The sequence below is a fragment of the Xiphophorus maculatus genome, chromosome 23 (genome assembly GCF_002775205.1).
Source record: "Xiphophorus maculatus strain JP 163 A chromosome 23, X_maculatus-5.0-male, whole genome shotgun sequence".
NCBI classification, from domain to species: domain Eukaryota; kingdom Metazoa; phylum Chordata; class Actinopteri; order Cyprinodontiformes; family Poeciliidae; genus Xiphophorus; species Xiphophorus maculatus.
In genome coordinates this window covers 29,005,391-29,146,525 of record NC_036465.1, presented here as the reverse complement: position 1 = coordinate 29,146,525, position 141,135 = coordinate 29,005,391, and the positions used below count along the sequence as shown (strand labels likewise).

At 41.9% G+C, this 141,135-nt stretch overlaps 2 protein-coding genes, 1 long non-coding RNA gene and 54 other non-coding genes across 57 annotated transcripts; 32 read left to right on the top strand and 25 right to left on the bottom strand.

Annotated features, from left to right (window-relative positions):
• Window positions 1-71,930: 71,930 nt before the first annotated feature.
• trnaa-agc lies at window positions 71,931-72,003 on the bottom strand. Its single transcript has one exon. It is a non-coding gene; the product is annotated as a tRNA-Ala (tRNA).
• Window positions 72,004-72,556: 553 nt separating this feature from the next.
• Window positions 72,557-73,738, top strand: LOC111606931. Its single transcript, XR_002752277.1, has 3 exons — window positions 72,557-72,624; window positions 72,739-72,968; window positions 73,558-73,738. It is a non-coding gene; the product is annotated as an uncharacterized LOC111606931 (long non-coding RNA).
• A 5-nt stretch (window positions 73,739-73,743) lies between these two features.
• On the top strand, window positions 73,744-76,170 carry LOC111606929. Its single transcript, XM_023328391.1, has 4 exons — window positions 73,744-74,768; window positions 74,874-75,087; window positions 75,336-75,916; window positions 76,075-76,170. Exons 1-3 carry the CDS (start codon window positions 74,136-74,138, stop codon window positions 75,641-75,643), a joined length of 1,155 nt encoding a protein of 384 aa, XP_023184159.1. The 5' UTR covers window positions 73,744-74,135; the 3' UTR covers window positions 75,644-75,916; window positions 76,075-76,170.
• LOC111607159 lies at window positions 76,164-79,584 on the top strand. Its single transcript, XM_023329082.1, has 6 exons — window positions 76,164-76,287; window positions 76,392-76,654; window positions 77,119-77,244; window positions 77,776-78,038; window positions 78,282-78,539; window positions 78,628-79,584. The coding sequence occupies exons 1-6, from the start codon at window positions 76,164-76,166 to the stop codon at window positions 79,412-79,414; spliced, it is 1,821 nt and encodes a 606-aa protein (XP_023184850.1). The 3' UTR covers window positions 79,415-79,584.
• Window positions 79,585-80,267: 683 nt separating this feature from the next.
• trnaa-cgc lies at window positions 80,268-80,340 on the bottom strand. Its single transcript has one exon. It is a non-coding gene; the product is annotated as a tRNA-Ala (tRNA).
• Window positions 80,341-80,479: 139 nt separating this feature from the next.
• Window positions 80,480-80,552, bottom strand: trnaa-agc. Its single transcript has one exon. It is a non-coding gene; the product is annotated as a tRNA-Ala (tRNA).
• Window positions 80,553-80,900: 348 nt separating this feature from the next.
• trnas-gcu lies at window positions 80,901-80,982 on the top strand. Its single transcript has one exon. It is a non-coding gene; the product is annotated as a tRNA-Ser (tRNA).
• A 932-nt stretch (window positions 80,983-81,914) lies between these two features.
• On the top strand, window positions 81,915-81,996 carry trnas-gcu. Its single transcript has one exon. It is a non-coding gene; the product is annotated as a tRNA-Ser (tRNA).
• Window positions 81,997-82,507: 511 nt separating this feature from the next.
• trnaa-agc lies at window positions 82,508-82,580 on the bottom strand. Its single transcript has one exon. It is a non-coding gene; the product is annotated as a tRNA-Ala (tRNA).
• A 355-nt stretch (window positions 82,581-82,935) lies between these two features.
• trnas-gcu lies at window positions 82,936-83,017 on the top strand. Its single transcript has one exon. It is a non-coding gene; the product is annotated as a tRNA-Ser (tRNA).
• Window positions 83,018-83,956: 939 nt separating this feature from the next.
• On the top strand, window positions 83,957-84,038 carry trnas-gcu. Its single transcript has one exon. It is a non-coding gene; the product is annotated as a tRNA-Ser (tRNA).
• A 511-nt stretch (window positions 84,039-84,549) lies between these two features.
• On the bottom strand, window positions 84,550-84,622 carry trnaa-agc. The gene has a single exon. It is a non-coding gene; the product is annotated as a tRNA-Ala (tRNA).
• A 355-nt stretch (window positions 84,623-84,977) lies between these two features.
• trnas-gcu lies at window positions 84,978-85,059 on the top strand. The gene has a single exon. It is a non-coding gene; the product is annotated as a tRNA-Ser (tRNA).
• Window positions 85,060-85,358: 299 nt separating this feature from the next.
• Window positions 85,359-85,431, bottom strand: trnaa-cgc. The gene has a single exon. It is a non-coding gene; the product is annotated as a tRNA-Ala (tRNA).
• A 139-nt stretch (window positions 85,432-85,570) lies between these two features.
• trnaa-agc lies at window positions 85,571-85,643 on the bottom strand. The gene has a single exon. It is a non-coding gene; the product is annotated as a tRNA-Ala (tRNA).
• A 348-nt stretch (window positions 85,644-85,991) lies between these two features.
• On the top strand, window positions 85,992-86,073 carry trnas-gcu. Its single transcript has one exon. It is a non-coding gene; the product is annotated as a tRNA-Ser (tRNA).
• A 720-nt stretch (window positions 86,074-86,793) lies between these two features.
• On the top strand, window positions 86,794-86,875 carry trnas-gcu. The gene has a single exon. It is a non-coding gene; the product is annotated as a tRNA-Ser (tRNA).
• A 939-nt stretch (window positions 86,876-87,814) lies between these two features.
• trnas-gcu lies at window positions 87,815-87,896 on the top strand. Its single transcript has one exon. It is a non-coding gene; the product is annotated as a tRNA-Ser (tRNA).
• Window positions 87,897-88,407: 511 nt separating this feature from the next.
• Window positions 88,408-88,480, bottom strand: trnaa-agc. The gene has a single exon. It is a non-coding gene; the product is annotated as a tRNA-Ala (tRNA).
• A 355-nt stretch (window positions 88,481-88,835) lies between these two features.
• Window positions 88,836-88,917, top strand: trnas-gcu. Its single transcript has one exon. It is a non-coding gene; the product is annotated as a tRNA-Ser (tRNA).
• Window positions 88,918-89,428: 511 nt separating this feature from the next.
• trnaa-agc lies at window positions 89,429-89,501 on the bottom strand. The gene has a single exon. It is a non-coding gene; the product is annotated as a tRNA-Ala (tRNA).
• A 355-nt stretch (window positions 89,502-89,856) lies between these two features.
• Window positions 89,857-89,938, top strand: trnas-gcu. Its single transcript has one exon. It is a non-coding gene; the product is annotated as a tRNA-Ser (tRNA).
• A 299-nt stretch (window positions 89,939-90,237) lies between these two features.
• Window positions 90,238-90,310, bottom strand: trnaa-cgc. Its single transcript has one exon. It is a non-coding gene; the product is annotated as a tRNA-Ala (tRNA).
• Window positions 90,311-90,449: 139 nt separating this feature from the next.
• trnaa-agc lies at window positions 90,450-90,522 on the bottom strand. The gene has a single exon. It is a non-coding gene; the product is annotated as a tRNA-Ala (tRNA).
• Window positions 90,523-90,870: 348 nt separating this feature from the next.
• On the top strand, window positions 90,871-90,952 carry trnas-gcu. The gene has a single exon. It is a non-coding gene; the product is annotated as a tRNA-Ser (tRNA).
• Window positions 90,953-91,891: 939 nt separating this feature from the next.
• trnas-gcu lies at window positions 91,892-91,973 on the top strand. The gene has a single exon. It is a non-coding gene; the product is annotated as a tRNA-Ser (tRNA).
• A 511-nt stretch (window positions 91,974-92,484) lies between these two features.
• On the bottom strand, window positions 92,485-92,557 carry trnaa-agc. Its single transcript has one exon. It is a non-coding gene; the product is annotated as a tRNA-Ala (tRNA).
• A 355-nt stretch (window positions 92,558-92,912) lies between these two features.
• Window positions 92,913-92,994, top strand: trnas-gcu. Its single transcript has one exon. It is a non-coding gene; the product is annotated as a tRNA-Ser (tRNA).
• Window positions 92,995-93,933: 939 nt separating this feature from the next.
• On the top strand, window positions 93,934-94,015 carry trnas-gcu. The gene has a single exon. It is a non-coding gene; the product is annotated as a tRNA-Ser (tRNA).
• Window positions 94,016-94,526: 511 nt separating this feature from the next.
• On the bottom strand, window positions 94,527-94,599 carry trnaa-agc. Its single transcript has one exon. It is a non-coding gene; the product is annotated as a tRNA-Ala (tRNA).
• Window positions 94,600-94,954: 355 nt separating this feature from the next.
• Window positions 94,955-95,036, top strand: trnas-gcu. Its single transcript has one exon. It is a non-coding gene; the product is annotated as a tRNA-Ser (tRNA).
• A 299-nt stretch (window positions 95,037-95,335) lies between these two features.
• On the bottom strand, window positions 95,336-95,408 carry trnaa-cgc. Its single transcript has one exon. It is a non-coding gene; the product is annotated as a tRNA-Ala (tRNA).
• A 139-nt stretch (window positions 95,409-95,547) lies between these two features.
• Window positions 95,548-95,620, bottom strand: trnaa-agc. Its single transcript has one exon. It is a non-coding gene; the product is annotated as a tRNA-Ala (tRNA).
• Window positions 95,621-95,975: 355 nt separating this feature from the next.
• trnas-gcu lies at window positions 95,976-96,057 on the top strand. Its single transcript has one exon. It is a non-coding gene; the product is annotated as a tRNA-Ser (tRNA).
• Window positions 96,058-96,568: 511 nt separating this feature from the next.
• trnaa-agc lies at window positions 96,569-96,641 on the bottom strand. The gene has a single exon. It is a non-coding gene; the product is annotated as a tRNA-Ala (tRNA).
• Window positions 96,642-96,996: 355 nt separating this feature from the next.
• trnas-gcu lies at window positions 96,997-97,078 on the top strand. The gene has a single exon. It is a non-coding gene; the product is annotated as a tRNA-Ser (tRNA).
• A 299-nt stretch (window positions 97,079-97,377) lies between these two features.
• trnaa-cgc lies at window positions 97,378-97,450 on the bottom strand. The gene has a single exon. It is a non-coding gene; the product is annotated as a tRNA-Ala (tRNA).
• A 139-nt stretch (window positions 97,451-97,589) lies between these two features.
• Window positions 97,590-97,662, bottom strand: trnaa-agc. Its single transcript has one exon. It is a non-coding gene; the product is annotated as a tRNA-Ala (tRNA).
• A 348-nt stretch (window positions 97,663-98,010) lies between these two features.
• trnas-gcu lies at window positions 98,011-98,092 on the top strand. The gene has a single exon. It is a non-coding gene; the product is annotated as a tRNA-Ser (tRNA).
• A 299-nt stretch (window positions 98,093-98,391) lies between these two features.
• On the bottom strand, window positions 98,392-98,464 carry trnaa-cgc. The gene has a single exon. It is a non-coding gene; the product is annotated as a tRNA-Ala (tRNA).
• Window positions 98,465-98,603: 139 nt separating this feature from the next.
• On the bottom strand, window positions 98,604-98,676 carry trnaa-agc. The gene has a single exon. It is a non-coding gene; the product is annotated as a tRNA-Ala (tRNA).
• Window positions 98,677-99,024: 348 nt separating this feature from the next.
• trnas-gcu lies at window positions 99,025-99,106 on the top strand. Its single transcript has one exon. It is a non-coding gene; the product is annotated as a tRNA-Ser (tRNA).
• A 939-nt stretch (window positions 99,107-100,045) lies between these two features.
• On the top strand, window positions 100,046-100,127 carry trnas-gcu. The gene has a single exon. It is a non-coding gene; the product is annotated as a tRNA-Ser (tRNA).
• Window positions 100,128-101,066: 939 nt separating this feature from the next.
• On the top strand, window positions 101,067-101,148 carry trnas-gcu. The gene has a single exon. It is a non-coding gene; the product is annotated as a tRNA-Ser (tRNA).
• A 940-nt stretch (window positions 101,149-102,088) lies between these two features.
• Window positions 102,089-102,170, top strand: trnas-acu. Its single transcript has one exon. It is a non-coding gene; the product is annotated as a tRNA-Ser (tRNA).
• Window positions 102,171-102,681: 511 nt separating this feature from the next.
• On the bottom strand, window positions 102,682-102,754 carry trnaa-agc. The gene has a single exon. It is a non-coding gene; the product is annotated as a tRNA-Ala (tRNA).
• Window positions 102,755-103,109: 355 nt separating this feature from the next.
• Window positions 103,110-103,191, top strand: trnas-gcu. Its single transcript has one exon. It is a non-coding gene; the product is annotated as a tRNA-Ser (tRNA).
• Window positions 103,192-103,490: 299 nt separating this feature from the next.
• Window positions 103,491-103,563, bottom strand: trnaa-cgc. The gene has a single exon. It is a non-coding gene; the product is annotated as a tRNA-Ala (tRNA).
• A 139-nt stretch (window positions 103,564-103,702) lies between these two features.
• Window positions 103,703-103,775, bottom strand: trnaa-agc. The gene has a single exon. It is a non-coding gene; the product is annotated as a tRNA-Ala (tRNA).
• Window positions 103,776-104,123: 348 nt separating this feature from the next.
• trnas-gcu lies at window positions 104,124-104,205 on the top strand. Its single transcript has one exon. It is a non-coding gene; the product is annotated as a tRNA-Ser (tRNA).
• Window positions 104,206-104,504: 299 nt separating this feature from the next.
• trnaa-cgc lies at window positions 104,505-104,577 on the bottom strand. The gene has a single exon. It is a non-coding gene; the product is annotated as a tRNA-Ala (tRNA).
• Window positions 104,578-104,716: 139 nt separating this feature from the next.
• Window positions 104,717-104,789, bottom strand: trnaa-agc. The gene has a single exon. It is a non-coding gene; the product is annotated as a tRNA-Ala (tRNA).
• Window positions 104,790-105,137: 348 nt separating this feature from the next.
• trnas-gcu lies at window positions 105,138-105,219 on the top strand. Its single transcript has one exon. It is a non-coding gene; the product is annotated as a tRNA-Ser (tRNA).
• Window positions 105,220-106,158: 939 nt separating this feature from the next.
• trnas-gcu lies at window positions 106,159-106,240 on the top strand. Its single transcript has one exon. It is a non-coding gene; the product is annotated as a tRNA-Ser (tRNA).
• Window positions 106,241-107,180: 940 nt separating this feature from the next.
• On the top strand, window positions 107,181-107,262 carry trnas-acu. Its single transcript has one exon. It is a non-coding gene; the product is annotated as a tRNA-Ser (tRNA).
• Window positions 107,263-107,989: 727 nt separating this feature from the next.
• trnas-gcu lies at window positions 107,990-108,071 on the top strand. Its single transcript has one exon. It is a non-coding gene; the product is annotated as a tRNA-Ser (tRNA).
• A 707-nt stretch (window positions 108,072-108,778) lies between these two features.
• trnas-acu lies at window positions 108,779-108,860 on the top strand. Its single transcript has one exon. It is a non-coding gene; the product is annotated as a tRNA-Ser (tRNA).
• Window positions 108,861-141,135: the final 32,275 nt, after the last annotated feature.

Here is a 141,135-nt window from a genome sequence, read left to right as displayed (position 1 = left end):
AATGTGTAGCTCCTCCAAACCAGTATGAGAGCGAACCGTTCCCTCCGGGAAGTCTCCCATAAAGAACGTCTGGTCTTTGGCTATGTATGTCCATGGGAATGAGCTGTTCAGCCAGGTTTCAACTTCTGTACGGATTGTGCGTGTAGAGTGCCACAAATCAGCCCAGTATTCTTCTATGGCTGTAACTATATAATTCTGTCCTGCACATTGCACAAACTTATTCCAGAGGCAAGGATTTAACCAACTGAAGTGGTGTCTATAACAGTGCTTTTGCTCCTCATTATACATAAACCGTCTAGGTCCTTGTCTGATCAGGAAAGCCGTCATGTTGGTCAAATTGGCTGATGTAGGCGGCATCATTGTATTGACTGGAAGATTACCTCGGGAGACATTTCGGAAGGTCCAGTTGCCCGTTGGTGCTGTTGGGATGATGTCATCCTCTCTGCAGTTCAGGTGATAGTCCCCCCAAAACTCCCCTCGTGGGAGCCAGGCTCGACAGCCTGAGGATCTGGATGGGGCTGGGTAGACTACTTCGGTGTCCCAGTACCCCTGGTTGGGCAACAGTAGCAGCGATCGACAAGCCATGTTGCAATGCCATTCTGGCATACCTCGGTCCGGGTGAATCCAGTTGCATCTGACGGTCCGTCGTTCTTTGTTTTGCAGAACCCGTATCCAGCAGAGCACTCCAGTCTTGAGGAGGTCGTAGTTGTAGATTTCCCAGGTACGATTTAGAAGGTCGTCCAGAGTGGAGTCGTTCAATCCGAAAGCTCGGCGTTCCACGTACTTTTTCCCGTTGTCTTTGGCGAACAGGCCGGTTCGGTTCTGGGCAGATGTGTCGTTGTTCCATGGTACAAAAATAGCCGTGGTGCTTGTATTCCAACAGTTGAAGTTAGCGTACTTAGAATGTCCATAGGTGACTCTTGTATGCGTAAGATACCACGGTCCAACTCCGATGAAGTAGAAGATAGTAGCAAGAACAGCAGCAGCAAACAGCAGGGCAAGAAGCGTTAGCAGCCCTTTCAGGCATAGGGATTTTCCTGTTATCGTAGTCGTTTTCCGTAGCAAAGGTTCGTTAGAGGTTTCCGAGTCGTCGTCAGTGTCAGTAGAGCTGTCTGATTCCGATGTAACATCCAGCAACTCCGGGTCTGTAGGCCGGCGCCTCATGCCGATAGCATCCATCCTGGCCAGATTAGTGCTTCTCTGGGATCCGCTGTGTCAGGCGCTGTACAGATTTTTCTCAAAGAGTTGAGGTGGCCCTGGTTGGCAGGGTTCTTTCCAACCCGTCTGGTGGCCCTTCTCTGCTGCAGGGCTGTATATATGGGAGAGGGGTAGGGTAAGTCAGGCTCCAACCCCCTCCACACCCACTTCCAGTGGAACACCCTCCAGTAGTCCGGCCTAGGGAATGGGCCTGGGGCGGTTCCATTTTTCAACGCCTGGTCTTGCCAGGATTCGTGTTTGTACCCTATAGGGGCAGGTACTGAGATGTAGGTGTACAATGATTGTCCGTGCAGAGTTAGTCTAGTGCGGTACCCCCAGGTTGACGGAGTAAAAATCCTCTGGTGTGGTGGATTGGGGTAGACCCTGTCTATTTCCAATTTTAATGGAAGCCTGGTGTTATTAAATATATAACATTCAGGGTTTATTTCCCTCCTTACTGTGGTTTTCGCCATGCTTGGTGACGTGGTCCAAATGATCATGTCGTTAAGTGACACTTCACAATACAGTCCTTGCAGTGGTTCAAGATAATGGGGACCCCACCTAATCCGTAGTTCGATCCCCTGTACCCTGAGGTACACTGTATTAAAAGTCCATGGCAAGGATCTTGGGCACATAGGTGAGATTGATGCAAAATTAACCGTGTTGTCGGATCCTCTTCCTTTCCAAGCAGGCGGTGCGGTAGGGATAAATAAATGTGGCTTCATGGCAGGGGGCGTCGTGTATTCTTCACTTTCCCCCACCTCTTTTACGTTTTGGAAATTGGTGGGTCGGAGATATATGAGATACTTAAGAAAATAGGCCTCGGTGAGCGGATTGGAAACAGTGAAATCTTCTCTTGGCATATCTAGTAGAATGGAGGTGGTAGGGAGTTTTAAAAACGGGCCTCTGTCTGATAGTCCCGATGAGACTCCAACCCCCACTTTGAACAATCTAGTCACAAAACACTGTCTCCCCTTTCGTTTTTTGGTTTTTTGCTGACCTGCAGACTCGACGACTCGTTTTCCTCCTTCCGGTGTGTCCATCAGTCTTGGTTTGTCTTTCTCCATGGAAATGCTGAGGCGAGCTTCTGCCAGGCGTGAGTTTTGGGTTTCTTCTTGGGAGGCTCCGGCTCCGTACAGGACGCGGTGGCAAAAGCTTGCTCGTCCGGCACCACTTTGATGGCTGCTCCGACTGAGTAGATCCCTTTATAGGGGACGGTGATCATGCGCACTGACAGCTGGACCTGACAGGAGGTGCTAGGATCAGAGGGCGTACCCGCCCTGTGAGCCACGCCTCCCGGGTGTTGCAAAACTCCATCCCGAAACTGGGATTCCGCTGTTACCCAGTACAGGCAAGACTTCTCCTTTGGTCTCATCGCATTGCTGCCCCATCCATCCACCTCAGTGGTGTAGTAATACATATCTGAGCTGCGCACCCCATCTTCCCTTGGTGCATCCGGCAGATCCACTATGGGTATCGTGCAGTCATTGATGACCTCCAAAATTAGATGTGCCCAGGTGGTCAGTTCCCAGGGGCCTGTCCACCCACCGTTAACGGCTTGCTCTCGGGCGTCATCTGGGAGTGCACTTAGCTCCTCAGCTGATGGTTGGTATGCGTGAGGCCGATGTACCCGGAAGACCACAGGAGAGTGGTTGGCATTCAATGGTGGACACGACAGGGATGCTCTAGCAGCGTCATATGGCCAGGCGGCTTGAACAGAATCCCACAGGACATCATGGGGCCCTTCTTCCCTCTTCCACACCCATGGGTCCAGTTCCTCTGGAGTGTTCGGAGGGGCGGAAGGTCCTGGTAATATTATCGGTATGGAGCTCCCATAGTTCGGCTGCACTTGCCCATAGGTTCTGTAATATCGCAGCGAGCTGTAAAACCTTGTCACTTGCCACCCTTCAGCTTCGCCTGTCAGTGTTACCTCTCCGCTCCTCAGCTGTTCCTTGCACACAGAGCAGTGGTGTAGCTCATCTCCGTCCCACGTGCAATAACAAGTTCTTGGTTTCTCCTTGAGCCACCCCCATTGGGTTTCCAACTTAAGCCGGGGCAGATAACCCACTCGGCAGTTCCCACAGACGGTATTGTTCAATACCGTGACTGGGGAGACGCGAAGGTGTTGTAGCATCTCTGCGGTAGCCTCCTGGTGTCTTGGCTTCTCACGGCCCGGTCCTTCCCAGATAATGGGGAGATGGTGGTCGGCTAAACAAACCGGGCAGCCGCTTTTAGCTTTCCTCCAAACCAGCATCTCTTTGTCCTCCGACAGGACTCCATTTTTGGCCCAATCCAATTTCTTCAGGGCTCGTCCTGCCCAAATCCCTGAAGGTGTTCTTCTAATAACAACCACCCCTTTCACGGTGGCCAGTCCGAGATAGGGTGGAATGGTACATGATTCACTGGCCATTTCACCGGCTTCTGTTTCGCTTTAGTCAGGAACCGGCTTGAGCTGCTCAACTCCTTGGATCCCTTTTCTTTCCAGCAATACTGTGTTCCTATCCAGTACTTTCTTGACGATGTCAGTTGTCTCAAACTTGGGTTTTACTGCTGCATGTACAGGTTGCTCTCTTGCTTTGACCCACACGCGCTGTCCCTCTCGGAATGGCACTCTGGGCGTCAGCTTCTCCTTTTTGTCGCTGGAGCCCCGCCCCACTTCCTTCGTGGTGAACGGCCGTTGGTTGAGTTCCATCGCAGGGGCGGGTCGTTCGGCTCTGCTTCTGTCGTTCAGGGCCTGCCCTATTTCCACCGCTTGGGTGCTCCAACTGTTGGTGTTAGCATTTTTAGCTATCCAGCTTTTCACTAACCCTATGGCTCGTTCCACCACTCCGTTAGCTTGTGGGGTGTAGGGTGGCGAGTAGACTCGCATTACTCCATACTTCTGACACCACTGGTCAACCTGTGAATTACGGAAATGAGTCCCATTGTCCGTGCGCAGCTCTTTCGGGATTCCCAGGGCACTGCATACTTGTTCCAGCATGCCGACAACGCTATTGCCGTTTGCTTTCCTGGCTGCTTTTGTAGTTACAAACCCCGACATAGAATCCACCAGCACTAAGAGGTACTTCTCACCTCTCCTTCCTGTTATCCCCATGGGTCCTGCAACATCCATGCAGACTGAGCCCCAGGGGACCGTGCTTTTGATGGACAACCCATCCATCCGCTGCCCTCGGCGACCTGCGTTGTATTGACCACACACTTCACAGTCCCTTAGCACGCGTTGGACTTGTTTCACTGGGATCCAAAGGTCTTGCTCCTCCAGTTCCTTACGGGTAGGTCGCACGCCTGCATGTCCAAGGGCCTCATGCACGCTCCGCACGACCTCGACCACGTATTCTTCTGGGACCTCCCGTCCTTTGGGAGTTCTGTCCCACTTCTCGGTACCGACAAAGACGATCTTCCTTTGTTGGACATAACAGTCCACTTCATCATTCCCACGCCAATGAGCTCCCTCATGCGTGTGTGCTCTTTGGTGCTGCACTTCTATCTCCAACTGCAGCTTCAGCTCAGCAATCTTTTTCCACAAATCTTTGTGTGCCACTGGCTTGCCCTTTGCTGTCTCGAAACCATTTTCTTCCCAAATGGCCAAGTCCTCTCTAAGGGCCTGAGCACAGTAGTAACTGTCGGTTACTAACCTGGCACTTTTGATTTTCCTTTTCACCAGCTCCAGCAATCCTTCCAGTACTGCCGTCACTTCTCCGGCTTGAGCACTACCGGGGGCCTTTCCTTTCTGACGGCATTTTTCTTTGCCATCCTGCTTCAGAATAAATCCCCAGTATGCCGACTGGTCGGACCCCTTTCTGGATCCATCGGTGTAGATTGTCCATTCCGGTTGTCCTGGCTTCTCAGGTGTTTCTTGTGGTTTTTTCTTACTGGTAGGTTGTGCTGGCCCAATTTCAAGCTCCGGGTCCAGCAAGATGTCCTCCCATCTTCCCCACCGAGTATTGGTTGCTTTAGTACTTTCCACAGTCCCCTTTCTTAGGTACTTGTGAACTTGGCTTTGTGTGATGACTTTAACTGGTTGTCCTTGTGCTAAATCTTTCAGCACACCCCAATATCGAGCTAACACCGCTAGCTCCTTCTCCTCTTGCGGGTATTTCTTTTCAACAGAAGTTAGGGTGTAACTCCACAGGGTAACCAAGCCTCCATTTTCGTTACTCACTTTGATCATGGCATCGTCATTCTCGCAGCTGATCTCTGCCACCAGTCTTTCTGACAAACTCCTTGGCTCCAATCTCACAGCTGCTTGAATGGCCCTTCTCAGTTCCTCCAGGTTCTGTTGATTTGCTGCTGTCCAAACCCAGGGTCTTTTTCCGTCTTTCTCATCGTCCTCACTTTTCCTCAGGCAGTGGTACAAAGGTTTGGCATATTTCTGATAGTTGGGTACATGGTCTCTGACATAGTTGCACAGTCCCAATATTTTCTGCAAGTCATTTTCTGACTGTGGTGGTTGAATGTTCGTCAGCTTTTCTCTGTACCCATCCGAGAGTCCCAAGTCCGACGTGACTTGGAAACCCAAATAATTCACTTGGAACTGTCCAAATTGACATTTCTTGAGGTTTAGCTTCAAACCTGCCTTGGTGAGATTTTCAACCACTTTTCGTAGCCTCTCTAGGTGTTCTTCCTCTGTGTCATCAGCAATAAAAACATCATCAATGTACACAGTAGCACCTACGTCCCCCAGTACTTCCATCACTGCTGACTGGAACACATTTGGGGAGTTCTTGTACCCCTGGGGTAACCTTTGCCACACATAGCTTTTGCCTTTATGGGTGAATGCAGTTTTACCTTGCGACTGTCTGGCGAGGCGTAGGGAGAAGAATCCATTGGCTAGATCAATGCAGGACTTGAACTTTTTGACTCGAAGAGTTTTCAGCGCTCCTTGTGGATTAATTAAACTGGCTCGGTTTGCTATTGTTCTCCGATTCAGGGCCTTGAAGTTGATAACTGGCCTCCAACCCCCTCCAGCCGATTCAGGTTTCTTCACCGCCTGGATGGGGCTGTTGGTGATCGGGTTGAGCTCCTCTCTGATGATTTCCAGGGCGCCCAGTTCCTTCACGATCTTGTCCATCTCCTCGACTGCTCCTGGGTTCAACGGGTACTGCCGAACAGGTGGATGAACCCCACCTTCGATGTGATGAACAAACTTTGGGCCCAAATCTCCACAATCATTTTTGAACCGAGCTACCTGTGCTGTAGCGATGATTTCACGTAGCTTCTCTTTCCCAGCCGGGGAGAAGTCACTCTCTGCGAGCTTCTGTTCTGTCACCGTTGGTATGTCGACCGGTTTATACCAGTCTTGCTTCTCTGATCCTGTCTGGGTCGGGCCGACTTTCACCAATCTTGCTTTCAAGCTTGTCAGTCTTCGCTCCAGTCTGCGATGTGTGCTTTTCTTTTTACTGAGTTCGTCTAAGTCTTTTACTGTGAGGAGATTGTAGGGACCTTTCACCCATACTACTCCTTTCCAGGTCCCATATGGCATTTCTTCTATTTTCCCATTGGCAAACTGAACCTTCAGGTGTCCTGCTGTTTTTAGGTCTTTGCGGGTCATCGACACCTCCGCTCCGGTGTCCACTAGGTAGGGCACTCCTTCCACTTTAGCATAGATTTCGTCCCCTTCCCAGTAGGCATTTTCTAAAACGACCCGCGACCTGGACGCCATTACTTTGGTGACCCTCCGGCCCCGGCTTTACGGGACTCACGGAGGGCCGTCCTCTCTTCTGGGCTCAATTTCCTATACTCCTCATCCGTCAGGAACTGACCTTTTCCTGGCTGGTTTGATGTAGCCGGAGGGTTGGTCGGTTTCCCTTGTGGTCCTGGTGGTTTCTGCTGGAACGGCCGGTTCCGGAAGTTGGATGGCGGTGCTCCTTGTTGAAACGGTCTGCTCTGGAAGTTGGATGGCGGTGCTCCTTGCTGGAACGGTCTACCCTGGAAGTTGGATGGTTGTCTGATGTTAACCCTTCCAGGTGGCTTTGCCGGTTGGCTAGCCTCCTTCTTCCTTTTGTCCTCGTAGTACTGTTGTTCCAGGTCGAATCCCTGCACCGCTACATCCATCTGAGCGACCGTCGTGCTTCTCACTGGCAACTTCACGAACACGATCTCTCCTCTGCGTCCTTTTGTCACCTCACGCAGTACTTTCACATATCTCGCAGGGGAAACGGTCTGCTTAAGTGTGTGCCACAGCGGTTCCAACCGGCTCCCCTTGTCCAGCCGTCCTCTGGCTCTCTTCACCTGGGACTCTTCATCATCCATGTCCTCCAACACCAGCCTTTCATAGTTGCTCTGTGCTGAATCTGTTCCAACCATCGGGTCCGAGGTCACGCTGGTCAGCCACAACTTTTTGGCTCCCTCGTGGTTGGTGGTAGACAACACAGTTGGCCAAACATCTTTTAGATACTCCTCATTGTTTTCGTCTGCGTTTTTACTCCTAATCACCAGCCTTAGATTCTTCAATTCGGCGTAAGCATCCTGTCCCGTATTAGTGGCAGGTAGCTGAGTCAACGCCCCTGGTGGTCTCACCGGGATCTGTGGTCCTGGCTCCGAAGACGTCGCCTGAGGGTCCTCTTCATCAGCCGACACTTCGTCCAGCTTCTGTCGAGCCTCCCTGGAGTATTTGAAGGCGGCTTTCTTCAGTCGTCGCAGCATCACATCATACATAATTCCAATGTATGCATTCCTGAAGTTGGTAGTCAGGGAATAGTGTGCTGTCAGTGTAGAGCAGGATGGTGTCATCAGGATGTTAGCCCATTCTCCGACTGTCGCCTCCACCTCGAGCAGCACACGGTCTCCCAATCTGCTGGCCCATCCTGCCGGGATCTGGTACTCGGTCTGGCCGACTTCTGGTACATACGTACGCCGTCCGTCCTTAGCCTGCACGGGACCCCAGGTCACGTCTCTTGCCAGTCTCTCAGAAGATCCTTCGATGTCAAAGGTTTCTATTTCTTTCTTCTTACCCCGGTGCTGTCCTGTTCGGAGTGTCTTATGCTCGGCCGGTAGTTGCTTTGGGTCGGAGAAGACGCTGCCGTGATCGCTCTCCTCTTCTTCTTCTCCAGGATGTTCGATCTCCGGTTGCTCCTCTTCGTCCTCCGAGTCGCCGAGGTCCTCATACTGCTGTTGTCGAAGAGGTTCTCTCCTGGGGGAGTTCAGCGGTCGAATCTTAGCTGGTTTCATCGGTCCTTCTTCTTTCGGGACCGTCGGCTGCTCATTCTTGACTTTTCCCGCATTGGGTTTTTTCAGTTCACTGCGGCTCTCTTCAAACGAGAACTCCTTAACGTACCTTGCTGCGGAGAACCCTGGTTCAACAGGTGCCTCCTTTATCTTTATCCTGGGTGGCTGCACGGCCTTGGCTTTACCTATCTGGGTGGTGTTTGAAACCTCACTCTGGGGAATTTTTAAGGGATATTTCTTGATTTCTTGCGATGGATGGCTAATGCGGCATTGCTCCTCCATTTCAGCTGCCAATTTCACCCCTTGCTCAGTGCGGAGTCGATGCAGACGGGGGTCAACCACCACCACCACTTCTTTGAACACAAAGAAATGACTGTTGGTCTTGGCTATATTCACCACTCCGTTCTCCGCGATTGATCTGGCGGTGTCCCTTGGCAGATCTGGCGATCTCAGTCCTTGTACACTCACTATCACTCTTCTCATGCATTCGTTGCTGGCTGCCGTCAGGCCCCGCTCGAGTCCATGCCACATCTTCTTCCGATATTCCTCCAAACTCTCTCCTTTTCGGTAGATGTCAATCGGGACTAGGATTACAGCTCCATAAGGGAGACTATAGCCGTTCATCAAGACTACTTCTCCCCTTGTTTTTGGGCTACAGGTGGCTTCTAGCAATTTTGAATCCATTTTGTAATGTTGCCCTGCTTGGTCCTCAAGGCTGTGCCTGAATTTTCGATTGTGGATCTTGTATTTGTCATTGGTGAACACAATCATTCCGTCACCCTCAAGATCCCATATTCTTCCAATAACCTGATAAATCCGGAGGCCGGTCTGCAGTCTAAAGTTGCTGGCCCCCGGTGGTATTTCGGCTAATTCTCGGGCCATCCTCCAGGTGTCCGATTTCTGAGTCTTCTTCTTGGGGCGGCCGGGGCCCCACTGCTCCTCGTCCGATTCCTCCTCGTCCTCGTCGGAACTGCTGGCCGCTGGGGTCTTCTTAGGTGGCAGAGGATGCTTCCTCTCCGTGCTGTGGACTCGGGGAAGAAACCCGGGCCCCTGACTTTGTCGAGGGGACCAGTCCCTGGCCTCTTGCTCCAGTTGCTCCTCGGTGAAACCGCCGACGAGTGGTCCCTCGGGGTCTTCCTCATTGGCCGGTGCAGGTGGGATGTCCTCGTTCCGCGATGGACCCGGTGGAGCTGAGGGACCTCCATCGTTGTCGTCGCCGCTGTCACCGCCATCGCTGCTGTCACCGCCGCCGTTGTCGTCGCTGCCGCCCGTCAGGTCTATCAGATCCCTCGAAGGTTGCTCCTGCTGGCGAGTCGGTGTCGTGGTTCTGCTGGGCAGTCGGGATGGGGCCTCAGCCACCTCCGACTCTGCCTCTTCGAGGGCTTGCTCCTTTTCTTTGCCTTCTTTGTAGGCCGAGAGTCTCTGTAGAGCCTCGGTATACTCTCTGTATTGGCGCACTCCTCTAACGAGAGGGTTCACCAGGATTCCGTCGATGCCCGCTGCCAGTGTAGCTGTTTTTACTATGCTGTCATACTTTTCGGAGGGGCTGTAGACAGTCCGCAGCTTACCATCTGTCCATCCTTCAAGGAGTCTAGCGAACCATTCCAGCCACTCCCCAACCTCCGCCTTCTTAGCAACCTTCACTGGGCATCTGACGACCCCCAGGCGGTGGCCATGGTTGAGCTGGGTGCAGTAATATATGTGATTCCTCACTAGGATCTCCATTAATTCCCGAGCCATGTCCTTACCGGCGGCGTAGTGAGATCCAAAGAACATCTTCTTATTTATTTCAGTCCAGGATTCCAATCCATCACCGAGTAATATTAACTTTGTAGGAAGTCGTGTTATAGTGGATTGGGAAAGACGGGATTGATGACTCCTCCAGCCCCGGCTGATGTCGCTTGCCCCTTGTCCCATTGCTGGCTTTTGCAGGGGATCCAGTTCCCCTCCTTCTCCTTTTTCACTCATAGTTGTCTTTGTCTTCGAGTCGCCTATCCCCCAAAGCCTCTCTTTGCGCTTTCGAGTAGGGATGGGTCCAGGCTGTGTTGGCTACTGGCTTCACTGTCTGGATCTGGTCATTCTATCCTCAGTAGAAGCTTTCCCTCACCTGTACGCTATACAGTTACTGCGAGGGTTGTAACTGATGGCCTTATCAGTCACCACTAACTCTCTTCCCCAAGAGTTAGTAACCCAAGTGAGCTATTCAGAGTCTCACATCTGTTTTCACTGACTTGGTTTCTTTGGGGCCCGCCTACTCAGTTGTGCGCCGCCCCACGTTGGGCGCCATGAAGGTTATCCTGCAATAGTCAGCCCCGCCCACTCCTCATTACGTCCCAGGGCTGCCTACTGACCAGTTCTCTGTCTAACAGGTCCGGAAAATCTCTGAGACCTGGGTATTACCCTAAAAGTACTCTATAAGAGATAATCTATTTAAACTGGTGGCGAAAGTGATTCGTCTAGCTCTAACTACCTCCAATCCAGAAGTTATGACCCTTTACAGTTAAGAAACAATCAGCTGAGTAGCCCTCACAGCTGCATAATTCCAATAACCACTTCTGTTAACGGTAGCCCACTTTCTAAATCATAACTTGCACTTGGAACCGGCTAGATTATGTTTAGTGACTTAGATGTAAGTCCCAGGGTCATTATTTACTCTCACCAAAGGAAATTATGAAGCCTCCTATTTACTGGAATCATGTACATTAGTTTTACCTTAATTAAAAGAACTGAACAAAGATTAAATGACTCTATTAATTCCAATGTCCACCAACCTCATTAGAATTTTATAGTATAAATTTATTAAGCAAGCTTAAGCAAGGATATGCGACATACAAATCAATAATCAATCGTATATAATTCAAAAACAGTGTAATAAAATTTACATGTACAATCATACTACCCTGTCTCCTTTCCCTAACTTTAAGTCGCACGTTCTGAAATGGAATTTTAATGAGCAGATTCAACTCATACCCAGACGATGATGGATTTTTTGGCAACAGGAATTTCTAGCATCCTTGGTTGAGGTCTTTGCCTTGTGTGGAAAAATCCTCCTTAGAAAGGAAACAAAGCAGAACGGGTCCGAATCCTTTTGCAAAACCCAGTTCCTCATCCCTGAGGGGCCTTTGTCCTTCCTCCAAGTCTTGTTGCAGAGTTGAAATTGCTGGGTTGAGACGAGACCGACGGTCGAATGAAGAACCAGAGATGGGGCGATGGAACCCAGTCCTTTCTTGGCGTGGTGAAGTCCGAGCTCCCCCGTGGTTCTGAAGTGCGGTCCGTGGCTCAATCTGCTTCTGAAAGTTGTCTCTCCTTCTGCGCCGCCGGACTGGGAACAACTGGTTCCTCTTCTCAGCCCCTTTTTATGCATCTCTCCACCATGTGTGTGTATGGGGAGGTTTGGTCTACGTGACTTGCTTCACATCTGCTGTTTTCTCATGAAAAAGTCCCCACATTGCCCAACCTGTTTCTGCTGACCGTAGTGGAAAGTCCCGTACTTCCCCTTTCTCCGTTGCCTCAGCCAAACTCAACACACCACCCATCCTGTGCGCTTTGGCCATCTGTTCAGAACTGCTTGCGACATTTCCTGTTTCAGGGCTGTACTGCATTCCTCTCTTTTCCTATAACTCACTATTATTTATTATAACTCCTTAAACACATTCAACCTGTTGTTAAACCTGTTTGAATTAATTTCAAATGATTACAACTTCACATTCATTGACAATAAATCACATCTTTCTCTTATTATTAATCATTAAACATAATTATCACATTGTTAAATCATTACAGATCATTAATCAGAGATTTTTTGTTGACAGTTATGGAGCGATTACTTATACTCATATTATTCAGACATATTCAACTTAATTAATTTTTAATCAAACTACAAGATTACTTTATTTCTTCCAAGCCATTATGCACCTTTTTCTGCGTGTGCCTGGAAAGATCTCATACCCTTATGCCAGTTTTCTTGACAAGAGGAACCAAGTCATTGTGACCTGACAGTGGAGATAAAACTGCCTTCATTATTATTTTTTTAAATCCGCAAATGAGAATTTATGTATCAGTTATTTTTAACCTTTTCATACACAGGTAAAAAAAACACACACACACAACAAAGAGAAAGAAGCAATTGAAAAAAAAACAAAAAACAAGACAAAACTAGTGCAGAAATAGATGAACAATATTTAAATTCCTGTCAATGACAAGAACACAAAGTGTAGGTGCAAGCATTAGCTTGTCACAACTTTGTTGTTTTATACATACAGCATCATCAAAAACAAAACAGCAAAACTTTTCCTGTATATTTTTCTAAAACTTTCTTAATATCTGGGGTTAGTTTAGTTGTCATTGTATGCACTGTGGATGCCCACAGTCAGGATGATAAAAGTCTGCTAATCGGAAGTAAGTGGGGAAAAACAAGTTGTGAACAAGTACACAACTTCTAGTCCTGGATTCATTTTTTGCAGTCCAGTGGATCAACGTGAACGGGGGGGGGAGATCCAATCCTGTCGTGAGAATGAATCTGTGAAGAGTCTTAAGCCTGGCAGGTTTATGGTAGTTTGTCCGGTTTCCTGATAGCTAATGACATCAATGACATCAGCTGCCTTTCCATTGACCATATAATTGTGGAAATATGAATTATGAAAAAACCCTATACATGGAAACACTGCAATTTTGAAAAGAAAGTAACATTTTTCAACAAAAATCTTTTGCACTAGGATGAGGAGATTTTTCGGCCAAATCAAAACTATTTTAGTTTGTGAAACTGCTATGGAAACTTTTTTTTTTTAATCACAAAGGTAAACATGACATCAGCATCTACAACAGCATGGACTGTCTACTAAAGCTCAATGATGTTTTGTTTCAAGATTCAAGAGTTTAAAAAAAAAGATGCAGATGGGAAGGACTAAAACTGAAATGATTTTGAGCTTTAGACAATGGAGCTAGGAAGACTAAGGAGAAAAGACAAACTGTGTTCATACAGTACAGAATGCATCTGCTGGTTTGGCAGTTAAGTTTGTCTGTAGAAAACAAAGTTATGTTTTGTTTTTTTAGTCATTTAAAATTCTAAAACAAACACAGATCATCTGCATATGACAAAAAAAAAATAACTCACTGAAACCTTTCCTCATAGCTCAGGCAACATCCGTATGTCTGTCTTCTTATGTGCCTGCATAAAAATATAAAGAACTTCCAAACCAAAAACGCCCGGGAAATCAAAAGAAGCATGCGAGAGCTTACATTCTATTGCGAAATGCGGGCAGCATCCATGGATTAGATCCACATTTGAGAGTGTCGCAGGTTGATGTAATTTCCTCATTAAAGCCCGTCTTTGATTTAAGGAAAGCCTCAGGCGCAGAGTTGAACATCAGGTGCATTCCTAAATTGGCCCCTGGAGCACTCGTCTGCTCTGGCACCACTTTAAACCTTTTTTATTATCTCAGAGCGGTGCCTCAAGCTGCTTTCAATGCGCTCATTCGAAGCCAGCAGAATTGAACCTACACCCGTCCTCACCCGTTTGATGAAGCCGATTATCACACATGGCAATCGGCCAGCTGAGAGATCAACAATATGAAGAAATGTACAGGTAGAAGAATACAAGATGTTTTTAAGGATGTTCAATTATTAATCAAGCATCAATGCTTTAGCAAAAACATCTGGACACATAACTTTAAATAAATATTCCTATGAGGAACCTGTATACTCATCTTTATAGCCCCTAAAGAGATAGGGGAAATAAAGATGTTTAGCTACAAAAAAACCCCATCAACGTCACTACATCAACTACTAGTCAGATCTGATACAGGATGTTTAAGAGAGGAGAATTCATTCAATTAGTAATCTGAAGGCAGAGTAAAGGAGGGAGGTAGCAGAAGTATTCCCTCTCCATGTTGGTAGCTGGTCAGCCTGGGGGCATAACTGGTCTTTCTCCTGAAAGAACATAAATCGCTTTATATAATGTTTATTCTTTGGGTTTACTCACTACATCCAAAGAGAACAAGGCTCAGTTTAATGGATTCCAATCATTTCAGACTTCCCCCACTCCTGACATTGCTGTCAAAAAAGAAAATCCTAGATGATCAAAACAATGTAAAAATCTATCAGTTAAAACTTTCTGTTAAAGTTTAATCACAGGGGTTGCCTCAGCTTATACACTTCAAAGAAAACTTTACAGAAATCCATTAATTATTCACCTCCTGACAAACTTTGTTTTTGATTTTTTTAAAAAAGGAAAAGTCAATGGTAAAGAAAAGCTTACAAAAAATTATTTCTATCCACCTGTAGTTGAAAGGTAGAATCTGAGGCTAGATCTTTAGCTGGGTCATATCGCCTCCCTGGACAAAAGGTAATGTTGTATCCAGCAGGGAGCTGGTGTTTGGCCTGCTAGATCCTTTTGTAGAAGTCATAATCATTTCTGTATTTCTGCCTCTCCAAAGCTTCTTGATCTTGATTGACACATTTTCTTGAAGACCCGGTGGGATGTGGTTGGAGGGTCACTGCATAACAGACTGGATTGTTTGGCTTGTTGTTCCACCTCCAGGTCTTCTGAGCCAATGCCTGACTCCGGTTCGTCCAGTGCTTCTTGTTGATGCTTGGTAGCTTTATCACTCCATCTATAATCCTCTGTCTCTTACTGGAACACACCCGATCAGCTGCCTACTCTCTTCTGGGCTTCCTAAAGTAGGAGTCTTGTGTGAGTTTCCATTCGAGCTTGTCCGACTGGTACAGAAAAACTAAGACATTGTGCCTCATCCTGTCTTTTGTGTGTGCAGCTTTCTCCTGAGTCTGCCACTCCTCGTGTCTTCAAAATCCTAACAACGCAAGAAAACACACAGTCTCTCTGAAGAAGCAATCCCCTGACTGTCGCAACTTTGTTTGGAAAATGGAGCTTGTTGGTCTGCCTATAAATTGCAACACAGCTGAGAATATTAGGCAGACCAAGGTACCTATGATGTACCTTGGTGTCCTAATAGGAGGTTTTGAGAGAAGCAGTCTGCTTCTTCTCTCAAAACCTTCTACGAAGAATGTTGAGACTTCTCTGGCTTAGGCAATTATATCTAGCGTAGGCCTGACTTAAATGGAAAACAAGACAAGATTCTTATTTTCCCAGAAGGGCTATATTGTCCAGCACCAACATGTTGTGTGTTCATCAGGATTGAAGTATTGGAGGAGCCCTAGCTCATGAAGTTTTAACTTCTCCAACTCCAGCTGAGGTGGGCTCGTCGATGTTGATTTGGGTGGAGGTTTTTGATGAAGTCACTTGTTCTGAGATGAAGTCAGATCTTCTCTCTGCCTGAGGGTTGGAGAAGATCTGACACCAGATCTTCAGGGGAGATTAAATTCTGTAAAACAGAATTACAAACATATTCCCAAGAGTTTTAATAACTCCAAAAATTCAATTTGATCATGTACTTGATCATTCTAATGTGATTTTCAGCAATACTGAGCTGCCGCAGATAAATCTGTGTCAAACACACAATCCCTGTAGTGTAGCAATGTAAGAGTCTCTTAGGTCTGCACAGATGTCAAGATGTCTAACGCCCACCTTTTATACATGAAAGGTTTTCAACCCCATCTAGAGGCACAAAAACTGCAGTGTTGAACTTTCATGCTCAGATGGTCAGAATTCCATGTATCTGTTCAGGAAAAGGTTCTGAATAATCCTTCCTTCTTCAAACTCCAACATTCTGGGTTGGATCAAAGCCAAACACCACAAAATCACAAAACAACAAAAAAACAGAAACAAAATCAAGACAAGCAAACTGGGTGACACCCGATGGACATACAATATGGAAGACATGGATGTAATGTGAATAGTACTTATGCATCACAGACATGACAAGTCTTGATGTTTCACTAAATGTGTTTCATTTCCACACATTTAGATGGCTGTAAAGAACCTCTTAAAGATAAGCCAACAAATATGGCAAGAAAACAGAGAGCGTGAGCCGCCTTAAGCTGAAAACACTGGGACGTCTGTGCTGTGGAGCCAGATGCCTCCAGCTTGTGGTATCTATGAAATTAAAACAAACACCATTTTCGGAGAACAGTATGCACACTGATGTGTTTTGCCCTTAAGTCGTCCACCTCCACAATGAGATAAAATCGATCCACACTAGTGATAAGATGGGAGCTGTACCAGACACAACCTGCTGTAACACAACCAGCTTCACTCTGTTCTATTCTGAGTCTTTTCACACCAGATTTGGTTCTAAAATAAACTCCTCTAATTGTATACCTCCTCCTTTGTATACTCGAGCAGGAGGCAAATGGATTTCTTTCCTAATTACTTAAAGACATTTCACCACTCATCAGGAAGACGTGTTCTGTTCTGGTTTGGTTACGAGTCACTCCGAAACCTCAAGACTCACTCCAACACAGCAGGTTGTCTACATCTTAGACAAACGGGACTTTCTTCTGGGAACAATAAGCTACATTAAACAGACAAGACACTTTTGAGAGGGGAGAGAAGAAAGTCAATTTCTACAAAAAGAAGAAAACTAAATGAATTTGAGTAAGTGGCATCAAGTTCCATCTACCAAACATTTTTCATTCATTAACATAATATATAAAAGTAATATAAAACCTTTTACTCAACTTACCAAATCTGCTGTCAGTCGTCTCCAGTTGGTCCAGAATGCCGCAGAGAGGCTTTTAATGGAAATAACAGAAGGTCACACAATACGTCAGATTTATATTCACTATTATAATCTGAAAGTTACATTTAAAATACATAGCAGTATATCACCAGCACATTTGAAAAAAAATATATACTAAAAGAGAGAGTAGCAGATAAAACAACCACAGAAAACAAAGTCAGAACTAGGCAAACCGAATGCTGTATTTCTGTTTATGGAACAAATCTGTCCAAAGAAACTAAGGATCAATTTTTAAGTTTAAGAAAATAATAACATCCAACAATTAAAGCATTGTGAGGTATATGGATTCAGAAGAGTGTTGTGTCATTACAAAGATCTATATGGATGGTTGATTGATGCTTATTTGCTTATAGTAAAATAACTTTTGAGAGAGTAGGTAGACTATATAAAACTGTTCTTCTACCTGCTCCTTCTCATTCAAAACTTTTAAGTCAAAAGTTTTGACACATTCACTTTATACTTTAAATGAACAAAATATTAGCTGCTGTCACTGATTCTGTTTAATTTATGCCTGATAAAAATCACCATATTTTATCTGTATTATACAGATGAAATATGGTGAAGGTACTATACTGCTCAAAAAAAAATAAAGGGAACACTTAAACAACACAAAATAACTCCAAGTACATCAAACTTCTGTGAAATCAAACTGTCCACTTAGGAAGCAACACTGGTTGACAATCAATTTCACCTGCTGTTGTGCAAATGGAACTTTGTACAGAACAAAGTATTCAATGAGAATATTTCTTTCATTCAGATCTAGGATGTGTTATTTGAGTGTTCCCTTTATTTTTTTGAGCAGTGTATATACAGTATATTGCAGTATCCCCTGTTAGTTGATGACATAAAACCTGATAATACATTAAATTTGTGTTTGTAAATTGCCACTAATATATCATCAGTTCTCTGAAGTACACTTTGTTTTATTATTAATATTCTTGACCAGACCAACAGTGCGTCTTTACATAGATCAACCTATTTAAAGACAGGGTTCATTCAATATTTCCTGGTGACCTTTCATCTGAAAAATGAATAACAAGAGCAGATGCATGTTTTTATTCGTATCAAATCAGGAGCCTCTAGAAAATCAGGGGCTTCAAGGTTTAAGATTTTCTTCGTGAAACCAGGCTCCAAGGTTTATCCGTTGGGATCCGGTGCCACCATGACTGCCAAATGAGTCGATCAAAGCTGACTGGGATTTCTCTGAATGATCTCTGAGCTAATTTTAGTCAGTGCCTTAAGTCTTTACACCTGCTGGTGCAGACATCCAGATTTTTTTTTTTTTTACATGTACCACTGTCAGCTGTCTGGATATGCAAAGATGGCGTAATGAGATGTTTTGTTCATTGTCAAGCTGAGGCACCCAGTGAATAGAACACTAGCCAGAGTCCATCTAAACTGAGGCGAGTTTGGGAAGAGAAACAACTGACCAATGTCCCCACGATGTCCTGAACAGAATGTGTACGTCTGAATGAAAGCTATGTTACGGAAAACGAATGAAATCATCATTACTCAGTTCCTGAGAGTTAAAATTAGAAAAATGAGATGACAAACAATAATAAATAGAATTCAAAGTGTTTCAGGACTCTCTACCTGTGTTTCCTTCCAAGTTTGAGCACATTTGCAATGGAAAAGTAGCTTATGTTGATGGTGATAAACTGATAGTTGGAAGAACTAAATGGTTAATACAGTCCCAGTGTTAGAAAACCTACCTCTGAAGAGTTGGCCTTTTTTGCTGGTTAACATGCTACAAGCCATCTGCTCTAAAGAAGATGTCATAGTTTTTACTGATTTTTTGCTACACCTCCTTTATTGACCAACAAAACAATAGTTGAATCAGTAGGCAATCTTTGCATAAATTCAGGAAAAATATCAGGTACCAACGACTTCACAGCTGTGAAGGCTTCACAATGGTTTGAAGCGGACTGGGCTTCCTAAACACACTGATACTTTGTTTTAGTTTCGCAATCCAGTGAATGACCAAATTAACTAAGCACTTAGCATCTGAGAGTAGAATTTGTGCACAGCCCACTGTCATATAAATGGTTACCTTAGTTTGTTAAAGAATCCAATCATGTAGAATAGAACTGGTGAGTTGCTTTCCCTGGAGCCAAATAGAGCTTTAATTGCGAACGAGCAACCTATTGTCCGTAAAGAAGTACTTATCCATTCAGCTAGCTCTGTAAGGTTTCATTGACCAAGTGAGTGGGTTTGTATTGAGCCAACTGGATATATAACACACTTCCACGGTCATGAGCATTGCCTTGTAATTAGCACAGATCCAAATGGCTTTGAGAGGGTGTTTCCTCACCTGAAAGCTTTCTACATGGCTTCCTAATGGGAACCATAAACCTGTAGATGCTGTCGGCATAAACTCCTTCTGAAAAACCCGGGACTGTCACTGATGTGTCAAAGATGTACTTCCAGGTGTGTGAGGCACGAGCCATATTGATCCAGGCCTTTTATGGAATCATTAAAGCAAAACAAACATGTCAATACCAATACCTGTGGAAGTGGAAAGAGCAGTCAATAATCTCAGCAGTGCTCTTAGCTGCGTGTTTAGACAGAGCGTCACTGCTTTTTATGGAGCTTTTTTTTTTTGTTTTTTTTAGATGGCTCCTATAGTTGTGGAGCATGGTGAGACCTTAGAGATGAATTTCTAAGGTCAACTGTATTGATGTGGAAGGAAAAGAGAATAAAAGCAATAGCTTTTTGTCACACAAAGCGCACAATCAAAATCATGTCTACTTTTTCATTCTCTTTTACTGCCTATTTTCAAATTCAATATCCACTTTTGTTAATGTGTCAATCTTTATAGCCTTTCAAAAAAAAAGATCCTTTTCCATGACCTTTAACATTGCTGGTGCTATGCTACAGCTACAACATCACAGTTATTTTAGTGAGATTTTTATGTGATATGTCCAAGCAGAAGAGAAATGATACATATCATGCACGTTTCCAAAAAAATGATTAAGTAAATAGAGACAAACCGTTCAACAGAGATATTTGTTGTAATTAAACTGTTATTCAGGTTCTTTAACCATCAGGTAAGTGCAAAGTGCTATTTTAGTCATTCAGTTTCCCAGTGTTTCAGGAAGCCCTGATTATTCATGGAACATTTTTGAACAAATCCTTAAATAATGTGGACTGTGAACGCTGGCATTAGCATTTAGGTGCTAAACGTCTCAATGTTTAGCATCATGAGAGGCTAACTCCTTTTAGCACAACTTGAACACAACAATATTTTTTCCAGCATCCCAGCAGATCTTTTTTTTTTTGAAGAAAAAATTAACCCTCAGTGGTCCAATAGAGTCAGCTGATGTTGTTTAAGTCCTTGATTCTTCATCCCAGTAGTTATGGCTACACATAGCTCATATATTTCTAGCTAGGTGAGATTATAGCTATGATATATTTGGATTGTGGCAAATATCAAAGCTCAGTTTGTCATGACAGGCATTAACAGTGACATTTGTTATATAAATAACTCTCTCGGTCAACTTAAGGTTTTCAGCCGCAGCAAGCTCATGTGTTAGCCAGGAACACTCATGGTTCACAAGTTAGGTTGGATACCATGCAAGATGATTTCAGTAAAAAGATCTGGTCTCTCCTGTACTCAGTACCTGTCAATGGATTGGTACTGAAATGTGTCACTACACTGCGCATTACCTGAAATATTCTGGAATAAATCCCATGTTACCGTAATGCCCTTTAGCAAGCTCTCCTCCATCAAACACATCATCAGAAGCAAGAGGTGAGTTCATGACAAAACTTTGTAGTTGCCTTGTGGAGTCACTGACTTTCATCTGTCAAAAAATAATGAAGCTTTGTCATTTTAGGAAAAGCTTTCCCAGAAAACAACAGCCACAGTCAAATTGTGTGCCTTTATAAAACGGAAAGCAAGCCAAGAATATTTTTTATATTTTAAAAGAAAGGCATTGTGGTGTTTTCTTTAATCAGTTTATGCAGTTGTCTTATTTATATTCCGATTTATCTGAATAATGCCTTCAAATTACAATTTTCTCTTTCAATTCATACAGTTCTGAAAAAACACCTCTACTCTCTCCCTTGCCTGTATTAAAATAAATATAAAATCTTTCACTCCGACTGATGCAATAACAAACATCCGGCAAGCCCTGTCCCTGCATCTTTCTACCAAACCCTTCTATTGTTGTGGCTGCCTTTTAGCCATGCTGCCACTCCGACAATGGAAGCAGAGCTGGGAAGTTTTGCCTGCCAAGGTTTCTTAAAGTGGTTGGGAATTTGAAAGTGTGAAATGACGCTGCTAATCACAGCACCATCTGGGCTTTGACAATGACAAATGGAATGGCATTCTCCTCAGGCAGAACGTGACCGGCTTGTGTTCTACAGACCAGGACTGCTCTTGGGTTTTTTGTGGTATTTTGAAAAACTCTTTTTTGATTTTTACTTCAGTTCTGAAGGGAAGGACTGTAGCCTTTTGGTGCTCACATAGCAGTGAATTCATGTACATCGGTAGCTCACTGTAAGCCTGACAATACAATTATGAAGAACCTCGTCTCAGAGAAAGATAGTTGTGTTTCCTATACTAAACACTAGAAGTTATGATGAAGTGATGAAAACCTTTAGAGGAACATCGTCTACCACAGAAGGTCCACAGAGACTCTGTGCTTTCCCATGGATCAACGCATCCACACCAGTTAGCTAGCAGCTGAATTCTTAAAGGGGCAGGATTCTGTTATCTAGGTACAATGTCCCACTTTATAGGTTAATCGAGTAATTACGTTACCTTCAATTACAAGGAAATTGATTTACATTTTAGATATAAAAATGTTTTCTATCTATCTATCTATCTATCTATCTATCTATCTATCTATCTATCTATCTATCTATCTATCTATCTATCTATCTATCTATCTATCTATCTATCTATCTATCTATCTATCTATCTATCTATCTATCTATCTATCTGTCTGTGTGTGTGTGTGTGTGTGTGTGTGTGTGTGTGTGTGTGTGTGTGTGTGTGTAAAATATGACTTAAATGAAATTTGACTGAAATTTAATGCCTTGAAATTGTGCCTCTGTCTCTTTAAAAACCTCCTGCTCTTTCTGAAACTCCGCCTTCAGGAAGTCATCACAAAATGGCTCCTCTATTAACCTTTTAACAATGTTTTTACCAGTGTTTAACTGAGAAATACCTAGTACAATAAAATCAGTAGACGCGCAGTTCCATTGGGTGTTTGCTAATAACTGCTGGCTAGTCTGAAGGAGTTGAGTGGGGGAGTCCCCGGGAAAGGCTGCTTTTTGAGGCGGAAGATTGGAACTGGCGCTCTGTTCACACAGTTGAACGGTTTCCATGGAGATTAAATAATTTCTGAAACATGAATGAACGGATCAAAGCAACACTCCAGGTGTGTTTTTGATGAGGGAATAACATTAGCATAATGATGTGAAGCTCAGAAAAGTGACAGAAATATTGAACTTTTCCACAATATTGGAATTTCATGAGCTGTACTTTTACTTCAACCACTTTCTGGTAGAATAGCTGTGGCTTTGTAAACACAACATCACCAAGGTGTCGTCCACAACGAAAGGGTGGAAAACTTCACCAGCCGACAGGTGAAAAACTCTATTAACCTAAACAGATTGTTTCTTAAAACACCATCAGGCTGATAATGACAGCAGCTCTTCTCCTCCCCTTCTGCCACATTGCTATTTGATCAACTTGATGCCTCCTGGCTTCAGAGTGGAAAAATGCTAAGGATGGAGAGCTCACCAATGAGTTTCTGGACACTGGGCAACACGGTTCCAGGGTTAAATTCCTCGCGCTTAGCAGAAAGTGTGCCTACAGACAGGTCTTTAAGAATGCACTCATCCTCATAAATGGTAATCTTAACCTCTCATTAGTGGGTGGCATTTTTAGAGACCCGCCAGTCTTGGGCAGCACCTCTGCTATTGTAATTGGCATGCGGCGAGCTGAGTGGTGGCCGACTTTATGCGGGTGACAGCTGACAGTAAATCATTCGCTAAACTGGAAACACTGATTTGCCCATTTCTCACTAAATATGGAGCTAAGTTTGGGGCCTCGTTAATGATGGCAGGTCAGTCTAATGAGAGCAGGGGCCGTTTTCTCGGCGCTGTGTTTCCATGGAGGTATGAACGCCGCTGCCCGTGCCTACAGCATGCTGTCAAAGCAAAAAAAAAAAAAAGTGTGAAAAGTCATTACTTTCACACAGAAAAGACGCTTTGATCACAGTTTGGATTTTTGTTTGACGTGTTGAGCTGCGCGGGGAACAACGTCCCGCGTTGGCTGTAGCTGAGCGCCGCGGCTCGGCGCTGGACGCATGGCCGTCATCACGGGGAGCCCGGTCCCTCACGTAGAGGCGCCATCTGCTACAAAAAGGAAATTATGTTAATTATTGGCTGCGACATGACAGGAGTTTGGAAGACGAGGGAGAGGTTGAGATCAGATGGACGGAGAAACCGAGGAATGTTCACGAGGAATAACAGAAGCAAAGAGAAAGCCAAGTTTAAGCAGGTGATTGTGAATTTTAGACCCCAGAACTGCCAGAATTATACTGCCTGAACATTTTTAGCTCTTTGTAGTTGTTTTAAATTGATCACCTTGAATCTCATGGCTTTTTTTTTAGGGTTTATACAACACTCATTTACAGTTCTCACCTTATACTCACACAAGGACTGGAACATGGAAGTTTCTGTCTATTGAAAATCATCAATCTTCAAAAGATGCAGTAAAGAAGAAAAGCACCAATTTGAATGTGTGCGATCATCTGATCATCTGAAAGTTGCTCAGATGTTGTCCTGGTGTTGTGCTGTGGTAATACGTAGCATCCACGATGCCTCCAGAGAAGCAACTGTTGCTATCCATCAGTCTTGATGATGATTGTAATAAAAGCATGAAAAGGAGGAAGGGTGCTGCTGTCTGCAGGAAGGATTAGCATTGGGAACAGATTAAGATAAAAAAAAAGATTTTCAAGAACCAGTAATCTTCCACCAAAATACTGAAGATTCTGTGCTAAAGTGAATGAACATTTCAGTTCTAAATGTTGACGATTACAAAGTCAGGAAATTTTAGATTGCTGTGGAAACTACTGATACATGGAATCCAGCTCTGTAGATTAGAATCACCTTGAACGAGATTGTGTTCTCTACAATTCTTAAAAAACATTTTTTTCTTATTTTATGGATTTACATGTTTTTTTTTATCACTTCTCAACTTATTCGACCAGCGAAGGAAAAGAACTACCAGTCCTGACCTCGATGCATTGAATTTCTTTATCTTCCCACTGCTAACATCTTACAGGAGAATACATTTCATCATAGTTTTGGGGTTCTTCATGTTTGTTAATTGACTATTTTGTTGAACAAATAAAACGTTTTATTTGTTCAACAAATCTAGGGGTTAATCAGTTTAAGCCCTAAAGGCTGATTCTGGAACAACCTGAAAACTCAATACTTTGATACTGTTGCAATGTTGACAGTAAACATGAAAAAACAACAAAAAAGTACATTTAAAATGTTTGTATTTAGGTTTACAGTAAAATTAGTTTTTTGACTCATATGCACAATGATTTATTTCTCGCATTGAATTCAATTCATTTTGTTTATTAAGGCTTACAAGCTAACAAAAACTAAAACGTTTATCAGAAAATAAGAACATTACATAAGAGCAGTAAAAAAGGTAAATGCTTTTGCCCCGAGGCAAATCCTAGAGACATCTGGAGGCTCTTGAAAAACACCAAATCTAGTCCCAGTTCTCTCACTCCCTGCTACTTTTTTCCTTCCACTCAACTTTAATTAAAATAAGTGGAAACAACCCTCTGTATATAACCCTCGTTTTGGAAATTGACAGCCTTCCCCATGATGTGTAGGCAATAATAATGCCATAAGATTTCTGTTTTAAAAATCAGTTTTACTGGTCTTATACATGATCCACAATTAGAAACAGAGTTTGTTCATAAGCTGTAAGTCATAATCACAGCAATATTCAGAAATGACTGAATTATGTTGCTCCATGCGGAAATGAATGTATTTAATAAACACTTTTCACCTGTGCTGCTCAATTACAGGATTTAACGACAACATGATTTTAACCTACTGATGTTTCTGCACATTAAAACCTGATTTTTATTGGACGACAACACAAATATCAGGATGTCATAAGCAAAGGCACATTTACAGCAACCTGAAATATTCATGAATACTTTTGCGAGTTACAAAATAAAAATAAAATTGAAAAAAATCATGAGACTCAAACAAATAGTAAAAGTGTTCTCCGCTGTGGCCTGTATTATACAGCGAGCATAACCATCTGTCATAGCGCTGCTCCTTAAAACCTGCTGGAGACGACGTTCCAGCCACACGTTACTTTCCAAAGCTCACATGTTCCCCGCAGACACAACTCCTGCTCATCACATCCACTTTCTCTACTGAACCATTTCTGCTGTTTCAAAATGTTTCAGTCATAACCTGACACAGATGAGTCTATAGGTATGAGGCGTATGAGGATATTTTTCTTTTTCTCGGTGCTATTGGTTTCATACGTCCCTAAATGGGCCTTGAAGATCCCCCACCCTTCCTCCCTCCTCCAAGCCTCTGCATGCAGTAAGATACGGGGGACAGAATGCACAGCCCTCATTAAACGCACAGATGTACTCGGCAGTCTGGCTGAGGCTCATGTGAAGCTCCACCGGTCCCACTAAAGCTAAACTAGGTCAGGAAAGTTACAGTAAGTTATTTACTTCAAAGTTCAGTGTGTAGTTTTCACAAGCGACTTGCTGTGGGTGTAGTCTGTGTCATACTCTTGGCATTTTTAGTGACAGTGTGTGGGTGGAACCAATGAGGGCAGGGAGAGCAATCACACTGGAAACATTTGACATGGCACAAGGAAGGAAGATGGAAGGTGGGGATAGCACACTTCATCTTGCTCTACCGCTCCATCTCTGCTGTACATTTGTCAGTTTTGATGTTTGTGGATTTGGTGGTAGCAACTTGCAAGTAAAAAACATATATATATATATATAGTGGAACTATATAGCGGAACTTTTTGACCATCAAGGATGGTCAAAAAGACGGAAAGTTTTTAAAGACGGATCTGTGGCAGCATGGAGGACAAACTGAACTGGCTTCAGATGTCGTAACACTCCAGCTGCCAGATCTTTACAGAGCAGCTCAGTTCAAAAGTGAGTAAGTACTGCGATATTGTTTCTTAATGACTTAGTCAAGCTAATAGAAAGATTTGCAACAATTGAACATTAGATCCTGATGTGCCCCAGCCAGACGACTACATTCTGAGATCCTGTTCACGAACAATCCTAGTCTAGTAAGAACAAATCCCGTCTTCTACACTTTGCTTCATTCACAGGCTCTGGAACCTTGGTTTAGAAACGTTAGCTTGCTGGAGGTGTGGACTGTGTTGAAGTAAAATTTGGGTAAAAAAATTGGGTAAAATTTGATCAGATTTTACCCAATCACTAACGTTTGGCCATGATGTAATACGCCAGCTTGACCGCTAAGGAAGCTAGGTTATGAAGTTAAGGCATGCGCCTTAAACACCCATCCCAATGTAATGTCTTAAACATTCCTGTTGCTGTGAATTTAATTGCGTAATATTTGGAAGCCTGGCCAACACGGACCAAACAGCTGCATTCACCTCCTCTGTTGACACTGCCAACGACCCTAGACAGACAGACTACAATGCTGAAACAGCTCTGAAACCTTTGAAAGGTCAAGATCAGAACTAAAACCGAACCATTTGAGACTGAGGCAGAATATCTAGAGTTTGACAAAAATTTCAGGACTTTGTTGTTTTTGTACAACACAAAATACAAAAATTAACAGTTATAATACAATCTAACCTGAATTCATCAGCTTACTCTGCATGATATTGTATAGTACATTTAAAATATGGCTAAATGTTTAATGGCCTGTACCTGCACAGCGCTTTACCAAGCCCAGAGGACTCCAAAGCGTTTCACATTACATTCAGCCATTAACACAAATTCATGCTATCAGGAACTCTGACCTCAACCAGCAGGCAAGGCAGGTGAAGAGTTTTGTGCAAAAACACAACGAATAAGGTGGATGGAGCGAGAAACGAACCAGTAACACACCAACTGAGGAACAAACTCCTACAATGGTTGCCACCAATGTGATGAAAAAGATTAAGAAAGTAATAAAGACTTTTCATGCGTCTCCTGAGACCAAGAAAGAGAGACCACACTCCAAGGCCAAGACCAGGAAAAACAGCTGGAGGCCTCCATCCCTGGTCACCATTCCCAACCTGAAGAAAACCTGCTTGGATCAAAACCACCATCGATTCCACGTTCATTGTGCATAAAGGTTTTGATCTTGTATGACTGTCTCCTCAGAGTATCTTGAAGTTTAGTGAAAGCTACCACAGCTACATGCAATCCTTTTCATGTTTAGCCTATGTTTTCTCCACTTAAAAAAACTGGAGAAAGTTGAGGCATAAATAAATAGTTTCATAAAAGTCTATCAAATCCAACATGCAGAACATTATACTTTTTCTATAATAGATGACGCTGCTGTTTCTAAAGGTCTCTAACTTAACTCCTGGTCACGAGGTGTTAAATATCCGGGTCAGACAGCATATAAAAACCATCTCTGGGAACCTCATTTCTTTGAAACTACTAAAACATCCATTTCAAACCGAGATCCCTCTGAAGGTTGAAACATTCTGAGCTAACTTTGAGCAGCCCCGATTCTGAAAGCATTGCAAAAAGTCCTACCTTTGCAGCAAAAGCGTCCGCATCCTTTCCACTGAGGATAATACAGAGGGAAGAAGAAGAAGGGCTAACTCCCCCGTGGATCCTCCAGCCTTTGAGCGAGAGAGGAAGAAGGAAGAAGATGGAATGCGTGAGGAGAAGGAGGCATGCAGGAGACAAATGAGCGGCGAGGAAGAAGGGAATGAAATTTATGGGAAAGGAAAAACAAATAGCGGGGGTTAAATTGGAGGCTTTGCTGCGTACCGGGGAGCCGGGCAAGATGGATGGAGCGACTGGAGGATAAAATGGCACTTGGGCAGCTAAGGGTGACTCAGTAGGGAAGTTGCAGTCTCACTTCTACTGCATGGCAGGTGTGGAAAACAAATTACACTGCGGTGAAGAAGAACTTCAACACCGTAATCTATGGCAGCTGTTGGTAATATGGTAAAAATAACTAAACAAATGTTTCATTTACTACTGCAGAGGCAGAAACTGGAAACGCAATTCATAGTTAACATTATATCACTGAAATTAAGACTTTTATTGCTAGATTTTAAAAGGCTAATAAATAAATAAAAATGCTGCATTACAGATGAGCGGCAAAATCTTGTGGCAGAAATATTTGGACATTTTAATGTGGCTATATTTTCAGGACTACAAACCACTGACAACTTTAGAGTAGCACATTGTTCCAGGAAGTAAAGTAACAGGATGAGCTATTAATATGGAACCACAAACTGGAACTAAAATGGAACTACAAAGCTAAAACCAAGAGAGAAAGTTCTACTGAATCACTTTGTAGCATATTTGTAAGATTAACAATATTCTATATTGTTACTCAATATAATTGGATTTTGACCAATAAGGTAAACGGCTAGTTTTTTCCTCAGAAGATAAGTACGACTCAAAAAGAGCAGGTAGGCTGGAAATTGTAGTTGCGAGTTGTTTATATTTGCAATGTGAATAATATATATACATATTTGCAATAGCATTGGGAACATCCAAATGGCCAATAACAAAACATAAGGGAAAAAAATAAAAAACCCAACAACAAAACAACAAAGGAAACTAAATCAATCAATTGTTTCCAAAGTTCCACAATTAAGAGGCCACACCTGTTAGTCCATTCATCCCAAATTGGGATTAATTAGGGCTCTCAACAAGATAATTATACTTTGCTTGGTTCAAGTCCTGGGTTAACAAAAAGTCAGATCAAAATAGGAACAGAATCATTCGTTGGCTGCAAGATTTCTCCTACCAGCCTGGTAGGAAACAGAAGTCTTCAATCACCCAAAAAGTGAATTCTTTCCTTGGCTCTATGCCTGGTCTTCTAGCTCACCATCAACCTGGCCTGAATAACAAAACAGGACCATTTCCTTTATATATACAGTACAGACCAAAAGTTTTGGACACACTTGTGTGTCCAAAACTTTTGGTCTAAACTTAATGTTTGGTCTAAACTTAATGTTTATAATCTAAACTTAATGTTTAGGTTATATATAATCTAAACATTCCTAGTGTATACACAATTCAATAAATAGCACTCTTTATACTATAAATAATTCTAAACAATCATGTTTAGTCAATTGCAATAAATCTAAAATTCAGTAGAAATTACATTCATGAAATATTCAATAAATATACACCATATAATCAATAAACATGAAATGTAAAAATCTAATTTAAACCAGTGCTTAATAAATATTTAAGCCACCTTTCTGCTTATCAAAAGGAGTGTATAATCAATAATTTAGCGGCTACACAATAGCAGTGATTGTAAGCCAACGCTAAGTCACTGATGAAAACACTCACCAGTCCCTCAGTTTTATCTCACACTACTGGGTTTTTTTCATCTCCCTTCTGGCTCACACCAGTTGGCTCCTATGGTTTAGCACATTAAGTGAGCATCGTACAGATTTACGGGAAATGAATAACCACGCTTAACTGACCTGGAGCTCTGCTCCTGCCAACGTGTTCTAACCTTCATGCCTCCCCACTCCAGCTAATATACCTAGCAGGTAACACTGCGGCGGTACACGTGACCCCAAAACTCAATCGCAATTGGCTAATTAATAGTCTTGCGAGAATCGCTAATCATTCTATTAAAAGCATTGCGAGGTTTGAGAGAGATATAAAAGGTTAAAAGACTGGAAAATCGAAGAAGGAGGAAATAAAGGTTAAAATTTATACCTGGGTTACAACTTTCTGAAGGGCCAACCGTACTGGTAGGAGTCCAATAAAAGAACTGACCCTGTTTGAGGTCAGCGTAGTTTGTTGTAACACATTTTGTGTCATTGGTTAGTGCTTTAGCATTAGCTTCGGGAAAATAGCATGTTGGTGTAGTTCTTTAGCATTAGCTAATGTTTATGATTATTGTTTCACGGTTACAGAAACTAATTTATTTAATTAGCGACGCCCATTTACTTCATTCATACGTTGGTGACCCTTTGTGAATTACCGTATTTTCCGCACTATAAGGCGCACCTAAAAACCTTAAATTTTCTCAAAAGACGAGAGGGTGCCTTATAATCCGGTGCGCCTTATATATGGACCAATATTGAGCCACAACAGGTCTCGCAACTACAGTAAGCAGCCGCCGACTTCATTTTCTCCTGTAGAAGAAGAAGCGCGCGGTGCATGCTGGGATATATGACTGCGCGAAGCGTGTCGTTTCATTTCCATTTGTGTGTTTGTGTAAAGACCCCAAAATGGCTCCTATTAAGAGACACGCTTACGACGCAGAGTTTAGGCTCAAGGCGATCAGTCACACAGTAGAACACGGGAATAGAGCAGCAGCGAGAAAATTTAACATGAACGAATCAATGGTGCAGAAGTGGAGGAAGCAACAGCCGTTTATTCATTTTGGGAATGAATGGAGTTTTCAGAACGCTGGTTTGTAATCTATTAATAAAATTTGACTGACCTATCCGACTGTTTTGTTGAAATTCCCTTTAACGCAGCTTCATCTAATGGATGCATAACGTAACCCCAGCCTCTACTGTAGCATAGATTCTATGCGCCTTATAATGTGGTGCGCCTTATAGTGCGGAAAATACGGTAGCTGTCAGCTGAAAGCTAATTTATTGAAAGTAAACAGCTTCTAGTCATGAAGAGTATTAGAAAAGCTTGGAGACCTGTCAGTGTTTCAAGCACTATGAGTTTAAATTATCGTGAGGTGGTTTAGGTCTAATTGATGGGCTATAAAAATATTTATCATTACAAAGGCATCAAGGAAGTTTCTCATGATGGATAAAAGAAAAAAAACACCTTTGTAGCACAACCTTATTGTTGAAAACCCAATGACAGAATTGGTTATAGATGTATTCTGAACTTGTGAATGTTAAAGTGAGCGCCGTTGGGTTTATTGAACCAGCCACCACTGAGCGCTTCTCAAAGGATTTCTGACAAAAGAGACAGAAAGCTAAATGATTGGAAGAATTGTCCAAGAGCCAAGGACCACTTACAGAGAGCTTCATGAGGATCTGAAGTTACAGCTCCAGTTTTTTTCTCTTTCCTTTTTCCCCCTCAATGCTTTCGACCCCATGACCTCTCTACAAACTCACAGTTAAGGAATTATCAGCTGAAAAAAAAAAATATGGCAAGCCTATATAGTTGGTTCAGACAGGACCAAAAGTAACCAAATCAGTATCATATATCTTTCATTACTGGGGGAAAAAAATCTCCAAGTATGTAATAAGTTTCAGTTACTGGATCCCATATTTACCCCCTGTGTCATTCCAACTCAATTTGCCACAGATTGTTCAGGTTGTGTGAATGTAAATATTCCCTGTTAATGATCTTGTGACACCGAGCCCTAAGTACTTAAAACCAGAGGAGCTCAACTTGAACGGAGAGCTTTAATGCAGTGTGTTGATAGGATAGCATTCACTTTTAGCAATATTTACTCTATAGCCTGAAAAAAATCAAAATCTCTGAAAACCAGATAAAATTAACAAAATGGAAAGAGTGGGATTTGAGACATAAAGCAATAAATCTTTAGCATAAAGCAATAGTTTGAATTCTGTGCCTAATCGGGAAATTCCAGTAAAAGTGTTGGAGGACCTTAGAAAGATTGATAAAGGCTCTATGGCCAGTGCAAACAACATGTTCTTGTTATAATGAGAACTTTCTCATTAAACAAAGTTTCTCATTTTGATGTTCATATTGTATTAACTTTGTCCAGCTTATGAGGCGAGTTTTAAATCTTATTTAACAAGACGAAATCATTCTCGTTGAAGCAAATAACTTTAGCTGTAACAATATAAAAAATATGCTGTTCTGTAAACAACTCTATTCTTTACTGTTATGACCTTTCTTAAAAGATAAGATATTTTGGTTTTAATGAGATGTAGGTCTCGATATAATGAGAACGTTATATTGAGATGCCGCTCCTGAGTTTATTTCCAAGTTCTGTCAGATAAACCCTTCCAATATTTTTGGAAAACTGCTGATGAACTCAGATTTTCATTCAGAATGCTTTCTTAAAGTAAAGGTTCCCTGTTGAGCCTATTATTTGAAGAATTAAGACAGTTCTGAAGACATAAAGTAGTCTAACCCAGTACTAGCAAGGTGTAGGTAATAAAGTGGTTGGTGAGGGTGAATATGTGGATATTAGGGATGCTCTGATCAGGTTTTTTGCTGAAGATTCCAATCATCCATGAGGGTTGATCACCGATCACCTGGACTGGCTGTTCATTTTTCACTTTAGGTTTAAAGGCTAGTGATCTGGCAAAATGGACAAATGATCTGGCAATGAATTCACCTAATTTAAGACATAAAACATGCAAAATACTTGCAGGTACAATGCAGCAGCTATTCAGTCAAAAGGACAACTGAAAACCTTCAGTCAGTAAAATAATATTTAACAGTAAGGCTCTCAGCCTAAATTATACATAAAACAAATACATCTCATAACACTGCCTATATCAAATAATATCAAGTAAAAAGGAAACATTCAAAGTCAAATGCAGGTTGCAACAAAATAAACAATCCTGAGTTACTGAATCAAAACGTCCTGAGAGCATGGCTAGCTGATGAATGCTGGTTCTGATTGGTTAGCTGATGAATGCTGGTTCTGATTGGTTAGCTGATGAATGCTGGTTCTGATTGGCCGTTTCTGACTGAGCAGAAAATGCTGCTGAATGCCAGGAGGAGGCAGAGGATATCGATTATTTTTCAGGCATTACCTGTCTTATTGTCTTATGTCAGGAGGACAGCGAAAGTTTTAATACATATGTAAAAAAAAAATCTTTTTTTAAGTTACATTCTGCAGCTTTAAGCAGACATTCGGTGTGAGATCTGACTGTCAGGTGGAGGTTGAGCGACGCTACGTCTGTGAAATATTACTACAGCAGCGCAGCGCGGCGGTCCAACAGCGAGAGCAGAACCAGCGTCTTTCCCACCGCTAGCCCGAAGACTTAAATTGTTTTTTTGGTTTATTTGTTTAGCTTTCTGACCGTCAAACTCATCCGAGTGGGTGTTGGTAGTTGTGCGCTGCTTTACCTGCTATCTGGCTGCTCTGGATGTCTTTTTTTTCCCTGAGGGAGCCTTGATATAGTCATACTCCGTTTGGTGCTTGTTCTTTAATTGTCATATTAGGTTTGTTGTGTTTATGCATTTTGACGTGGTATGAGGCATTTCTCCGTCGCAACACGCAAACTTCCCCTTTCACCCTCAGAGCGTTAAAGTTCCTCACCACTTTGCTTTGGATATGTTGCCACGCGCTTGCGCAGTGTGAAGGAAAGAGATGAGCTGCACATGTGAGATAAATGTGATCGGTTTCGGTGATCGGCAATAAGAGACAGTGATTTGCGATCACTGATCAAACACTTTTTCACGGATATCGGTCGATTATGATCGGTGGCCGATTGATCGCCACAGTGGATATAGCTGTTTATGTGTTAATATTTTTCTCTGCTGTGTATCTGGTACTGTACATTTAATTTATCATAGCTGTGAGGTGGTGAAGAATCATGTCTTACACGCTGGAATGTGTAAAAAGATTGTAAAACTTATTAAAAACATGCTTGACAATAAAAAGGTCAACGAAAGACAATCATTTCAACGTAGTTTGTTTCCAGAGTTCAGAAAAATCACTGAATGTCTTAAAGCAACGGACTGCTATAAATACTAATTTCATTATTTTGTTCTTAGAGGCTACAATTAAAAACCTGTAACAGTGGGATTCACATAACCAAGAAATAAAACAACAAAAGATCTTTGAAACTTTAATTATGAAAGCCACCGAGTTAAAAAAATAAATAAATCTTTCCATCTCTTCGCTCTGTTTCTGTTAGCCTTAATGAATAGTTTCTGTGCGGAGTGTTGTGTTCGGGTAAACGAAGGAGTCACTTCAGGTTCACGTTCCATCTCACACAAAAGTGTTTGGAAGCACTTGAAGTAATACCCAGCTCTTTGCTAAATTGCAGAGAAGGATGGAGAGCGCTCTCACAGGAGGCTGGTCAACTCAGGATTTAATCAGGTAAAGAATCCACCTGTGAGCGTCCACACTTTTCAGACACACAGTCTGCTGAAAGCAACAAACAGCAAACATGGTGTGATGAGACAAAATGTCTACTAGCAAAACACTGATGTGTAAAACTAGCACTACAATGTGTGCACAATTATGCGAGTCTGTGGCTTGGGAGATGGAAAATATGAATAAAAATTATGATATAATCAAAACTGAACCTTGCCTAATAATCATGCACACGGTGTACATTAGCTTGGTAATAACCAACCTGTTGTTCTACGCTTCACTTCGTTCAAAGGTTGTAGACCTTCGGCTATTGAGAAACGATTGTTTCCTTTAGGCGCTGAGTCTGTTGAAGTTTGGTCTGATTTTACCCGATCACTAACGTCTAGCTGTGATGTATGTAACATATGTGCTTTGTAAGCAACCATCATCTATGAAGAGAGGCAAACAACATCCTTGCCTGCAATAAAATCTATTCCTCTTACTTCGACTTTAATTGTTCAGTATTTTGAACCATAAATGGTTCAAAACCTTGAACCATTTATTCAATTTGAACCTTGAATAAAGGTCAACTTCGTTCACCTTTATTCTTCATTCCAGTCTTCAAATCTAGACAGACCACAATTCTATATATACAGTATATATAAAATTCCCTTCTCACCCACCGCGCGTGGTTCTTATCCTCTGAGCTCGGGTCCTCTACCAGAGGCCTGGGAGCTTGAGGGTTCTGCGCAGTATCTTGGCTGTGTCAAGGACTGCACATTTCTGGACTGAGATGTCTGATGTTGTTCCTGGGATCTGTTGTAGCCATTGGTCCAGTTTGGGGGTGACTGCCCCGAGGGCCCCGATGACCACAGGCACCACTGTGGTCTTCACCTTCCAGGCCCTCTCCAGTTCCTCCCTGAGGCCCTGGTATTTCTCTAGTTTCTCGTGCTCCTTTTTCCTGATGTTGCAGTCGCTTGGTATTGCTACATCTACCACAACGGCTTTCCTCTGTTGTTTATCCACTACGACAATGTCTGGTTGGTTCGCCATTACCATTTTGTCTGTCTGGATCTGGAAGTCCCACAGGATCTTAGCTCTGGCGTTCTCCGCCACCTTTGGGGGTGTTTCCCACTTTGATCTCGGGGTTTCCAGTCCATATTCTGCACAGATGTTTCTGTACACTATGCCTGCAACTTGGTTATGTCGTTCCATGTACGCTTTCCCTGCCAGTATCTTGCACCCTGCTGTTATGTGCTGGACTGTCTCAGGGTCCTCCTTGCACAACCCACACCTTGGGTCTTGTCTGGTGTGGTATATCTGGGCCTCTATTGCTCTGGTGTTTAGGGCCTGTTCCTGGGCGGCCAGGATAAGGGCCTCTGTGCTGTCCTTGAGTCCAGCTTTTTCCAGCCATTGGTAGGATTTACTAATATCAGCCACTTGGGTTATTTGCTGGTGGTACATCCCATGTAGGGGCTTGTCCTCCCATGATGGTATCTCTGGCACCTCAACCTCCGTTCCCTGTTGTCTGAGACATTCACTGAGCACATTGTCTGTTGAGGCTTTGTCCCCGATGTATTTATGGATCTTAGTTGTTTCGTCCTGGACTGTGGTTCTCACACTCACTAGTCCTCTGCCTCCTTCCTTGCGGCTCGTGTACAGTCTCAGGGTGCTGGATTTGGGATGGAACCCTCCATGCATTGTTAGTAGTTTTCTAGTCTTAATATCCGTGGCTTTTATCTCCTCCTATGGCCAGCTAATTATTCCAGCAGGGTATCTGATTACTGGCAGGGCATAGCTGTTTATCGCACGGATTTTGTTCTTGCCATTGAGCTGGCTTCTCAGGACTTGCCTTATTCGTTGGAGGTATTTAGCTGTGGCTCCTTTCCTTGTGACCTCATCGAGGTTGCCATTTGCTTGTGGTATACCTAGGTACTTGTAACTGTCCTCTATGTCTGCTATTGTTCCTTCTGGGAGTGAGACCCCTTCTGTGCGGATGACCTTCCCCCTCTTTGTGATCAGCCGACCACACTTCTCTAGTCCGAATGACATCCCAATGTTCCTGCTGTAGATCCTGGTGGTGTGGATCAGTGAGTCAATGTCTCGCTCACTCTTGACAAACAGCTTGATGTCATCCATGTAGAGAAGGTGACTGATGTTGGCCCCATTTTTGAGTCGGTATCCGTAGCCAGTCTTGTTGATAATTTGGCTGAGGGGGTTCAGGCCTATGCAGAACAGTAGCGGGGACAGAGCATCTCCTTGGTATATGCCACATTTGATGGACACTTGTGCAAATGGTTTGCAGTTGGCTTCAAGGGTGGTTTTCCACAGCTTCATCGAGTTTGCAATAAAGGCTCTCAGAGTCCTGTTGATGTTATACATCTCTAAGCATTCAATGATCCAAGTATATGTATGTATATATATGTGTGTGTGTGTTTCTTAGTAACACGTCACGAATATAAAATATTATAGTTTCTTGATTGTGTTATAAAGTGCCACTATGTGGCTTTATAGTGGATTTAATCAGGTAAAGAAGAGTATCGCCCATTTAAAAGCGACTGCTTACCAAAGCTCTCCCTCTGATCTGACTGAACCAACATTTTACATCCTAATTCACAATTTTCTCTGACCCTAAATAACAGCAAAATGCATCAGATGCAGTGGATGCATTGAGACAAAGTGCAATAAAAATAAATTAATGCAATATTCAAAATGTCCAGTTAAAACACTGTACTGGTTTTTCGGGAAAGCGTCTCATCTTCAGTGTTTACTGGCGCACACAGATTTCCTTACATTTCCCTGCCTGACTTCAGGCGGCGTGAATGCCTCGTTAAAACCGGCAGCGACTTCTTACGCCCCTTCAGTTCTTCAGAACGGCTTTCATCCACAGGAGCCCCAAGGTTGTTAATATTGGCTTCCCAGTTGTGGAGCAGCTGCTGGCAGAATGTGGGGGAGGCTTCCTGCGGCGGAGGACACAAACCGAGAGGCTGCCTTCGCTCGCCGACCGCACGCTCATCCAGACGGTCCAATACACAACCCCGGACGGGGACTTGTGTGTTTGTGGCACGCTAATGCGCCCGGCTGTTGCACGTTTGCCTGCATGTGCGCTCAGGTCAAACTGTGTGTGTGTGTGCGTGTGTGAGGCAGAGATTGTAGAACCGGGAGTCCAGGTGGAGCTATAACTCTGGAAACTAGGCTCTCAAAAGAACAATAATCGTTTATAAACGCTACATGTGCCCGACTGTGAGAGAGTGTGCGTGTGTGTGTGTGTGTGTGTGTGTGTGTGGGTGTGTGTGCACCATTCCCGTCCATGGATCTGATTTATGAACTGTACCGTATTGTGTGTGCGTCTGCAGTTGGCTTCAACATCATCATTTATCCAGCACCATTCTTTGTGTCTCTGGCATTGGTATTTAAACCATTTTGGCTGGGTGTGCTGGTGTGTGTGCGTGGGTGTGTGTGTGTGTGTCCAGATTATGTAGCATCTGCCTTCCTCCAAAGGCCACTCTGCAGGAGCTGTTCCGTTTGAAATGAAGACAAGCGGTTTGCACTCTTGTGAACTTTATAAAACAATCCCCCTCCCCTCCGCCGTCACACAGTGGGAAAATGTCACATCCTTGAGAAGGTGGCTTTGCAATAAATCATATTTTCTTATCAAAAGATTTAAAAGCAGAGTAGATCTGAAGATAGAATAAAGAATTAAACACCTGCTGCTAAACACTGGATGATATTGATAGTAGTGGCGATAAAGTTTATACAGTGGCACGTCGTGCCACAAGGACACTACGTGAAAATTAATATCAAGTCAAAGGGAAAAGGGTTAGAAGAGCAGCAGTGATTTTAAAATGAAAACAAAACAAAAAAACACCAAAGAGACAATAAAATATACAGGTGCACTGATACGTTAGTCGGCATATAAATCGGCCCCAATTTCATTTACTTTGGTATGAATGAAGTATCTGAAAGTGCTATATTTTTATTAACTGAACTAAATAAAGATGAAAATTAATGAGGGAAAGCTATAACTAACTGCAACTATATTGTGAGTTTATACACTAAAATACTGAAATCATAGATATAATTGTATTTGTGTTTATGAATCTATTTACTAGCATTTCAAACTTATGTGAAATTGATTTTTTTTTTCTTCCCCCACACAAGAAGTTTATGTCAGCTGTCAGCAAATTGTGGCGCTTATTTTCCTCCTGGGGGCACTAGAAACTCTTTTTTTTAAACTCCTGCTCTTTCTGAAATCCCGCCTTCAGGAAGTCATCACAACATGGCTCCTCTATTGACCTTTAAAAACGTGTTTCCCGCCCTTTCACACGTTTCCTATAATGAGCTCAACAGATGTGCAGCTCCACCAGGTATTTCCTATTTGTAGCTCTGAGGCAGAGCTGCGTCTTAAAGGCGGAGCTAGGTCCACCCAGGTGTTTAGCTCAGCAGAATGGAGTTTAAAAGATTTTTCAAACATGGATGAAAGAGTCAAAGCAACATCCCAGGTGTGTTTTCGATGAGGGACATAACACTTTGACACGATGAAAAGGTGAACAAAATAGAATTTACGTAATACTGCCTCTTTAATGAAAGGGATCATTTGTTTTAAACATAACTGTATGATGGTGGATGGGATGAGAGACTATATTAAACAGGCCTTTAACTCATTAAATAAGTTCTTTACGACCCTTTAAGATTTGTATTGAGGACCCCTGATTTAAGGTCTCCCTTACCAACAGAAGTTGAGGAACTGCACGAGATAACAGAAACCCCACAGCGTTTTACTATAGGTAGGCCGGTTTTATTTTTATAGGCTTCATTTCATTGCCTATAAACAAACTGAAGCACTCCTCCACATGCTCCACATTCATACTGGTCAGCCCGAAGCTCTTCTTTTTTCTATTCAATCAGTACTACAAGTTTCTCTTATTTTCTTCTGGGCGCGCTAACAGTTTTATCACCTGGTTTACAACATTATCGCAAGAAAACAGGCCTTCATGATTTCTGTGTTTAGCTTGCAGTCTTTTGGCATTTTATTTCTTTTGTATCAGGTCTGCTCTTCACTCTGTCATTGTATGAAGAATGTCAAATAAACAAGAGCCAGATCGTTTTTAGTCAAGCAAATCTTACAATTTAATATGACCATAAGATAATCTGAAATATTTACAAGGAATCCTGCTTATATATATTTATGAGAAATAAACAATTTGTTAAATATAGCTGTACGTTGGGGGGAAAATGTTAATATGATGTTAATAAATAATAAAATAATACAATGTTAATAAAAAGGCAGTGGGTTCATTAGACTGCAGCCAGCCTCCCATCACCTGAATGCAATAGGAAATGCAACCCCAGGTCAAACAGATGTGCACTGTGGATGGCAGCAAATTAGTCAAGGAAACCATTCAGGCTGAACTCAGAGGTCAAGGTACATAACTTTTCTGATTGCACCATCCGTCACATTTTGAATCCTGATGGAAGAAGACCCAGGAAGGTTTCACTGTTGCTGGATAAACACAGACTGGAATTCATCAAAATGCATGTGGACATGGCCGAAAGTTTCTGGAAAAAGTTCCGTCGGAGAAACAAACTGTGGATTGTGGTCAGTCACTTACAGACTGTTTGACCTTACGGTGGACTATGACGGTTGCAGGAGGAAGCCTCCATCAGCAATTTTCTGATTTACAACATTTAAACAAAAATGAAGTAGCATCAGATTTTAATGGTTGTAGGATTTCTCTTTTGTCTTTGGTAGAAGACCACTGCTAGTGCTAGACTTGCACGTTTGTTGTATTTACCCAGAATGCTCTGCGTTGCTGCCCACTTCCTGTTTTTGGAACGGACTCCTGTCCGCTTGGCATTCGCACTCGAACTGCACCAGAGTTCACTTCAACCGAACCGAGACCGAAGTTTGTACATGCACCAGAGATCAAATCTTTGGTCCTTGTCAGAGTTGAATTATGCATTCACACCTCCCTAATCAAACCAGACTAAATGCGTAAACAAACTAGAGTTCAATTAAAGCGGACTGGTGTGAATGCACACTTAGTGTCAGTTAATGTGTGCCTGGTTTCTACAGTAAGAAACTCCACATGGTTTAAATGGAGTTAACTGGCTAGCTTCAGGAGGAGGCATATAGTACAAAACTAAACTCAATTTCAAATTAAGTACTACTTCTCATTGATTTTCCATGAGCGATCCACTTTTGCTCTGTGTACATTTATATCAATTTAATCCACCATCCTCCCATGTCTTCAAGTCTCATTGTGAGCTTTCCTTTACTTTCTTAAGGTCTTTCCATTACCAACTAATCTTCTCAGTCTAAACACCAACATGGCTCATTTTCAAATCTAAAAACGAGCAACAAATCCAGGGTCAAGAGGCTTCTGAATGTTGGGCTCCATCTTTCTTATTCGTTTTATTATCTTGAAAAGTGTGTGGAGATTAATCTGCACAATTTCAAAGTTTCTCTGCTGTTATTTGTTCAGTATCTGTAGACATCTAGGTCATGCAGGACATCCTGAAATGCGAAAAAAGCAGCACAGGGTTCTGTCTCTGGGTAATGAGGGGAGGCACAAGACAGGGACATTATTAGATAGAAGATGAAAGCAGCACTGCTGATTTAATAAACATCCATATCATAAATAAACACAAAGAGAGATTAGGCTGAATGCAAACAGATCAAAACCAACAGCAGCAGGTACATCACTGCAGTGCAAAGTAGAAAACAAAAGTGGAGCAGGAGTTACTTCCTGAGAGCCTGAAGGCAACAACAAATCACCTCCATCAGAGTGCTTCTACTGAGGGTGTGTGCGTGTGTTGGTTTGTGTGACTAAGAAAAAGGAGTGAGTTGCACAGAAAGCAGGTTTATCGAGTTCAGACTACAAGAACATATTTATCATCCCGCTGCCCAGACCAGAAATTAAAAAGGTTGAGGTGGCAGAATAGAAACGCTCATTAACCACAGGAACCTCTTCTGCTTCTTGGCCAATTAAAATGGTTCCAGTCCGAGCTGGCCCAACATTGAAAGGGGCCCAGAGCAGAACTTAGTTTGGGCCCCCTCTTCCTGTTTGGAACATCAACCACTACTAATGGTCTTTACAGGACAGAGTTGGAGGAATCTGGAAGAGGAGGGACGATTTTGATTGCCTGGGTGTAAACGCCATGATTTGCTAACTCAACAATCAATGGAAATTATTGCTTGCATTTTCTAAAGTAAACTTGCTAATGCATTACATTAAATATCTGCTGTTGTTGTATCAACCTTGCAGACCTCTCAGATCTTGAGCTGGTCTGTTCTGCATCCCCAGAACCAAACCGAATTCAGCTTCTATGCACCACGAATCTGGAACAGAGTTCTGGAAAACTGCCGAAACACTGAATTCCTTTAAATTAAGACTAAAAACACACCTGTTTAGAGCTGCTTAATAAACAATATAAATAAAACATTAATCAACATATTGATGTGATGGCACTTGACAAATGTAAGGCTTCAATTGTTGACAGTGTGTTTATATGACTTTGTATTTTTTGTGCTTTTATGATGTAAACCACTTTGACTGGCTCTGGTTCCAGTTGGCTGGTCTTCCAAACCTGAGATACTACACACATGGCAATTATAAAAACCTTAGGTATGACAGGTTTGGTTGTGTAGTAGTATGTGATGTCAACCCATCCTGTGTGCAGGAGCAACGCAACACACATGAACCGATTTTACTCAACATTCATATGTTGGATGGGAAATTTTGTAAAACCTCTGGAGAACCAATGGGAGTTCAGAGTAAACAAACATGGCAGACTAGGAAGAAGCAATGGAGACAGTTTGTGGCCCATGTCTGACAGAGAAAAAAATGATTCTAAGATAACATCTGTGACGTCCGTCTGACTTTTTGGTGCGCCATAACAGTTATTTTGTGTTCTTTGTTTAAAATTTCCCTCAGTATTTCTGTCAACTAGCTTTCTGATTGGCTATGTATCATATTCAACAGGCCATGTTGTCATTTCTCCTCAGGGGAAGACCACACATTCTACAATATCATGCCAAGACAATCAAACATGTGGAATATCCCACTCCAAAGCACTCCAGACGTCTTTCCTAGTGGACCAGATGTCTTCACGCACCGCACATGGCAGAAATATCTCGTCTCTTTATGTTAAGAGCCATCATATTATTTGGAGCATTCTTAAGATTGTCAGAAGGGGAACCACCATAGAAACCAAACGCTGTTCCATGTTTGTCATACAGTAGGTCGCCTTTGGTTGAACTGGCGGTTGTTGCAAACAACCAAAAACCAAGGCGTCAGATTTTCTTTTGGTTGTTTCATAACAAGCAATTTTGCCGAAGCTGGCTGATACTCATACAGCCTGAACCTGTGTGGCAGCTTGAGTTCTAATCTAAAACATGCAGAAGTGGAGACGCATTCTTAAACACTTCCTGCTGTTGGATGTAGGGAATTATTTAAAAGTAACTCCAAATAAGAACTCTTATTTATTGGACTTCATTAACTTACTAAGACTACTGGTCAATACAGTATTGCTAGCCACAACCTTTTAATGTTGGTAAAGAGAAAATACTATGAGTCGATAACAGGTGTTGGCCTCATGAAGATGACAGACTTTAGCATTCCTTTTGTAACTTTTTTTAGATATTTGCAAATCTACACATTTATGTCTGAGTCTGCATGTACCTGTGGATTATAGAAAATCTATAATAATTTTAAAAGTCGTGCAACTCAAATTCTTGTTTTGTCACATCGCTGCAGGTGCATGTTCCATAGCTACTTCACCCTACAAGAGGAATGGCTCTAACAAACCCCAAAAAAAGATCCTAAAGAATGACAGGTCAAGAGCGCGCAACATAAATAGGTTCTGTCTGGGATTCAGCACTACTGAAGACAAATGAAAGCAACTAGGAGCTGTACTGGGCCAGGTTTGGTCACTTCTACAACTTCTTAATGACAAAACAAAGAAGCAGTTTAGCTGGGCAGCACTTCTGAACGGCAACAGCAATTAAAGCAGTGATGGTGAAATAACTACCTAAACCAGAGGGAATGTGTGTGAGCTCTCCAGGGTGGATGTTCAGTTTTTACTCTGATTGGTTGCACTTTCCTGCCAAACTTTTAAAAGACCCCAAAGTACCGTCTGTTAGCATGCTTGCTTCTTTCTCTGCTGGAATTTATATATATATATATATTAATATATATGTGTGTGTGGGGCGGGGTGGGCATGTGTGTGGTGTGTGTGAGTGTGTGTTTATGCTGCTCTCCAGTGCAGAGAGCAGCCAGCAATCCAGGCTAAAGATCCCTGGCTTTGAGGATCGATCTGTCCCTTTGCCTCCATCGGTCTGCCTTTAATACTTAATGAGAAAAGCTGTTTGATGAATGTGAGCCACCGTGCTCCCAGAGTGATCTATTAATGCTGCTTTACATTCTTCTATAGGGCTCACAGCAAACCACACACACACACCTTATCTCTCCCTTTGCATTATATGTGGAGTTATGTAAGTCGTCATCATTAAAGGCTGCTTGGTTGGATCTTATTCTGTCGCACTACCAGGACTACAGAAATGTCCAGCTGCTAGATCTTCAAGACTCCAGGTTATAGTAACTAACTGTGACTTTGTTGGAAATTTTTTCCCACTCAGAAAAGACAAACAAACCAAAAAATTACCTCTCTCTTTCTAATTAGTATGCCAACTTTGCGTTGGAAATGACTGTTTCAGTAAGGTGCACGACGTCTGGGATCGTTCCCGACTGTCTCACATCTGACTGGTCAGCCGACAGCAAAGGGGTGGGGGGCGCACGTCCATGTCATCAACTTTTCAGAAGATGTCAAGGCTGTCACGGCTCATATTATCATAATTGGTAGTTCCCACTCAGAGGAAAGAAGGGACAACGAGGCTAAGGGCGCAAGAGGAGACAGACAGCCCAGGGAGCTGGGGAGTGTTAGACAGGAGAGGACAGGCAGAGGGGGGAAGAAAGAAAGCCAAAAGGAGAACAGGAGCGAGGCTTTTTCCTCCGCACTGAGAAAGTGAGGAGAAAAAAAAAAGATTCTTAAGACAACACGAGAAGAGTTGGCCTGACATTTAGATTGTCAGTTTTCTAAAAGATTTATAAGGGGTCTCACATTAGAGAGGAGGACCACATCCCACTGCAGAGTGCCCCCAGCCCGTACATTCTGCCCTGAGGGGCAAATACCAGGTTAGACATATTTATATGGCAGCCCCCGTTCATACTGTAGGACTCACTGAGAATTCTGCAGTGATTACATTTCAGATTTGCTCTTGGAAAATGTCAGGTGACTTTTGACAGGATGTGTAGAAGAAATCAGAGCACTATGAGGAAACAATCTGCAGACATTTTATGGTTGGCACAAACAAAAACTGAATTAACCACTTAACACTAACAGCTAAGGGCAAAGATTTCTATCACTTGACATATTACAATTTACATTTACATATTTTATTTACGATACAGGTTTCCACAAGAATTAGAATCTTCATTTGCGAACATCAGCAGGAATGTCGTTCATTTTGTGCTTAAACAAATACTTTCAGTAACTCTTTTCTCCTTCATCACTCGTCACAAACAAGAATTTGGTTCACAATTTTCAGTGTATTATGGTTTTTGCAGTCAGAATTATGCATTACATACACCACACAAATATTACCAATCCTAGCCCACTAGCTTTAAAGCAAATGTTATTTTGCTTTAATAATGGTCATATGCTAGTAGAATTTCTGCCATTTCTGCCAGTTTAACAGAGATGAGGACTTGGGTCATGTGATTTGGAGTCAAATGAGCCTCGTGTCACAAACGTGATGACTCAATAAAATCCCAAGCGATTTGGACTTTCACACCAACGATTCAGGATTTCAGTTAAACTTGACTTGATAAGAAAAGAAAACTTGTGCACAACGATAGAACCGTTCAATCCAAGACGACATTTGCCCTCCTCCAGTCAAGGAACCGGGGAAATTTGCAAATGTGAAATATTGAGCTTAAATAAAGAGCTCTAAAGGTAGGCATGCGCACATAGAATAGCAACGCAACACAAGGAAGTGGAAATAAAATTAAACTTTTGTCACTGTCTTCGCTGTTGCATCCTGTGTGTTGGGTTTGGGAGCCAGAAGTTTTCGCCTGTTTGGTTCATCATTCCCTGTGTAGTGAGGCCATAAGACCAATTCTTAATTGCCAGCTTGGAGACAGTAGCTGTGTTTCGACTGACCATATAATTGCACAATTTGACATTTCAAAAATAAATTTGCTTAATGGAAAAATGGCAATTTTGAAGAAAAACGAACAAACAAAGAAAACATGTTTTTCAATGCGCTAGGCTGAGGTGGTATTTTGGTTGTATCAAAATTGGTTTATTTTGCAAAACTGCAATGGAAACACATTTCTGTCACATGATCAACAATTAGATGTTTCCATGGTGCAAACCATGAAGAAGAAGATGGCAAGATGTAGTTGGAGGATGATGGCACAGTTTGTTTTTAATGACTTATTCTTGTGTGATTTTAGTTGCATTTCCTATCCATTGGAAACACCTCAATCGTAAAATTGTGCTCATTGACAAAGTTTTGTGCGTATTTGTAAAGGAAGCACAGCTGGTGAGTGAGCATTGCCAGAGGTCTCATCAGCATCATGTCAATGTTGTGAGAATGTGTGGATGTTGTGTTGGGTGAAGGCCTGGCACATAGGGAGCAAACGTTTTATTGTCTCCTCTTCATCAATCTGCTGGGTCACCATCAGGAAATGCTTTGTTAATTTTTTGCCACAAATTCATTTCTATTTTGTTTCAGGTTGAATTAAAACGTTTTTAACTACTTATACATTTTTGAACATGCACATTTATAAGAAATGAGTTTCACAAGTGTTCCTTAAACATTTACTGAATCATTATTGATTTTTGAGCATTTTATTGCAACTTGTCATAATCCCCAGACTTAGCGAAGATGAAAAGAATATATTGTTAAATCTGTTTTCATAGTATACAAGTAGATCAAGGAGAAATGAAATTCAGTTGGTAACATATGACTAAAAGAAAACTCCAGCAGAGAGGCAGCAACATTTAGCCTTATTTAGACAAAGAATAAAGAGTCAACGCTAATAAAGCAGCTAATACATGGTTAGCCTCAGCTTAACATCTACGTTTGTCTTTTCATTGCTCTCTAATTCAATCATTAAGACTGGAAAGTCACATGTTCTAACTCTAAAGTAAATATTAAAAAGATTAGAAGCTGGCTTTAAAATCAAATACTTGGTTAATGCAGTCTGCTAAGCTTGTGATAAACTTTTAAATCACAGAGTTGCTATAGTTTACAATAACAAAACTCGTTATGCTACCTGCTAACATTATGTTATGATCTCTGTTTGTGGTTCCGACTCAAAGCACAGAGACTTTGGCCTGAATACATAATCAGAAGCAGAGCATCTAAGCTGCACCATAATCACATCCAACAAAACAAACTTCATTACAAAATTAACTTCTGTGCAGGAATGCAAATAATTTCATTTGTCATTCTAATGGTCTGATTTTACTCTATTTACACCTTAAAAGCAGGTTGGGACTGTTGCAGTTTTTTTTTTATTATGGAGATAAGTTTCAATTTGCTTAGAGATACTTTTTTTTCAGGTTTTGTTTCACTTTGCTGATTATTTTCCTCATTTACTGTTTAGTTTTGTTACTTACTGCAAAAAGCAACATTTTCACATGATTTTTATTCCGTAATGATTCCACAACATGTGGGAAGTTAAAGACACAATGTAATAATACATTGTCTGGTAGTTCATATACAGTATATTTTTCATTGGAATGTAATTACTGTTACTTTTAGGTACAAGAAACACAGACTGTTTCACAAGGCATAACTGGCTGTATGTCTAAAACGAACATATCACACGTATGTATTGAACTCGGGTTTATCCGGGTTGATTCTGACACGCAGGCGGCCCTGAAGGACCAGAGCGTTGGGCTTCAGTCGCGTCTTGGACTGATTGCTGCCGCTGGTTTTGATCTCCATGCAGGTTCTCTCCTCCGTCCTCCTCCTCCTCTCCTAGCAGAATGTTATCTGCTGTCACACAGACGTGATGGAGGACTCAGCAGGCCTTGAGTGCCTGCAGAAACAGAGCGCCAGCATATTCTCTGCATGCCAAAGGTTTTGCTTCAGGCCTTCGCATGGCACCTGCTAAACATTTGTTCCATGTGGCCTACATACGAACTAGAATGAAGGAGTCACAGGGAATTATGTAACAGTGTCTGATTGTTGGTGAAGTAGGCTGAAAAGCTCTCTATGGATAAGAGTTTGCAGTGGTTGTGCAGAAAAGAGAACGCTAGGAAACAGCAAGGTGTGGGAAACAGCAAGGTGTGGAAAACAGCGTGGAAGAGTTAAACTAGGAGTAGATACAAATCAAAAAGTATTTCGCACTAGAATCGAGAATCTAATTTATTTCTAATCAACCAATATCTACGACTGATTAAGTAAAAGCAAACACCAAAGGAAAAAAAAACAATTAATGAACTAAGCAAACGCATGAATGCAAATTCACACACTTTGGATTAAAGAGGGATTAATACCCAGTAAACAAGCACTCAGAGCTGCAATGTTTAAACTGATTAAAAGTCTGAGATCTACAAGCTCCTGATCGGGTTCACAAGAAAACATGACTCAGAACTCTGGTACTGAACTTCCCTTTATCCAATAAATATTCAAATTTAGTGAATAAAGGGAAAAGGAGACAAATCCTGCTGTCAGGAATGTTTTGATAAATAAGAAAGTGATGGAGCAGAAACTGTAATAAAATTCTTAGTGTATAGCTGTACTACCATCATGTAAAATTGATTTTATGAGCTTTACATCATGCTATAAAGTTATTCAATCATTAAAAACATCTGAGTGGACCTAGCCCCGCCTTCGAGGAGGAAGCTCCTCCTCAGAGCTGAATCTTCACTTGACAGCTGATTGGAAACATCTGATATCTTACAGTATTACAGGCTGATTATGACTTTAATCATTTCAAAATGCTGTAAATGTTCTCAGCTGGTATTATGTTTATTGGGACCATCTTTGTTGATCAGACCTCACTGAGTCTTTGATCGTTCATGGACATTGAGTTAGCATTAACTCAATGTTAATTGAGGTACAAGAAACACAGACTGTTTCATAGACAGTCAAAAGTTGCATTAATTCACTGGAAACAGACATGAATCAATGAAAACAATTTGAAATTCTGCTCATCGTTTATGTTTCACTCCAACATGGGGACCTGCTCACCAAATGCGTTTCCATCTCCCCTTTAGCACATTAACAGACTTGTTAATGTGCTAAAGACCATTAAGCAAACACCACGGTAAGAAAGGTCAACCTTTTTGCAAAGTTAAGGAAATTATTTCAAATATTACCGGTCCAGTCAACTGTTTGTAATATAATACTTCAAAAAGTGCATGTAAAATAATGGAAATGTGTGCTTAAACATCCTAGCAAGCTAAAATATGAGTCACAGACAGTAAACTGAAACTACAGACTAAATTTTACCTTCTTTCAAAATACAATATTTTAATGTTTCTGTCAAACTGAATCTTCCTGGTAGCAAACCAGGAAATGTGTAAAGGGAACAAAATATTCTGTTAGTGTGTGATGGGAGTTATCTCTAGTGAGTTTCATTTGATTTCACATGAATGGATTCTTAAGAGGCCTTAAGCAAAGACAGCAGGAGCCAGAGAGACGAGGGGGAACAGAGACATGGGACAGACAGAGGACAAATAGACACTTCGGTCCCACAGCAGATGGTTACAGAGCCCAACATGATGTCACAATGTTCCCAACAGCCGCTCACTCAGAGGAGTAATATGTGGAGTTACTGTTCCCACAGCGGTTAACTGTACAAATCAAATATGTGTCGGCCTCTATAGAGGCTCACCACACAGGGCGTCAGGGCCCGAGGGCGCTCAGATGTAGTTTATATTGTTTGCTTGTAATGTAAAACAAAACATATTTTAGCCTTACTTTCAACAACTGTTTTTTCATTGACAATATAGTAGAGTAATTTTTAATGGAAACACGGCAATTTTGAAAAAACTCACTTTTTTCAATAAAAACTTTTGGCACTAGGATGAGTTTGTTTTTTTTTGACCATACCAAAACGGATTTATTTTTGCTAAACTGCAATGGGAATGTAGTGGTATGGAAATATACATATTCCTATACAAATAGTTTCCAGGTGTGACGTTCCGGTTGGGTAAAGTGGGCGGGGTATATAAGCGGCCGCTGTGCCCAGTCAGACATGTGTCTTCCTCATCATCCACTGTGTGGCCCGCGTCTCTTGGGTTCCGGCGGAAGAAAAGGCAACATATCGCCAGTGTGGTGCATGCTGTTTTGATTCCCTGGTGGTAGGTTTCCTCTTTCCCTGCACTATTGCTGATCTTTGTTAGAAAATCTAAATTTAAGTATGATTGTAGGTGAAACGCTATTGTGCTGCTCTCCTCTGCTTCCTCGTTCAGCGAGTGTGTGTGTGCGTTTTTGCCTGGATTGACAGGTAAATAATTAACGCTCATTGGAAGCTCCAGTTTGTTGCAGTTCTGTCTAAAATGATTAACTTTCATAGGTTTCCCCATTTTCGAACCATTGCTGCTCTTTTGGATCCCGGATTTTGCACGTCATCAAACTCGGACTGTGGTGGCGCCTACACGCCTTAATTGAAGCGGTGTTTGGGGTGTGGCATCAGCGCGCCGAGCTCGCCTCCTGCCGTGGCGTGACCAGAGCCACACCGGATCTTAATCTTTAACTTGGATTTTCTATTTTTTTCTTTATTTAGTTTCCAGCCCTTTGGTTCCTTTAGATAATTGTTTATTTATTTGGGCTGATATTGTTTTTCTTTTTGTTGTATAAGGTTGTTGTGTTTGGTTAACTGTTTTTCTGTTGTTTGCAGTTGCTGAGGCCCGGTGGCGGTGCTGGTGTGGTGACGGTGTCTCCCTCTTTTTTGTGCCGTGATTCCTGAGTTTGGGTTGTCTCACTACGTCTGGTGCTTTTACGGTTTTTTTGTTTGCTGTGTTTGGTGGATGCCGTCCCTATAGTGGCCCCTTCTGCCGGTGACCTCAGCTCCTGTTTTTCCTTAGTTTTTTGTTGTTGTAAAGAACTGGTTTTAAAAAGAGTTTTTAAAGAATTTAATAAATAGCTGTTTGTATAATTGAAATTGCCTCAGATGTTTCAATTTATGCATAACCGAACCTGTGTGCTTTAAAAAAAAAGAGGTAATATTCTCTGGGTGAAACTCCCAGGGTGGCGCTGTGGAGCAACCTAATTGGGTTCAGAGATTTAAATTGCCCAATATTCCTGATTTTAACCTAGTCTCGCCACAGGAACATTCAGGAGTCACATGATCAACAACAGAATGTTGCCACTGGCGCGAACAACGAAGAAGAAGACGACAGGAAGTGGCGGGGGGATGATGTTTTTAATGCCAACTGTGACGTGAACAAACGTATTCACGAGTGATTTTAAATGGATTTCCTATTTAATGCGGAATAGTGGGGTTTTTTCAAAGTTAATAGATTATTGAGATCTGGATTAAACGGTTCTAACATGTGAGATATTTCAGAACCAGACACAACTTCTCATTCCTTCTCTGTTTCGCCATATTTCAGGATGTTTCAATTGGCTGATTCTGTTGTTAAATACTTTGAGAAAACTCACCGTCTCCATTAGGGTTTAGCAACATGTTACCAGCTGTAGCAAATTAATCACTGCAGAACTCCTCCAAAGGGATTCTCTGACCTATTTGCTTAGTTAAATCCAGGTGGCGACTTTTTTTTTTTTTTTTGGCTCAGCAAATGTGTTTCTGTCACAGTTTTACATTTGGTCCATTTTTGCACAAGAAAACAAGAGTTGTCAATGTTTTCTGGCTGGAATCTAACGGGGTGAATATATTGATTACAAACTGTTAATTGCAAAACTAAAAGTAAGTAAGTATTAAATGAATAAAATACACATCAAATTAAAAGAACAGCCTGAAAATAATTACAGATCAGAGTTAGAAAGCCAACATGATTAGAACAAACATCTGGAATGATCTCACTTAGGATGTATTTCAGTCACTTGGGATGTAAAGAGTTGAAAGGGTCATTATAACATCTTGTGTCTCAAAAATATACATAAATATAGAGTTATAAAAAATATATCTATCTCCCGACATATGTGTTCTAGTTTTTCTGTTTTTTTATCAGTTTTGTGCAGAAACAATCAAATTAACTGGTTTTCAATATCTAGTCTGACCACCTTTAGTTCTTCACACTGAAAAGTTTTTTTTTTTTGTATTTTTATCAGACATTTTTAGGACAATTTCTCCAAACTTCTTGATGAATACTCCAAAGCTTTTTGGACGGTAGCCACTATTCGTTCCTTTCTGTGTTGTAAATGATCCCAAGGCGCTTGAAGGAAGTTTAACGTTCAGACTCACTGGAGAGGACAATCCATGACTGATGGGCTTCCACAGTGGATTTTTCGATCCAGTTATGCTTTCACATCACTGGCAGCGGGTTAGGGAGCAGTCGCGCTGGAAAATGAAGCCGTTGCCAATCGGTGCTGCACGGTGTTTTCTGTCTGATTGTGCTTTTCTCCGAACTAATCCCATTGATTTTGACAAGATTTCAAGCACAACTGGATGAAATGCATTCATTAACAGTAAGTTGCTTCATTTCTGTGGAGAATCAGATTCCTTTGGCAAAAAAGAAAAGTTATAAAAAATTCATCTAACTATGGTTAGTTTCAAAACAGTCTTTAAAATGGTTGCATTAGTCAATAAATGACAGTTAAAGTGAATACTTTTCATGAGTTTCAGGTGGATCAGTCGGAAAGATCATCACTTTTATAAACAAATGCTGTTGAATTATTTGAGAAGAATGAAATTTGGTCACTCCAGTCTGCCTCAGTCCTCTTCATGACCTGCTTCAATCAGTTCTCAAGTACAAAAATACAAGAAATTATGTCTGAAAGATGAATCTCACTAAAACAGCAGCAATGAATACCGATGAAGAGACTCAGTGCTCTGATCAGTTAATATTCGCCTGTTGCACCATCATTTTTTTGGAAAAGAAGATTTCCTCCAAATAAATAAGCTCTGATAACATCATACAGCAAAACTAATGGAAAATAATGAGTTGAGACCAGAAGTTTGCATATACCAAAGTTCTGGTCTCAGACAGACATCGTTGTCTGAAGTTAAACCAGACCAGCGAAGGTTGGTTGGAATTACCAAAATAATTTCTCTTTGTACTGTTGTCTTTGGGATGTTGGGTCAACCTTGGTTTCCTTCCACAAGCTTCTCACAAGAGCTGCATTTCCATCAACAATAGAGTTGCTCAAATTGCAACACACCATTTCAAAAACTTGCAATATTCAAAAGAAAAGTTTTTTGGGGCTAGGAAGAGGTGGTTTTTCCAACCGTATCCAAATATATTTATGTCACAAAACTGCAATGGAAACACTTTTTCACAATACATGAGTCAGTGATCGACAGCAGGATGTTACTGCTGACGGAATCAGTGAAGAAGGCGACAGGTTTGATTTTGTTTCTTTCTAACAATGAGCAGCTGACTACCACAGCGTCACAGTTCATAAAAAGTTGCGCGTTATTCTGTTGTGTTGAATCCATAGCTAATTTGTAAAATTACCAACTACGATGCCAAATATGTAGCTGCGCCTACGTAGGCGTGGCATATTGATTAACTCAAATATGTCAGCCTATCAGAAGATTTCTAAACCATAACATCATCATATGGGTTATGATTTTAAATTCCTCACATATTCTTCCTCTTGTGACATTTGATATTGAGCAAATAGAAATAACTTTAGTAATTCTAACTGACCTAAAACATGAGATGTTATGAAAAAATGTGTTTGTCTCTTTTTATTGGGTGTATGTAAACTTATTGTTTCCACTGTGTACATCTAAAGTGAGTTTGATTGTATTCCACAGAAAATTGATTTAGTTTATTAAAGAGAAAAGATTAATGAAACTCCAGCGTCACCAAGGCTCACTGCCAACAGTAACATTATTGATATTTAGCAGCAGCGAATCATCTGGGGCCCGTAATCAAAAAAGACCAATAAGTGGATGAGATTGGAAAAAGATATAGATTGTCAAAAGTTTATATGATGTTTTCCAGGCTAGCAACTGGACAGGATGAAGTGAGCCCAGATAATTAAACATAGTCTGACTTGGGAGGAAAATATATGTTTTCCTCCTGATCCAAAAGCTGAATAAAACCAGATAAAGACTCTAAACTGTCTAGTTAAAGATGGTAAATGATGCCAAAAAAGGCTTGAAGGCAGAAGGTTGGTCGAAGCCGAGGGACTTTTCTGGAACACGCTAATTATATTTTCTGTTATTATGACAGATTGTCACGCTTGAATTGTTTATAAATGCTTGTTTTTAAAGAGATGAAATCTCTGTGCTGATTTTTTTGTTTTTGTCAAACATCATGAGGAACAAATTATTTAAATGACACTAAATTAAAAAAATGACATTTAATAACATTTCAGTGATTGTTTGTCTTTTTCTTTTTAGATGAATGATAGATAAACATTGTGATATTCCTTTAATTTCATAAAAATAAAAACATTTTTAGGAACGTAACACGTTGTAACAAAGGTGACCTTCCCTAATCACGCCTATTATGTCTAACAAATGTCAGGTTAGAAGCTGAGGACATGTTTTTGTTTGATTGTGAAAATGTCAGCCCCTAATTTATGACACTGCTCATCAATCAACACGCTGATGGGAGGTCAACAGTCACAAAGTTAGTTGTACGTGTTTTGTTTTTTAGTTTCTTTCTTCTCTGAAGGAACCCTTCTTAAAGAAAATTTTAAAAAACATGTTTTCATGTAAAATTGTTCCCAGCAGGACTTCTTTGGCTCACTTGTGTCCAAATTGCTCAGACAAAGGGACGTATTTCACTCTGAACGACCAGTACATCTACAAGCACTTGCCTTTTTGCTCGTATGCAAATGAGAACGAATGAGAGGCACATTTGAAACGTCCTGGAACACCCAGTCCATCATGAGCAGACCACACAGACGCAATACCGCCGCTGTTCTGCTGATTGATGGAGCATAAGCTGCGTCGCTGAATAATTCAATCCCTGGTAGTTGGTGGAAAACTGGATTTACCGAGCGTGTTGAACGTACTCTGTGGCTTCGGGATGAAGGGAAACATCCGGCGTGACGTTCAAGTCTCCCGGGTTTTCTACCGCCTCTGCAGAGTTTTTCTCCTTTCGGTATGGTTTGAAATCCCATTGTTTGGTAATAAAATATACTGTGCTGACTTGCACAAAAAGGAAGGCTTAGCTTTGAAAGAGATTATGTACTCTGACTATAATGAAGACTAATGAATCTGTCAGCTCAGAAACACATCATGGTGTAGCTCTGCTTTCCAACTGGCCCAGACTTCTTTCCACTGGAAGGCGAAGCCTCATCAGTCTTACTCCTTTACAGCTCGAAGCTACTTCATGATAATTAATGGACGGAGGCTTGACCAATGTCTGTCTGTTAACTGTAATGTGCCATTATAATTCTTCACAGTAAAAAAATGCGCCATTAAGCACGGAGAGCCGGGCCTGGACGCTGTCAGAGTCACTCAACGTCTGGTTCAGTTCGTTTGCTGTTGGGGGGCCGCTCCGCTCTTCAGGCTGAGATCGTAGATCAGGAAATGACATGCTGGTCGTCCTTTCTCACATAATGGGGAGTGTTAAATTAAAATGTATCATTTTAGGCAAAGAAGTAGAATTTTAGAGAAACGTCAACTACAGTCGTTACTGTCGATAAAAGATCTTGAAGTAGTGGGCTGGGGTTATTTTTCTAGAACCGGAAACCCGGCATAGATTTCAAAAGCTGATGTTTAAGTTTAATTTTCTCACATTTACTTTGAAGCTGTAATATGACTTTTATTATATATATACTGTATATATATATAGATATAGATAGAAATAGATATCTATATCTACTGTATATATATATATGTAGCAGCATAAATGGTACGCTGCCACTTTAAGATCAATTTCAGCTGCTGCATATAAGCAGGTACCTACCTGTCACAAGACTACTTGCATCACGACGTCAACTCATTTTGCTTAGTTTGTTTGCTGAGCTGTGCTGGGTAAGCATGGCTGTTTCTTTGTTTGTCAGCTTTTATCATAGCAATTAATGCAAGCTGGTCTGATCTGTTTAGCCTCCCTTGCTGTGCCTCCAACTCCTGGACCAATTTGTTCGGTTGTTTGCTGCCGGGAAGGTAAGCGCTAGCATGGCTAGGTAACATCCATCTCATGTAAACGAAGCCTTTATGTAGTATTCTGTTACAGCTGCGCTCCATAGGAGAACTTGTGGATCTGTTTATCTGGCCGTGTGGTAATTTACAGGTAAGCAGCTACCATAAGTCATAGTTTTTATCAGCAGTGGTATTAATAATCAACTTTATTTTTTAGCCTCCTGCCGAGTCCCTGACAACTATTCTATTTGGATGTACACTCGCTGCTGTTTTGCCTATGATGAATTGTTTGAAAAGATTTGTATGAACTTTCCCCCGCTGCCGGGAGCATTGATGGCACTACGACCGGGATAAAAAAAAGCAATGTTGTAGTGCTATTGTATCACTGTTTTACTCATATTGTTTCATTTTTTTTGTCTTTCTTTTATCTTAAACTTTAACATCTTACATTTGGGTTTCCTAATAAAGAAAATCCACCCCAGGTTGCCACATATATATATATATATATATATATATATATATATATATATATATATATATATATATATATATATATATATATATATATAGTTTTACATCATCACTTTTATGGCCTGTCTTTTTTTTTATTTCCGAAAGCGACTTTGTCGGTACATGAAGTCAGTTATTGGTGAAAACTTTTCTGGCTAATCTGATTGGCCCAAATTTTCAGCTGAAATTCAGTGACAGACAGTGTGGAAATTTGCCTAATGAAAGAAGGAAAAAAAGGGGGAATGTGATGTAGTTTTGAAAAAGAACAAAATGAGAATGAAGAATAAGAAGGTAAGAAATGGGAACTTTTTTTTTTTTTTAAAGAAAGATTTGACCCATGTTTTACAGTTTAAACAACAAAAGTCTCTGATATTGGCAAAATTTATATGTAAACTTTTGAATTTGAAGAACGATACAAAAAAAGTGTTCTGACTACGTTATCTAGCATTTAGCAAATAGAAAACATTTTGATAATACTACCTGACCTTAAACAAAAGGATTTTGGTCTGAATGACTTGACATGGTGAAGAAAAAAATATGTATGTGTCTTTTTATTTGGCGTATTTACATATCTGGTTTTAACTGTATTGTATTTTGTTACTTATTGTTTCTACAAACTCTTGAAGCATTCCAAAAGTAATGTTTCCAACGGAGAAGTCAGAAGTCAAACATTACAGAAAGCTCCGGTAAATGAGTTTGTGTAATTAACAATATAAAGATTCCCAAGCAGCAAACACTATTTAATAAGTACAGCACAATAATGTAAAATGAGTGTTATGAATATCCTTCCGTTTCTACCGTCTGTCCCATTTATTCTAAACATGACAGTCGCCTCCAAGATTCTGAAGATAAATCAGAGAGCGGAGCCGTGATGTCACTGCAGCTTCTGTGCTGTCCAGCTGCTGCCCATTGCTCAATTGGATTTAAAATGAAAAGCCTATTCGTTCTATTTACTTACTGTCCAGAGTTATTCTGTCTAATAGAGAGAACAGATAATAAGAACATCAATCTTTTGAGGAACATTACTGGGGAGCACTGAATTTGTTCTTATTAAATTAGCAAGAACTCCAAAAGAAGTTGTACTTTTCATTAAATGTCATGGCTAACTCTTAAGGTAAAGGTCTATCGTTCTGGATCGTCTCCTGTACGGCGTACTGTAGAGGTTGCTGGCTTCACACAAACTGGTTTGGTTTATTTTGCTTTCTCCAGTTTCCTTTCACCATCTAAAATTAGCATGTTTATCAAGCCAACTTTATTTGTTAACATTGTTAACTTAATCAATCTGTGTACCTTATCCATGAGTGTGACATTTGGGTTCATACGTATCAAATGGTCCATGACCTGATCTTGTGTCGATGGCCTGGCATTGTGTTCTAAGTCAAGCCTTCATCAACTTGAGATGCTCCAAAGTCCTGGGGTTCCTCAAGGTTGTGTGCCCGGCCCACTGTGGTTCAGCACTGCGAAAACAGGAATCTGAGTAAATACGTCTGTCCTGACACCACAGAAGTGTGACTCATGAAAGTGAATGATGAGTCGGCAAAACGGAGAGGAAGCCAAAACAGCTTAGAGGTCTGGGGTAAAGACCACAACATGCTGCTCAATAAAAAACAACCAAGGAGATGATTACTGAGAAACTTAGAAAATAGAATATAAAGCCTGAATTTCTTAGAGCTGTATTTTTCTATTTTTCTTTTTTTTTAGATGCAACTTTTCCTTTCAGTGACATTTTAACAGTTTGCTCAAAATTTACGGACAGTTTCAAGGAAGCGTAGCGGGTGAAGAGCAGGCAGCATCATATTGTGCAGCTGTTTTGTTGCAGGAAGGACTGGTGCATTTTATAAAACACATAACATGAGGACAGAAGTTTTTCAAAAGGATGTTTTATTGTGAAAGGCTTTTCCACATGATGTGGAAACCATGAGGCGAGATTTCAAAACATCCGACAGGAATGTAAAGGTTGAGCAGAAATGGACCATAAACAGCAATAACTTAGTGACAAAATAACCTCAGAATGATAAAGTCAGTGATTTGGAGCAGCCATCACAAAGCACTGACCTCTGACCTCAGGCTCACAGAAAAATGATCCAACATTGAGTTAAAACTTTTATAGAGGGTATGTAAATATCTAGCTATAACAATATTAATGATTAAACTAATAAAATGACAAAAAAAATACATAACATTTATTACAATAGTTGGAATGAAAGACGAATCTCCACAAACTGAGGTAGAAAATATTACATTACCCATTTTTTAAAATGTATTTTTCTTTGTTTTAACCAAACGTTAGAAATGTTACTAGAAGGAACAGAACATTGTTTAATGTATATAGTGACTTTAGATTTAGCTGAGCATTGTTGATGTTCCTCTTTGAAGCTGATTTTTCTTCATTCTTTTTCTCTGACATAGAAATACTTGATGCAAAACAAAGTTCTGCAAGATTTCTTTGAAGGTTTTTTTTTTTCTTGACTACATGCGTAGGCCTCAGTTGGGATCAATATAATCTGAAATTCTGTTTTGAGATGTTTCATTCTGTAGATCGAAGGTCTAATCTCTCATCTGGTTTCTTTCATCTTTCAGACTTTTTCTTTTTTTTTTGTTCACTGCTCTTTCCTCCTCCCTGCCCACTGGCTTCAGTTTACCTTCATAAAAGATGAATGGCTCTTCATGAAAGGCCCTGAATAAAAACCTGCTAGTACTTTTCACGTTTGACTCGTATCGTTTAACCCTCATACATGATTCATAAATGACGCGGCCAATGCTCAATGGAGTGAGCGAAGTGTGGAATGATCTTCGGCGCTCCAACGCCACAGTGACCTGGGAGACGTTGTACTAGTGTAACCTGATGGACAGAGATGTAGCATTACCAGAAAAATAAATAAATTGGGAATCCTTTACCTTTTTTAAAATGAGTCAGAGTGAAGCAAATTTCATGACATCTAGTTCCTAAAAGATATGAGATGGATGGAAAAAGGCAGCCATGTTGTAAATGAGATGGAAGTCTTTTTTCCTGTGAATTGAACACCTTGTTCCTCTCAGCGTAGTGTCTGAATATAAAGCAATGTGGTTCGGTGGCGCTGACACAAGGACAGTCTGGCTGTCTAAACTCAAACTTTGCCAGAGGATCCACAGAAAACTTAAGTGCAGATTTAACACTATTAAAAAATAGCTTCAACCTGCACTTTTTCAATTTATATAATGCATTATTTTCATTTAACTTTGTTTTGAATTTCTTTGATTTTCAGTTGGAGTGTTGATTGACTAACAATTATTATTATTACGAGTGTTTAAAGTGAATAAACCATAAGCTAACCTGACAACCGGTTGCCGGTTCGAACCAGCAACCCACCGGTTACAGGACGAACTCCCAACATCGTCACCACGACTCCCCTTGTAAATCAGATGCTCCTCTGATGCTCAGAATGCGTTTGGTGTGAACACACAGTTATACTTTTGTACTGCCCCTTTAAGTGAAATCAATTTCCAGAGCTAAAAAAAAAAAATAGACATGAGAACTGAATGGGGTTTCCTAATTTTTCTTAAACTCTTCATATGATGCTGGACAGCACTGATGCCTTGCAGCAGGACGGTCTTGGGTTTGAATCCAGGGGTCTTTCTGCATGAAGACTGCATGTTCTGTGCCTGACTGTTAGGTTGATTGGTCTCTCTAGATTGAACTTATCTATGAGTGTGCGTGTGTGCATGGTTGTGTGTCTTTGTGTGATGGACTGGCAGTCTGTCCAGGGTGGGCCCCGCCTCTCACCCAATGACAGCGTGAGACAGGCTCCGGCTCGCCCACGACCCTGCAAGACTGAATGGGCTTAGACAATGGATGGACATGCGATGTTTCAGAACTGTCATGCTGCATCACGTTTCTGACAGAAATCAGTGACAGAGGGGCATTAGTCAGAGATATTTATATAAAAAGACGTAATCTTGTTTCTGGCAGACTTAATTCTGCATCTTAGTCCTGAAATAGTTCATTAGACGCCTATAGAGAATGCAGAGATTCTGTCTCAATCAATGAAAATCTTCCTTACCATTCACAAGTATTCAGGTGAGAACAAACACATGGAGGTAACCAAAGGAAGAAAGGACAGATGGAAAACAACTACAGTTTTCTTAAGTTTTTTTTTTTTTTTGGAATATTTCTTTTCTTCAACATAAAGATTGTAATGTTGAGGTAACATCTTGTCTTTTCTGTTAGTCACTTCACCAACATTAAATGATGAAGGGACCCAAGAGACTTCATTTAATTTAATGTATTTGTTCAGAAAACTTCACTCCTAAAGTCTACCCCAACTTCTTTAACTCTGCTACGGCCGCGGTGAAATTACCGTAATAACCTGAAAATTGGCTGGAAAGCGCAACGTCTCCCTTTTCAGAAACCGTTGGATTTTTTTCAGACAAAGTGTGGCGGAATTACGGTATAGCAAATATGGCTGGATCGTCGCCGTTGCTTCAGACTGACCCACACAGTTTTAAAGGTGTGTCTTTTGCCACTTGGCTATGATAAACGTCTTAACGAAGCTACTCTCCAGGCCGTGCATTTGTGAGACTCAAGAGGAAATCCATCTTATTGTTTTGGTTTCTCCATTTATTATGTGGGGTGAAATGAAATTTTAAATATTTCCACAGCTCATTAACTCCTGTCTGATCTCAGAGGAAAATGAGAAATCAATGTTCATCTTGAGTCGTAATGCTTGCCGGAGCTTCATAATCACAATTCTAATCACCTCGTGTTGTTAAATTAATGGAGCTTGCAGAATCATATGTGCGCACTCGATATGTCTGCGCACACTTGTGTTTGTTCTTGTTCCAGTTATTCCAAAATCACCTAAATGATACGAATGTAGTGGAGGAATGGCACTGCTCGTTAATGTGCATATATGCCTATATGTCAAATCAATATATAGTGGCAGTAATTTCCTGGGTTTTTGTCAAAAGGTTAATGACTCCATGCGTCATTAAGCCACAATGAGGTTTTTCTGCAACATGCCTCGACTGTTACGCATGGCCCTCCATGTTGGGCTGTGTGCCGAGTGCTAAATTAGAGCTGTGTACTTTAAAAATTCAGATGGTTGATTTTTGGACTTTTCTGTTGTTATTTGCCATTAATTAGCATATTTAGTTACACTTTATTTGAAGGGGTGTGAACATGACAAACATGACTTAACACCGGTCATGAACATGAAGGAGTCTTCATGAATGTTCATGACTGCTGTCATGAAGTGTCATTTGGTAAATAATGACATTTTATTGCAATTTTGCTTTAAAACTTGTGTAATTAATGCAAAGTTGACACTTTTAATGCAGGTTTTAATCCAATTTTGCTTGTAGTGAAGTGTTACTGCACTGTAACCGTCAACAACACTTTGATGTCCAAGCAATGGCAAAGACAGAGGAGCACCAGATCAGTTGAAACACAGCTTTGATTTTCACAAGCTTGTTAGCGCTTGACCTAGCAGTCAGCACTGCTAACAAGTGTGATCCTGTTCACCTACATTACCAGAGCATGATAAGAGGACATGTGACCTAAACTGCTTACATTTAGCTCAGCAGTGCCTGACAGCAGGTCCATCATGCCCTGGTTGCAGTGGTGGTCACCGCTAACTAAGAAGTTAGTAGCTAATTAACCAATTAGTCGGTCTCATTCTACACTCCTCTCACAGAGACCAGATACTCTCATCCCAGGTAGTTTTTGAAGTTTTACCTTTCAGAAAATGCGACACTCCTCTCCGAAAAGCTAATATGAAAGCAGTTTACAGCGTAATGTGTTTCATAAGGCTGCATCTCAGGTGTTCTTTTGAAAAATCACCCTTATTCTGCCTTCCTCTCCCTCGGTAAAGTGTGACACACTACCCTGTTTGTGCGCACATCAAAAGCAGAGGGATTGTGTTATCTGTTTGGGGCACGGGGTGAAATGAGATTTGGCCTTGTCTGGGTTCTCCTTTCTGAGTCACAGCTCAGTGTTTAACCAGGCTTGGGGTGGAGGGGGTCAGTGCTTCCGGCCTCTGAGGTGATCAACGCGGCTTCCTCAGTCCCCTGGAGAGGTGACGATGCTGCAGCACTGGGTTTGTTCCTGAACGGTGCTGCTGCAGGTCGAGTTGTTTCGCTGCAGAATTTGGTGTCTGAAAATGAGCCGCCATTCTGGCTACAAAGAAAAAATTATACAGATAGATGACAAAAGGTAAGGAGTGTATGCTTGGTAGATTACATTGTACCTGCCGGATTTTTGTCTAAATACCATGCGTCTCCTTTTATAGTTTTAAAAGGTCTGCTATCAGATTCATCACTGTCAAACTACTTACTTTTCCATTACAAATGCGCACAAATCTTTGTCAATATTCTGCTAATGTGGAAAGAGAAAATACAATTCCGCAATTGTGGTGTTTCCGTTAAATAAGAAATTAAAATAAAATAAAATCCCACGTGAATAAGTTTGTCCACATGATGTCATTAAAAATCATGAAGCGACAGATGTACACTGTTATATGAGATATATTCATAATTCAGCCTTATCATCCATCAGCCAATCAGAGGAGACGTTTGTGTCTTATTCAGGTGTTGGAGCAACAAGCAACAAGCTCCAACACCTGCCTAAGCTCCTACTTGCTTGGAGAAACCACCTCGTCCTATCGCAAAGATTTTCATTGGAAAACTTGTTTGTTTTTTTTCTGAAACAGCCGTGTTTCCATTAAGCTAATTTATTTTTGTAATTCAAATTTTGGACTGACTGCAGGATTTTACAGTCAGTGGAAAACAGTCTAGAGTAGTAAAAAGCGCCCAAGACAAATCTTTTTCTACACAATTTTAAAATCAAGACATTTTGTCATCTGTGTGTGAGTGGAGCCCCCTGGTGGAACCGGAAGGCTATGGTTACGGAAAATTTACTATAATAATTTCTTCTATTTTAACCCTCTGATGCGTAAGTGGGGGTGTCTGCTTGGGTCTCCTTGTGTGTCTCTTTGTGTCTGACACCCTGGATAGGAAAACCAAGAGAGAGAAAATGTATTGCATGACATCCAAAACCTGTTGATCAATGTGTTCAAGGTTCTTTCTTTTATTATCTCAATAAATAAAATAAAAACTCATAGCTACATAAATAAATGAGTCAGAATACAATAGAGTGCCTTTTCCGGGTCAGGGAGGATGTCCTGCCACAAGTGGAGGAGTTTCCCTCATTGTTCACCGACGAGGGAAAAACGGAGCAAGAGATCAACAGGCGGATTGGTGTAGTTTCTGCAGTGAAGCAGACGCTGTACCAGTCCGTCGTGGTGAAGAGAGAGCTGAGTCAAAAAGCGAAGCTCTCAATTTACTGGTCCATCTACGTTCCCACCCTCATTTATGGTCATGATCTTTGGGTCATGACCGAAAGAACGAGATCGCGGATACAAGCGGCCGAAATGGGTTTTCTCCATAGGGTGTCTTGGCTCTCCCTCAGAGATAGGATGAGAAGCTCAGATATCCAGGAGGGACTCAGAGTAGAGCAGCTGCTCCTTCACGTCGAGAGGAGCATCTGGCCAGGATGCTTCCTGGACGCCTCCCTGGTGAAGTGTTCCAGGCACGTCCCACCAGGAGGGGGCCCTGGGGAATAAACAGGACACGCTGGGACTATGTTTCGTGGCTGGCCTGGGAACGCCTTGGGATTCCCCCGGAAAAGTTGGAACAAGTGGCTGGGGAGAGGGAAGTCTGAGTCTCCCTTCTGAAGCTGCTACCCCCGTGACCCGACCTTGGATAAGAGGAAGAAGACGGATGGATGGATAAATAAATGCACACACACATATACACTCACATGCATGATAAGCATAGCATAATAATAGAATACAGCCAGTAATGTTAGCTAGCATGGTTAGCTAGCTAGTTTCAAGAAACGTGCTCTTTTGCACTCCCCCCATTCCCACGCCCACACACACACCCACACACACATAATGGATCATGACTTTGTCCATTATTGACATCTCATCATTGCTCTTGTAAAATTGCTGTTGTCGTCATTTTGTTTTAAAAATGTTCTACAAAGTGTTACAAATGTTCTACAGATTGTTCTAAAAACATTTTAAAAAGTGAAAAATGAAAATATTTCAAACATAAAATGATTCTTGTGTGAAATAAAACACAGAAGAAAGTATTATACAAAACATTATTTTGAATCAAAATCACAAACGTAGCAGAAAAACACATTGATTGTAACCCAGGTCAAAAAAGACCCACTTACAGAAGACTGTATAGCAGAGGTGGGGACTCGAGTCACATGACTTGGACTCGAGTCAGACTCGAGTCGTTAAAATCACGACTTGATACTTGACTTGAAAAAATGCTCAAAGACTCGGACTTGACTTTGACTTTCATGCCATTGACTTGGGACTTGACTCGACTTGAAGCTGTTAACTTGAAAAGACTTGATATTTTTTACTCAAAGTCTTAAAATTTAAAACACATTATTTATAAAGTGGCGTCATTAATTAATGTCACTCATTCCGTATCAATATGCGCAGACCGTCACTATGGTTTTCCTCTCTCCTTATGTATGTATGTGTACGTAGCTGCAGCACAACCAATCAAATTAACAGGATTTGGACGTTTAAAAAAACGCGGCAAAGCTACAGAGCTCAGGGAACGAAATACGAAATAACCGCTCGAATATGCTTCCGCGAGTAATTTCTTTTGGCTACGTAGGTTATGAACTTTCGACTAAAAAACGAAGTGCAACTTGTAAAACATGCAAGAAGAGAATATCGGATGGAGATGCCACGACGTCCAACTTTGTCCGGCATTTGAAGCTTCACAAAGATCGGTAAGTGGCGCTTTTCTTTTGCTGTAAGATAGCTGACTTTAGCTAACTTCGTGTTAGCATGTGTACTCCGGGTTAAATTGGTGATTATTTACCATAAATCCGGTCCTTCAAATGCCTCCACAAATAATGTGCACCGTGTTAGCTCAGGAAGCCGGTGGATAGTGAGCGGGGCTCCGGAACAGAAAGCAGATTCTGGACCTGAACACAGGGAACAGAGTCTCTCTGTCCCATCATGATGATGAGCCGGGTCTAGTATCATCTAAGGATGGTTGGTGTATTTGAAGACATCTACGTTGGGAAATTATATTGACAATATATTGTTTTGACAGGTCAGAGAAAAGAGGAAAAAACTGCTGTTATGGTTCTTTGTATTGTGCTGTGGAAATGTCAGCATTTTCGTCTTTTTTTATTGAATATCAAGTTTAACAGAACTGGGCAATAAAGTGGTCCAATTTAAAAATGTTTTTTATACTTTGTGTTCAGCTACACATGTTCTATCATTTGAGATAAATACATATTTTAAAACGAACAAATGGTCTATTATTTGAATTTTATGTATAATTGCAAATTATAAAAATAAAATAAAAACGACTCGAAATGACTTGAAATTAAAGGTTCCTGACTTGAGACTTGACTCGACTTTTGCCTGTCTTTACTTGAGACTTGACTCGGACTTGAGGACAAAGACTTGAGACTTACTTGAGACTTGCAACACAGTGACTTGGTCACACCTCTGCTGTATAGTCAGTCACTCACACATCACAGGTGTAACTGGGGAGGGGCTACTTTCCTATGAGAAACACCACTGGATATCAGACTCTTTTTTATTAAGTACATATTTCTGCTTTTAAAAAATATATGTTTTCATTGGTCTGATGTAATATTCTCATTCTAAAGATCACATTTTCACTAGGAGTACTAGGTTTTCGATTTCTCCCCAGACTTACTGAAACAGTGCCAAAAGAACCAACGACTCTGATGGCTCAAATTAGCATCCCTTCTTCAATTGTAAATATGGCCATTGACCGTCAGGCCAGAAGGTAGGAGTGTGAATAGTCCATGTTGGGGGTGGGTATCTATGATACCAACAGGAGATCAGATCTCCTGTAGGTAATGCTCTTCAGTCTAGTTTTGAAGCATATTTAAAGTGTTTTTAGAGAGATGTGACCTTTTGCAGCTGATGTTGTGCTGCATTATCCAGTCTAAGTCGAAGTCTAAGTCTAAGGAACAATTGTGCAACTGTGAGATGCGTTGAGGCCATTACCAGGGTACTTATAAGGTAATGGCCTTATTTACAGAACAAAAGCAATCCTTCAGGTCATTTGGCCTATCTCTAGATGTCAAAGTGGAGTCAAGGTGTCAAGAAAATCATCATAATAAAGGCTTCCAAACATCCATGCATGTGTAGTTAATATATATGTAAATATATAATGTGTTTCACTTGGTGACAAAGTTTCTAAAGTAAATGAACTTTTCAAAAATATTTGAATTTATTGAATGGGTCTGTATTTTTGAAATAAAACAATGAGCTAGATCTGGGTTTTCTTTGCACAGACACAGTTTGCCAATTTAAATGTGGTTTGAACCATGAATTAACAAGAAGTCATATGCAAAAGGTAGAGACAGAGGGGGCCATAGTACGGTACATGAACCAAAAAGAATAGAAAAGCACATATGCCATACATGGTGTTTTTGTTTTATAGAAAATCCCAGTAAAACTCTTTGTGGTTTGTGGCTGTAATGTGACAAAAACAGCTTAACGACAATGAGACCTTTACAAGACGCCGCTTCCCAGAGGTTTAGTTATTACTTTCCACCTGACTGACTTTTCACTGACAGACTGCTTAAAATTTACAAAGAGTAGAAGTTGTTTCCTTCCAACCTGGCTCTCTTTTCGTTGAGCTGTCAGTCAGCAACCCCAGAGTCTCAGTGGGTTAGCTGGCAACATGTTCCTGCCTACATGAGCAACACATGTTGCCGGGCGTTGCACAGGGGCAGTTTTATTCCTCAAAGTTTAGATATTGTCAAAGAGCAGTAAAAAAAAATAAAACGAACAAACAAAAAAAAAACATAGCTTACTTTCTCAGTATGAAATGACAACTAGTTTCTAACATAGGACAGGAGAAAACAGGTGTATAATAAGACAAGAACAAATTGCTAACACTGCAGCCTTCACCCTGCTAGCGATGGCTAAAGGCACCATTTGGGCAGCAGCCCCATTCATTCAGGCTTCTAAACGATTTGCTGAGGGTTGAAATTAGCATCAGCTGGCTAACCAGCTAAAATGTCTAAAAATGTGTCAGTCTCGAATAGCATCTCTTAAGGTTCAAACAGATTTAGTTTAAGTTTACAGTGTACCATTCTGATGGTTGCTTCCAGCAGGGAAATCATCTCATATTGCAATCCGTTCTCTGTCATCAATTGACCTTCACACTCACAAGACCCCATGACGCTACCATGTCAACATGGCCCAAAATTTCAGACTTTGTTGAATCTGTACCATAAACTATCAAGTTCTGAAGCTGGCAGCGATGAAACGCAGCAGCTGTTCCAGTATTTAACTGTTTGGGATAAATCCTTGTTTCTACAAACCAGCCTTGACTTCTAAGTCCCGTCACCTTCCCTTATTAGATGATATCTGTGGATGTGTAAATGGGACCCAATCAATTAATGGGACCCAATCATTTGGGTCCCATTAAAGAACCCAAATGATTTACTGGGAGTGGTGGTGAGCGGGGAGGTCATTAACTAGATCCGAATGGGCAGGAAACACGAACTAGAGGCTATTAAGAATCTCCAGCAGGAGTTTGTGCTGCTCTGGCACATATGGCTCATTATTAATGTATATGAATCCATGGAGAGAAGGTGAAAACATGCAGTACCATGCAGGCTGCGTGTGTTTTCTGCTCTCCCAGCATTCAGATTCAGACGGCGCGGCGGAGGCAGAGGCTTAAGGCTTTCATCCAGTTCAGGCTGTCAAACAAAAGGAAGCGGGGCGATTAATCTACTTAAAAGCAAAGAGACTGAAACAGTGATATGTGTTTTATCTGGCTTGAACTCTGAACTACAGTAACATCAATTCGTTCTTGTCTTTTTTTCTTCTTTTTTTAGACTTTGGTCCCGACCGGAGTGGGCGCCTCTCACCGCCGCAGGTTGTCCCGACGAAGGCCGGCTGCATGCGCACGGCGAAGAATTCCTGTTTAACCGGCCGCCTGCTGCGCTCACTAGGTTGTGAAAATCTCTCTTTGTGGCAGTAATTGACAGGGTGATATAGAGCATAGTGATTAGGCTGTTTGCTGTCACTAAACATGTCTGTGTGTCATAGGAGAAAAAGAGAAAAAAAAAAAAAACACAAAGGCATCGCTGCAGAGATTTCCAGCCGGTTGAACGGATTCTGTTGAACAAACATTCTTGGACCCCCTGCTGTCATCAGCTGTAGGTGTGTTTATTTATTTATTTATTTTTTTTAATACAAAATGGTATTGAGTGCTGCCAGTTTGAAGGCTGAATGTAAAGCTGCGGTTCCATTGCAGGTGGAGAAGATCCAGATGGAGGTTTGAACGCATCGACAGCACCGGAGGGAAGATGGGAACACTTAGGCTTTCCGACGCCATAACACATTCTAATATTACATATCCTGCCATTAGCCAGTGTGTGTCTTTGTGTAATAAAGCTAACGAATGTGCTACCACTGAACGTGGCCAGAGTAGCGTCCTGTAGATATGTTAGAGCCTAACAGAAACCGAAACGCCACCATACCTCTGATTCATATTCAGATTTGAGTCTTTGCTGCATTCTTATTGCATGTACAGTAAAACTGTTCAGACAGCTTAAACATTTCTACATATTTAAACATTGAACATATTTGAATTAGAGGTTGGACTTGACGAAAATGTTTAATCGAGGTAACTGCAATGAACGAATCACATTTTAATTGTAAACCATGCAGATCTGGAAACATCAATTTCTCTGAAACTTTATAGTTACATGTTTGAGTAAAATGAACATTGTTATTTAATTCTATGAGCTACTGACAACATGTCTCTGAAACTCCAAGCAAACATTTTGTATTAATATCCAGAAAATGAGAAATGGTCAAAATAACAAACATGAAAAAGACGCAGTGCTTTCAGACCTCAAATAATGCAAAGAAAAAAAAAGTAGATTTTCATTTAGAAACAAGGACACTAATGTTCAGAAATTAATATTTGGTGGAATAACCAGGAGGTTTTCTGTGGGGTTCACTGCAGTAGGCTCTTTATTTTTTTCTAGAGCTGTTTGTCAACAAAATAAGCAGCGTTTTCAATTCAGAAACCCTTTTTGTTGCTGAATTATTGAATAAACAGATGCCCAAGCTCAACAACAGAGATATTTATTGTTTTGAATGTGTTATCGTTGCTGTTCTAATACGTAATCAGCTTTCCAGTGTTTCAGGAAGTGTTCAGAGACGCGTTGTGCTGCTGCTACATGTTTAGCATTCAGATGCTAAATTAGACTTGAATTTCTTCACTGATAGGCTCACTCCTTTTAGCACAACTTGAACACAGCAATAGTGTTTTCCGGTGTGCCATCAAATAATATGTGCATGCCACACTTTTCAGAGTTTTAGCTATAATACCATTGAAAATCATGCATCACTTTCCTTCCACAAGTATGTGCAGTTTTTAGATAAAAATCCCACTAAGTAAAGTCTGAAGTTTGTTTGGTTATTGATACTTTTGCAAGACTCAACCAGTTTGGCTTTGATTTGACTAAATAATTGTATTGTTTCATAAAGTAGCAGTCAGGCATGTTGAGCTTGGAGCGACCTGCAGCCAGACAGAACTAAAAGCACCGATGAGCAGCAGTGATTGAGGCTAGCAGCAGGAGCCACCTGTTAGGTAACCAGCTCTATGCAGCACGCACACACACACGCACACACCCCCACTCCAAAAGCCAGATCGTCCCCTTTCTAAAATAAGGGCTTAAGTCATTTTATACCAAAAGTTATTTTTGAAAAAAATAAAATGAAATCACAATCTATTTATTTCTACACTTAAATCTATACTTGCACAAGGAGAACATGCAAATTCCAACAACCAAGGCCTTCACCTATGAAATAATCATGAGATCAGTTATAAAAAAATACAACAATGAAACTTGCGTCAAATGGAAAATATCACTGCCTCCAGCATTCAGCACAAATTAATAAACATTGAGAACATTTAAAGTGTTTGACAGCAGAGGTTTCTCTGAGTCTCTCCATGAGCTGAGCTGAAGTTGTGTTGTCTGGACACCAGTCATTCGCCCGGCCGCTCTCTGCTGCTGGTGATGTGTTCAAACAAGTTAATTGGTGGAGATTGATTTTTATTTTTTTTATCCTCTTGGAGATCCACACACATCTTCACAGATGGGCCTAATCTGGATATAAAACAGATATTTGTTTGATTGGTGTGTTTGAGGTTTGGGGGATCAAGCTGTTCGTTAAAGCCTGTGTTCACGCTGTAGTGCCGCTGTTTGTTGTTTGCTGCTGTGATTGTCATCTTAGAAACCTTTTTATTTTGCAGCAGTCAATAATCGCAGGCAGCTTTCCGATAACAAGCTTGCCTTCTCATACAGTGTATCAAGAAAGTGTCTTGAAAAAGAGGAATTAAATGTCACGTTAGGAATTTCTGGGTAAATAATGTAATGAGAAAATGTGATCTGAGCATCGTAGCTTATGTATGGATGTTTCCCTCTAGCGTTTTTATAAGCCTGCTTTATGAGATGTGGGGATGTTGAGTGATTTGAAATGTTTGTTGCATAGATTTCACCATAAACCAAGGAAATACTTAAAATTTAACAGTGTGCATTTTCAAATTACAAACATCATTCCTCATTTAAAGCTTTTGTCCCTGCTCACAGATTTAATATCTCTTGCACAAATGTGGTTTGATTCAAACATCTTACAGATAAAGCAACCTGCTCTCTCATGTGTGTTCCCTCTAAATGTAGATTATGTCTTCTCTCTCCTACGCTCCATCAGCACGGAGATGAGCAAGATTTATTTTAGTGAACGATAAAGAAAAAATGCTCGTCCACACTAGAAATGTTGTAGTAGTACTGCCTGGCCAGTCGGTGGCGCTGTAAAACTGCCAGAGAATGACGTAAAAAACACAGAACGTCATTAGTGAAAATGAGCTGCATGGATAAAGAGAGAGAAGGAGATATGAAGTTGTCGTTTAAAAAAAGAAACACGTCTCGCCTGGCCTCACGGAAACATGGAAACGACATTTTGAAATTTAGCCATTCTGAAACCCGCTTTCAGAAATGATCTTATCTGCTTTCCCAAGTCGCTGGATGCGTGTGAGCGAACAGCAAAAACAACAAAAATCTTTTGTGCATATACCTGAAATCGTCTAATTGTGAACGCGACTTGACTAACGTGGAATTCCTGCCTAAAAGCAAGTTCTCATAAGTTCGCATTACTATGTAGGTACATATTGTGACTGTGATTTTTTTTAAATATGCGTTTTGCACTGATACATATTAACCTGATACATACTATAAAATATACATAACAAATAATCAGTAAAATGTTTGAAAAGGTGGAAAAAAAATAAATAATCCACGACGCAAAATTCCGGCGTAGTTTCTGCACTTCTGTGAGCGGCTTCACAAAGTGGAAGAGGAACGCCGCGACCCCACAAGGTGGTGTGTTCGAAACCCAACTTAGAGACCTTGAGCTAAACAATTTCAAACCTATAAACTACAATAACACGCTAAAGAGCGATCTAAGCATCCTCCATTCACTACTCTGTGAGCACTCTGACCCTGTTGAATCAAAGATTGGGCGACTGCCTCTCAAATGCGAAGAGAGCGCTCGTCGGATAATTTAATTTGGGAAATAATGTGGCCTCAAACAGATGTCAACACTGTTGTCAGTGTTAGGGGTCTACTTTGGATAGTTTATAGAAGATCAACTGGATGTACACTTTCAGTCAAGATTACATTGCTTGTTCCTTTAATTCTCTCATGAACTGTTACAATGTCAAGAAAACAGCAAAGAACCCAAATTCCATAACATTCGTTGCGGCAACTTGTTCATGAGAATAGACTCTTGAGGCATACCCCAGTACTTCACGAGATACTCTATCTTCATTGATGGGACAGATAAAAATCAGAAGTGTATAATGAATGACTTTCTGGAGAATGTGGGCATCGATCCCACTACCTCTCACATGCTAAGCGAGCGCTCAACCAATTGAGCTAATTCCCCACACGCCTACCAGAAAAAGAATCAGAAAATCTCAGGATTATCAGAAGGTCTTACTCCATAGAAAACCAAAAGAACTTGTAAACAGTGGAGCAATTCTATGCCACATTGGGTTACTTGATCTTAATTGAAAAGACAAAGTTGCTGAGAAGGACATTCTGGAGAATGCAGGCATCGATCCCGCTACCTCTCACATGCAAAGCGAGCGCTCTACCACTTGAGCTAATTCCCCACACACTCACAACAAGAAGGATCAGAAAATCTCAGGACTTTAACTACGGTCCATTCCAACAAACATCGAAAGACTTCTGTACAAAACTTGATCATCTCCCCTTCAGTCCATGATAAAAGCAAAGGCGAGGTGGCCGCACCCGCTGCCGACTGGCCGTCAATCCAGTTCCTAACAAATTTCTAACATTCCTAACAAATTCCTAACAATCCTAACAAAGTCCTAACAAGTTCCTAACAAAGTCCTAACAATTCCTAACAAAGTCCTAACCAATCCGAACAAACTCCTAGGATTTTGCGTGTTACGTCATCACGTATGACATGCGCAGTGACCTGCGCGGAAAGAAACGAATGTTGTTGCTCCTCCGTCTCCTACTTTTTGACTGTTTAATCGAGGTAAAATGAGTATTTATGGTTAATAGTTTATTTATATGGTGGATAGTTACTCTCCACCATAAAAATATACTGTTGCTTGGAATATTATTCTAACATCTGCTGTGATTTGTACAGTTTTAAAGATGACGAAGACAGGAAAACCGGACTCTTACTGGGCTGGTGTTATGCAGCTGTATGCTCAGGGCAAGTTCCGATTTACCACCGGGAAGAGACCTGGAGCCAGAAGATGGAAATCTATCATCCAGCGGATAGACACATGCCCACTGACTCCTGCCTTCAACCAAAAAGTCAGGACAATCGACATATTTGGGAAAAAAATTCCCTGCAACTGTGGTTATCATACGGTAAGTTAATTTCTTTTATTGTATACAATAGATTAAAAAAGACTATGTTGCATACCAGTGACTGTTGACATTTTTAAGTGTTTCACTTAAGTTTTTGTTATTATTTTGTTACCTATCTTAATATGTAAGACAAAAACAGATAATAATTTGAAATGGCTATAGAACACTGGAAAGAATTTAATGATTTATTACACAAGTTTATTCAATGTTGTTTTTCCACAGTCAGCTGAGCAGGCAAATACAACAGGGATTGAAGCAGAAAGCATGCCAGGTGCAGGGAGCAGCACAGATGTACCTAGGGCTGCGGCAGATTCAAGCCCACAAATCAGTTCAGCTTTAAAAACAGTTAATCCTGCTATGCACAGGAGCTCAAGCATAGTTGAAGCTGCAGCAGATCCAGCCACACAAAACATTTCAGGTGTAGGCACAGTTCCAGCTGACCAGACAGCGCAGAGGAGCTCAAGTTCAGGGAGCTGCCAACTTCCCACTATGTCAGTCAGTCAAACTCCAAATCAGATAAAGTGTGCATTATGTAGTGAAGATGTCAATGTGGAACTTTTCTCTGAACATTTGTCTGACTTTCATGCAGAGCAATGTTGTGAACATTGTGGGAAAAAGGTCATGGGTGCAGTTGGTTTGCTTCATCATATTGAAGAAGGTCATGAGCCACCAGGCAAAACATCACCATCTATGCCAGACCAACATCAAGCATTTAAACTACATGGGATACCAGCAACTTCACCCCATAAACCAGCAGCATCTCCCCAGAAACCAGCAGCATCTCCCCAGAAACCAGCAATACTTCCCCATAAACCAGCAGCATCTTCCCAGAAACCAGCAATACTTCCCCATAAACCAGCAGCATCTCCCCAGAAACCAGCAATACTTCCCCATAAACCAGCAACACCTCCCCAGAAACCAGCACTTCAGCCACAACAGTGCCTTGCAACAGTGCAACACCCCCAGCCAACTCCTTCAGTTGCTTCATCTATTCCCCACCTTAGGCCTCCGGAGGTGAATTGGGTCAGCTTTCTTCCCAAGCAGTTTTTGCGGGTCATCAAGCCAGCAGACCAGCAATGGATTGCACAGTGCCTTTATAATTCTACTGGACAGTTTAAACAACACTTCTCACAAAACTGGTTTCATCCACCCTCTCTACCAAAGATAATGAATGCACCTCCAGATCCCCTGGTCTACTTCAGGCAGAGGATGTTTTTATGGGCACCTATGCGGATGTGGGGTATTTCTCTTAAGTGTCATCAATGCAACACCAAGATGCATCACTCTGGGATCTACACAAAGGTCAGAGAAGTTATAGATCTTGATTCAAGATATTATTTGATTGGGGGAGATTATCCACGGTGCAGTAAATGCATGATTCCTGTTTGTCCATGGAGCACAGAGGTGCTAAATCAGTTAGATCCTGCCCATAGAAACAGGTTTCCAGCCATTCTCACCACACAACTGGCTCTGGACAAAAGGTGTGTGACTTTGCTGAAACCACGCACTGTTGGAAATAGCTCCAGTTACGTGCAGCAAGCATTAGAAGAACTGCACAGTGAGGAGTGGGCAAAACGCACCATCGATTATCTGACTGACTGTGAGCTTCACAAGAAGAAGAGCGCGTTAAGTAGGATCCATGAAGTGGTCTATCAGAATCCACCAGAGTTTAGCCCCCTTCCTCTTGCACAGTGGTTTGAGACTGTGCATGCCAATGAAATACTCTGTCACTTGTCCGAGATGAAGGGTGTCATCACGTCAACATATGGAAGGATTTTAAAGCTTGATTCAACCAAAAAGGTACAGTAAAACACCTCTAAAATATGTTGTTATTCTGATTATAATTTGCATTCCAAATTCTAATCAGATTATAATTACCTTTTTTTTTTTTTTTTTACCAAACAGATCACCAAGAAACTTGCTGGTGGAATTTCTGAGACCGCTACATGGATGACAAACATCACCAATGAATATGGCCAGGTTCTGAACTGTGTGCTGACCACAGGTGAAGGAGCAGGGTTGGAGGAACTGTGCCAAGGAATTGTCATGCGCTTCCGGAATGCTGGGGAACCAGAGCCACAAATCCTTTATGTTGACAGAGACTGCTGTAGTGAATCAGGTTTGTGATTTTTAGACCTCGTTGCACTTCACTGTAACATTTGTTTACAGTTCAAAGTTTAAAATATTTTAGGGTCACTTTAATTATTTTATTAAGAAATGTATTTTGAACAAGGTATTGTGATCTATGTACCAGTTATGTTTTATGTAGCAACATTAATACAATCAGCTGTGAGTCATAAGGTAAATTAACTGCTGTAGAATTGATTAATTTGTGTTTTATTTATATATTTATTTTTGCTTAAACAGGTGTGCCTCCAGTGCTTGAGTGGTTTCGACCATGGAAAACTAAAGTGAGGCTTGACATCTTTCATTACATGAGACGATTCACAACCGGTCTCACCACAGAACATCATCCTCTTTATGGAACTTTCTGCTCCAAGCTGTCCTGCTGCATTTTTGAATGGGATCAAGATGATGTCAGCTGCCTTAAAGAAGCAAAGAGGTCAGAGCTGAAGAAAAATATACTGGTCATCCTCCCACTGACGCCCAAGTTTTGGCCAACATTAATTCGAGTGAGCTTGCTAAACATTGCAGAAGAAGGACAAGAGGGGTAGAAGAAACCCGGAACCTCATTCAGGAATTATTAAACTCCATGTGGGAACTGACTGACACCTCAGGTCTCCGCCTGATCAACCCTGAGAGCATGACTCATGTGTGGCAAGTGCAGCAGAAGCACCTGCCATGCATCCAAGATCCACCTGGCGTTGAACTGTACACCAAGCTTCGCTCAACACAAAAGGGAGACAAAGAAGTTCAAACCTTCAGATGTAGCAGGGGCTCGTCTTCAGTTGAAAGCTTTCATCGACACCAGTGCTCCTTCATACCAGGTAAACTGTGAATTGGTATATTTGATGTCATTCATTTTTGTAACACCAGAATTGTAACCTTACATCTAAAAATGAGAGTAAGCATAATTTCTGAAAAAAATTCCATAGAAGTTATCATTTCATAAATGCTGCCAATCTTTGCAACTCTGTTTTTTAAGGATGGAGAAGCAATGCCATGCACACTCAAATGTATATGCTTGAGGGTGGATCCAGATGGAACATGAAAAGAACCCAAGAAGCTTTAGATATGAGTCGCAGATCGTACAGTAAACTCTATGATGTTCGTCTGATGTCCAACCTCAACACTCTGAGCAACAAAGTGCTGGGTCATGCCCTCTTGCCAGAGTTTGTTCCCCCAGGCTGTCCCACAGGTATTGGACATTTACCTAACAAATTCCACAAAAATGCTGATTTTTGTACAGCAAATTTGCCACTTTCAAATACAATTGTCAAATGTCCTTTATGTTCCTTGAAGGTGAGCGGATTGCTGTGGAGTATCTTCTTGCACAGTCAGACAGAGGAGACCTCTTAGGTCCCCAGCAGGACAGCGAACTGGGAGTTATTTTGCCAGAGATGCCAGCTAACGCTCAGGAGGACAGTCCTGATGTCACCATCAGTGACGTCACTGACATTCTCTCAGAGAGCCCCCACGACATGCTACAGTGTGAAAGCCAGTTGGAAATGCCATCCCCTAACATTCTTTTTCTCCAGGAAGAATCTTCTCCCATGTCATCTCAGGTAATGCTTTAATTACATTACACTTGTATTTAGTGAGTAATTTGTCTTATTAACAGAGCAAATTACCCTCATGTGTTCCATGCTTCTACATTGGCATTTACAATCTATTGTTATAATTTATGAGATTATCATCAGTAACTGAAGATGGTTGTTATTGAATAGTTTGGTGATGATCATGTAAATGAGATGAACAAAAGCAAAAAAAAAAACATTTCAAACTTTTATGTTATAAATACTGTAAGAGCCAAAAATGTCAGTTTGTAACATTGTTTATTATTGTGTACGCCATTTTCATATTTAGATATTTTCTTAAAAATAAGATTCCATTGTCACGTTAATATAGTGGTTTACACTGAAACAAATAAGCAGCCACTATAAATACCTTGCCATCATGAGTGCAGAGAAAAAGGTTTTTTTTTTGGGCGATATAAGGAACATTTGCTGTCGCTTCTGTGTGTTTACAGGAAACCAGTATCGACTCAACCCCTGCCTCTCCCACTCATGCTGCTGCTTCAGTCGGAGGTCAGCTTACTGATGACCACTCCTTTAGTGGACCAAATAGCTGTTCCCAGGTGGACCAAGTATCCCAGGTAGAGTGAGACCTATGTGGGTTCATTTTGTTTCATTACAGCATGCAACACTTTGTTTGGTTGCTGGATTATGTTCAATAGACAATTTTGGGATGTAGTTGTTGTTATAAAATCATATTTCCAGATTAGGCTTTGGCTTAGCTTGATTTACTTTCCCTTTTCCATCTTTCTCAGCATCTAAACATTTTTTCTTAATAAATCTGAAACAGTACTTGATTTTATGCTTTAATCTACTTTATTTAAACCAGTAGTTCCCTTACCTGGTCCTCATGTACCCCTTCCCTGCATGTTTTTGGTGTCTTGCTTGCAAACAGCTTACTTAAATGATTAAAAGGCTTCTGCAGCACTTGTTTGGAACCACTGTTTTAGACTAAATTATTTCTCTCTTTTTCTTTTGTGGCATGTTGGCCTTTTTCTTTGGTAGAAATACGGATTATCCAGTCCGATCAACCATCAGTTCCAGGAAATTGTTTCAGATAACATAAAGAAATGACTGTGTGCATATCTGTATCTATGTATTTTTCTTTTAAGGAGACCCGGTGTGACTACAGAGGTTTTCCTGGATGGGAGGCAGTTGACAGCTTGGCAGAGTACCTTTTGAGCCTCAACAGAACAATAACTGCATTGTCAACAACAGAGGTAGAAAATGTCTTGCAGCTGTATTCTAACCTGCATGCTATGGACAAGCAGCCTGCCAAATACACCTTAAAAACCAAGAAGAGCACGTTACCAGGACCTTGGAGGGCTTCCCGGAAACGAAGTGGCTCTGCACCTGGTCAGCAAGCAGCTGAAAGGTAACCTGTCTAATATTTGACACAATGGATAACTTGATTGCATATTCACTGATGGAAGCCAAGTCATGAATTGCAAATACAATATTTTTTTCTCTTAGCATTAAGCTTAGGAGATTAATATGGGTTTGCTGAACTCATCAAAATGAGAAGAACTTTTCTACTGCATTTCATTACTGCTCCAATCAAATCAGTGTTAATGAGCTTGTGTTTTTCTGCTATTTGAATGACCTGTTTGTTACACAGACTCTTCATGACCCATGGCCAGGCTGCCCAGAGACCTGACGCAAACAGAGTGTCTGAGTGCGTTTGCCTCAAGCTGTTGAAAGAATATCAGCAAGCAAGAAACCGACCAAAAGACAGCAAGGGGAAGGTTTTACCCATCCCACAATCTATTGTTCAAACGTACTGCCACTTTAAACAACTACTTGAGGACTCCAGGCCCATACAGGACCAGACCAACTTGTTGTTGGTCACCATCAACAATACCACTGTGTGTGCTTGGTAAGATGTCCTTTATTTTCAACAGATATTGCACTTTAAAGATGGCTTGATTTTGAAAGGAAACAATTTATGTTGTATTATCTTTCAGGCTACATGAGCGGCAGAAGAGAACAGACAGGGACACTCTTCTCCAAGGTGTGAATCTTCCTCCGAAGGTGTCCGTGGCTGACGCCTCCTTTCCACAAGCGAGACAGCTCCCCTCCCTTCCTGTGGAACATGGACATAAAAGCATGGAGTTTAAGGAACCTGAAAACAGAGAAGGCGAGGCACTGATCCGTCAACGGGTTGGTGGTAAAGCTGGCTCCGCCCAGCAATGTCCTCCTTCATACCAGCCAGGACTCTTTTCACAGGCCCCAGTTCCTGCCAGCTTCCTGTGTCCACAGACTAACCAGCCACCATCATCTGCTTGGTCCTACTGTGAGCAGAATCAGATGCCACAAGCGCCATCCACTTCTTTGGGTTTCTGCTACGGTCCACCAGCTCCAGTTTTGACCTCATTTGGACAAGGACAGTTCCCACCCCTGCCATCTCCTCTGGGTCCATTATATCAGTACTATAGACCACCACTTCACTCATCAATCCCAGCAGCTGCTGCTGGTTCAGCATCATCATCACCATCAGATCAGGCTCCAGCCAACATGAATCGCTACAGGAAGTGGAGACAGAATAGGGCAGAATTAGAAGACCAGGAACGCCTGGCAAGAGGGGAGCCTCCCAAAAAGCGCCAATGGAAGCAGGACTACCACTATCAGTGTTCAGTTTGTGGCCAGGCGAAAAACAAAAGCACTGGCCACACACAGATTAAGGGAAAATGGTACTGTCCAGCCTCTGGACAGACCATTTTGGAATGGAAAGAGTCTCTTGGGAAGCAGTGACTGTTTGAAAGATTTTCTTTTTAGTTTTCATCTTTTAATATCTCATCATTTTTGTTCTAGGTGTTGCTATCTGTATGTTTTTAGTGAGCCTTTAGGTGCTGCTTTATACATGTTGAGGTATATTGTTAGTCCTCTGTGAATGTAGTTGTGTAAGAGTGAATAAATGTCACTGATCATTTATTTGTGTTCTATAATTTTGTTGGCCCTCTCAAAAGTGATACTATCAACAGTATAGTAATTCAGTAATTCAGAATTAACAGTAATGTGGATGTTATGCTATATTGAACTTGAAATTAGTGTAAAAAATGCTTTGTGGAGCATAAAACAGGTATTATTACTACAATAATACAATAATATCTGAAGCATGAACTTAAGAAGAAGCTTCAGATATTTCCTCTCTCTTTTTTCTTTCCCCCCCCCTTTCTTTCCCCTCTCCTTTCTTTTTCCCCCACCTCTAGCAGTCCCTTTTGCCCCATTTTTGGCCGAGTGGTTAAGGCGATGGACTGCTAATCCATTGTGCAGAGCACGCGTGGGTTCAAATCCCATCCTCGTCGGATACTTTAATTTGGGAAATAATATGGCCTCAAAAGGATGTCAACACTGTTAGGGGTCTTCTTTGTATAGGATCACCTGGATGTACACTTCCAGACAAGGCCAAATTGCCTGTTCCTTTAATTCTTTGATCAAGTGTTATAATCTCAAGAAAAGAGAAAAGAACCCAAATTGTATGACATGTGTTGCGGCAACTTGTTCATGAGTATAGACTCTTGAGGCATACCACAGTACTTCACGAGATACTCTATCTTCATTGATGGGACAGATAAAAATCACAAGTTTATGATTAATGTCTTCCTGGAGAATGTGGGCATCGATCCCACTACCTCTCACATGCGAAGCGAGCGCTCTACCACTTGAGCTAATTCCCCACGCTGTTCCGAAATAAAGTATCAGAAAATCTCATTCAATACAAAATCAAAGGAGCTTGTAAACACTTGACCAATTCTATGTAAGATTGGGGTACTTGACCTTAAGTAAAAAGACAAAGCTGCATAGAGAAGGACGTTCTGGAGAATGCGGGCATCGATCCCGCTACCTCTCACATGCTAAGCGAGCGCTCTACCACTTGAGCTAATTCCCCACACTGTTACTTTAAAAAGAATCAGAAAATCTCAATATTATCAGTATTTTTCATTCAATACAAAATCAAAAGAGCTTGTTGTAAACACTTGAGAAATTCTATGTAAGATTGGGTTACTTGATCTTTATTGAAAAGACAAAGTTGCTGAGAAGGACATTCTGGAGAATGCAGGCATCGATCCCGCTACCTCTCACATGCAAAGCGAGCGCTCTACCACTTGAGCACACACACTCACAAAAAGAAGGATCAGAAAATCTCAGGACTTTAACTACGGTCCATTCCAACAAACATCGAAAGACTTCTGTACAAAACTTGATCATCTCCCCTTCAGTCCATGATAAAAGCAAAGGCGAGGTGGCCGAGTGGTTAAGGCGATGGACTGCTAATCCATTGTGCAGAGCACGCGTGGGTTCAAATCCCATCCTCGTCGGATACTTTAATTTGGGAAATAATATGGCCTCAAAAGGATGTCAACACTGTTAGGGGTCTTCTTTGTATAGGATCACCTGGATGTACACTTCCAGACAAGGCCAAATTGCCTGTTCCTTTAATTCTTTCATCAAGTGTTATAATCTCAAGAAAAGAGAAAAGAACCCAAATTGTATGACATCTGTTGCGGCAACTGGTTCATGAGTATAGACTCTTGAGGCATACAACAGTACTTCACGAGATACTCTATCTTCATTGATGGGACAGATAAAAATCACAAGTTTATGATTAATGACTTCCTGGAGAATGTGGGCATCGATCCCACTACCTCTCACATGCAAAGCGAGCGCTCTACCACTTGAGCAAATTCCCCACGCTGTTCCGAAATAAAGAGTCAGAAAATCTCATTCAATACAAAATCAAAGGAGCTTGTAAACACTTGACCAATTCTATGTAAGATTGGGGTACTTGACCTTAAGTAAAAAGCCAAAGCTGCATAGAGAAGGACATTCTGGAGAATGCGGGCATCGATCCCGCTACCGCTCACATGCTAAGCGAGCGCTCTACCACTTGAGATAATTCCCCACACTGTTACTTTAAAAAGAATCAGAAAATCTCAATATTATCAGTATTTTTCATTCAATACAAAATCAAAAGAGCTTGTTGTAAACACTTGAGAAATTCTATGTAAGATTGGGTTACTTGATCTTAATTGAAAAGACAAAGTTGCTGAGAAGGACATTCTGGAGAATGCAGGCATCGATCCCGCTACCTCTCACATGCAAAGCGAGCGCTCTACCACTTGAGCACACACACTCACAAAAAGAAGGATCAGAAAATCTCAGGACTTTAACTACGGTCCATTCCAACAAACATCGAAAGACTTCTGTACAAAACTTGATCATCTCCCCTTCAGTCCATGATCAAAGCAAAGGCGAGGTGGCCGAGTGGTTAAGGCGATGGACTGCTAATCCATTGTGCAGAGCACGCGTGGGTTCAAATCCCATCCTCGTCGGATACTTTAATTTGGGAAATAATATGGCCTCAAAAGGATGTCAACACTGTTAGGGGTCTTCTTTGTATAGGATCACCTGGATGTACACTTCCAGACAAGGCCAAATTGCCTGTTCCTTTAATTCTTTGATCAAGTGTTATAATCTCAAGAAAAGAGAAAAGAACCCAAATTGTATGACATGTGTTGCGGCAACTTGTTCATGAGTATAGACTCTTGAGGCATACCACAGTACTTCACGAGATACTCTATCTTCATTGATGGGACAGATAAAAATCACAAGTTTATGATTAATGACTTCTTGGAGAATGTGGGCATCGATCCCACTACCTCTCACATGCAAAGCGAGCGCTCTACCACTTGAGCAAATTCCCCACGCTGTTCCGAAATAAAGAGTCAGAAAATCTCATTCAATACAAAATCAAAGGAGCTTGTAAACACTTGACCAATTCTATGTAAGATTGGGGTACTTGACCTTAAGTAAAAAGACAAAGCTGCATAGAGAAGGACGTTCTGGAGAATGCGGGCATCGATCCCGCTACCTCTCACATGCTAAGCGAGCGCTCTACCACTTGAGCTAATTCCCCACACTGTTACTTTAAAAAGAATCAGAAAATCTCAATATTATCAGTATTTTTCATTCAATACAAAATCAAAAGAGCTTGTTGTAAACACTTGAGAAATTCTATGTAAGATTGGGTTACTTGATCTTTATTGAAAAGACAATGTTGCTGAGAAGGACATTCTGGAGAATGCAGGCATCGATCCCGCTACCTCTCACATGCAAAGCGAGCGCTCTACCACTTGAGCTAATTCCCCACACACTCACAACAAGAAGGATCAGAAAATCTCAGGACTTTAACTACGGTCCATTCCAACAAACATCGAAAGACTTCTGTACAAAACTTGATCATCTCCCCTTCAGTCCATGATAAAAGCAAAGGCGAGGTGGCCGAGTGGTTAAGGCGATGGACTGCTAATCCATTGTGCAGAGCACGCGTGGGTTCAAATCCCATCCTCGTCGGATACTTTAATTTGGGAAATAATATGGCCTCAAAAGGATGTCAACACTGTTAGGGGTCTTCTTTGTATAGGATCACCTGGATGTACACTTCCAGACAAGGCCAAATTGCCTGTTCCTTTAATTCTTTCATCAAGTGTTATAATCTCAAGAAAAGAGAAAAGAACCCAAATTGTATGACATCTGTTGCGGCAACTGGTTCATGAGTATAGACTCTTGAGGCATACAACAGTACTTCACGAGATACTCTATCTTCATTGATGGGACAGATAAAAATCACAAGTTTATGATTAATGACTTCCTGGAGAATGTGGGCATCGATCCCACTACCTCTCACATGCAAAGCGAGCGCTCTACCACTTGAGCAAATTCCCCACGCTGTTCCGAAATAAAGAGTCAGAAAATCTCATTCAATACAAAATCAAAGGAGCTTGTAAACACTTGACCAATTCTATGTAAGATTGGGGTACTTGACCTTAAGTAAAAAGCCAAAGCTGCATAGAGAAGGACATTCTGGAGAATGCGGGCATCGATCCCGCTACCGCTCACATGCTAAGCGAGCGCTCTACCACTTGAGATAATTCCCCACACTGTTACTTTAAAAAGAATCAGAAAATCTCAATATTATCAGTATTTTTCATTCAATACAAAATCAAAAGAGCTTGTTGTAAACACTTGAGAAATTCTATGTAAGATTGGGTTACTTGATCTTAATTGAAAAGACAAAGTTGCTGAGAAGGACATTCTGGAGAATGCAGGCATCGATCCCGCTACCTCTCACATGCAAAGCGAGCGCTCTACCACTTGAGCTAATTCCCCACACACTCACAAAAAGAAGGATCAGAAAATCTCAGGACTTTAACTACGGTCCATTCCAACAAACATCGAAAGACTTCTGTACAAAACTTGATCATCTCCCCTTCAGTCCATGATAAAAGCAAAGGCGAGGTGGCCGAGTGGTTAAGGCGATGGACTGCTAATCCATTGTGCAGAGCACGCGTGGGTTCAAATCCCATCCTCGTCGGATACTTTAATTTGGGAAATAATATGGCCTCAAAAGGATGTCAACACTGTTAGGGGTCTTCTTTGTATAGGATCACCTGGATGTACACTTCCAGACAAGGCCAAATTGCCTGTTCCTTTAATTCTTTCATCAAGTGTTATAATCTCAAGAAAAGAGAAAAGAACCCAAATTGTATGACATCTGTTGCGGCAACTTGTTCATGAGTATAGACTCTTGAGGCATACCACAGTACTTCACGAGATACTCTATCTTCATTGATGGGACAGATAAAAATCACAAGTTTATGATTAATGACTTCTTGGAGAATGTGGGCATCGATCCCACTACCTCTCACATGCAAAGCGAGCGCTCTACCACTTGAGCAAATTCCCCACGCTGTTCCGAAATAAAGAGTCAGAAAATCTCATTCAATACAAAATCAAAGGAGCTTGTAAACACTTGACCAATTCTATGTAAGATTGGGGTACTTGACCTTAAGTAAAAAGACAAAGCTGCATAGAGAAGGACGTTCTGGAGAATGCGGGCATCGATCCCGCTACCTCTCACATGCTAAGCGAGCGCTCTACCACTTGAGCTAATTCCCCACACTGTTACTTTAAAAAGAATCAGAAAATCTCAATATTATCAGTATTTTTCATTCAATACAAAATCAAAAGAGCTTGTTGTAAACACTTGAGAAATTCTATGTAAGATTGGGTTACTTGATCTTTATTGAAAAGACAATGTTGCTGAGAAGGACATTCTGGAGAATGCAGGCATCGATCCCGCTACCTCTCACATGCAAAGCGAGCGCTCTACCACTTGAGCTAATTCCCCACACACTCACAACAAGAAGGATCAGAAAATCTCAGGACTTTAACTACGGTCCATTCCAACAAACATCGAAAGACTTCTGTACAAAACTTGATCATCTCCCCTTCAGTCCATGATCAAAGCAAAGGCGAGGTGGCCGAGTGGTTAAGGCGATGGACTGCTAATCCATTGTGCAGAGCACGCGTGGGTTCAAATCCCATCCTCGTCGGATACTTTAATTTGGGAAATAATATGGCCTCAAAAGGATGTCAACACTGTTAGGGGTCTTCTTTGTATAGGATCACCTGGATGTACACTTCCAGACAAGGCCAAATTGCCTGTTCCTTTAATTCTTTGATCAAGTGTTATAATCTCAAGAAAAGAGAAAAGAACCCAAAATGTATGACATCTGTTGCGGCAACTTGTTCATGAGTATAGACTCTTGAGGCATACCACAGTACTTCACGAGATACTCTATCTTCATTGATGGGACAGATAAAAATCACAAGTTTATGATTAATGACTTCCTGGAGAATGTGGGCATCGATCCCACTACCTCTCACATGCGAAGCGAGCGCTCTACCACTTGAGCTAATTCCCCACGCTGTTCCGAAATAAAGAGTCAGAAAATCTCATTCAATACAAAATCAAAGGAGCTTGTAAACACTTGACCAATTCTATGTAAGATTGGGGTACTTGACCTTAAGTAAAAAGACAAAGCTGCATAGAGAAGGACATTCTGGAGAATGCGGGCATCGATCCCGCTACCGCTCACATGCTAAGCGAGCGCTCTACCACTTGAGCTAATTCCCCACACTGTTACTTTAAAAAGAATCAGAAAATCTCAATATTATCAGTATTTTTCATTCAATACAAAATCAAAAGAGCTTGTTGTAAACACTTGAGAAATTCTATGTAAGATTGGGTTACTTGATCTTTATTGAAAAGACAAAGTTGCTGAGAAGGACATTCTGGAGAATGCAGGCATCGATCCCGCTACCTCTCACATGCAAAGCGAGCGCTCTACCACTTGAGCACACACACTCACAAAAAGAAGGATCAGAAAATCTCAGGACTTTAACTACGGTCCATTCCAACAAACATCGAAAGACTTCTGTACAAAACTTGATCATCTCCCCTTCAGTCCATGATAAAAGCAAAGGCGAGGTGGCCGAGTGGTTAAGGCGATGGACTGCTAATCCATTGTGCAGAGCACGCGTGGGTTCAAATCCCATCCTCGTCGGATACTTTAATTTGGGAAATAATATGGCCTCAAAAGGATGTCAACACTGTTAGGGGTCTTCTTTGTATAGGATCACCTGGATGTACACTTCCAGACAAGGCCAAATTGCCTGTTCCTTTAATTCTTTCATCAAGTGTTATAATCTCAAGAAAAGAGAAAAGAACCCAAATTGTATGACATCTGTTGCGGCAACTTGTTCATGAGTATAGACTCTTGAGGCATACCACAGTACTTCACGAGATACTCTATCTTCATTGATGGGACAGATAAAAATCACAAGTTTATGATTAATGACTTCCTGGAGAATGTGGGCATCGATCCCGCTACCTCTCACATGCTAAGCGAGCGCTCTACCACTTGAGCTAATTCCCCACACTGTTACTTTAAAAAGAATCAGAAAATCTCAATATTATCAGTATTTTTCATTCAATACAAAATCAAAAGAGCTTGTTGTAAACACTTGAGAAATTCTATGTAAGATTGGGTTACTTGATCTTTATTGAAAAGACAAAGTTGCTGAGAAGGACATTCTGGAGAATGCAGGCATCGATCCCGCTACCTCTCACATGCAAAGCGAGCGCTCTACCACTTGAGCACACACACTCACAAAAAGAAGGATCAGAAAATCTCAGGACTTTAACTACGGTCCATTCCAACAAACATCGAAAGACTTCTGTACAAAACTTGATCATCTCCCCTTCAGTCCATGATAAAAGCAAAGGCGAGGTGGCCGAGTGGTTAAGGCGATGGACTGCTAATCCATTGTGCAGAGCACGCGTGGGTTCAAATCCCATCCTCGTCGGATACTTTAATTTGGGAAATAATATGGCCTCAAAAGGATGTCAACACTGTTAGGGGTCTTCTTTGTATAGGATCACCTGGATGTACACTTCCAGACAAGGCCAAATTGCCTGTTCCTTTAATTCTTTCATCAAGTGTTATAATCTCAAGAAAAGAGAAAAGAACCCAAATTGTATGACATCTGTTGCGGCAACTTGTTCATGAGTATAGACTCTTGAGGCATACCACAGTACTTCACGAGATACTCTATCTTCATTGATGGGACAGATAAAAATCACAAGTTTATGATTAATGACTTCCTGGAGAATGTGGGCATCGATCCCACTACCTCTCACATGCAAAGCGAGCGCTCTACCACTTGAGCAAATTCCCCACGCTGTTCCGAAATAAAGAGTCAGAAAATCTCATTCAATACAAAATCAAAGGAGCTTGTAAACACTTGACCAATTCTATGTAAGATTGGGGTACTTGACCTTAAGTAAAAAGCCAAAGCTGCATAGAGAAGGACATTCTGGAGAATGCGGGCATCGATCCCGCTACCGCTCACATGCTAAGCGAGCGCTCTACCACTTGAGATAATTCCCCACACTGTTACTTTAAAAAGAATCAGAAAATCTCAATATTATCAGTATTTTTCATTCAATACAAAATCAAAAGAGCTTGTTGTAAACACTTGAGAAATTCTATGTAAGATTGGGTTACTTGATCTTAATTGAAAAGACAAAGTTGCTGAGAAGGACATTCTGGAGAATGCAGGCATCGATCCCGCTACCTCTCACATGCAAAGCGAGCGCTCTACCACTTGAGCTAATTCCCCACACACTCACAAAAAGAAGGATCAGAAAATCTCAGGACTTTAACTACGGTCCATTCCAACAAACATCGAAAGACTTCTGTACAAAACTTGATCATCTCCCCTTCAGTCCATGATAAAAGCAAAGGCGAGGTGGCCGAGTGGTTAAGGCGATGGACTGCTAATCCATTGTGCAGAGCACGCGTGGGTTCAAATCCCATCCTCGTCGGATACTTTAATTTGGGAAATAATATGGCCTCAAAAGGATGTCAACACTGTTAGGGGTCTTCTTTGTATAGGATCACCTGGATGTACACTTCCAGACAAGGCCAAATTGCCTGTTCCTTTAATTCTTTGATCAAGTGTTATAATCTCAAGAAAAGAGAAAAGAACCCAAATTGTATGACATCTGTTGCGGCAACTTGTTCATGAGTATAGACTCTTGAGGCATACCACAGTACTTCACGAGATACTCTATCTTCATTGATGGGACAGATAAAAATCACAAGTTTATGATTAATGACTTCTTGGAGAATGTGGGCATCGATCCCACTACCTCTCACATGCAAAGCGAGCGCTCTACCACTTGAGCAAATTCCCCACGCTGTTCCGAAATAAAGAGTCAGAAAATCTCATTCAATACAAAATCAAAGGAGCTTGTAAACACTTGACCAATTCTATGTAAGATTGGGGTACTTGACCTTAAGTAAAAAGACAAAGCTGCATAGAGAAGGACGTTCTGGAGAATGCGGGCATCGATCCCGCTACCTCTCACATGCTAAGCGAGCGCTCTACCACTTGAGCTAATTCCCCACACTGTTACTTTAAAAAGAATCAGAAAATCTCAATATTATCAGTATTTTTCATTCAATACAAAATCAAAAGAGCTTGTTGTAAACACTTGAGAAATTCTATGTAAGATTGGGTTACTTGATCTTTATTGAAAAGACAATGTTGCTGAGAAGGACATTCTGGAGAATGCAGGCATCGATCCCGCTACCTCTCACATGCAAAGCGAGCGCTCTACCACTTGAGCTAATTCCCCACACACTCACAACAAGAAGGATCAGAAAATCTCAGGACTTTAACTACGGTCCATTCCAACAAACATCGAAAGACTTCTGTACAAAACTTGATCATCTCCCCTTCAGTCCATGATCAAAGCAAAGGCGAGGTGGCCGAGTGGTTAAGGCGATGGACTGCTAATCCATTGTGCAGAGCACGCGTGGGTTCAAATCCCATCCTCGTCGGATACTTTAATTTGGGAAATAATATGGCCTCAAAAGGATGTCAACACTGTTAGGGGTCTTCTTTGTATAGGATCACCTGGATGTACACTTCCAGACAAGGCCAAATTGCCTGTTCCTTTAATTCTTTCATCAAGTGTTATAATCTCAAGAAAAGAGAAAAGAACCCAAATTGTATGACATCTGTTGCGGCAACTTGTTCATGAGTATAGACTCTTGAGGCATACCACAGTACTTCACGAGATACTCTATCTTCATTGATGGGACAGATAAAAATCACAAGTTTATGATTAATGACTTCTTGGAGAATGTGGGCATCGATCCCACTACCTCTCACATGCAAAGCGAGCGCTCTACCACTTGAGCAAATTCCCCACGCTGTTCCGAAATAAAGAGTCAGAAAATCTCATTCAATACAAAATCAAAGGAGCTTGTAAACACTTGACCAATTCTATGTAAGATTGGGGTACTTGACCTTAAGTAAAAAGACAAAGCTGCATAGAGAAGGACGTTCTGGAGAATGCGGGCATCGATCCCGCTACCTCTCACATGCTAAGCGAGCGCTCTACCACTTGAGCTAATTCCCCACACTGTTACTTTAAAAAGAATCAGAAAATCTCAATATTATCAGTATTTTTCATTCAATACAAAATCAAAAGAGCTTGTTGTAAACACTTGAGAAATTCTATGTAAGATTGGGTTACTTGATCTTTATTGAAAAGACAATGTTGCTGAGAAGGACATTCTGGAGAATGCAGGCATCGATCCCGCTACCTCTCACATGCAAAGCGAGCGCTCTACCACTTGAGCTAATTCCCCACACACTCACAACAAGAAGGATCAGAAAATCTCAGGACTTTAACTACGGTCCATTCCAACAAACATCGAAAGACTTCTGTACAAAACTTGATCATCTCCCCTTCAGTCCATGATCAAAGCAAAGGCGAGGTGGCCGAGTGGTTAAGGCGATGGACTGCTAATCCATTGTGCAGAGCACGCGTGGGTTCAAATCCCATCCTCGTCGGATACTTTAATTTGGGAAATAATATGGCCTCAAAAGGATGTCAACACTGTTAGGGGTCTTCTTTGTATAGGATCACCTGGATGTACACTTCCAGACAAGGCCAAATTGCCTGTTCCTTTAATTCTTTGATCAAGTGTTATAATCTCAAGAAAAGAGAAAAGAACCCAAAATGTATGACATCTGTTGCGGCAACTTGTTCATGAGTATAGACTCTTGAGGCATACCACAGTACTTCACGAGATACTCTATCTTCATTGATGGGACAGATAAAAATCACAAGTTTATGATTAATGACTTCCTGGAGAATGTGGGCATCGATCCCACTACCTCTCACATGCGAAGCGAGCGCTCTACCACTTGAGCTAATTCCCCACGCTGTTCCGAAATAAAGAGTCAGAAAATCTCATTCAATACAAAATCAAAGGAGCTTGTAAACACTTGACCAATTCTATGTAAGATTGGGGTACTTGACCTTAAGTAAAAAGACAAAGCTGCATAGAGAAGGACATTCTGGAGAATGCGGGCATCGATCCCGCTACCGCTCACATGCTAAGCGAGCGCTCTACCACTTGAGCTAATTCCCCACACTGTTACTTTAAAAAGAATCAGAAAATCTCAATATTATCAGTATTTTTCATTCAATACAAAATCAAAAGAGCTTGTTGTAAACACTTGAGAAATTCTATGTAAGATTGGGTTACTTGATCTTTATTGAAAAGACAAAGTTGCTGAGAAGGACATTCTGGAGAATGCAGGCATCGATCCCGCTACCTCTCACATGCAAAGCGAGCGCTCTACCACTTGAGCACACACACTCACAAAAAGAAGGATCAGAAAATCTCAGGACTTTAACTACGGTCCATTCCAACAAACATCGAAAGACTTCTGTACAAAACTTGATCATCTCCCCTTCAGTCCATGATAAAAGCAAAGGCGAGGTGGCCGAGTGGTTAAGGCGATGGACTGCTAATCCATTGTGCAGAGCACGCGTGGGTTCAAATCCCATCCTCGTCGGATACTTTAATTTGGGAAATAATATGGCCTCAAAAGGATGTCAACACTGTTAGGGGTCTTCTTTGTATAGGATCACCTGGATGTACACTTCCAGACAAGGCCAAATTGCCTGTTCCTTTAATTCTTTCATCAAGTGTTATAATCTCAAGAAAAGAGAAAAGAACCCAAATTGTATGACATCTGTTGCGGCAACTTGTTCATGAGTATAGACTCTTGAGGCATACCACAGTACTTCACGAGATACTCTATCTTCATTGATGGGACAGATAAAAATCACAAGTTTATGATTAATGACTTCCTGGAGAATGTGGGCATCGATCCCACTACCTCTCACATGCAAAGCGAGCGCTCTACCACTTGAGCAAATTCCCCACGCTGTTCCGAAATAAAGAGTCAGAAAATCTCATTCAATACAAAATCAAAGGAGCTTGTAAACACTTGACCAATTCTATGTAAGATTGGGGTACTTGACCTTAAGTAAAAAGCCAAAGCTGCATAGAGAAGGACATTCTGGAGAATGCGGGCATCGATCCCGCTACCGCTCACATGCTAAGCGAGCGCTCTACCACTTGAGATAATTCCCCACACTGTTACTTTAAAAAGAATCAGAAAATCTCAATATTATCAGTATTTTTCATTCAATACAAAATCAAAAGAGCTTGTTGTAAACACTTGAGAAATTCTATGTAAGATTGGGTTACTTGATCTTAATTGAAAAGACAAAGTTGCTGAGAAGGACATTCTGGAGAATGCAGGCATCGATCCCGCTACCTCTCACATGCAAAGCGAGCGCTCTACCACTTGAGCTAATTCCCCACACACTCACAAAAAGAAGGATCAGGAAATCTCAGGACTTTAACTACGGTCCATTCCAACAAACATCGAAAGACTTCTGTACAAAACTTGATCATCTCCCCTTCAGTCCATGATAAAAGCAAAGGCGAGGTGGCCGAGTGGTTAAGGCGATGGACTGCTAATCCATTGTGCAGAGCACGCGTGGGTTCAAATCCCATCCTCGTCGGATACTTTAATTTGGGAAATAATATGGCCTCAAAAGGATGTCAACACTGTTAGGGGTCTTCTTTGTATAGGATCACCTGGATGTACACTTCCAGACAAGGCCAAATTGCCTGTTCCTTTAATTCTTTCATCAAGTGTTATAATCTCAAGAAAAGAGAAAAGAACCCAAATTGTATGACATCTGTTGCGGCAACTTGTTCATGAGTATAGACTCTTGAGGCATACCACAGTACTTCACGAGATACTCTATCTTCATTGATGGGACAGATAAAAATCACAAGTTTATGATTAATGACTTCTTGGAGAATGTGGGCATCGATCCCACTACCTCTCACATGCAAAGCGAGCGCTCTACCACTTGAGCAAATTCCCCACGCTGTTCCGAAATAAAGAGTCAGAAAATCTCATTCAATACAAAATCAAAGGAGCTTGTAAACACTTGACCAATTCTATGTAAGATTGGGGTACTTGACCTTAAGTAAAAAGACAAAGCTGCATAGAGAAGGACGGTCTGGAGAATGCGGGCATCGATCCCGCTACCTCTCACATGCTAAGCGAGCGCTCTACCACTTGAGCTAATTCCCCACACTGTTACTTTAAAAAGAATCAGAAAATCTCAATATTATCAGTATTTTTCATTCAATACAAAATCAAAAGAGCTTGTTGTAAACACTTGAGAAATTCTATGTAAGATTGGGTTACTTGATCTTTATTGAAAAGACAAAGTTGCTGAGAAGGACATTCTGGAGAATGCAGGCATCGATCCCGCTACCTCTCACATGCAAAGCGAGCGCTCTACCACTTGAGCTAATTCCCCACACACTCACAACAAGAAGGATCAGAAAATCTCAGGACTTTAACTACGGTCCATTCCAACAAACATCGAAAGACTTCTGTACAAAACTTGATCATCTCCCCTTCAGTCCATGATAAAAGCAAAGGCGAGGTGGCCGAGTGGTTAAGGCGATGGACTGCTAATCCATTGTGCAGAGCACGCGTGGGTTGAAATCCCATCCTCGTCGGATACTTTAATTTGGGAAATAATATGGCCTCAAAAGGATGTCAACACTGTTAGGGGTCTTCTTTGTATAGGATCACCTGGATGTACACTTCCAGACAAGGCCAAATTGCCTGTTCCTTTAATTCTTTCATCAAGTGTTATAATCTCAAGAAAAGAGAAAAGAACCCAAATTGTATGACATCTGTTGCGGCAACTTGTTCATGAGTATAGACTCTTGAGGCATACCACAGTACTTCACGAGATACTCTATCTTCATTGATGGGACAGATAAAAATCACAAGTTTATGATTAATGACTTCCTGGAGAATGTGGGCATCGATCCCACTACCTCTCACATGCAAAGCGAGCGCTCTACCACTTGAGCAAATTCCCCACGCTGTTCCGAAATAAAGAGTCAGAAAATCTCATTCAATACAAAATCAAAGGAGCTTGTAAACACTTGACCAATTCTATGTAAGATTGGGGTACTTGACCTTAAGTAAAAAGCCAAAGCTGCATAGAGAAGGACATTCTGGAGAATGCGGGCATCGATCCCGCTACCGCTCACATGCTAAGCGAGCGCTCTACCACTTGAGATAATTCCCCACACTGTTACTTTAAAAAGAATCAGAAAATCTCAATATTATCAGTATTTTTCATTCAATACAAAATCAAAAGAGCTTGTTGTAAACACTTGAGAAATTCTATGTAAGATTGGGTTACTTGATCTTAATTGAAAAGACAAAGTTGCTGAGAAGGACATTCTGGAGAATGCAGGCATCGATCCCGCTACCTCTCACATGCAAAGCGAGCGCTCTACCACTTGAGCTAATTCCCCACACACTCACAAAAAGAAGGATCAGAAAATCTCAGGACTTTAACTACGGTCCATTCCAACAAACATCGAAAGACTTCTGTACAAAACTTGATCATCTCCCCTTCAGTCCATGATAAAAGCAAAGGCGAGGTGGCCGAGTGGTTAAGGCGATGGACTGCTAATCCATTGTGCAGAGCACGCGTGGGTTGAAATCCCATCCTCGTCGGATACTTTAATTTGGGAAATAATATGGCCTCAAAAGGATGTCAACACTGTTAGGGGTCTTCTTTGTATAGGATCACCTGGATGTACACTTCCAGACAAGGCCAAATTGCCTGTTCCTTTAATTCTTTCATCAAGTGTTATAATCTCAAGAAAAGAGAAAAGAACCCAAATTGTATGACATCTGTTGCGGCAACTTGTTCATGAGTATAGACTCTTGAGGCATACCACAGTACTTCACGAGATACTCTATCTTCATTGATGGGACAGATAAAAATCACAAGTTTATGATTAATGACTTCTTGGAGAATGTGGGCATCGATCCCACTACCTCTCACATGCAAAGCGAGCGCTCTACCACTTGAGCAAATTCCCCACGCTGTTCCGAAATAAAGAGTCAGAAAATCTCATTCAATACAAAATCAAAGGAGCTTGTAAACACTTGACCAATTCTATGTAAGATTGGGGTACTTGACCTTAAGTAAAAAGACAAAGCTGCATAGAGAAGGACGTTCTGGAGAATGCGGGCATCGATCCCGCTACCTCTCACATGCTAAGCGAGCGCTCTACCACTTGAGCTAATTCCCCACACTGTTACTTTAAAAAGAATCAGAAAATCTCAATATTATCAGTATTTTTCATTCAATACAAAATCAAAAGAGCTTGTTGTAAACACTTGAGAAATTCTATGTAAGATTGGGTTACTTGATCTTTATTGAAAAGACAAAGTTGCTGAGAAGGACATTCTGGAGAATGCAGGCATCTATCCCGCTACCTCTCACATGCAAAGCGAGCGCTCTACCACTTGAGCTAATTCCCCACACACTCACAACAAGAAGGATCAGAAAATCTCAGGACTTTAACTACGGTCCATTCCAACAAACATCGAAAGACTTCTGTACAAAACTTGATCATCTCCCCTTCAGTCCATGATCAAAGCAAAGGCGAGGTGGCCGAGTGGTTAAGGCGATGGACTGCTAATCCATTGTGCAGAGCACGCGTGGGTTCAAATCCCATCCTCGTCGGATACTTTAATTTGGGAAATAATATGGCCTCAAAAGGATGTCAACACTGTTAGGGGTCTTCTTTGTATAGGATCACCTGGATGTACACTTCCAGACAAGGCCAAATTGCCTGTTCCTTTAATTCTTTGATCAAGTGTTATAATCTCAAGAAAAGAGAAAAGAACCCAAATTGTATGACATCTGTTGCGGCAACTTGTTCATGAGTATAGACTCTTGAGGCATACCACAGTACTTCACGAGATACTCTATCTTCATTGATGGGACAGATAAAAATCACAAGTTTATGATTAATGACTTCCTGGAGAATGTGGGCATCGATCCCACTACCTCTCACATGCGAAGCGAGCGCTCTACCACTTGAGCTAATTCCCCACGCTGTTCCGAAATAAAGAGTCAGAAAATCTCATTCAATACAAAATCAAAGGAGCTTGTAAACACTTGACCAATTCTATGTAAGATTGGGGTACTTGACCTTAAGTAAAAAGACAAAGCTGCATAGAGAAGGACATTCTGGAGAATGCGGGCATCGATCCCGCTACCGCTCACATGCTAAGCGAGCGCTCTACCACTTGAGCTAATTCCCCACACTGTTACTTTAAAAAGAATCAGAAAATCTCAATATTATCAGTATTTTTCATTCAATACAAAATCAAAAGAGCTTGTTGTAAACACTTGAGAAATTCTATGTAAGATTGGGTTACTTGATCTTTATTGAAAAGACAAAGTTGCTGAGAAGGACATTCTGGAGAATGCAGGCATCGATCCCGCTACCTCTCACATGCAAAGCGAGCGCTCTACCACTTGAGCTAATTCCCCACACACTCACAAAAAGAAGGATCAGAAAATCTCAGGACTTTAACTACGGTCCATTCCAACAAACATCGAAAGACTTCTGTACAAAACTTGATCATCTCCCCTTCAGTCCATGATAAAAGCAAAGGCGAGGTGGCCGAGTGGTTAAGGCGATAGACTGCTAATCCATTGTGCAGAGCACGCGTGGGTTCAAATCCCATCCTCGTCGGATACTTTAATTTGGGAAATAATATGGCCTCAAAAGGATGTCAACACTGTTAGGGGTCTTCTTTGTATAGGATCACCTGGATGTACACTTCCAGACAAGGCCAAATTGCCTGTTCCTTTAATTCTTTCATCAAGTGTTATAATCTCAAGAAAAGAGAAAAGAACCCAAATTGTATGACATCTGTTGCGGCAACTTGTTCATGAGTATAGACTCTTGAGGCATACCACAGTACTTCACGAGATACTCTATCTTCATTGATGGGACAGATAAAAATCACAAGTTTATGATTAATGACTTCTTGGAGAATGTGGGCATCGATCCCACTACCTCTCACATGCAAAGCGAGCGCTCTACCACTTGAGCAAATTCCCCACGCTGTTCCGAAATAAAGAGTCAGAAAATCTCATTCAATACAAAATCAAAGGAGCTTGTAAACACTTGACCAATTCTATGTAAGATTGGGGTACTTGACCTTAAGTAAAAAGACAAAGCTGCATAGAGAAGGACGTTCTGGAGAATGCGGGCATCGATCCCGCTACCTCTCACATGCTAAGCGAGCGCTCTACCACTTGAGCTAATTCCCCACACTGTTACTTTAAAAAGAATCAGAAAATCTCAATATTATCAGTATTTTTCATTCAATACAAAATCAAAAGAGCTTGTTGTAAACACTTGAGAAATTCTATGTAAGATTGGGTTACTTGATCTTTATTGAAAAGACAAAGTTGCTGAGAAGGACATTCTGGAGAATGCAGGCATCGATCCCGCTACCTCTCACATGCAAAGCGAGCGCTCTACCACTTGAGCTAATTCCCCACACACTCACAACGAGAAGGATCAGAAAATCTCAGGACTTTAACTACGGTCCATTCCAACAAACATCGAAAGACTTCTGTACAAAACTTGATCATCTCCCCTTCAGTCCATGATCAAAGCAAAGGCGAGGTGGCCGAGTGGTTAAGGCGATGGACTGCTAATCCATTGTGCAGAGCACGCGTGGGTTCAAATCCCATCCTCGTCGGATACTTTAATTTGGGAAATAATATGGCCTCAAAAGGATGTCAACACTGTTAGGGGTCTTCTTTGTATAGGATCACCTGGATGTACACTTCCAGACAAGGCCAAATTGCCTGTTCCTTTAATTCTTTGATCAAGTGTTATAATCTCAAGAAAAGAGAAAAGAACCCAAATTGTATGACATCTGTTGCGGCAACTTGTTCATGAGTATAGACTCTTGAGGCATACCACAGTACTTCACGAGATACTCTATCTTCATTGATGGGACAGATAAAAATCACAAGTTTATGATTAATGACTTCCTGGAGAATGTGGGCATCGATCCCACTACCTCTCACATGCGAAGCGAGCGCTCTACCACTTGAGCTAATTCCCCACGCTGTTCCGAAATAAAGAGTCAGAAAATCTCATTCAATACAAAATCAAAGGAGCTTGTAAACACTTGACCAATTCTATGTAAGATTGGGGTACTTGACCTTAAGTAAAAAGACAAAGCTGCATAGAGAAGGACGTTCTGGAGAATGCGGGCATCGATCCCGCTACCGCTCACATGCTAAGCGAGCGCTCTACCACTTGAGCTAATTCCCCACACTGTTACTTTAAAAAGAATCAGAAAATCTCAATATTATCAGTATTTTTCATTCAATACAAAATCAAAAGAGCTTGTTGTAAACACTTGAGAAATTCTATGTAAGATTGGGTTACTTGATCTTTATTGAAAAGACAAAGTTGCTGAGAAGGACATTCTGGAGAATGCAGGCATCGATCCCGCTACCTCTCACATGCAAAGCGAGCGCTCTACCACTTGAGCACACACACTCACAACAAGAAGGATCAGAAAATCTCAGGACTTTAACTACGGTCCATTCCAACAAACATCGAAAGACTTCTGTACAAAACTTGATCATCTCCCCTTCAGTCCATGATCAAAGCAAAGGCGAGGTGGCCGAGTGGTTAAGGCGATGGACTGCTAATCCATTGTGCAGAGCACGCGTGGGTTCAAATCCCATCCTCGTCGGATACTTTAATTTGGGAAATAATATGGCCTCAAAAGGATGTCAACACTGTTAGGGGTCTTCTTTGTATAGGATCACCTGGATGTACACTTCCAGACAAGGCCAAATTGCCTGTTCCTTTAATTCTTTGATCAAGTGTTATAATCTCAAGAAAAGAGAAAAGAACCCAAATTGTATGACATGTGTTGCGGCAACTTGTTCATGAGTATAGACTCTTGAGGCATACCACAGTACTTCACGAGATACTCTATCTTCATTGATGGGACAGATAAAAATCACAAGTTTATGATTAATGTCTTCCTGGAGAATGTGGGCATCGATCCCACTACCTCTCACATGCGAAGCGAGCGCTCTACCACTTGAGCTAATTCCCCACGCTGTTCCGAAATAAGGTATCAGAAAATCTCATTCAATACAAAATCAAAGGAGCTTGTAAACACTTGACCAATTCTATGTAAGATTGGGGTACTTGACCTTAAGTAAAAAGACAAAGCTGCATAGAGAAGGACGTTCTGGAGAATGCGGGCATCGATCCCGCTACCTCTCACATGCTAAGCGAGCGCTCTACCACTTGAGCTAATTCCCCACACTGTTACTTTAAAAAGAATCAGAAAATCTCAATATTATCAGTATTTTTCATTCAATACAAAATCAAAAGAGCTTGTTGTAAACACTTGAGAAATTCTATGTAAGATTGGGTTACTTGATCTTTATTGAAAAGACAAAGTTGCTGAGAAGGACATTCTGGAGAATGCAGGCATCGATCCCGCTACCTCTCACATGCAAAGCGAGCGCTCTACCACTTGAGCACACACACTCACAAAAAGAAGGATCAGAAAATCTCAGGACTTTAACTACGGTCCATTCCAACAAACATCGAAAGACTTCTGTACAAAACTTGATCATCTCCCCTTCAGTCCATGATAAAAGCAAAGGCGAGGTGGCCGAGTGGTTAAGGCGATGGACTGCTAATCCATTGTGCAGAGCACGCGTGGGTTCAAATCCCATCCTCGTCGGATACTTTAATTTGGGAAATAATATGGCCTCAAAAGGATGTCAACACTGTTAGGGGTCTTCTTTGTATAGGATCACCTGGATGTACACTTCCAGACAAGGCCAAATTGCCTGTTCCTTTAATTCTTTCATCAAGTGTTATAATCTCAAGAAAAGAGAAAAGAACCCAAATTGTATGACATCTGTTGCGGCAACTTGTTCATGAGTATAGACTCTTGAGGCATACCACAGTACTTCACGAGATACTCTATCTTCATTGATGGGACAGATAAAAATCACAAGTTTATGATTAATGACTTCCTGGAGAATGTGGGCATCGATCCCACTACCTCTCACATGCAAAGCGAGCGCTCTACCACTTGAGCAAATTCCCCACGCTGTTCCGAAATAAAGAGTCAGAAAATCTCATTCAATACAAAATCAAAGGAGCTTGTAAACACTTGACCAATTCTATGTAAGATTGGGGTACTTGACCTTAAGTAAAAAGCCAAAGCTGCATAGAGAAGGACATTCTGGAGAATGCGGGCATCGATCCCGCTACCGCTCACATGCTAAGCGAGCGCTCTACCACTTGAGATAATTCCCCACACTGTTACTTTAAAAAGAATCAGAAAATCTCAATATTATCAGTATTTTTCATTCAATACAAAATCAAAAGAGCTTGTTGTAAACACTTGAGAAATTCTATGTAAGATTGGGTTACTTGATCTTAATTGAAAAGACAAAGTTGCTGAGAAGGACATTCTGGAGAATGCAGGCATCGATCCCGCTACCTCTCACATGCAAAGCGAGCGCTCTACCACTTGAGCTAATTCCCCACACACTCACAAAAAGAAGGATCAGAAAATCTCAGGACTTTAACTACGGTCCATTCCAACAAACATCGAAAGACTTCTGTACAAAACTTGATCATCTCCCCTTCAGTCCATGATAAAAGCAAAGGCGAGGTGGCCGAGTGGTTAAGGCGATGGACTGCTAATCCATTGTGCAGAGCACGCGTGGGTTCAAATCCCATCCTCGTCGGATACTTTAATTTGGGAAATAATATGGCCTCAAAAGGATGTCAACACTGTTAGGGGTCTTCTTTGTATAGGATCACCTGGATGTACACTTCCAGACAAGGCCAAATTGCCTGTTCCTTTAATTCTTTCATCAAGTGTTATAATCTCAAGAAAAGAGAAAAGAACCCAAATTGTATGACATCTGTTGCGGCAACTTGTTCATGAGTATAGACTCTTGAGGCATACCACAGTACTTCACGAGATACTCTATCTTCATTGATGGGACAGATAAAAATCACAAGTTTATGATTAATGACTTCCTGGAGAATGTGGGCATCGATCCCACTACCTCTCACATGCAAAGCGAGCGCTCTACCACTTGAGCAAATTCCCCACGCTGTTCCAAAATAAAGAGTCAGAAAATCTCATTCAATACAAAATCAAAGGAGCTTGTAAACACTTGACCAATTCTATGTAAGATTGGGGTACTTGACCTTAAGTAAAAAGCCAAAGCTGCATAGAGAAGGACATTCTGGAGAATGCGGGCATCGATCCCGCTACCGCTCACATGCTAAGCGAGCGCTCTACCACTTGAGATAATTCCCCACACTGTTACTTTAAAAAGAATCAGAAAATCTCAATATTATCAGTATTTTTCATTCAATACAAAATCAAAAGAGCTTGTTGTAAACACTTGAGAAATTCTATGTAAGATTGGGTTACTTGATCTTAATTGAAAAGACAAAGTTGCTGAGAAGGACATTCTGGAGAATGCAGGCATCGATCCCGCTACCTCTCACATGCAAAGCGAGCGCTCTACCACTTGAGCTAATTCCCCACACACTCACAAAAAGAAGGATCAGAAAATCTCAGGACTTTAACTACGGTCCATTCCAACAAACATCGAAAGACTTCTGTACAAAACTTGATCATCTCCCCTTCAGTCCATGATAAAAGCAAAGGCGAGGTGGCCGAGTGGTTAAGGCGATGGACTGCTAATCCATTGTGCAGAGCACGCGTGGGTTCAAATCCCATCCTCGTCGGATACTTTAATTTGGGAAATAATATGGCCTCAAAAGGATGTCAACACTGTTAGGGGTCTTCTTTGTATAGGATCACCTGGATGTACACTTCCAGACAAGGCCAAATTGCCTGTTCCTTTAATTCTTTCATCAAGTGTTATAATCTCAAGAAAAGAGAAAAGAACCCAAATTGTATGACATCTGTTGCGGCAACTTGTTCATGAGTATAGACTCTTGAGGCATACCACAGTACTTCACGAGATACTCTATCTTCATTGATGGGACAGATAAAAATCACAAGTTTATGATTAATGACTTCTTGGAGAATGTGGGCATCGATCCCACTACCTCTCACATGCAAAGCGAGCGCTCTACCACTTGAGCAAATTCCCCACGCTGTTCCGAAATAAAGAGTCAGAAAATCTCATTCAATACAAAATCAAAGGAGCTTGTAAACACTTGACCAATTCTATGTAAGATTGGGGTACTTGACCTTAAGTAAAAAGACAAAGCTGCATAGAGAAGGACATTCTGGAGAATGCGGGCATCGATCCCGCTACCGCTCACATGCTAAGCGAGCGCTCTACCACTTGAGATAATTCCCCACACTGTTACTTTAAAAAGAATCAGAAAATCTCAATATTATCAGTATTTTTCATTCAATACAAAATCAAAAGAGCTTGTTGTAAACACTTGAGAAATTCTATGTAAGATTGGGTTACTTGATCTTAATTGAAAAGACAAAGTTGCTGAGAAGGACATTCTGGAGAATGCAGGCATCGATCCCGCTACCTCTCACATGCAAAGCGAGCGCTCTACCACTTGAGCTAATTCCCCACACACTCACAAAAAGAAGGATCAGAAAATCTCAGGACTTTAACTACGGTCCATTCCAACAAACATCGAAAGACTTCTGTACAAAACTTGATCATCTCCCCTTCAGTCCATGATAAACTTTAAAGGCGAGGTGGCCGAGTGGTTAAGACGATGGACTACTAATCCATTGTGCAGAGCACGCGTGGGTTCAAATCCCATCCTCGTCGGATACTTTAATTTGGGAAATAATATGGCCTCAAAAGGATGTCAACACTGTTAGGGGTCTTCTTTGTATAGGATCACCTGGATGTACACTTCCAGACAAGGCCAAATTGCCTGTTCCTTTAATTCTTTGATCAAGTGTTATAATCTCAAGAAAAGAGAAAAGAACCCAAATTGTATGACATCTGTTGCGGCAACTTGTTCATGAGTATAGACTCTTGAGGCATACCACAGTACTTCACGAGATACTCTATCTTCATTGATGGGACAGATAAAAATCACAAGTTTATGATTAATGACTTCTTGGAGAATGTGGGCATCGATCCCACTACCTCTCACATGCAAAGCGAGCGCTCTACCACTTGAGCAAATTCCCCACGCTGTTCCGAAATAAAGAGTCAGAAAATCTCATTCAATACAAAATCAAAGGAGCTTGTAAACACTTGACCAATTCTATGTAAGATTGGGGTACTTGACCTTAAGTAAAAAGACAAAGCTGCATAGAGAAGGACGTTCTGGAGAATGCGGGCATCGATCCCGCTACCTCTCACATGCTAAGCGAGCGCTCTACCACTTGAGCTAATTCCCCACACTGTTACTTTAAAAAGAATCAGAAAATCTCAATATTATCAGTATTTTTCATTCAATACAAAATCAAAAGAGCTTGTTGTAAACACTTGAGAAATTCTATGTAAGATTGGGTTACTTGATCTTTATTGAAAAGACAAAGTTGCTGAGAAGGACATTCTGGAGAATGCAGGCATCGATCCCGCTACCTCTCACATGCAAAGCGAGCGCTCTACCACTTGAGCTAATTCCCCACACACTCACAACGAGAAGGATCAGAAAATCTCAGGACTTTAACTACGGTCCATTCCAACAAACATCGAAAGACTTCTGTACAAAACTTGATCATCTCCCCTTCAGTCCATGATCAAAGCAAAGGCGAGGTGGCCGAGTGGTTAAGGCGATGGACTGCTAATCCATTGTGCAGAGCACGCGTGGGTTCAAATCCCATCCTCGTCGGATACTTTAATTTGGGAAATAATATGGCCTCAAAAGGATGTCAACACTGTTAGGGGTCTTCTTTGTATAGGATCACCTGGATGTACACTTCCAGACAAGGCCAAATTGCCTGTTCCTTTAATTCTTTCATCAAGTGTTATAATCTCAAGAAAAGAGAAAAGAACCCAAATTGTATGACATCTGTTGCGGCAACTTGTTCATGAGTATAGACTCTTGAGGCATACCACAGTACTTCACGAGATACTCTATCTTCATTGATGGGACAGATAAAAATCACAAGTTTATGATTAATGACTTCCTGGAGAATGTGGGCATCGATCCCACTACCTCTCACATGCGAAGCGAGCGCTCTACCACTTGAGCTAATTCCCCACGCTGTTCCGAAATAAAGAGTCAGAAAATCTCATTCAATACAAAATCAAAGGAGCTTGTAAACACTTGACCAATTCTATGTAAGATTGGGGTACTTGACCTTAAGTAAAAAGACAAAGCTGCATAGAGAAGGACGTTCTGGAGAATGCGGGCATCGATCCCGCTACCGCTCACATGCTAAGCGAGCGCTCTACCACTTGAGCTAATTCCCCACACTGTTACTTTAAAAAGAATCAGAAAATCTCAATATTATCAGTATTTTTCATTCAATACAAAATCAAAAGAGCTTGTTGTAAACACTTGAGAAATTCTATGTAAGATTGGGTTACTTGATCTTTATTGAAAAGACAAAGTTGCTGAGAAGGACATTCTGGAGAATGCAGGCATCGATCCCGCTACCTCTCACATGCAAAGCGAGCGCTCTACCACTTGAGCACACACACTCACAACAAGAAGGATCAGAAAATCTCAGGACTTTAACTACGGTCCATTCCAACAAACATCGAAAGACTTCTGTACAAAACTTGATCATCTCCCCTTCAGTCCATGATCAAAGCAAAGGCGAGGTGGCCGAGTGGTTAAGGCGATGGACTGCTAATCCATTGTGCAGAGCACGCGTGGGTTCAAATCCCATCCTCGTCGGATACTTTAATTTGGGAAATAATATGGCCTCAAAAGGATGTCAACACTGTTAGGGGTCTTCTTTGTATAGGATCACCTGGATGTACACTTCCAGACAAGGCCAAATTGCCTGTTCCTTTAATTCTTTGATCAAGTGTTATAATCTCAAGAAAAGAGAAAAGAACCCAAATTGTATGACATGTGTTGCGGCAACTTGTTCATGAGTATAGACTCTTGAGGCATACCACAGTACTTCACGAGATACTCTATCTTCATTGATGGGACAGATAAAAATCACAAGTTTATGATTAATGTCTTCCTGGAGAATGTGGGCATCGATCCCACTACCTCTCACATGCGAAGCGAGCGCTCTACCACTTGAGCTAATTCCCCACGCTGTTCCGAAATAAGGTATCAGAAAATCTCATTCAATACAAAATCAAAGGAGCTTGTAAACACTTGACCAATTCTATGTAAGATTGGGGTACTTGACCTTAAGTAAAAAGACAAAGCTGCATAGAGAAGGACGTTCTGGAGAATGCGGGCATCGATCCCGCTACCTCTCACATGCTAAGCGAGCGCTCTACCACTTGAGCTAATTCCCCACACTGTTACTTTAAAAAGAATCAGAAAATCTCAATATTATCAGTATTTTTCATTCAATACAAAATCAAAAGAGCTTGTTGTAAACACTTGAGAAATTCTATGTAAGATTGGGTTACTTGATCTTTATTGAAAAGACAAAGTTGCTGAGAAGGACATTCTGGAGAATGCAGGCATCGATCCCGCTACCTCTCACATGCAAAGCGAGCGCTCTACCACTTGAGCACACACACTCACAAAAAGAAGGATCAGAAAATCTCAGGACTTTAACTACGGTCCATTCCAACAAACATCGAAAGACTTCTGTACAAAACTTGATCATCTCCCCTTCAGTCCATGATAAAAGCAAAGGCGAGGTGGCCGAGTGGTTAAGGCGATGGACTGCTAATCCATTGTGCAGAGCACGCGTGGGTTCAAATCCCATCCTCGTCGGATACTTTAATTTGGGAAATAATATGGCCTCAAAAGGATGTCAACACTGTTAGGGGTCTTCTTTGTATAGGATCACCTGGATGTACACTTCCAGACAAGGCCAAATTGCCTGTTCCTTTAATTCTTTCATCAAGTGTTATAATCTCAAGAAAAGAGAAAAGAACCCAAATTGTATGACATCTGTTGCGGCAACTTGTTCATGAGTATAGACTCTTGAGGCATACCACAGTACTTCACGAGATACTCTATCTTCATTGATGGGACAGATAAAAATCACAAGTTTATGATTAATGACTTCCTGGAGAATGTGGGCATCGATCCCACTACCTCTCACATGCAAAGCGAGCGCTCTACCACTTGAGCAAATTCCCCACGCTGTTCCGAAATAAAGAGTCAGAAAATCTCATTCAATACAAAATCAAAGGAGCTTGTAAACACTTGACCAATTCTATGTAAGATTGGGGTACTTGACCTTAAGTAAAAAGCCAAAGCTGCATAGAGAAGGACATTCTGGAGAATGCGGGCATCGATCCCGCTACCGCTCACATGCTAAGCGAGCGCTCTACCACTTGAGATAATTCCCCACACTGTTACTTTAAAAAGAATCAGAAAATCTCAATATTATCAGTATTTTTCATTCAATACAAAATCAAAAGAGCTTGTTGTAAACACTTGAGAAATTCTATGTAAGATTGGGTTACTTGATCTTAATTGAAAAGACAAAGTTGCTGAGAAGGACATTCTGGAGAATGCAGGCATCGATCCCGCTACCTCTCACATGCAAAGCGAGCGCTCTACCACTTGAGCTAATTCCCCACACACTCACAAAAAGAAGGATCAGAAAATCTCAGGACTTTAACTACGGTCCATTCCAACAAACATCGAAAGACTTCTGTACAAAACTTGATCATCTCCCCTTCAGTCCATGATAAAAGCAAAGGCGAGGTGGCCGAGTGGTTAAGGCGATGGACTGCTAATCCATTGTGCAGAGCACGCGTGGGTTCAAATCCCATCCTCGTCGGATACTTTAATTTGGGAAATAATATGGCCTCAAAAGGATGTCAACACTGTTAGGGGTCTTCTTTGTATAGGATCACCTGGATGTACACTTCCAGACAAGGCCAAATTGCCTGTTCCTTTAATTCTTTCATCAAGTGTTATAATCTCAAGAAAAGAGAAAAGAACCCAAATTGTATGACATCTGTTGCGGCAACTTGTTCATGAGTATAGACTCTTGAGGCATACCACAGTACTTCACGAGATACTCTATCTTCATTGATGGGACAGATAAAAATCACAAGTTTATGATTAATGACTTCTTGGAGAATGTGGGCATCGATCCCACTACCTCTCACATGCAAAGCGAGCGCTCTACCACTTGAGCAAATTCCCCACGCTGTTCCGAAATAAAGAGTCAGAAAATCTCATTCAATACAAAATCAAAGGAGCTTGTAAACACTTGACCAATTCTATGTAAGATTGGGGTACTTGACCTTAAGTAAAAAGACAAAGCTGCATAGAGAAGGACATTCTGGAGAATGCGGGCATCGATCCCGCTACCGCTCACATGCTAAGCGAGCGCTCTACCACTTGAGATAATTCCCCACACTGTTACTTTAAAAAGAATCAGAAAATCTCAATATTATCAGTATTTTTCATTCAATACAAAATCAAAAGAGCTTGTTGTAAACACTTGAGAAATTCTATGTAAGATTGGGTTACTTGATCTTAATTGAAAAGACAAAGTTGCTGAGAAGGACATTCTGGAGAATGCAGGCATCGATCCCGCTACCTCTCACATGCAAAGCGAGCGCTCTACCACTTGAGCTAATTCCCCACACACTCACAAAAAGAAGGATCAGAAAATCTCAGGACTTTAACTACGGTCCATTCCAACAAACATCGAAAGACTTCTGTACAAAACTTGATCATCTCCCCTTCAGTCCATGATAAACTTTAAAGGCGAGGTGGCCGAGTGGTTAAGACGATGGACTACTAATCCATTGTGCAGAGCACGCGTGGGTTCAAATCCCATCCTCGTCGGATACTTTAATTTGGGAAATAATATGGCCTCAAAAGGATGTCAACACTGTTAGGGGTCTTCTTTGTATAGGATCACCTGGATGTACACTTCCAGACAAGGCCAAATTGCCTGTTCCTTTAATTCTTTGATCAAGTGTTATAATCTCAAGAAAAGAGAAAAGAACCCAAATTGTATGACATCTGTTGCGGCAACTTGTTCATGAGTATAGACTCTTGAGGCATACCTTAGTACTTCACGAGATATTCTATCTTCATTGATGGGACAGATAAAAATCAGAAGTTTATGATGAATGACTTTCTGGAGAACGTGGGCATCGATCCCACTACCTCTCACATGCGAAGCGAGCGCTCTACCACTTGAGCTAATTCCCCACACTGTTACTTTAAAAAGAATCAGAAAATCTCAATATTATCAGTATTTTTCATTCAATACAAAATCAAAAGAGCTTGTTGTAAACACTTGAGAAATTCTATGTAAGATTGGGTTACTTGATCTTTATTGAAAAGACAAAGTTGCTGAGAAGGACATTCTGGAGAATGCAGGCATCGATCCCGCTACCTCTCACATGCAAAGCGAGCGCTCTACCACTTGAGCTAATTCCCCACACACTCACAACAAGAAGGATCAGAAAATCTCAGGACTTTAACTACGGTCCATTCCAACAAACATCGAAAGACTTCTGTACAAAACTTGATCATCTCCCCTTCAGTCCATGATAAAAGCAAAGGCGAGGTGGCCGAGTGGTTAAGGCGAAGGACTGCTAATCCATTGTGCAGAGCACGCGTGGGTTCGAATCCCATCCTCGTCGGATACTTTAATTTGGGAAATAATATGGCCTCAAAAGAATGTCAACACTGTTAGAGGTCTTCTTTGTATAGGATCACCTGGATGTACACTTCCAGACAAGGCCAAATTGCCTGTTCCTTTAATTCTTTCATCAAGTGTTATAATCTCAAGAAAAGAGAAAAGAACCCAAATTGTATGACATCTGTTGCGGCAACTTGTTCATGAGTATAGACTCTTGAGGCATACCACAGTACTTCACGAGATACTCTATCTTCATTGATGGGACAGATAAAAATCACAAGTTTATGATTAATGACTTCCTGGAGAACGTGGGCATCGATCCCACTACCTCTCACATGCGAAGCGAGCGCTCTACCACTTGAGCTAATTCCCCACGCTGTTCCGAAATAAAGAGTCAGAAAATCTCATTCAATACAAAATCAAAGGAGCTTGTAAACACTTGAGCAATTCTATGTAAGATTGGGGTACTTGTTATTAAGTGAAAAGATGAAGCTGCATAGAGAAGGACATTCTGGAGAATGTGGGGATCAATCCCGCTAACTCTCACATGCAAAGCGAGCGCTCTACCACTTGAGCTAATTCCCCACACACTCACAAAAAGAAGGATCAGAAAATCTCAGGACTTTAACTACGGTCCATTCCAACAAACATCGAAAGACTTCTGTACAAAACTTGATCATCTCCCCTTCAGTCTATGATAAAAGCAAAGGTGAGGTGGCCGAGTGGTTAAGCCGATGGACTACTAATCCATTGTACACAGAACGCGTGGGTTCAAATCACATCCTCGTCGGATACTTTAATTTGGGAAATAATATGGCCTCAAACATCTGACAACGGTCAGTTGTCAGTGGACAACTGCTCTCCTTATGCATTGCTATGGGCAGGCCCCAATAATATACTTATGACAAATCACTTTCCAAATCTATCACAATGATTTTTTTCATGTAAAGAATTCTTTTGCACATCCATTTGATTATATTAATATTTTTATTCCCCGCCGATGACAGCAGTTTCAGCTTAGATCACAACCGGCTCTGAAGCGAACGATCATCTTGGAAATAAGACAAAATATGACATTGCTAGAACATCTAAAACTAGTCGCCACTTCCCACATGCTGAGCCTTAATTGTCTCTCAATAGAACATGGAAATGGGATAATTTCAGTATAATGTGGATGTAAAAGTTACTTAATACAACTGTTATCAGTTAGAATGGATCTAATTGTAAGCAGGTGGTTTGATTTTGACCTGTTGGACATTTTGTCACTGCAAATGAACTCAATTGAACTAAACTGATCGATGCAACCTGTCATGGGTTTGGCTGCTCAGACAACATCAATAGACCACCAGTTGTATTCCATATTCAGCAGATGATCATCATTATGTTTAAGTCCCCATTCTGGGTCAGAAGCACTAGGAAAATGTTTAAAATCACAGATTTTAACCAACAAGACACTCGTACAGAAATTGTACACTCAAAAAAAGGAATACCACAATTGTACATAGTGTTATGTTTTAATAACTCAAAAATCCTGAGTTATTTGCATCAACTTAAGTTAGATGTATGGTCTGAAGGCCAAAATGCGCTACATCAGGTTTACTTTTCTATTTTAGGTTTTCTTGACTTCACTCCTGCTGAACCCAAGTGTCAAAAGTCATGTCTATCATTTTACAAGCTTTGCCCTCTGAAATAATGAAATACACAGCAGAATGCCTTACTGGTGAACAGTTGCATGATGTTGTAGAGTTGTTGATCATAAAATATCCATGCTTAAAGGGGCAGGGCTCTCTTACTGGACTCTACGGTTGGAAATTCAGCCTAAGGTATAAAATGTGTCAACTATCGTTTCATGCTTAAGGGGTTCGGGATGTCCAGAAATTAGCATGAAAAACAAATAGTCTGGTAGCTCATCTAGTCCTAAGCAAGTGAAGAAACTGAAGAGACCAGAAGTCATTTTTTGCCCCCATTATCTGCCTGGAGAAGATGGATAAACACTTCAACAGGAGCGAGAGGAAATGCTAAATGGGACTTTATGAATGACCTATACACATTAAAGAAGTTTAAATCTGTGTCACGGATCATTTTTAGGGACTTTTCCACATTCCAGATGTCAGTGACTCGTTTATTCAATATACTGTATTTATTTTCTGTTTTGTTTTGCAGAACAACTCCATTACAGCAAAGAGATCTTGCAGCCTCCACGCAAGCTCTCCTGCTTGGAGGCCTTGCTCAGAGTCTTTGTATTTCAATGAAAACCCTGAGAAGCTCGTGAAGTGAGTACAAAGTAAGTGCCAGTTGTTTTAAGATGGATATTCTCATTCAAAGTTGTGGCAAATGAGCTCTCATAAAGGTGTTTAAAGAAAATTTTGTCATTCCCTCACCAACAATCTCTGCCTTTCTAAACAGTTAGGTTTTAGGTTTGACCATCATACTCCTTTTCATTGGGCCTACAAATATCAGACAGTATATGATTTACAAACTTTAATGAACTCACCCATTACCAGTTTAAATAAAGTGTTGTTTTGAGAAGTGATTGTTTGTTTCTTCCTGTTAACAGTTCTTTTCTATTTAACATGACTTTAATTTGACACAATAGACTCAATTAGGACTAACTTAGCCATATCAAGTTGATCTTACTCAATAATTCTGTATTGCTTTAATGTGTATTAATTCTGTGAACTTTATCATACATGTAACATAGGATTCATACATGAAATGAACATAACCACATTAAGTTTAAGTCACTTTTGTACAGTGTGCTTAAATTTAATGAGTAAATAATACAAAAACATGTTGCTTACCATCAATTTTAAAAAGTTATGTGGAACCACTTGAAATAACACTTTTAAGTGTGTCCAGTATATATTTTTTTAAGTATATAGAGACACTACTACTGATAGTCTGTTTCATGTCGGATTCTTTTGCTCTTTGTTAGTACACTGTGTCAAGAAAACTGGCATAGGGTGTGAGATCTTTCCGGGTGCATGCAGAAAAGGTGCATAGAGGCCTGGGAGAAACTAAGTAATCTTGTAGTTTGATTAAAAGCTAATTAAATTGAATATGAAGGAATAGTAAAATGAATACAAGTAATCACATAATAACCTTCTGAAATGTATTATCTGAAATGTGATCTGTAATGATTTCTGTAATGAATTAACTGTGGAAAGATTATGGTTGATGAATTATAATAAGTAAGGGATGTGATTGATTGTTAACTAAGGATCAAACTTGTGATAATGTGAAGTTGTAATCATTTGAAATTAATTCAAACAGGTTTAACAACAGATTTAATGTGTTTAATGAGCTATAATAAATAATAGTGGGTTATAGAAAAAGAGAGGAATACAGCACAGTCCTGAAACAGGAAACGTCGCAAGCAGTTCTGAACAGATGGTCAGAGCGCACAGGATGGTTGGAGTGTTGAGTTTGGCTGAAGCAACGGAGAAAGGGGAAGTACGGGACTTTCCACTACGGTCAGCAGAAATAGGTTGGGCAATGTGGGGGCTTTTTCATGATACATAGCAGATGTGAAGCAAGTCACGTAGACCAAACCTCCCCATACACACACATGGGGGAGAGATGCATAAAAAGGGGCTGAAAAGAGGAACCAGCCGTTCCCAGTCCGACGGCGCAGAAGGAGAGACAACTTGCTGAAGCAGATTGAGCCACGGACTGCACTTCAGAACCACGGGAGAGCTCGGACTTCACACCGCCAAGAAAGGACTGGGTTCCATCGCCCCATCCCTGGTTCTTCATTCGATCGTCGGTCTCGTCTCAGCCCAGCAATTACAAACTCTGCAACAAGACTTGGAGGAAGGACAAAGCTCCCTCAGGGATGAGGAACTGGGTTTTGCAAAAGGATTCGGACCCGTTCGGCTTTGTTTCTTTCCTAAAGAGGGTTTTTTCCACACAAGGCAAAGACCTCAACCAAGGATGCTAGAAATTCCTGTTGCCAAAGATCCACCATCGTCTGGGTATGAGTTGAATCTGCTCATTGAAATTCCATTTCAGAACTTGCGACTTTAGTCAGGGAAAAGAGGACAGGGTAGTATGATTGTACATGTAAATTTTATTACACTGTTTTTGAATTATCTACGATTGATTATTGATTTGTATGTCGCATATCCCTGCTTAAGCTTGCTTAATAAATTTATACTATAAAATTCTAAAGAGGTTGGTGGACATTGGAATTAATAGAGTCATTTAATCTTCGTTCAGTTCTTTTAATTAAGGTAAAACTAATGTACATGATTCCAGTAAATAGGAGGCTTCATAATTTCCTTTGGTGAGATTAAATAATGACCCTGGGACTTACATCTAAGTCACTAAACATAATCTAGCCGGTTCCAAGTGCAAGTTATGATTTAGAAAGTGGGCTACCGTTAACAGAAGTGGTTATTGGAATTATGCAGCTGTGAGGGCTACTCAGCTGATTGTTTCTTAACTGTAAAGGGTCATAACTTCTGGATTGGAGGTAGTTAGAGCTAGACGAATCACTTTCGCCACCAGTTTAAATAGATTATCTCTTATAGAGTACTTTTAGGGTAATACCCAGGTCTCAGAGATTTTCCGGACCTGTTAGACAGAGAACTGGTCAGTAGGCAGCCCTGTGAAGTAGTGAGGAGTGGGCGGGGCTGACTATTGCAGGATAACCTTCATGGCGCCCAACGTGGGGCGGCGCACAACTGAGTAGGCGGGCCCCAAAGATACCAAGTCGGTGAAAACAGATGTGAGACTCTGAATAGCTCACTTGGGTTACTAACTCTTGGGGAAAAGAGTTAGTGGTGACTGATAAGGCCATCAGTCACAACCCTCGCAGTAACTGTATAGCATACAGGTGAGGGAAAGCTTCTACTGAGGATAGAATGACCAGATCCAGACAGTGAAGCCAGTAGCCAACACAGCCTGGACCCATCCCTACTCGAAAGCGCAAAGAGAGGCTTTGGGGGATAGGCGACTCGAAGACAAAGACAACTATGAGCGAAGAAGAAGGAGGGGAACTGGATCCCCTGCAAAAGCCAGCAATGGGACAAGGGGTAAGCGACACCAGCCGGGACTGGAGGAGTCATCAATCCCGTCTTTCCCAATCCACTATAACACGACTTCCTACAAAGTTAATATTACTCGGTGATGGATTGGAATCCTGGACTGAAATAAATAAGAAGATGTTCTTTGGATCTCACTACGCCACCGGTAAAGACATGGCTCAGGAATTAATGGAGATCCTAGTGAGGAATCACATATACTACTGCACCCAGCTCAACCATGGCCACCGCCTGGGGGTCGTCAGATGCCCGGTGAAGGTTGCTAAGAAGGCGGAGGTTGGGGAGTGGCTGGAATGGTTCGCTAGACTCCTTGAAGGATGGACAGATGGTAAGCTGCGGACTGTCTACAGCCCCTCCGAAAAGTATGACAGCATAGTAAAAACAGCTACACTGGCAGCGGGCATCGACGGAATCCTGGTGAACCCTCTCGTTAGAGGAGTGCGCCAATATAAAGAGTATACTGAGGCCATGCAGAGACTTTCAACCTACAAAGAAGGCAAGGAAAAGGAGCAAGCCCTCGAAGAGGCAGAGTCGGAGGTGGCTGAGGCCCCATCCCGACTGCCCAGCAGAACCACGACACCGACTCGCCAGCAGAAGCAACCTCCGAGGGATCTGATAGACCTGACGGGCGGCAGCGACGACAACGGCGGCGGTGACAGCAGCGACGACAACGATGGAGGTCCCTCAGCTCCACCGGGTCCATCGCGGAACGAGGACATCCCACCTGCACCGGCACATGAGGAAGACCCCGAGGGACTACTCGTCTGCGGTTTCACCGAGGAGCAACTGGAGCAAGAGGCCAGGGACTGGTCCCCCCGACAAAGTCAGGGGCCCGGGTTTCATCCCCGAGTCCACAGCACGGAGAGGAGGCATCTACTACCACCTTCGAAGACCCCAGCGGCCAGCAGTTCCGACGAGGACGAGGAGGAATCGGACGAGGAGCAGCGGGGCCCCGGCCGCCCCAAGAAGAAGACTCAGAAATCGGACACCTGGAGGATGGCCCGAGAATTAGCCGAACTACCACCGGGGGCCAGCAACGTTAGGCTGCAGACCGGCCTCCGGGTTTATCAGGTTATTGGAAGAATATGGGATCTTGAAGGTGACGGACTGATTGTGTTCACCAATGACAAATACAAGATCCACAATCGAAAGTTCAGACACAGCCTTGAGGACCAAGCAGGGCAAAATTACAAAATGGATTCAAAATTGCTAGAAGCCACCTGTAGCCCAAAAACAAGGGGAGAAGTAGTCTTGATGAACGGCTATAGTCTCCCTTATGGAGCTGTAATCCTAGTCCCGATTGACGTCTACCGAAAAGGAGAGAGTTTGGAGGAATATCGGAAGAAGATGTGGCATGGACTCGAGCGGGGCCTGACGGCGGCCAGCAACGAATGCATGAGAAGAGTGATAGTGAGTGTACAGGGACTGAGATCGCCAGATCTGCCAAGGGACACCGCCAGATCAATCGCGGAGAACGGAGTGGTGAATATAGCCAAGACCAACAGTCATTTCTTTGTGTTCAAAGAAGTGGTGGTGGTGGTTGACCCCCGTCTGCATCGACTCCGCACTGAGCAAGGGGTGAAATTGGCAGCTGAGATGGAGGAGCAATGCCGCATTAGCCATCCATCGCAAGAAATCAAGAAATATCCCTTAAAAATTCCCCAAAGTGAGGTTTTAAACACCACCCAGATAGGAAAAGCCAAGGCCGTGCAGCCACCCAGGATAAAGATAAAGGAGGCACCTGTTGAACCAGGGTTCTCTGCAGCAAGGTACGTTAAGGAGTTCTCGTTTGAAGAGAGCCGCAGTGAACTGAAAAAACCCAATGCGGGAAAAGTCAAGAATGAGCAGCCGACGGTCCCGAAAGAAGAAGGACCGATGAAACCAGCTAAGATTCGACCGCTGAACTCCCCCAGGAGAGAACCTCTTCGACAACAGCAGCATGAAGACATCAGCGACTCGGAGGACGAAGAGGAGCAACCGGAGATCGAACATCCTGGAGAAGAAGAAGAGGAGAGCGATCACGGCAGCGTCTTCTCCGACCCAAAGCAACTACCGGCCGAGCATAAGACACTCCGAACAGGACAGCACCGGGGTAAGAAGAAAGAAATAGAAACCTTTGACATCGAAGGATCTTCTGAGAGACTGGCAAGAGACGTGACCTGGGGTCCCGTGCAGGCTAAGGACGGACGGTGTACGTATGTACCAGAGGTCGGCCAAACCGAGTACCAGATCCCGGCAGGATGGGCCAGCAGATTGGGAGACCGGGTGCGGCTCGAGGTGGAAGCGACAATCGGAGAATGGGCTAACATCCTGATGACACCATCCTGCTCCACTCTGACAGCACACTATTCCCTGACTACCAACTTCAGGAATGCATACATTGGAATTATGTATGATGTGATGCTGCGACGACTGAAGAAAGCCGCCTTCAAATACTCCAGGGAGGCTCGACAGAAGCTGGACGAAGTGTCGGCTGATGAAGAGGAACCTCAGGCGACGTCTTCGGAGCCAGGACCACAGATCCCGGTGAGGCCACCAGGGGCGTTGGCTCAGCTACCTGCCGCTAATACGGGACAGGATGCTTACGCCGAGTTGAAGAATCTAAGGCTGGTAATTAGGAGTAAAAACGCAGACGAAAACAATGAGGAGTATCTAAAAGATGTTTGGCCAACTGTGTTGTCTACCACCAACCACGAGGGAGCCAAAAAGTTGTGGCTGACCAGCGTGACCTCGGACCCGATGGTTGGAACAGATTCAGCACAGAGCAACTATGAAAGGCTGGTGCTGGAGGACATGGATGATGAAGAGTCCCAGGTGAAGAGAGCCAGAGGACGGCTGGACAAGGGAAGCCGGTTGGAACCGCTTTGGCACACACTTAAGCAGACCGTTTCCCCTGCGAGATATGTGAAAGTACTGCGTGAGGTGACAAAAGGACGCAGAGGAGAGATCGTGTTCGTGAAGTTGCCAGTGAGAAGCACAACAGTCGCTCAGATGGATGTAGCAGTGCAAGGATTCGACCTGGAACAACAGTACTACGAGGACAAAAGGAAGAAGGAGGCTAGCCAACCGGCAAAGCCACCTGGAAGGGTTAACATCAGACAACCATCCAACTTCCAGGGTAGACCGTTCCAGCAAGGAGCACCGCCATCCAACTTCCAGAGCAGACCGTTTCAACAAGGAGCACCGCCATCCAACTTCCGGAACCGGCCGTTCCAGCAGAAACCACCAGGACCACAAGGGAAACCGACCAGCCCTCCGGCTACATCAAACCAGCCAGGAAAAGGTCAGTTCCTGACAGATGAGGAGTATAGGAAATTGAGCCCAGAAGAGAGGACGGCCCTCCGCGAGTCCCGTAAAGCCGGGGCCGGAGGGTCACCGAAGTAATGGCGTCCAGGTCGCGGGTCGTTTTAGAAAATGCCTACTGGGATGGGGACGAAATCTATGCTAAAGTGGAAGGAGTGCCCTACCTAGTGGACACCGGAGCGGAGGTGTCGATGACCCGCAAAGACCTAAAAACAGCAGGACACCTGAAGGTTCAGTTTGCCAATGGGAAAATAGAAGAAATGCCATATGGGACCTGGAAAGGAGTAGTATGGGTGAAAGGTCCCTACAATCTCCTCACAGTAAAAGACTTAGACGAACTCAGTAAAAAGAAAAGCACACATCGCAGACTGGAGCGAAGACTGACGAACTTGAAAGCAAGATTGGTGAAAGTCGGCCCGACCCAAGCAGGATCAGAGAAGCAAGACTGGTACAAACCGGTCGACATACCAACGGTGACAGAACAGAAACTTGAAGAGAGTGACTTCTCCCTGGCTGGGAAAGAGAAGCTGCGTGAAATCATCGCTACAGCACAGGTAGCCCGGTTCAAAAATGATTGTGGAGATTTGGGCCCAAAGTTTGTTCATCACATCGAAGGTGGGGTTCATCCACCTGTTCGGCAGTACCCGTTGAACCCAGGAGCAGTCGAGGAGATGGACAAGATCGTGAAGGAGCTGAGCGCCCTGGAAATCATCAGAGAAGAGCTCAACCCGATCACCAACAGCCCCATCCAGGCGGTGAAGAAACCTGAATCGGCTGGAGGGGGTTGGAGGCCAGTTATCAACTTCAAGGCCCTGAATCGGAGAACAATAGCAAACCGAGCCAGTTTGATCAATCCACAAGGAGCGTTGAAAACTCTTCGAGTCAAAAAGTTCAAGTCCTGCATCGACCTAGCCAATGGATTTTTCTCTCTACGCCTCGCCAGACAGTCGCAAGGTAAAACTGCATTCACCCACAAAGGCAAGAGCTATGTGTGGCAAAGGTTACCCCAGGGATACAAGAACTCCCCAAACGTGTTCCAGTCAGCAGTGATGGAAGTATTGGGGGACGTGGGTGCAACTGTGTACATTGATGATGTCTTTATTGCTGATGACACAGAAGAAGAACACCTAGAGAGGCTACGAAAAGTGGTTGAAAATCTCACCAAGGCAGGTTTAAAGCTAAACCTCAAGAAATGTCAATTTGGACAGTTCCAAGTGAACTATCTGGGTTTCCAAGTCACGTCGGACTTGGGACTCTCGGATGGGTACAGAGAAAAGCTGACGAACATTCAACCACCACAGTCAGAAAATGACTTGCAGAAAATATTGGGACTGTGCAACTATGTTCGAGACCATGTACCCAACTATCAGAAATATGCCAAACCTTTGTACCACTGCCTGAGGAAAAGTGAGGACGATGAGAAAGACGGAAAAAGACCCTGGGTTTGGACAGCAGCCAATCAACAGAACCTAGAGGAACTGAAAAGGGCCATTCAAGCAGCTGTGAGATTGGAGCCAAGGAGTTTGTCAGAAAGACTGGTGGCAGAGATCAGCTGCGAGGATGACGATGCCATGATCAAAGTGAGTAACGAAAATGGAGGCTTGGTTACCCTGTGGAGTTACACCCTAACTTCTGTTGAAAAGAAATACCCGCAGGAAGAGAAGGAGCTAGCGGTGTTAGCTCGATATTGGGGTGTGCTGAAAGATTTAGCACAAGGACAACCAGTTAAAGTCATCACACAAAGCCAAGTTCACAAGTACCTAAGAAAAGGGACTGTGGAAAGTACTAAAGCGACCAACACTCGGTGGGGAAGATGGGAGGACATCTTGCTGGACCCGGAGCTTGAAATTGGGCCAGCACAACCTACCAGTAAGAAAAAACCACAAGAAACACCTGAGAAGCCAGGACAACCGGAATGGACAATCTACACCGATGGATCCAGGAAGGGGTCCGACCAGTCGGCATACTGGGGATTTATTCTGAAGCAGGATGGCAAAGAAAAATGCCGTCAGAAAGGAAAGGCCCCCGGTAGTGCTCAAGCCGGAGAAGTGACGGCAGTACTGGAAGGATTGCTGGAGCTGGTGAAAAGGAAAATCAAAAGTGCCAGGTTAGTAACCGACAGTTACTACTGCGCTCAGGCTCTCAGAGAGGACTTGGCCATTTGGGAAGAAAATGGTTTTGAGACAGCAAAGGGCAAGCCAGTGGCACACAAAGATTTGTGGAAAAAGATTGCTGAGCTGAAGCTGCAGTTGGAAATAGAAGTGCAGCACCAAAGAGCACACACGCATGAGGGAGCTCATTGGCGTGGGAATGATGAAGTGGACTGTTATGTCCAACAAAGGAAGATCGTCTTTGTCGGTACCGAGAAGTGGGACAGAACTCCCAAAGGACGGGAGGTCCCAGAAGAATACGTGGTCGAGGTCGTGCGGAGCGTGCATGAGGCCCTTGGACATGCAGGCGTGCGACCTACCCGTAAGGAACTGGAGGAGCAAGACCTTTGGATCCCAGTGAAACAAGTCCAACGCGTGCTAAGGGACTGTGAAGTGTGTGGTCAATACAACGCAGGTCGCCGAGGGCAGCGGATGGATGGGTTGTCCATCAAAAGCACGGTCCCCTGGGGCTCGGTCTGCATGGATGTTGCAGGACCCATGGGGATAACAGGAAGGAGAGGTGAGAAGTACCTCTTAGTGCTGGTGGATTCTATGTCGGGGTTTGTAACTACAAAAGCAGCCAGGAAAGCAAACGGCAATAGCGTTGTCGGCATGCTGGAACAAGTATGCAGTGCCCTGGGAATCCCGAAAGAGCTGCGCACGGACAATGGGACTCATTTCCGTAATTCACAGGTTGACCAGTGGTGTCAGAAGTATGGAGTAATGCGAGTTTACTCGCCACCCTACACCCCACAAGCTAACGGAGTGGTGGAACGAGCCATAGGGTTAGTGAAAAGCTGGATAGCTAAAAATGCTAACACCAACAGTTGGAGCACCCAAGCGGTGGAAATAGGGCAGGCCCTGAACGACAGAAGCAGAGCCGAAAGACCCGCCCCTGCGATGGAACTCAACCAACGGCCGTTCACCACGAAGGAAGTGGGGCGGGGCTCCAGCGACAAAAAAGAGAAGCTGACGCCCAGAGTGCCATTCCGAGAGGGACAGCGCGTGTGGGTCAAAGCAAGAGAACAACCTGTACATGCAGCAGTAAAACCCAAGTTTGAGACAACTGACATCGTCAAGAGAGTACTGGATAGGAACACAGTATTGCTGGAAAGAAAAGGGATCCAAGGAGTCGAGCAGCTCAAGCCAGTTCCTGACTAAAGTGAAACAGAAGCCGGTGAAATGGCCAGTGAATCATGTACCATTCCACCCTATCTCGGACTGGCCACCGTGAAAGGGGTGGTTGTAATTAGAAGAACACCTTCAGGGATTTGGGCAGGACGAGCCCTGAAGAAATTGGATTGGGCCAAAAATGGAGTCCTGTCGGAGGACAGAGAGATGCTGGTTTGGAGGAAAGCTAAAAGCGGCTGCCCGGTTTGTTTAGCCGACCACCATCTTCCCATTATCTGGGAAGGACCGGGCCGTGAGAAGCCAAGACACCAGGAGGCTACCGCAGAGATGCTACAACACCTTCGCGTCTCCCCAGTCACGGTATTGAACAACACAGTCTGTGGGAACTGCCGAGTGGGTTACCTGCCCCGGCTTAAGTTGGAAACCCAATGGGGGTGGCTCCAGGAAAAACCAAGAACTTGTTATTGCACGTGGGACGGAGATGAGCTACACCACTGCCCTGTGTGCGAGGAACAGCTGAAGAGTGGAGAGGTAACACTGACAGGCGAAGCTGAAGGGTGGCAAGTGACAAGGTTTTATAGCTCGCTGCGATATTACAGAACCTATGGGCAAGTGCAGCCGAACTATGGGAGCTCCATACCGATAATATTACCAGGACCTTCCGCCCCTCCGAACACTCCAGAGGAACTGGACCCATGGGTGTGGAAGAGGGAAGAAGGGCCCCATGATGTCCTGTGGGATTCTGTTCAAGCCGCCTGGCCATATGACGCTGCTAGAGCATCCCTGTCATGTCCACCATTGAATGCCAACCACTCTCCGGTGGTCTTCCGGGTACATCGGCCTCACGCATACCAACCATCAGCTGAGGAGCTAAGTGCCCTCCCAGATGACGCCCGAGAGCAAGCCGTTAACGGTGGGTGGACAGGCCCCTGGGAACTAACCACCTGGGCACATCTAATTTTGGAGGTCATCAATGACTGCACGATACCCATAGTGGATCTGCCGGATGTACCAAGAGAAGATGGGGTGCGCAGCTCGGATATGTATTACTACACCACAGAGGTGGAAGGATGGGGCAGCAATGCGGTGAGACCAAAGGAGAAGTCTTGCCTGTACTGGGTGACAGCAGAATCCCAGTTTCGGGATGGAGTTTTGCAACACCCAGGAGGAGTGGCTCACAGGGCGAGTACGCCCTCTGATCCTAGCACCTCCTGTCGGGTCCAGCTGTCAGTGCGCATGATCACCGTCCCCTATAAAGGGATCTACTCAGTCGGAGCAGCCATCAAAGTGGTACCAGACGAGCAGACTCACGCCACCGTGTCCAGTACGGAGCCGGAGCCTCCCAAGAAGAAACCCAAAACTCACGCCTGGCAGAAGCTCGCCTCAGCATTTCCATGGAGAAAGACAAACCAAGACTGATGGACGCACCGGAAGGAGGAAAACGAGTCGTCGAGTCTGCAGGTCAGCAAAAAACCAAAAAGCGAAAGGGGAGACAGTGTTTTGTGACTAGATTGTTCAAAGTGGGGGTTGGAGTCTCATCGGGACTGTCAGACAGAGGCCCGTTTTTAAAACTCCCTACCACCTCCATTCTACTAGATATGCCAAGAGAAGATTTCACTGTTTCCAATCCGCTCACCGAGGCCTATTTTCTCAAGTTTCTCATATATCTCCGACCCACCAATTTCCAAAACGTAAAAGAGGTGGGGGAAAGTGAGGAATACACGACGCCCCCTGCCATGAAGCCACATTTATTTATCCCTACCGCGCCGCCCGCTTGGAAAGGAAGAGGATCCGACAACACGGTTAATGTTGCATCAATCTCCCCTATGTGCCCAAGATCTCTACCATGGACTTTTAATACAGTGTATTTCAGGTTACAGGGGATCGAGCTACGGATCAGGTGGGGTCCCCATTATCTTGAACCACTGCAAGGACTGTATTGTGAAATTTCACTCAATGACATGGTCATTTGGACCACTTCACGAAGTATGGCGAGAACTATAGTAAAGAGGGAAATAAATCCAGAATGTTATATATTTAATAACACCAGGCTTCCATTGAAATTGGAAATAGACAGGGTCTACCCCAATCCACCACACCAGAGGATTTTTACTCCGTCAACCTGGGGGTACCGCACTAGACTAACTCTGCACGGACAATCATTGTACACCTACATCTCAGTACCTGCCCCTATAGGGTACAAACACGAATCCTGGCAAGACCAGGCGTTGAAAAATGGAACCGCCCCAGGCCCATTTCCTAGGCCGGACTACTGGAGGGTGTTCCACTGGAAGTGGGTGTGGAGGGGGTTGGAACCTGATTTACCCTACCCCTCTCCAATATTTACAGCCTTGCAGCAGAGAAGGGCCACCAGACGGGTTGGAAAGAACCCTGCCAACCAGGGCCACCTCAACTCTCTGAGAAAAATCTGTACTACGCCTGATACAGCGGATCCCAGGGAAGCACTAATCTGGCCAGGATGGATGCTATCGGCATGAGGCGCCGACCTACAGACCCGGAGTTGCTGGATGTTACATCGGAATCAGACAGCTCTACTGACACCGACGACGACTCGGAAACCTCTAACGAACCCCTGCTACGGAAAACGACTACGATAACCAGAAAAACCCTATGCCTGAAAGGGCTGCTAACGCTTCTTGCCCTGCTGTTTGCTGCTGCTGTTCTTGCTACTATCTTCTACTTCATCGGAGTTGGACCGTGGTATCTTACGCATATAAGAGTCACCTACGGACATTCTAAGTACGCTAACTTCAATTGTTGGAATACAAGCACCACGGCTATTTTTGTACCATGGAACAACGAAACATCTGTCCAGAACCGAACCGGGTTGTTCGCCAAAGACAACGGGAAAAAGTACGTGGAGCGCCGAGCCTTCGGATTGAACGACTCCACTCTGGACGACCTTCTGAATCGCACCTGGGAGATCTACCACTATGACTTCCTTGAGACTGGGGTGCTCTGCTGGATACGGGTTCTGCAAAACAAAGAACGACGGACCGTCAGATGCAACTGGATTCACCCGGACCGAGGTATGCCAGAATGGCATTGCAACATGGCTTGTCGATCGCTGCTATTGATGCCAAGTCAAGGGTACTGGGATACCGAAGTAGTATACCCAGCCCCACACAGGTCCTCAGGCTGTCGGGCCTGGCTTCCACGAGGGGAGTTTTGGGGAGACATCCACCTGAACTGCAGAAAGGATGACATCATCCCAACAGCACCAACGGGCAACTGGACCTATCGAAATGCCTCCCGAGGTAATCTTCCAGTCAATACAACGATGCTGCCTACATCAGCCAATTTGACTAACATGACGGCTTTCCTGATCAGGCTAGGACCTAGACGGTTTATGTATGATGAGGAGCAAAAGCACTGTTATAGACACCACTTCAGTTGGTTAAATCCTTGCCTCTGGAATAAGTTTGTGCAATGTGCAGGACAGAATTATATAGTTACAGCCATAGAGGAATACTGGGCTGATTTGTGGCACTCTACACGCACAATCCGTACAGAAGTTGAAACCTGGCTGAACAACTCATTCCCATGGACATACATAGCTAAAGACCAGACGTTCTTTATGGGAGACTTCCCGGAGGGAACGGTTCGCTCTCATACTGGTTTGGAGGAGCTACACATTGCCAATTTGCGTACACAACCCCTTCCAACTCCTGATGACCTTCTGAGTGCTCCTAAAACGGACTTTGCAAAAATTGACAAATGTGTCGCCAAAAGAATTTTTGACAGCCTAAATGACACCTGTTGGAGGAAAACCCACTCATCGCCACGTTGTGACCTCTGGCAAACTGGGAACGCTATTCACTCCACCTGGAGGTACAACTGCCCTGACCCTGACAAAGCACCTACTGTTAAGTGGGCTTTGCGGGCCTGGTATGAAGATTACACTCGAAATTGGGACTACGAGTGGTGGGGACTTCAACAAGATGAGTTCGAAGCTTGGGTAACACCATGCCTCACGGAATCAACAAACTACTGGGTCAAGTACCAGTACATCGCCACGGTTTATTCGAAAGACCGCATGATTTGGCCTGGAGTTTTTTGGAGACCTGACAGTTATGTCAACCCAAGACCTTGGCGCATGACCTGTAGAAACACAACAAGACGGGTCCTCGAATGCACAATCAGTTTGGCCAGGAGACCCTGCCAAACCGTCCGAGGCTGGGACAGCTACTGCAAGGAACATTATGCAGATGAGTATGACACTCACTCTTCTGAGGTCACTTGGCGGAAAATCAATGGCACATGGCGGAGGGCCATAGTGAGCGGACGGACATGCACCGACGCAATACTAGGATATCATCTCCAGAAGCGCAAGAGCATTCTTGGACTACCCGTTCCGTTCATTCCAAATCCCCTTATAGCCATCGCCGAAGGACATGCTTTTCGGAAAAGTCTGTGTGAAGGGAACATCGACTCAGGGTTTGACTGGGTAGGACCCAACCTGTTGTATTCCAATCTCACCTGCTCCACCACTATGGAGCATTGGCAGCAATGTGGAGAAGGCTCTAATAAACATGACTGTTTCTGGTATGAGACTATGGGAGCAACTTTGGTGGCCGTCGCCACCGAGGTTGTGGAAGAAATTGCTCATGTGGTGGAAGAAGGCCTCAACATTGTTGAACAGTGGCTGCTAGACGCTTTGAGCGTGCTATGGCCATATCTTTTAGGTCTCCTGGGCGTCGCCGTAGCCATACTCATCGGCAAAATCGTCTTGGAGGCGTGGCTGAAAGCACTTTGTCGTTGCAAAAAGAGGAACTACCAGCCCCTCCCCCCTAAGGAGGAGCCTACTTCTGCATAAGAGAGAGCTGCCGTGTGCCTGCGAGCCATTCAACCTTCGCCGCAGCTGCCGACAGGACCTGATCCAGAGCGACCATCATCTCACATCATGGAAAACAACTCTTCGACCAACTCATCAAATCCCAACTCACTTTTTGCACCGATTCAAGTGAGTACCATTGAGCACTTAGGGATTACCCTGGCCTGGGTAGTCTTCTGCCACACCGGTCCTTGGCCCAAGGGACATCCTATGAGGATCTTCGTCGCGCTACAAGGATATGCCAAGCTTATCCTCCGTCCAGTCATTCTCCACAGATGGGGGTTGGCTTCATCCCTCTTCGCCTGTTACCTGATGGGCCGTACTCGCATCAATTGGCGCAGGGGCGTTGTGGTCTGCCTGTGGCTCATCACCGATACCGCAGCCCTGATACTGGAATTGGTCCTGGGGGGCGCACAAGCTACACGAACCGCCCCATTTAAGATTCTCACAGCCATTCTAGAAGGGCTTTTCGCAGTATCTATCCTCATCTACTTAGCGCGCCAGGCCTTGGCTATCAAGGGTCGAGGACGGCGAATTTGGATGCAAAAGTGGGTAATTCTGGCTCTTTGGGCAACGGTTTGGGGGATCCTGGTGGTCCTCTACTGGCTTCATGAGACCTCGGACCTCGCCATTGTTGTATGGCTGATGACCTACGCGGCAATATTCCATGATTCAGCTCATGTCTATGATCGAGGTGAACCAGCTCCGGATCATGACATTCCGGCTCCTGTGATTAATTCACCTTGGCTCGCAAAACAAGCCGGCACACGGGCTTAAATCAGCATCCTCTCCCAGCTTTTGCTTTTGCATTTTCGTCGTTGTAAGTAAATGTAGTTAATCAATAACCACTGATCATGAAGTTACCTGGGTTACTGTTTCTCCTCAGGCATCAACCTGCTGTGTGGGGTGTGGAGTCACTGCAGAATCTTATGGATTCATTTGGGTGGCATCGTCCGCCCGCTGGTGTCACAAATGCGTGAGCAGCCATTTTAATGATGTAACGGCAATTCTCTGCGCCACAGGGCTGGAGGATTTGCCCTACATAGCGGATTCCACATCTAGATCCCTGGAACGGGTGCACAAAATCGTGTGGACCTCTGCATTTGGCCTAGACGACAACGACTTCGCAACATCTCCTTTGTATACAGGCCTACGGCTGCCCGTAATTCATAAGTTATGGGAACACCAACTTACTCGGCAATGCCTCCCAACTTTACATCTGTTGGACGGACGAGTTGTGGCGGTGGGCGACTATCTTCCGCCTACACGTCCCGTGTCCCCAGATTTGTTTGTCGACGTCGGATGCCAAGCCAGCAGTGCGACTAACGAGAAAGGTACCCAAACTGAGAAACTCAGTTCATCTCCCCAAGCATGCCAGAATGAGGACACCCTTTCCCCTTCATCTCCATCACCAAGTGATATGGATTTCCAGAATCTGCTGGCAGAGTTGGACGACTACTGCAACAATCCATCAACGCTGCCCGACTTCGGCATGGACTTGCCTTCGCCTCTGCCGCCTCCGCTGGAATGTTCCACCCTTTCCGTCTCAGGTGACTCTACACTTGACAACGATTTGGGCGCAGAACTCTGGCTTTCTCCGCCATCCAATCTGTCGGAGTATGCGGTTGTGGATTCCTGGACACCTTCATTGTCTCCGGTTACCTGCTATGAGCAGGACATCCTCACTATCACTTGTGATGAGGGACTTGATCTCTTTTGACTTTGGACTCTGTGTTTTCTGCGAAGCACCGTCCGATCTCATGGAGGGGGTGTCAAGAAAACTGGCATAGGGTGTGAGATCTTTCCGGGTGCATGCAGAAAAGGTGCATAGAGGCCTGGGAGAAACTAAGTAATCTTGTAGTTTGATTAAAAGCTAATTAAATTGAATATGAAGGAATAGTAAAATGAATACAAGTAATCACATAATAACCTTCTGAAATGTATTATCTGAAATGTGATCTGTAATGATTTCTGTAATGAATTAACTGTGGAAAGATTATGGTTGATGAATTATAATAAGTAAGGGATGTGATTGATTGTTAACTAAGGATCAAACTTGTGATAATGTGAAGTTGTAATCATTTGAAATTAATTCAAACAGGTTTAACAACAGATTTAATGTGTTTAATGAGCTATAATAAATAATAGTGGGTTATAGAAAAAGAGAGGAATACAGCACAGTCCTGAAACAGGAAACGTCGCAAGCAGTTCTGAACAGATGGTCAGAGCGCACAGGATGGTTGGAGTGTTGAGTTTGGCTGAAGCAACGGAGAAAGGGGAAGTACGGGACTTTCCACTACGGTCAGCAGAAATAGGTTGGGCAATGTGGGGGCTTTTTCATGATACATAGCAGATGTGAAGCAAGTCACGTAGACCAAACCTCCCCATACACACACATGGGGGAGAGATGCATAAAAAGGGGCTGAAAAGAGGAACCAGCCGTTCCCAGTCCGACGGCGCAGAAGGAGAGACAACTTGCTGAAGCAGATTGAGCCACGGACTGCACTTCAGAACCACGGGAGAGCTCGGACTTCACACCGCCAAGAAAGGACTGGGTTCCATCGCCCCATCCCTGGTTCTTCATTCGATCGTCGGTCTCGTCTCAGCCCAGCAATTACAAACTCTGCAACAAGACTTGGAGGAAGGACAAAGCTCCCTCAGGGATGAGGAACTGGGTTTTGCAAAAGGATTCGGACCCGTTCGGCTTTGTTTCTTTCCTAAAGAGGGTTTTTTCCACACAAGGCAAAGACCTCAACCAAGGATGCTAGAAATTCCTGTTGCCAAAGATCCACCATCGTCTGGGTATGAGTTGAATCTGCTCATTGAAATTCCATTTCAGAACTTGCGACTTTAGTCAGGGAAAAGAGGACAGGGTAGTATGATTGTACATGTAAATTTTATTACACTGTTTTTGAATTATCTACGATTGATTATTGATTTGTATGTCGCATATCCCTGCTTAAGCTTGCTTAATAAATTTATACTATAAAATTCTAAAGAGGTTGGTGGACATTGGAATTAATAGAGTCATTTAATCTTCGTTCAGTTCTTTTAATTAAGGTAAAACTAATGTACATGATTCCAGTAAATAGGAGGCTTCATAATTTCCTTTGGTGAGATTAAATAATGACCCTGGGACTTACATCTAAGTCACTAAACATAATCTAGCCGGTTCCAAGTGCAAGTTATGATTTAGAAAGTGGGCTACCGTTAACAGAAGTGGTTATTGGAATTATGCAGCTGTGAGGGCTACTCAGCTGATTGTTTCTTAACTGTAAAGGGTCATAACTTCTGGATTGGAGGTAGTTAGAGCTAGACGAATCACTTTCGCCACCAGTTTAAATAGATTATCTCTTATAGAGTACTTTTAGGGTAATACCCAGGTCTCAGAGATTTTCCGGACCTGTTAGACAGAGAACTGGTCAGTAGGCAGCCCTGTGAAGTAGTGAGGAGTGGGCGGGGCTGACTATTGCAGGATAACCTTCAACTGTGTCATAAACCATGAGCGTATCGCTCTACTAAAGTAAATATGAGCAGCTTTAGTGAATGTTTAATGAAGATCATTGCATGAAAGGCTGTTCTGGGTTTTAAAAAGAGAAAAACAAAACTAAAATGTGCAAAAAACAAAAATGACATTTGCTTTTCCAACTGGAAATGGTCAGTTAGCAGATTACCTCCATTTCCTCTTAGCTGGAAGATCCAGACCAGCATGTTAGCTAGCATAGCATGTTAGCTTAGTAACTGAGTACTCTGGTCAGTAATCAACTGTAAATGTACAGAACTATTGACTTCAAAGTCAGTGACTCAATGCGGTTTTCTAGGTTTCTTTAGAGGTCGTTTTTTTTTTTGTTTTTTTTTAAAACCCCTAGTTTAATTAAGTAAAAACATGGACCAACATGGGATGCTCAAACTGAAGCTTGACACCTTGTTTTAATTGTAAGCAGCGTAAACTGAAAAAACATGTCAAGACTGCAAGGTTGCAGTGGTAGATTACTCTTTGATCTTAAACGCTCGTCATGCCTAATCACGTTCCTCTAGGGAGATCTTTTTAAAACGCAATCCGAAAAGCCGGACAGCACAACTCGTCCAGACCAGCCCAGAGCTCGAGTTCATGACGAGGGGCTGCACAGAATGGTCATGTGATGTTGTTTTCGTGCAGGCCCCGCTGCTTTTATCCACAAGAGGGCTTTAGGGTCCGTTTGATGTTCTGGGACTTACCTTGACGTTTAAAACTTCAGTTTGGAGCAAGTTTATTTTTCTGAGAGCAGCCGTCCTAAACTTATTCCCATTTCTGTTCAGTGGCCAGCCATTGGATCTTTGGGTTCAGTAGCTGAGAAGGATTTGAAGTTGCCGCCAGAGGTTTGTCAACTCTTTGAAGTGGATCTTAGCGTACCCAAGCCTGTAATTTCATTTGACTGTCAAAATACAGTAGGGGAATAAAGACACAGGATTTACCTTTTATTTCTCTCTCCATGTATATTTGCTCCAGATTCTTTCTGATCTCTGATCTCTCTTTAGTTCCCTCTCTGGTTATTGTCTCTTTCCATCTGTTTGCTTCCATCCATCTTCCTCTGTTTTTCCTGTCTTCTCCTGCTCCTATTACTTAACTTTTGATCTCATTCCAGCGTTCTCCATCTGTCTCTTGGTTGCACAGTTTTCTCTCGCTCTTATTTTGTGCTTTTGCCTTTCCTTTAACAATGTGTGGTAAATGCCTTTTCTTCTTATTCTGGCCAGAAAGTCTGTTTCCTCTGTTCACTTATTTAATTCTCCAAGGTGGAAATAAATATCAAACAGCATTGCATAAACTAATGTGGTCTACAGAATGGCAGTTAGTCATTATTTCTCTATCATGTTCAAATAAGAAAAAAGCTTTTGAACGTTTTCATGGGTTCTGTCTGTTTTTCCATTTGCTCACAACTCAACATTTTGAGGTTTTTTTTAGCTTTTCCTTTTTTATAATATTTCATTTTAAGCTGATTATTTCTGACTTTCTTGCCTGTCAGGGCTTTGGTACCTCTGAAGTTATGAAATTCTAAATGATATAAACAGCTTAACATTAACATATATACACGTTGTGTGGAGTTATGTTTATGGTTTAACATAAGTCCATAAGTCCCTCTTATGGTTAAGATATAAACGGTTTCATGAATCATCTACAAATTCCTTTGTTTTGGGGTTTTAATCATAACTACTGTTTAGTAGTTTCAACAAAAAATTGAACTGATATGAATCATATGTATCATATCCAGCGTCATCACAGCAATAGAGAATAAACACATTTATATTTGCATAATTTAGTGAGAATTTAAATTCTTCTGCTTTTTTTGGCAATTCTTATGGACTCAATTTTGGAGACATTTTAATTATGCATTTTATTGAATTAAGGACGTAAATGTGTAAATCAATTACCTGTTTTTTCCTCATTCGGTTGAGAAACGATCAGACAACCAGGTTTTTTACGTTTCAATCTACAGCACTTCGGAGATCAACAAAGTTGTGGTAAAAAGCTCAACATCATCAGCATAGCAGATACAGGAGAAATCTCAGAACAAGACTGAAAGATGTCAAAGGAGGATTGTAGTTCATAAATAAAACAGGGCCAATAACAGAACCCTGTGGAACACCACGTTTAAAAGTATAAATGTACAGTGACATATTTTAAGGTGTTTTAGCTCAGTGTGTGTTTGCTCAGTCATTCTTTCAGTTTTTTGTCATTTGTTCTTGGATAATGAATGTGTTTACTCTTTCATTCCTTCCATTAACTCAAATTACCCTGAGACTTTGTGAACCTTTTAGAGGAAAACTGACAGTCACAAAAAGAACATATGTTTCATTAAAACATATTCCAAACCCATTGCAGATTACTTCTGTGTCCTGATTATTAACAAAATTGTTACAGGCTTTAAAAAACAACAGCCACTGCTTTCATTGGTTACCAAACTGGTCTTAGTGACCCACAGTTTTTCATGTTTTAGGTTTTCATATTTTTCTTCTGCTAGAACACATTTTATTCAGATGAATAAATCACTGTCTCAGCATGTCCCCAAAGTCTACAGAAGCCTGTTAATGACCCATTAAGTGTAATCAGGGTTAATGCAGACATGAAGCTAAAACATGCTGGGCAGGGTTGAGGAACATTGCTTTTAAAAAAGAAAAATTATCAGCTACATGAGAAACGCTTAAAACATAAATTAAACGTTGATACGTTGGTACTTCAAGAAACACAGAGAGAATAATATGTAACCAAAAATGGTTATGACACATATTGCACTAACCATGAATCACTTTTACGGTAGCAATTATAATTAATATTTTTGTACACAACAAAATGCAAAAATGAATCCAAAGACTGTTAATTACTCAATCTATATTAATAATTGTCATAATAAACTAATACATACTTACAGCCATACATTGACGCACATTCTCTAAGCTGAATTCATCAGAATTAACAATAGTTGTGTAACCATTGTTCTAGTTATCCCTATGAACAGCGCCCAGATTCTCTGACCTACACTCTATCAAATACTTCACAATGAGAAAATTGTGTCTTAATTGGCCACAGTGTATGTTGTAAATAGAGTGAGACTGAGATCTAAATGCAGCAAGTTGTTTCTATGTAAACATGACTCGATTAGTGCATCATTTCTACCGGATTTTCACAATATATCAGCTACTAAATGGACAGAGGAACTAACAAGTGCATGTCATCATCTGGGAGGAGGTTGCTGGTCAGTCAGTTATGGTAGATCTGAACTTTGACCTCAAAATGAGAAGCTACAGGCTGATAGGAACCAAAGAGCTCTGTAAAGGTAAAGGCAAATCTTCTGAAGTTGGGATATAATTAATTTAATTTTACATAATTATCGCGGAAGAAGCCATTTGTTTGTTAAAATTTTATGAAATATATTTGTTCTATTTGATGTTTGTTGTGAATGACGTAAACTCACAAACGAATGAGGTAATTAGTCCAACGGTTAGAAACTACAGCAACTGTAATGAGCCACAGCAAAGGGAAACAAAGGTAAAATAACCTGAACAGGTGATCAACTCAAAACCACTCCTACCTTTTTACTCTCTGTCTTTGTAGTTTAAGCACACCTGTTACTGTGGCAACCGCTTGCGCGAGCAAACATTACGTTAAAAACATAACATTCAGTCCGTTACGATATCAAGTTTCCAGGCTTGATATTTATTTCTCGATTATTAATCAACGCTTCCCTGAACACAGCGACGGTTGATTGACTAGCTGTACTTGGTGCTAACGTGGCTAACAGGAGTAAAAGTTTAGTCCAAAGCCTTTTCTGCTAAAACAGGGGTTTTCAAAGTATGAAAGGGTGAGCCCCCCTCCAAGGAGCATTGTGCTCCAATAATCAACCCACAAACAAATGTCACTACAAAACACCTTCTAATTGCTTTTATTTTAGAACCATCTCATCTTTTAAAATGACACTTTATCTGAATGAAATTTAACACATGAACATTTTAAAACATTTCCTCCCATTTTAATTATTTTTATCAGGGCCTTTGTATGGCAAATACGCCCTTTTTCATTTTTCTAATGAAAACAAAAAACCCCAAACTCATTTTTCAACCGTTTTCTCAAACAAACGTTACATCTGAGATTCTGAGTTTAATGTTTGAGATACCAACAGTGTTTTCACATCTTAAAAACATTTTGATCAGATCTTTGGAACACATCTGTAAATGTTGCACATTTCCTTGAAATTAAAAAATAAATCAAAAACCTAAACAGTTGCAAAATCGTGGAGCTCTTTTTGTGGCTCATCTAAACAATTTATCTCGAGCTAAAAGAGCGTGCTGTATGAAAGAGTGGAGGCATACAAAGGAAAAAACAATTACGCACACTATGCGCACCCTTTCTTTTTCTATCACGGTCCTGAATCATGTGTAACTCATTTTATTTATGATTTTAACTAAATTGGCAACATGGCAACACATTGGCAACATTACTGTTCAGCTCACCTTAGTTTTAGTGGGAACAATGTGCTTGTGTTTTTGATGCGCGAATCCGGTTAATGCGGGGTTGCACTTTGGAGAGGTATAACCGCAGATTATCTTCAACCAGCAGCCTTGACCGGTATTTGCTTTTTATCATTGGGAGTGCGGAAAACCCACATTCGCAGAGGTATGTTGAAGTGAAGGGGATGAGCACGTTCACTGCCTTTGTGGAGAGCTGTGGAAATTCAGTCCCTACTGACAGCTAAAAGTGCGCTAACATGCTATCATTAGCCAGAACCTCCTTGCAGATTACACATTGCGGCCTTGGAGCATCATCGGGAGCAGTCCAGGAAAATCCAAACTTTAAGTAGTCGTGGTCATACTTCCTCTTTTTTCTACTTACGCCAGAGCTTGTCTCCCCTGCCTTTTTCTTTACTAAAAATTTGTCCATTCTTTCTCTCACATCAGTAGACAGCAAGCAGATAGCTTCTTTTCCGGTTTATTTTTTCCCTCGCACCGCGCCTCCCCTAAAGTGCTCTGGCGCCCCCTAGGGGAGGCGCGCCTCACACTTTGAAAACCGCCGTGCTAAAATAAAATCTTTAGTGAATGTCAGATACAGACACATTGAATATTGATCTTTTTAGCTAATGTAAGACTGTGTAGCAGACAGGCTTCAAGGTGTAGAAGTTGTATCAGTTCTGTCTTTATGCTGTTCTTAGCTAACGGGAAGCTAAGTGTGTTTATGAGACGGCCATGCACATGACCACGTAGAATGGACATCAACCAATGAAAAGCGGCCCCTGTGGTAAGGTCCATGATGATGCACATTAACAGAGCACAGTTAACTTTCAGCACAGTAGAACAATAGCACAGAATGTATCCCACCTGTTAATGAGGTATTAATCACAGGAAGTGCTACAACTCAATATTACAACCCCAAAAGATTAGTAATAAGATTTTAAGCACACTTAGTGCAACTGTTCTGTCTCAGAACTGTTCAAAACAACCCTTTAAACAAGTTGTATACATAAAAAACAACAGACAAGGCTGAATGTATCAAACTGGCTGTATCAACCACACTATTCAGTTTCTTGAATAGAGCTTTGGAACTGACGTCACTGCGTGTTTCGTTTACGTCTCACGCAGTCGCTCGGCGCCATCTTTTGAGGCCACAGACCAAAACAAACTTTATTCCGGCGTTTTCATTGTGTTACCGACCGCATCGAAGTTGTTTTCAAGTTGGATATTGGCTTTTCGCGCTCGGCGGAGTAAGGGGCGTTTAGTTCAAGGTCGATCCGATTTATGAACGCCAATTCCAGCCAGCTGTTTTCTATTGCTCCCTCCTCAAGCGCTCAGAGGTTCAGGGACCGTCAGTTTCCGAACCAAACACTCCTGTAAATAAATACCTTGCCTTGTGACCAACTGATACAAAAAAGTGATAATTCATGCTATTACACCAGGCACACTATCCTCTATTAAAATTTTAAGTCATATTCAATATTTTAAATTTAATATTAAATGTTTTCTTCAATAACTTCCAAATCATGTGGCCCATTAACTCAAAATCAGTGTGAAATTGTTCTATTAGACTGTATAGATGAAGCACACTCGTCTTTATTACATTTTGACCCATTTTTTAACAAATTTTATATTTTAAAAAATGTTTTTTTTTTTTGTTTTTTTTTTCAGAAAATGCATCACATCAGATGATCATCACATTTGTTACCTGTAATGTTCAATTACATAAAATTCTAGCACAGGATCCATTTCATTACATGTTCACTTCTTACCTGAAATATGTTAAATACAGCAAATATTTACTTAAAGTGTGATCTTTTCATAACTTTTACTTGTCACCTTTATTGTTTACTCTGAACTGTTTAATTACACATTTAACATTTAAAGATGGGCTCTTTCATCTGGTTTGATTGTTTACATTAAATGTTCACTGCAAAATGTCTGATTATATAATTGTTTACTATAATCACATAAAATGTTTATATTAAAATATAATCTTTCATTACATGTATGTTTATTACCTGAAATATTTTAAATATCAAATTTTGACTTAAAATGTGATTCACTTCATCACCTGTTTACATGCAACTTGAAGTGCTTGAATCAAACATTTCATGAATGTTTTTCCACATTAAATTATGAAATGAGAGAAAACAGACACTTCCAACTGAACACATATTTCAACACCAATGGTTCATGTTCCTCTTCAGAGTCTGCAGCCTTGCTGAGCTTCTCTCCTGGGGTTTCCTCCTCAGCCTCTCCAACTTGCTCCTCTTCTACAGCCTCCGCTGCTGTGTTGTCATTATTTCCCTCTTCTGGGGTAAATAATGAAAACAGTCTGTAACTTGTTGATCCATCATGGTTTTGCTGTATCGCCTCTTTAATTGACGGGCATGTCGGTCCGATGTCGTGGCGTTTACCTCTCAGTGACCCAGATTCAGTCTGGATTGAGCAAATCCATTTCATACGTCGGTTTGCCTTGAAGAGGGCATATCAGAACACATCAGTATTAATACTGTAAATTTTATAACACTAGAAAACTTGGTTTACTTCACAATAATTGAATAACCTCGATGTCCACTGACAAAACTCGGACTATGCTACATAAAAAATAGAAGCCTGACCTAAACAAGGTTGACCCACTTAAATGAACTCAAGGTAACTGAACATGAGTCACCAGGACAAAATCATAGCAAAACATTATGACACAACAGCAACAAAGCGAATTTAGACACTCAGCAGAATGGACATGTCTGGAGCAAAGTCGTAGATAACTTGGGATGTTGGAGGACGTAATATCAAGACGTCTCACCGCTGATACCTGGGATATTCCTCTCCTCTTCGTTAGCTCAGATAGCTTAGCTCCGATAGCTTAGCCTCCTCGTGTTGTTTACAGACAGTAAAACAGTGAAACGAAAGTCCGTTTTCCATCTTTTTACTGTTTTGGTCGTGTGATCGGACATTACATCCAATAACGCAGCAAGTTCGAACCATTGCTAAATAATTTTAAGTAACTTAGATTCAAAAATTCAAAATATTTGTGAGACAGTCATTTTGTCTGTTATGTATCTAGCCTCACAAGATGGCGCTCATATCCCTACGCCTAGAGCAGTGACGTCACGTTCCAAAGCTCCATTAGTAAAGCGGTCAAACGTTGCAGGCCTGAGGGACTCGGTTACCTTTTTCCTCGGAATAGCAGTTCCAGTGATGGCGGCTCCCAGAGCAACCACGAGGACTGGACTGGGTTACTCACCCCACCATGGATTACCAGTTTTAAACGAACGGCAATAAAACCGCTCCAACTCCGGTCCAACAGTCCGTTCTGGCTCACGAGCGTGGTTCGGATCTGCAGCTCCAAAAACCAAGCAAAACATTCAGGAAAAGTTTGTAGCTCCAACTGGTTAGCAAAAAAAAAAAAAAGTCCACAGCGCCATAGGTCCAGCCTCCTCCATGAACGACTGCCTACACCCCGGTCCTGTTCTGACCCCGGTCCTGTTCTGACCCCGGTCCATCACAACCAATTGCTTAAACTTGATTTTGCCCTTGACTGACCAGTAAGGTAGAGACAAGTAAAATTAATGCATTTACTGGCGGTACTAAATAACAGTTATTAACAAAACGCTACATTTACTGTGTGTTTTAAGTCAACAGAAAATACCTGCGTGTACTATATTATTATGGACTTTTACAGTGTGTAAAACCAAGTTAAGTAAAAGGTGAATATTACTGTTTAAGGTAAAAAGGTCTACAATGCATTATATTTAAGAAAATGTTTAAGGGGTGTAGGAGAAAAGAGTTATATATATAACCGGAGGGGTTACAGTTGTATGATAAATTTATGACAGTAGAAGAGTAGGCTAATAAAGTTGTTGTATTTTAAAAAATCGTTTTAAAATGATCATCTAGATAAAAGCAATTCAACACAGGACCATCTGCTAAAATGTTTGCTGTTCTAAAAATCACATTGTGGATATACCAATAAATTAATAGGCATTTTGATATCATCGGTCCATGGAGGCAAAGGGGAAATTTCCAAAGCCATCAGCACCAATGATGCAGGGACAAAAAGAAATGGATTTGGGTCTCATTGGCCTAAAGAAACAACTGTCCACTGAAGGAGGAGGTGAGGTTAACTGAAGGTTGAAAGAGTGTGAATGTGAAAGACTGTCCACTGGTTGCAGAACCTCTGTCTACATTGATATTACCTCTAATGATGCTGATTAGCTGCTGCGCGATATGTCAGCAAAACATCGGGATCGGCCGATAAATAAAACTGAGCCAAAATCAAAAACTAATATTCATTTCCACATTGTTGTCTTCAGTTTTTGGTCACTTTCATCTCCAAAGATGTCATAAAGGTACAGAAAAAAAATATATATGTAAGAATTGGTTATTGGTCATAACAGCGATATTAATATCGGATCTCGATATTGGCCAAATTGTCATATTGTTGCATCCCTAAAGTCGAGCCTTGTTTTTCCAGCAAGGGCAATGCCGTAACATTTCATCCACCAAAAGCTGTTTTGCACCAAAAGAGAGAATTTAGACAGATTTTCATGGGGACAGTCCACATACTAAACTCTGCTCAACCAACAAGGTCATTCTCCCTACAAATGAGGAACCATATGATAGAAAACACACAAGATTTGAAATGTAATGCCAAGAGCACATTTTCTGACATGCTGTACTAAATGTACACATTTCTTTAATTCTACTGCGCTTCCTGCTCTTCCTCTCTTTCAACCTTCAGTTAACCTCGCCTCCTCCTTCAGTGGACAGTTGTTTCTTTAGGCTACAGAGTCTCTGCCTCTGGACTGAAGCCTGGCGTTTTCAATCAGCAAACATTTAATAGCTACAATAAAACCGCAGAAAAGAAGGACAAGACTGTCCTCAGTCCTATAATGTGGTTTTCCAGGGTCAATAGACATATTGGATTTCTGCATCAGTACAAGGTAAGATGGCAGATGGACTGATATATCATTGCTTGTTAGCGAGTGGAATGCAGTCGTGAAGTCTACTGTATAGACTTGGTGTTGTGGCCTAAAAGTGCCAGAAACAACAGCGTGCATGGCACCGTGTTATGGGACTGCCTGCTTGAACTCTCTCGTTAAAATGACTTTGAAAAGGACAGGTGAAAATAAGTGTGAGACTCGGAGAGGAAGGAGCGCGTGGCAACAAGACGGGCCTGTGGGAGGAGGAAGGATCGGAATTAGAGGTGAAAAAGACAGAACTGCTCTGGAGAAAAGGCAGAAGAACATTATCCAGAGAGATGGAGGGTGAGGATACTTTATTTAGCCAGTAATATCAGGGGTTTTTAAAGTCGTACAGGAAATAAGTCAGGCTTTTTACCTGCTTATAAGGCAGGCTTGTTCCATGAGATTTAGAGGAGCTTGGTTGTTTTTCTCCCCCTGTTGACAGAGTGGGTGAATTCCTGAGAGAAATGGATTCAGCAGACAGGCATCAGGGTAAAGCCTCAGTAATTGTCCCTGACTTGAAAGTGAATGGAGCGCATCATAATCACGTTATATCAGGTTTGATCATCTCCCATGTGTCAGCTTGAAACTAATAGTGTGCTCCATTTTCCACTCAAAAGTCAAACTCTTCCTTCGTAGAGAAATCAACAATTCAGCTGGAACTGCAAGGTAAAGGCTAGACATGCTGTCATGTTGTGATGTCGGACCTAAATGGAGACATGGAGGCGCCGAATGAATTTGGAGATTTAATGAGAAATAATGAAAAACAAATAACAATAATGAAAGTAAGCTGTGGCACAAACACGAAACCAAAAATATCCATAGGAAGGAAACCAGCAAGGGAACATGAGGAGAACATGGGGCAGAACGAGACGAAACGAACAGGCGAGGAGAGACTGAGAACAAGGTGCTAAGTACTGGGGAGGTTGAATGGTGAACAAAAGTCCTGGGTTGATGAGATCACTGACTGCAGGTGTGAGTGGAAGGGACTGAGGAGAGGGAGAGAGAAAGTGGCGCAAAAATAGCAAAGCCAAATTCAAACAACCCGAGATCCTCACAGTTATTTGTACTTTTAATTACTTTTAAGGTAATTAAAAGTGCTTCTCAGGAAAATAAAGGAACTAATGTATGAAAGCTACATTACACAATGTAATAAACATATCTATGTGTTTTGTATAAAGAAAAGAGTGATAAAAATAATACCTGACCTTCACATCCTAAATGAAGGCCCAACATCATTCAGTGCCTTTTGAACGATCAGCCACATTTTTAATATTCTTTTACAAACAGGCAGTCAGTACAGTGACTTAAGGACTTTTTTTTAATGTGCTCTGTCATTGAAAAGGAATGTTAGAATTCTTTTCACAATTGTTTTATTGATGCTTTGGGTTTATTTCAAACGTAGTGAACGTATGGAGGTGGAGATAAAGGTTTAGAAAAAGGTTTAGGAGGGAGAAAAGAGGAAAGAAAGAATGCAGGGAATACAAGGCAACACTCCAGAAGTCTGCCTCTACACCTGCAGAAAGAAAGAAAAGTGGAGTGACTTCTAATTATAACCAGTTTCATTACCAAAGTAACCAAGCTAACACTATTAAAATATCCTCCCACAGTCCTGAAACATGACTGTTAGGTTAATTAGTCATCTGAAACTGGAGACAAGCCCAAAATACAACCCTGCAAACAGGGTGATGACCTCATCATTTAACCTGATGGTTTCCGTCCCCGACCCCATTCTCAACCAAATGATCAACAGAAAATGACCAACAACCATCAGATATACTGGTTTACCAGTGTTTAAAAGTATTGAAAATGTCAAATCAATAAGTAATTAAGTGTTTTAACCTTCTTTTTTCATCCAAATTCAAGCAAAGCTCCATGGCCAGCAGGAATAAGGATACTAAAGCTATAATATATTCACATTCGCAGCTTATCTCAGCTGAATGTTTCTGTCTCAGCGCTTTTCAAAGAACCCAAAATAAATTCTGACCATTTTTGTCTAAAATGTCATAGAAGAAACCAGAACAGTGGATGGGAAGAAAAGAGTAGAGAAAATATAAGTAAGAATGGAGAAAGTTTATTTTTTTTGGACAATGCGTCATCGTGGTGTGTAGTGCCGACAGATTGAGGTAAAGCAAAAGGTGGAGGAAACGGAAAATAAGACAAGGAGGGAGGAAGAGATTTTCCAAAGCCACTCTTTGTAGTTTGTGCTATATAAAGAGTAGCTTATCTTTCCTAGTGTTTATTGTTGTGTTCCATTGGCCCAGTTGCCAGGAGACCGTGATGTTTCATGGTGCTGGACACAAAGACTTTGTATCTCACTGTTTGTACATGAATAAGTTGCAAAGAAAGTTCAGAGTATCCAAGTAAAGTAGATGGAAAGCAATTCCATGCATTTCTCCTCAAACCTCATTATAGAGTTTTTATTACTGTATTAATTCATTAACATCCCAAACCTAACCAAGAGGCTATTGGGTGAAAGAAGCTAAAAGTTAAAACAGTAAAAGGGGAAAAAGTTGTGCCACTTGCTATCATTTGAAACTTGAACTCAGTGTTTCGGCAGTTTTACAAGTTTCTTGAAGTTGGGTCCAGATTTGTGGTACATAGAAGGTGAATGCTGCTTCTCTATTAATCTCTTTCATTCTTATATCGTAACTGTCTTGGCTTAAAACAAAATCGGCTTTACAAATTGATTGCACATATTTATTTATTTATTTGTTTATTTTGATTTTAATACCAATGTAGTCATAAAAACACCTTTTATTTCAATTTCTTTAACTAGATCTCTTGACAAATTAGATCAGTCTTAGGATAATAATATTTATATTTTACCATAAGATAAATACGTCCTGCTCAAGGGTTTAACTGTTTGCAAGTGGAGAAAATGTCCTAATTTTTGTATTTATTAGAAAAATATATATATATTTTTATCTGTAATATAATTCCTGTTGAAAAAAAAAATCACATTTAATGCTTATTAGTGTCTACTCATTAATAATGCACTCAAGTAATAATGGTGGAAACCACTGAGGGACATGAGGGAATTGTTTCTTTTGTGTCAATTGGGGACCAAAATTAGCATCGTGGCTAACAGGCTGTTAGCCATTTGTTCAATTATCATCTGCCGTGGTTCTCATTTGATCTGTATTGTGTCAAACAATTCCAACCCTTTGAAAAACCTGTTCCCCTCCTCGCCTGTGGTGGCGCTGCACCAAGAACCACTTAAGAAAACAACATGAAAACCTCTGAAGAAGACACTGAACACAACTTCCTTCTTCAAAAAAGGTGAACAAAAATAAAGTGGCGTCAGATTTTAGAGTTTATATGAATTCTCTTTTGTCTTTGGCAAAACGCAACAAGCCATTTCTCCCGCTAGAGCGAGACACACACTTGTATTTACCCACAATGCCCTGTGCTTCAGTCTGCTTCCTGCTTTTAGAGCAGTCTCCAGTCTGCATGGCGTTCCCATACGCATTCAAACTGCACCAGAGTTCACTTCAACCAAACTGAGATCTAGGTTTGTATTTGAACCCAAATACAAACCTAGATCAAACCTGATGTGAACTATTTTGGTTCACATCAGAGTTCGATTAGCATTCACACCTCCACAATTGAACTAGACTTTCTAGGC

Coding starts and splice junctions, on each gene's coding strand:
- LOC111606929 (XM_023328391.1), top strand. CDS start 74,136: ATGAATGCACCTCCAGATCCCCTGGTCTACTTCAGGCAGAGGATGTTT. Junction 74,769..74,873: donor AGCTTGATTCAACCAAAAAG/GTACAGTAAAAC, acceptor TTTACCAAACAG/ATCACCAAGAAACTTGCTGG. Junction 75,088..75,335: donor AGACTGCTGTAGTGAATCAG/GTTTGTGATTTT, acceptor TTGCTTAAACAG/GTGTGCCTCCAGTGCTTGAG.
- LOC111607159 (XM_023329082.1), top strand. CDS start 76,164: ATGAGTCGCAGATCGTACAGTAAACTCTATGATGTTCGTCTGATGTCC. Junction 77,245..77,775: donor AGGTGGACCAAGTATCCCAG/GTAGAGTGAGAC, acceptor TTTTCTTTTAAG/GAGACCCGGTGTGACTACAG. Junction 78,540..78,627: donor AATACCACTGTGTGTGCTTG/GTAAGATGTCCT, acceptor ATTATCTTTCAG/GCTACATGAGCGGCAGAAGA.